The 120,432-nt window shown below is 44.1% G+C and overlaps 3 protein-coding genes across 6 annotated transcripts; 2 read left to right on the forward strand and 1 right to left on the reverse strand.

The window, feature by feature from the left end:
• Nucleotides 1–5,588: 5,588 nt before the first annotated feature.
• Nucleotides 5,589–17,471, forward strand: LOC135378299 (derlin-1-like). Its single transcript, XM_064611291.1, has 7 exons — nucleotides 5,589–6,032; nucleotides 6,235–6,334; nucleotides 6,393–6,457; nucleotides 9,251–9,277; nucleotides 9,648–9,743; nucleotides 11,789–11,952; nucleotides 16,487–17,471. The coding sequence occupies exons 1-7, from the start codon at nucleotides 5,880–5,882 to the stop codon at nucleotides 16,635–16,637; spliced, it is 756 nt and encodes a 251-aa protein (XP_064467361.1). The 5' UTR covers nucleotides 5,589–5,879; the 3' UTR covers nucleotides 16,638–17,471.
• Nucleotides 17,472–21,287: 3,816 nt separating this feature from the next.
• LOC135378300 (protein virilizer homolog) lies at nucleotides 21,288–92,055 on the reverse strand. 3 transcript variants are annotated; one of them, XM_064611292.1, is made up of 42 exons: nucleotides 91,904–92,055; nucleotides 91,572–91,684; nucleotides 91,412–91,498; nucleotides 88,671–88,716; nucleotides 87,546–87,684; nucleotides 79,908–79,988; nucleotides 77,625–78,751; nucleotides 77,471–77,557; nucleotides 76,330–76,460; nucleotides 75,956–76,038; nucleotides 71,604–71,764; nucleotides 70,624–70,822; nucleotides 66,803–66,968; nucleotides 66,550–66,724; nucleotides 64,656–64,753; nucleotides 63,170–63,344; nucleotides 61,478–61,592; nucleotides 61,159–61,314; nucleotides 58,686–58,829; nucleotides 58,339–58,545; nucleotides 52,693–52,778; nucleotides 52,458–52,604; nucleotides 51,117–51,212; nucleotides 49,506–49,578; nucleotides 48,118–48,254; nucleotides 46,774–46,882; nucleotides 42,945–43,269; nucleotides 42,773–42,863; nucleotides 38,598–38,675; nucleotides 38,422–38,490; nucleotides 36,510–36,670; nucleotides 30,973–31,237; nucleotides 30,719–30,739; nucleotides 28,823–28,928; nucleotides 28,538–28,692; nucleotides 28,335–28,453; nucleotides 28,134–28,204; nucleotides 27,792–27,979; nucleotides 27,531–27,690; nucleotides 27,071–27,287; nucleotides 26,825–26,971; nucleotides 21,288–21,506 (listed from the first exon to the last, which is right to left on the reverse strand). In XM_064611292.1, exons 1-42 carry the CDS (start codon nucleotides 91,958–91,960, stop codon nucleotides 21,416–21,418), a joined length of 6,459 nt encoding a protein of 2,152 aa, XP_064467362.1. In that variant the 5' UTR covers nucleotides 91,961–92,055; the 3' UTR covers nucleotides 21,288–21,415. The 3 variants fall into 3 exon arrangements, with proteins under 3 accessions (XP_064467362.1, XP_064467364.1, XP_064467363.1); XM_064611294.1 differs by lacking the exon at nucleotides 79,908–79,988; XM_064611293.1 differs by lacking the exon at nucleotides 30,719–30,739.
• A 525-nt stretch (nucleotides 92,056–92,580) lies between these two features.
• LOC135399494 (uncharacterized) lies at nucleotides 92,581–106,287 on the forward strand. 2 transcript variants are annotated; one of them, XM_064631254.1, is made up of 4 exons: nucleotides 92,581–92,728; nucleotides 102,060–102,233; nucleotides 102,760–102,928; nucleotides 105,344–106,287. In XM_064631254.1, exons 2-4 carry the CDS (start codon nucleotides 102,060–102,062, stop codon nucleotides 105,883–105,885), a joined length of 885 nt encoding a protein of 294 aa, XP_064487324.1. In that variant the 5' UTR covers nucleotides 92,581–92,728; the 3' UTR covers nucleotides 105,886–106,287. The 2 variants fall into 2 exon arrangements, with proteins under 2 accessions (XP_064487324.1, XP_064487329.1); XM_064631259.1 differs by lacking the exon at nucleotides 92,581–92,728 and adding an exon at nucleotides 96,110–96,471.
• Nucleotides 106,288–120,432: the final 14,145 nt, after the last annotated feature.

A 120,432-nucleotide genomic window follows, 5' to 3' on the forward strand; every position in this document is an offset into this window, starting at 1 on the left:
GGGAAAATGTCGAGCGGTGGTTATGATAGCTTGAGAAATGATACCGTCAGGTTATGAGAAGATCGGGACGTGATTGAACAGAAATGATACCGTCAGGTTATAAGAAGATCGGGAAGCGATTGAACAGAAATGATACCCGTCGTATGTTATAAGAAGATAGGTAGGCGATTGAACAGAAATGATATCCGTCAGGTTACATGAAGATGGGAAGGCGATTGAACCGAAATGATACCCGTCACGTTTTAAGCGTCGACGGAACTTACAAGCGAAAATGTCGGGCTGTTATGATAACTTGAGAAATGATACCGTCAGGTTATAAGAAGATAGGTAGGCGATTGAACAGAAATGATATCCGTCAGGTTACATGAAGATGGGAAGGCGATTGAACAGAAATGATACCCGTCATGTTATAAGATAGGTGGCGATTGAACAGAAATGATAGCCGTCAGGTTATAAGATGGGAAGGCGATTGAACAGAAATGATTCCCGTCATGTTATAAGATAGGTGGCGATTGAACAGAAATGATAGCCGTCAGGTTATAAGATGGGAAGGCGATTGAACAGAAATGATACCCGTCATGTTATAAGATAGGTGGCGATTGAACAGAAATGATAGCCGTCAGGTTATAAGATGGGAAGGCGATTGAACAGAAATGATACCCGTCATGTTATAAGATAGGTGGCGATTGAACAGAAATGATAGCCGTCAGGTTATAAGATGGGAAGGCGATTGAACAGAAATGATACCCGTCAGGTTATAAGATGGGAAGGCGATTGAATAGAAATACGATACCCGTCACGTTTTAAGCGACGACGGAATTTACAAAGGAAAATGTCCGGCTGTGGACAGATCGAGTCGATCGATAACTCGAAAAGGAGATACCGTCAGAAGAAAAAAAATACGAACCTGAGTTGCATTTTGTTGCCCCCTCTCTGTTTGTAGTTCCAGTAACTGATCGGGCTTGAGTTATGTTTTATTGCTAACGTCATCCTGGGTCTTTCTACACTCGCAGAACGCGAGCCATTGTGGCAGATATTTGGTGGCCCTGAAAAGGACCGTATTTTCTTTTTTTCTTCTGTTGCATTCTTCCTCTTAGTGTGCTCGGAAGGCGCCGCAAATTCCCTTTCCATGGCCACAAGTAAGCTTCCTTGCGCCGGTTTTGCCGCAAGTTGCACAACGTGTGCACCTGAGGATCCTGAGCATCAGGTGCGTTGGCGCAGGTGTCAATGGGGTACCCCTATCGCACCTATCGTAAGTCGCAGGGTACCTACCAGTCGGATACCTATCGTAAGTCGCAGATGAAGATATGCAGCTCATAATTCTCTTCACTGGAAGATTAAAGAAAGCATACCCCATGGCCACAAGGCAGATGAACAGCATGTTGAGAGTGCTCCTGACGGAATTCCGGATGATGTAGTTGATGCTGACGTTTCTCGCCTTAAGTTTTATTTCACCGATGAGGGATGGCAGTGTGTCATGCAAGTGTTGGACGCCAAGCGGAAACACTGGGCTTGCAACTCTTGATCCTCAATGATCCAATGTGACTCATGTGAGAAATACCATTAGAAGTACCATACCAAGGTACCATTACTGATGCGCTCTTATCAAACGGGCTCCTTGGTCTAACTGGCATTGCGATGCTTGCCTGGGTAAAAACCCACATAACTTAACATAATTTAACTGCTGTTGGCTTTGTATATTTGTGATTGTATTCCTTTTATACTGACCGTTCACATGAGTTACATTGTGAACATATGTTGTCCCACCTCAGGCGTATGCACTGTTACAAGTGTTTCTTGAAACAATTTAGCACCACTTTGTACAGAGTAGTTCCAAGTGACAATTGCTTCATGAACCACTTGTAAATGTCATATGAGACTTGCTTGCAACGTTAGCTGTACTTTGTAGGTTATGTAAGTATGGCTCATCGACCACGGTCAACATCAAATGGGACTTAGTGCTGGTGCTGGCAGGGCTTCGGGCTCTTGCAATAGAGCACCTCACCCTCTCTTTTGGCCTTTGCCCATGTGTCGCTCATTGTATTTAGTACTGTGCAAATAAATGTGCTAATGCCTCTCTTATGCATCCTTGTACTGTTCCCTTGTCGACATTATACCCAAGAGGAGTTAGTGCTGGCGGGTCTTCGGGCTCTTGCAATAGAGCACCTCACCCTCTCTTTTGGCCTTTGCCCATGTGTCGCTCATTGTATTTAGTACTGTGCAAATAAATGTGCTAATGCCTCTCTTATGCATCCTTGTACTGTTCCCTTGTCGACATTATACCCAAGAGGAGTTAGTGCTGGCGGGTCTTCGGGCTCTTGCAATAGAGTACCTCACCCTCTCTTTTGGCCTTTGCCCATGTGTCGCTCATTGTATTTAGTACTGTGCAAATAAATGTGCTAATGCCTCTCTTATGCATCCTTGTACTGTTCCCTTGTCGACATTATACCCAAGAGGAGTTAGTGCTGGCGGGTCTTCGGGCTCTTGCAATAGAGTACCTCACCCTCTCTTTTGGCCTTTGCCCAAGTGCCGCTCCCTGTATTTAGTACTGTGCAAATAGATATGCTAATGTCTCACTCTTGTCCTGTATCAGTCGTGTAAATAAATATGTACGCTAATGTTCTCTTTTTTATATTTATTGCATGTATGTAAATATATTTGTAATGATTGCATGAAAATGGGTGTGAGAGCTGTAGGGGAAACCTACAAATTGCAATTGTGTGACTGTTGAAGCGATGTGTATGCACAAATTCTTTTCCCATCGTTTCAGAAATCAATGACCGGTTCGTGCCTTTGTTGGAAGCCTCCACGGATCTTGACGGGCACAAATGTGCAACGTCAGTGTCTTACAAAGTAAAGCTCCCTGATGGAGGCAGTACATTCCACTCATGACCGAAGGCAGTCAGGGCTTAGAGTCATGCTGCATAGTCTCACCCATTTCATAATGATGAAAGGCCTATGATGAAAGGCATTACGTACACTACATGCGGCGAGAATGTTTGTCTGAGGCAAAAAAAAACAAAAAAACTTGCAGCATGAAAGCAGCAATTCCAGCTTTGAGTGTAAATGCCATTTTCACTTTTGAAAGCTACTAAATATGGCATATGGATTTTGTTCGATAAAAGATGTGCAACATGCAAGGCTTATTGCCCTCGAGGTTTTACTGCTTCATCCATAAAAAGTGCAATTATTGCAGAGTTATAGTACTTGCTGCTGCAGTCAACTAAAGGAAAATAGCACCACAGGATTCAACTGTTATAGATTAATGTGATACTTTATTGTTCAGAACGATATGCATGTAGAAAGAGAAAACAAACCCAAAAATGTCCAATTATGTCATCTTCAGTGCCATTACCTTTCTGCACAGTGCCATAAGTATAACAACTCCTTTTCCAAGTTCCGTTGTGAATGCCTTTTACAGTCATGTGTTGTACTCCCACCAGTAGTTGCACCTAGAAATGAGATTTGTCTGTTTAATTGTAATACAGTCAAGGCACATATGGCACGAATGGGATACAAAGTTCTTTTTTAACAAAACAGAGACACAAACTGCATATAATCACACATGCAAAAAAGGAAGATGGCTGGGTAATACAGCACTAAAATTCTTGGCACAAGCAATGGTAGACACTGATGAGGGAAGACAATTCCCACTTAATGTAGCATGAATAACAAATGAGTTTTTAGACATTTAAACAGACGATTCACTGAATAGTCACGTGTCAACCACGCTGCTCGACATTTTCCCTTGTAAATTCCGTCGACGCTTAAAACCTGACGGGTATCATTTCTCAAGTTATCTAACCACCGCTCGACATTTTCCCTTGTATTCCGTCGACGCTTAAAACCTGACGGGTATCATTTCTCAAGTTATCTAACCACCGCTCGACATTTTCCCTTGTAAATTCCGTCGACGCTTAAAACCTGACGGGTATCATTTCTCAAGTTATCTAACCACCGCTCGACATTTTCCCTTGTAAATTCCGTCGACGCTTAAAACCTGACGGGTATCATTTCTCAAGTTATCTAACCACCGCTCGACATTTTCCCTTGTAAATTCCGTCGACGCTTAAAACCTGACGGGTATCATTTCTCAAGTTATCTAACCACCGCTCGACATTTTCCCTTGTAAATTCCGTCGACGCTTAAAACCTGACGGGTATCATTTCTCAAGTTATCTAACCACCGCTCGACATTTTCCATTGTAAATTCCGTCGACGCTTAAAACCTGACGGGTATCATTTCTGTTCAATCACGTCCCGATCTTCTTATAACCTGACGGTATCATTTCTCAAGTTATCGTAACCACCGCTCGACATTTTCCCTTGTACATTCCGTCGACGCTTAAAACCTGACGGGTATCATTTCTGTTCAATCACGTCCCGATCTTCTTAGAACCTGACGGTATCATTTCTCAAGTTATCGTAACCACCGCTCGACATTTTCCCTTGTAAATTCCGTCGACGCTTAAAACCTGACAGGTATCATTTCTCAAGTTATCGTAACCACCGCTCGACATTTTCCATTGTAAATTCTGTCGACGCTTAAAACCTGACGGGTATCATTTCTGTTCAATCACGTCCCGATCTTCTTATAACCTGACGGTATCATTTCTCAAGTTATCGTAACCACCGCTCGACATTTTCCCTTGTAAATTCTGTCGACGCTTAAAACCTGACGGGTATCATTTCTGTTCAATCACGTCCCGATCTTCTTATAACCTGACGGTATCATTTCTCAAGTTATCGTAACCACCGCTCGATATTTTCCCTTGTAAATTCTGTCTACGCTTAAAACCTGACGGGTATCATTTCTGTTCAATCACGTCCCGATCTTCTTATAACCTGACGGTATCATTTCTCAAGTTATCGTAACCACCGCTCGACATTTTCCCTTGTACATTCCGTCGACGCTTAAAACCTGACGGGTATCATTTCTGTTCAATCACGTCCCGATCTTCTTATAACCTGACGGTATCATTTCTCAAGTTATCGTAACCACCACTCGACATTTTACTTTGTAAATTCCGTCGACGCTTAAAACTTGACGGGTATAATTTCTGTTCAATCGCTTCCCGAACTTCCGCTTAACTTGAACACGAAAAGTCAAAAGATTGCCTACCTGCACGCGACAAGATCCGAGAAATAAAGACCACACCACACAACACGCCGGAACACCGACGCACCGACGCCATGGACCAGTCGAGTGAGAATTGTAAACTTGCGCCAACCAGGGAACTACATCCGCACCTAACGCGTAGGAGCACGTATGTGCACCCAAATGATACCCGTCAGGTTTTAGCGCCTTCCTGATTCTTCTGCAGTCTGCAGGCGGCGAAAACCAACACAATGATGATGATGTTGATAACCATGATGACGATGATGCCCATGAGGTGCCAGCACTTTCTTAAAAGGTTAAAAGTCATGGGGCTGTAACAGCAACTTTATTAATGCACCTCACTTTACATTTATATAGTACTGACAAAACTTGTTCGCGCTTTGTGCTATAATTATAACCCTCGTTTCCTTGTTTTGTTCTTTTTTTCGCAAATTGTAATGCACTTTTCATGTTGTACTGTAGCACAGTAACGTCAATAGCATGGTGTTTACGGTGCTAACACAAGACGTGCTATTTATCACGTATGAGTGAAACGTGTAGCCCAGCGATGATGCAAGAAATGCACGTTGTGCAGAGTAGCGCGATACGTTACGTCATCGCCATCGTCAGTTTCGTTGTTGTGTGGGGGCTCGCTCGACCTCTTGTTGGAGCACACGTATAGGTCCATCTCATCACGTCTAAAGCTACAAAACAACTACTTCTGTTCATTGTACTTCTCTCCATCGGCATCGTATACCAAACTGACTGCTTGAACAGCGACCATGAGTGAAATCACAGACTGGTTTCGTGGTTTACCAGTGTTCACCCGGTATTGGTTCGGACTCTCAATTTTATTTCCTATATTGGGACGATTTCGATTGTTAAACCCACAGTTCCTCGTTCTCACTTACGACTTGTTCGTAAAAAAGTTCCAGGTAAGACTATCTCGATGGTTGCGGTGGACTTACCCATAGTCAGTGACAGACGCTTCTGAATGTGCGCATGTATGCCGAACTGGCTAGCACGATAACGATTTCAGTAGCACTGTTGTGACGAAATAATATCCATATTTATACGTGGAAGTCGCAAGTAATAAACTCACGAAGTAACGTGCGTCTTTCACTGGTCTTCTTGCAGATATGGAGGCCTGTAACAGCGGTTTTCTTCTACCCAATGGGTTTCCACTACCTTGTAAATCTGTACTTTCTCTATACGTATTCTATGCGGTTAGAAACAGGTAAGAGGAGCCCGCTTTATTGGCCCTGGCATCACAGTAATCTCCGTTGCTATTTCAGGTCTATTCGACGGTCGTCCAGCTGATTACTTTTTTATGCTGCTGTTCAACTGGATTTGCATAGTTGTATCCTTCTTCTCTGTCGAGTTCATGCGGGAAAGTACGCATTTATAAAACTCGCAGGAAATCGTATCTCTATTCCAAGGCTCAAGGTCCTATTTCCTAACATTGAGGCTTTTCCTGCTGTGAGGCATTTGGTGACGAAGTGGGAAAACAATTTGGTAACCCCTTCCAAATCGTTAAGCATATAATGCATGGTATCACATTCCTGAGGCAAATTTTTTTCCGGGTTACGATGCAGTCATTTAATGTTCCATTGCTACTTCAGACAGATTTTGCTTATAGCCAAAGTGAGGAAATTATACTTACTAGTGCGGTGCATTTGTAGGGGTTACTATCTTTGGGTATGCTACATGTGTTGTGATGAAGCCATGAAAGCGTATTACAAGGTTTTTTGCCTGCAGAGTGCTGTATATACGTGCATCATTATGGTAGGTTTTCTTCACCCAAAACTGTAGCATCATAGAGAGGGCTCGTTAATTGATCAATGGTGGCAAAAAAATGCTGACCCAACACGTAGAACAGCTGCTATTTCTTTTTGTGGATCATCTGTATCACTCTTTCAAGGATGAACAGGTCGTCCCTTGAAGTAAAGGACTTAATATTTTGTGCTATTAAGAGCTGAAAAGAAATTCTACCTTTGTGTAAAGCCTTTCATGATAATTTTCTGAAAAGCTATGTGCAACCCCTTGTCATCCCTCTTTTGTGCATTGGTCGAATGTTTTCTTTGGAGGACTCATTCACGGAAATGTAAAACAGCCGCAAGGCTGATATACCACACTGCTGCAGTCAGGAAGCTTTTCTTTGAACAGTTGCAAGTAGATTGCCACGAAAGCTCTCCATCACAAGAAGTGTATAGGGTGCTTGCTGGGCATTGTTTGCACACTGCTTCAATCCAGTTTGTGCAACATACATCTTCTCTTTGTGACATTATTTCTTTGAAATGAAGCATGAAACAACACAAGTACACAACTGTGTACTTATCAGTCTGTGCAGTTCACATATTTTCCCATTGATTGAGGTGGGAAAATATGGGAGGATACTGAGAACAGAGGCATTGTGCACACTGATGCAACCATAACTATACATTTCCATCCATCCTCCTCCTCTCTTATATTCAATATTTATACCTCGTTGATTGGATTTTGGTGCCCTGCTCCTTCTCAAGAAGACATGCCCATGCTCACTCATGCCAATCATTGTGATGTGCAAGTATATGCAACACATCGCAATGCTTGGATTGGCGTTACATTTGTGGGTTCATTTCAGGGACTGAAACCGAAACGAATATCTGTTCAGTTATGGTGCAGTGTCAAAAGTCTGAAAGCAGTTACAATTATGGGATTCGCCGTTTCAATATTTGCGGTTACCGGTAACCAAACAGCTGAACCTTTTCTTCTTTCTTTTCTTTTTTCTTTTCGGTTTTCTCTAGGATGTATTTTTAGGCTGCGTGGATGTCGCAAAATGAGCTACACAGTGCAAATGGGTAAATATGAACACGTTGCAGTCCGAAAGGGTGGTGCAGTGCCATCTGCCACGTCGGAGATAGAGTGAACTCTTTCTTGGACACCTTTTGCCATTTGCAACATTCCTCATAAAATAATTTGTTGCTGTCTCTATTATCTCGTGCACATTCATTTTGCTCGTGCTGTAACAAGCTACAAGGCAAGAAAAACTGTGTGTGTTCAGCGGTTAAGCAAAAAGACATGGAAACAATGTGCAATGCTTGGTATCTGAAATGATCACAATAATACAGTTCATAACTCATAAGGGACGTACGCAATACATGTCATATGATGCGTATGTCATCCGATTATGGGTCCAAGCGCATAAGATGGTATGTTGTCTACGGTCTCCACAACCTCTGAATGAAAAACACATGTCGAATAGATCTACTTTAACAGAAGTACATACTACATCACTAATCAGAGTTGTAAATCTATACAAATATAGCATTCAAAGTTGTATGCATTCACGCTTGAACCTATTCGTATGAACCAGTAACTGAAATCACATTTTTCTGTTCAGGTTACGTTTTTTTTGTTAATTGCCGATGGCGAATTGTGGTTACGTTACCTTACAGTTCTTGAAAAAAATTTGGGTTCCAAGCGGTTTTCGGTTATGTTCCGGTTTCAGTCCCTGGTTCATCTAGCACTATAATGTGAACCACATCGTCTGAACACCACCCACACACAACAATGGTCTCATATGCTGAGATTTTTGTCAACAGCTTACATCAACTAACACATCCAATATTGTTAGAAAGCCGCCAATTAAGACAGTTTTAGCTAATTTACTGTTAATGTAGCAAATTTCACAGAGGGTGATTTATGTAACATTCCGAGCAGTAGCATTTTGTTCCCTTGTAAAATTGTTAAAGACTGTTATGACTGTCAGTACTTAGGATAATAAAACACCAAACCTGAAGCAGAGTAGAAAGGGTCTGGGCATATTCTGAGGAGGTAGTGTGGAGAATTTGGCACCACTTAGGCCTGTAATCCCCAGAGGTAATTTGGCAGGATGTCCCAGCCGTGAACAGTGATAAAAAATGGGTGAAGCAGGCTTAGAGGTTTCAAGGCGTCAGGCTTGCTCGCGAGAACTGCACTGTTTTGTGGTAATGTTATATGTGATATGGTGATCTGTTGAATTTCATACAACTGTGCTAATGTCCAGGTATTTGACTACATGAATGGTCTATGCTATATGCAGTATACAAACCACTGAGTTGAGACCTGCAGATAAATAATTTTCAAATCTAACTTATGGACTACCACATATTATCTTAACTCATTCCCACAGATAGTGGCACTTTTGTCTGATCTGATGGTAAGTAACAGACACTCTGCCTAGCCATACCCTTGGCACGAGATCTTAAAATGGGCTTCTTTGTTTCGACACTCTGGTGGCAGAAGCTTGTGTTGCCACTAATACTGAGCACTGAACACTGGCATGACATACTACTATCTACCTTCGTATTTTGGACATAGCCAATGCAAGAAAACCTGAAAGACTATTTAAGGCATATCTAACGTTTTTACTGTTCGATGGATATTACAGTGGCATTCTGAATGGGTTGTCGCATGTAATATGCAGTGACAATGTTCTCAGGCATAGCATTTCATTCAAGTAGTATGTCCACATTTGGGTGTGCACTGCAGCACACTTACTAAATAATCATTTTGTTTGCTTTTTTTAGCTTTTGATGGACCCTCTGGTTCTAAGCGTGCTTTATGTCTGGTGCCAGTTTAACAAAGATGTCGTGGTATCTTTCTGGTTTGGAACCCAGTTCAAAGTAAGTACTGTTGCACGACAGTTACAGTGAAGCCAGATTACATTGTTCACATCTGTCAGGTTGTTGTAAAGAGGTTTTGATGGGATGGGACAGACAAAAATGGTTAAAAGGTAATATTCCTCCAATATTACACTCGGCTCATGCACTGGGATGTTGAAAATTTGCATTCAATGTCGGAAGGCTAGCGAATGCCAGTGGCAGGACCCAAACCACCAACCCTCTGACTGGCAGTCAGGGAGGCTTCATTTCTGCATCCTTAGCACGTCAGACTGGGAATCGGAAGAGCTTGGGCTGAAGCGCTGTCGTGAGCAACGAACGGCCTTTTCATGAACCTGTTCTTTGGACGCTACTCAAAAATTTAAACTTGAAGATGTCGTTGTGGTGCTTCTCACACACAAAAGAATATGTGAGCATCCGATGAGCTAAAAAAAAATACAGCTTTTCATCTAATCATTCACTGGATTTTGAAAATTGAGCACTGAGGGCTTGGCACCCATCGCAAGGTGGCGACATCAATCTTGCTTACTTTTCAATAATAACGTAGGACGCTCAGAAATAAAGTTTGGTTCTATGCGTTAGATGGACGTCGTGAAGGATCCAATGAATTGCATAAAAGGAAGACCCTCAATTTTACAATATTTACTCCAATACAACTAAGGTGGTGGAGCAACTTTGCACACAGTGGCAAGTCATTTTATGCCTGAAGCTTTTTTATAGCTTGAAACACAATGAACATATTGGAAAATTTTGGATACATTCAGTTGCTTTCAAGTATACTACACGAATATGTGTGTGTTAACGCAAAAGGCAGGGATAGTCATGAAGTAATTAAAAGAAATTGAGTGAAAATGAAAAATCAGTAGTAGGGAAGGCAGTAAACTGCTTAAGCAAGTATTAATACAGATGTCGACATTCCAGTGGAGTCTCCCTCTACATCCAAGAATTCATTCTAAATTTGACATATTTTTCTTATCGATGAACTGCACTTGGGCACGCTCGAAGTATTGTATAAGTAGTAATTTTCGCGAGGACCTATTTTTCGCGAAATTCACGAACGCCCTTTTTTTCGCAAATTTAAAGACCCGCGAAATATTCGAAGCAATGACAGAAAAATACGAGAAAGAAATAAGGTCCTGGACGCTGATACATCTTATGTACACAGTTTATTACGTCCTTATACTGCACTTTCAGTTCTGCACCTGATTTCAGGACTGTAGTTGTTGTAGTTGCCATGTTTACGCTTCTGGTTGTGCCGATCAGCGACTTCGCGAGAGACATGTTCATTGGCAGCAGAAAAAGTTTCGCCTACCATATGGAGGACGGTACTGTCAGGCAGTCCATGCACGTGGTGGCTGGTTGAAAGGAGGAGGACGTGGCGACGTTGGCTTCAAACGCCGGAGCAAGAACATGGCGGTAATGAGTTGAAAAATACGAAGCTGTCACGATGTGTCCATGCGGATACAAGAATGACGGGAGACACGGAAATTCGGCAATGACCCCTCATTGTAGCACTCTGAGTCAGAGGGGCTTAAAAGGGATGAAATGGGTTATTGTCCAGGGTTGTTGTCCTTTTGTTAGTTCAAGGTGGAAAGTCCCAAAGACGCCTCGTGCGGGGGCGACGCACTGCGGTACCACGAATTTAAGGTTCCGCGAATAATTGCCTGATCCTGGCTCCTCGCAAATTTGCGAATTTAACCACTTATACAGTATGTTAGAATGTGTCCCTTGGCCAGGCGACAAAACAAAGGAACGAGACAGCGACAACGCATCCAACCGGCCCCATACACATTGTGTCTGTTAGAATGCGTGTTGTGCAAATATTAATATCATGTGGAGCTGCTCATGTGAGAACTGTTTGCATGTACCAGCCACTTTTCCAAAGATATTTTGGAACGTTCCATACTTTTCACATGAAACAGTTTTCCATGTCCCCTAGTGGCTGAATTCAATTTTGATGTAGTGCCCCCCCCCCCCCAGCTATTTTCAATTGCTATCAAGCAAGAGCCCAGCTTGTTCAAGGCAATAACATGAAGAACTTTATACAGGCTATCTATCTGCCCTGGGTGCTGTTTGCGTTCAACATGATCATAAGCGGCGGAGGCCTGTACGAGCTGATTGGCATCCTGGTTGGTCATCTGTACTTCTTCCTCATGTTCAAGTACCCACAAGAGTTTGGAGGCCGAAACTTGCTCCAAGTCCCACGCATCCTGTGAGTAACTGACTCACTATCTGCAGTGTGCTGTGATGCTAGACCAGCAGCTAGTACATGAAAGATGTTTCATGCACTAGTGTTTAATGATGTTGTTTACTGGTACAACCTACTGTGTTGTAGCCACGTGCATACATTTGGAGAATATTTGTCATGTTTTACTGCAGTGTAACTTTTATTTGTGGATGTGCCTGCTTGTAGTTTGACCAGTATATAATTTGTTGAATAATGGTGAGTGTTGAGATGTTTTTAAGACTTGTGCAGTCCGTGATACAAGCACTTGAAAATAACCCGGGTTTTGCTCACAGAATTGTGAATAATTTTGATGAAGTTTTGCATACATGGCTTGAAACTAGTGTCAGTTCAGTAGTTTACATTACCTATATAATTTTCTGCGAATATAAAAAAAAACTGTTACCAAGAAAAAACAGACACCCTTCGTGCTACATAATAAAGTTTAGCACACTTAGGATGCTTGGTGTTACTTGCATGTTTTTGGGTGCGCGCAAGCAAATGAACCTAATCTAAGCTCAGCTGCTTGAAAAGTAACACAATAATTTTAATGTTAAGATAGAGACCACCCATTTTAAGTGGGGTAATTTTATATTAAACCGAACAACGTGTGAAAGTCGTATTTTTTAATTAGCCCAGAAAAAATAATGTTAAAGGGCAGCTCAAACGACACAAATCGCGCCACGTGCGACGCTCGTGCGTGGAGTAGTTTCCGCGTGGGAGAGGAGGAAAGTTTGAGGCTGCTTGAGCGCGCTTTCTTTTGGACCGACTTTGACGGGGTCTAGCACCGCTGATGTTTTGCCTAGGAACTGGAGGTTTTTTGTGATTATGGGCTGCACCATAGACACTGTCGACAGCCACCCACAGAACTCTCAGGGCCACAGATTTTCTGTAAAAAAATGTCAAATGTCAGTGCCATTCGATAAGACGTTGAAAGAACGTTCGTGCTGTATAGAGTTCATTTTTTTCAGCCCAGTGGTTTCTGTGTTATTAGCTTGAGTATTGCACATGGTAGGCGAAAATTGCCAATGTTGCATCTCAATTTTCTCAAAAATGCCATCTGCGATTTCCTTGATTATTCCTTGATTTTTGAAAAGGTGGGGTCATGTCTCTACTTTACAAGTGAGACAATCTTTTATTTTTACCTGATAGACGCGCAGCGATTTTTTATTTTTTTTTGTCAGGCAGGGTCCACGAGACTGCAGCCTTGCGCGCCCCATCCACGAGCACGCGACCCTCAACCTCTTCTTTGCTACAGGTCTCCCGCTGACAGAGAAATCAATGACCACACTGCGTGAGCTTCTTGTAGTGTCCCCAGAGCATCACTTTACGTTTACCCAATTATCTCCCAGTTTCGTCAGGCTCATTCAAACCGTGGGAGAGTACATGAGTTGCCTGTGCGCCCTTGACGAGAAGCCCCACTCCCACGAACATACCGACAAAGCAGTGAGAAGAAACGAAGAGCTTCGTAAAGATCTTTATCCACTGGTTAAATTGTAGCTTTTGTTTCAGGTTGCAGCCAGCCCCCAGGCAGTGTGAAAGTCCCATCCTTGTCATTGGTAAAAGAGCGTTGTGGAAGTTTCGAATAACGTAAAATGTGCACATTGCGAGACCCCTGCAGATGATGGCTGCCACCATTGGATTAGCATCATCCGATAGCTTTACATGACCTTTCACAGGATATAAAGTGACTGGGTTCAAGCACATTTTTTATCCACCTAGTATCGCAAAACCACGAGTGGTACACGAAAATTTTGCATGTTCGATCTTAATTATTTCTAAGATGCCACAATATTTTTCACGATTTATTCCACAGGGGCAGAATTATGCCTGTAGTTTGCGCTGCTGGTAAGGTACCTTTTCTGTTTTTGATTGAGACACAGGGCTACCTTTCCGTGGAGCGATTTTTCCACACAAAGGCGCTCCTCGTATGTTTACGAGCACGTTTTGCTTCGTAGTCTTTGCTTTGTAATTTATTGCCCAGATGTTGCATTGTGTACTTATTTTGCACTTATGGTACGTATGTCTATTTTTTCCTTTGGAGACGCAGGGCAATACTTGCGTGGCCGCCTTGAACTTGCTATTACGCACTTTCATAGGAGTCGCACGCACGACGTGTGCGTACACACGTGCGCATATTCACTATTCTCCCGTACATGTGCTTGCGGCAATGCACATACGCACGCTATGAGGCTGTCGTGCGAGTTAATATTAGGTAGGCAGAACTATGGCCACAGGGGACAGAAAGTTACAACACCTGAGACTACAAATTTGTGGTCACGTGGTTGCAGCCGTCTCTTAGCTTGGGCGCAATAAGTGATAGTCCCGAAGCTGTGCATGCTATCTTTAATTAGTTTTATGCCCTGTAGCGTTATTTCAGAACCACGACGAGTACTACAAAGCCCATAAGACCGCTGTGGTGACAGTATGTTGCTACTCTCAAGTATAACACGTTCGCCCTCCACGAGCTGTGCCAGTGCCACCGTGGGAATCAAAATTTCCGACAGAACAACCCACAACTAAAATCCATCGTTTCCGGTAGCCGTAGGTACCTTAAACCCTCGGCGTGGTCTTCAGTAGTCCTTTTGGCATCCATGCGCTTGAACCCAGTCAGTTTATATTATGTGAAAGGTCATGTGTAAAGCTATCAGATGATGCTAATCCAGTGGTGGCATCCATCACCTGCAGGGGTGTCGCAATGGGCACATTTTACGTTTTTCGAAACTTCCACAACGTTCTTTTACCAATGTAAAGGATGTGACTTTCACACTGCCTGGGGGATTGGCGGCAACGTGAAACAAAAGCGACGATGTTACCAGTGGATAAAGATCTTTACGAAGCGCTTCGTTTCTTCTCACTGCTTTGTCGGCATGTTCGTCGGACTGGGGCTTCTCGTCAAGGGCACAGGCAACTCATGTACTCTCCCACGGTTTGAACGAGCCTGACGGAACTGGGAGACCATTGGGTAAACGTAAAGTGATGCTCTGGGGACACTGTGGGTTCGAGTCCTACAGCTGACTAACCTTTTCAGTGACTTTCATCTTTCATCGTTAACTACAATAAGCTCACGCAGTGTGGTCATTGATTTCTCCGTCAGCGGGAGACCTGTAGCAAAGAAGAGGTTGAAGGTTGCGTGCTCGTGGATGGGGCGCGCAAGGCCGCAGCCTCGTGGACCCTGCCTGACAAAAAAAATCGCTGCGCGTCTCTCAGGTAAAAATAAAAGATTGTCTTACTTGGCGTCTAAAGTAGGGACATGACGCCACCTTTTCAAAAATAATCAAGGAAATCGAAGATGGCATTTTTGAGAAAATTGAGATGCAACATTGGCAGTTTTCGCCTACCATGTGCGATTCTCAAGCTAATAACACCGAAACCACTGGGCTGAGAAAAATGAACTCTATACAGCACGAAAGTTCTTTCAACGTCCTATCGAATGGCACTAAGCTCGATGTCCTCAGAAGTTCTATCATGAAGCAAATTGGTAACAAAGTTTGGCCTTTTTGAACGTTTACGCCAAGTTTGTAATTTTTTAACAGAAAATCTGCGGCCCTCAGAGTTCTGTGGGTGGCTGTCGACAGTGTCTATGGTACAGCCTATAATCACAAAAAACCTCTAGTTCCTAGGCATAAAATCAGCGGTGCTAGATCCCGTCAAAGTCGGTCCAGAAGAAAGCACGCTCAAGCAGCCTCAGACTTTCCTCCTCTCCCACGCGGAAACTACTCCACGCACGAGCGTGGCGCGATTTGCGTCGTTTGAGCTGTCCTGTAACATATATTTTTTCTGGGCGAATTAAAAAATACGACTTTCACCCGTTGTTCGATTTAAAATGAAACTACCCAGTGGTCACGCATTACCATCACAATAAGAAAACATCACATGACACATAGGGTCAGACTTTTTCAGGCTAAATGTCTTCCCCGGATTCGGGGGGGTAGGATCTCCTGAAGCGAAACTTCGTCACTGTACACTGACAGAGGCACCGCCGTCATCAAGTCCGCAAGTCGGCTTCACCTAATGCATGCGTGCTATAGGTGAAGGTCGCTTTACAGCGCGACTCGCGGACGGACAGCACGTGCTGGGCCTTTTGAATCAAGCCGTTGGCGAAAAAACAAAGACGCAAAAGCGTTACGACAGACCTCTTCTATTCAGAGGAATGGAAAATGAACAATCATTGCCTTTATTTTTGCCTCAATATTTCAGTTGGTGGATTTCTTTTGACACAAATTTCGGATGATACCAATATTTTGCGTCACCCCAAGAGAGAAATTCGCTTTTTTTTTTTGGACTTTCTTATACATCAACTCTATGGGACCCGCAGCCGTTCCGCGAACGAGTCCGAATATTCGAGTATGTCCGAAAAATTGGTCGGCGACTGTAGTTGAACACTGACTGTATTTACTATGCACCTACCGACCATGTTTTCAGACTGTGTGATGGAGAATTAACACGTGATACGTATATCAAGCAAGCAAGCAAGCAAGCATAGCATAGCATAACATGTCTCCACACCTGCTGCCTACAGGTACACCTATTTCCCCAACCGATCTGGTGGAGTGAGTGGATTCGGGCAGGCCCCGACACCACGTCGGGCCAACGCAGCAGCACCAGGAGCTGACAACGCCCCAGGAGGAAACTGGCACAATTGGGGAGCAGGACGGGTTTTGGGTCAGTGAAAAGAGCATGGCACAGCACAGAAAAGCAGGTTGGGGTATAGTGCAAGAAGCGCGGATAATTGTGTTTTCACAAAGTGTGCAGTCATCGTCAGCCACCCTGAGAGGGATTTTACTAATCTGTGCGCGTTTCTGGGGCTTTGTACACAGCAGAATCAAGTGTGTTGAACCGGCACAGCTGCCTGAGGTTGTAAACTGACGGTAGCGTTCTTTTTTTCATCTGTTTTAGACTCTTGCAGGTATGGTTGATTGAGCAGTTTTCATTTTATATCACTGCACAGTGTTTGAGCTAAATTAAATGCTGACATTACTTCATTTCGGTCCTACTTCAATGTAATGACGACCCCTGCTGCTTGAGTTTACGTGCTTTGTGAAATTATATTTTAAGAGCAATCACCAACCCCATATTCAACTGTGTCAAACCATTTGTGTCCTGCATGTGTGCATCTGACTTTGGAATGCTTAAAATAGGAGGTATGTAATTCCGCTTAAACTTTGTTTACTACTGTCACATGTGAGTTCTTGATTTGTGTTTGTTAAGCAATGGAATTATACTTGCACACTCAGCTTCAAATGTCTTTTTTTTTTTCTCTCTCTTCTATGCATACTTGAAGCGGTGGTACTTGCTTCTTTTTGATGGAGTAGCTGACACAGTGAAAGATATTGTGCATTGTATCCCACCAAAGAAATGGGTGTTCAAATAAATGGGACAGCATACTGTTGTGAGTATTGCTGTTGGTCCAACATGTGAACATTGGCTACTCAGAATACTGTGGCATTGTTTTTGTTGTAACAGAACTCCTGTAACACAGAAATAAACACTGATGCCTCTTGGCAGTACTTTATCATATTAACAAACTGGCGTAGTTAGTGACTAAGTCACAGGTTCTTAAGTGTTGTTGGGGGGGGGGGGGGGGTAGTATTTACTGACCTGGATGCATCCATCACTTGCTCCATTGCCACACAAAATGTTTGTTGGCTTTCAAGAGGAAATGCAACTGGCCCGGTCTGAGAAGGGAGCTCAAAGTATTGTTTGAAGTTGGGATATTTTCCCACACTTAACACTTTTGAGCTGCTGAATAAACTGAATCTTTAGACAAAAGTAAGTAATTAATTGATTCGTAGGGGTCTTCGTGTGCAAACTGGAAAAGGAAAAGTTTCCAAAGTTGCACCACGCTCTAAGGAAAAAAAAAAAGATGAAAAGAAGGGGTAGAAGTGCTGCCATTTTACTCAACTCTGCCCCCTTACGAGGCGAGCATTTTATCACGTGTAGGGTTGAAGTGCAAAACGTCGTAAGCACAGAAACATCTAAAATTAACATGTTCTGATTATTCGCGTTGCCAGAGGTCTTTTTTTTTTTCTTACTACAGGCCTCAAACACGTAGTCACCTCTTGAACACAACTGAATGGAAGCAGGAATGGAATTAATATTCAATAATTTGCAGCTGGGCCAGATAATACACAATGAAGTGTTGGCTGGTTCCATTCCTTTAATATTACACTTTTGCCACCAGTACTACTTCCTATCGTTATCATAATAGCAGAATCACTTGAACGCTGTGACATCGTACTGGATCTGTTACTTGTCTGTTCTGTACCACAATTGCATGTCAATGGGTCAGTATCACTACCTCGTTGGTAGATAAGCAGTAGCCGGAGCACTGTACAGAAACAATACAACACGGGACGTTGTCAAATCCAAACCCAGCAACGCGATATCAGCCATGTGAAAGACACAGGACGACTGGCTTCGGAATGTTCTTCTCTAAAGGGGCCATGGCCCAACACGTGCATAGCTAGACCAACCACTGTTTCAGCATCAGAAACAGAAGAGAGTCCCAAGGAATACTGAATACTGATTTTTCTTTTCTTAATACACCTTGTGTAAGAAAGCACAGAAAAATTCACTTCTTTTGGCATCCATGTGCGAAGCGATAGATGTATCGTCCACACGCAACAGTCTGTGGTGTTGCGCGCGGGCGGGTGCCACGTCAATGCCACCTAGATAACAAGGCCTCGGCACTTTTGCGATAATGTGACCAAACATTTTCAATGTGTGAGCTTTTCTGTTCTTAGCTTTTTCGGTGACGTCACATCTATCTATCTAACCCCAACAGCCACAGTAGGGCCACGTGCGTGAACTCAATTTAAAGAGTGCTCAGACCGTCCGTTATCTAGGTGGCATTGGCAACGTCGTCCCCAAACCACATCCCATAGCAAACGTTACAAACATGCCCAAACTCGTTATTCAGAAACTTCTTCGCAAACTCTGCATCGTACAATGAACTCCGATGGACGCGCATTCGTTTCAAATACACACGGTAATACGTTAAGTCGGCCTGTTGGTACAGTGCTGGACAAAAGTTCACGGAACACGCTCCGGCGCATTCCTTCTGTAGAGTGACACGCTAGCAGCAAATGGCACCGTACGGACTTATAGACATGTGGCTAGGTAACCCAGTCACCAGTTTGCAAGTTCGTACGGTACCATTCGGTGCTAGCGTGTCACTCCGAGGAAGGCATGCGCCGGAGCGTGTTCCGTAAACTTTTGTCCAGCACTGTACAAATCCATTCCTTAAAGCGCCAGGGGAACGAAGACGAAGAAACAGATGAGAACGCGAGCTGGTGGGCATTCGATGAAGCCAACATTTCCTTGAGTTTGAGGAACGAAGAAAAATACAGAAAAACGTTTGTGTAGTGTCTGTTTTTCAGTATTTTTCTTTGTTCCTCAAACTCAAGGAAATGCTGCCTTCATCGAAGACGAAGGCCACAACAACACAGGCGATACTTTCAACAGTTTAATGAAGGAAGCTGCGGTTTTAAACACTCCCTCAAAAAAGGTGACTCACTGTCACCCAAAGCTACTGATGGTAGGCTGACACATCTGTCCTTCTGCTCACTGATAAAGAATGCTTCAGGTGTCAACCTTTCAGACTCGTTCCTGTACTTTCCCATTGTGATCGGATCACTAAAACCGGCAACACACCCGCAAATGTTGCAGTGTTCCGATAAGGTGCCTGTGTCAGTTTTGAACTCATTCGCATGCTCACGTAATCTGGTGTTTATGCACCCGCCAGTCTGAACGGTGTAGTCTTTTCCGCAGGCCGAAGGAATCTTGTATACAACCTGGGTGTTGCAACAGGGAACAAAATTGAAAGGGATTAAAGAAATTGGCTTCTAAGTGCAGGTGAGTTTGCAGGGCAGTTTTAAGCTGAAGATCGATTTCCCTGGCCAACAGAGGTAAGGAACATCCCGTTTGTGACGTCAAACACAAAAACAATTTTATTCCCTGCAACACCCAGGTTGTATACAAGATTCCTTTTGCCTGCGGAAAACACGTTGCTGAAAGTTGTGCCTGTGTTGTTGTGCCCTTTGTCTGGGACCGTTTACATCTCATGGCCATGGCTTCATGCTCGCGTACTTGTTCATTCTCCCGCCTTCGTCTCTTGGCCTCGGCTTCGCACTTCTCGGATCTTCGAACTTTCGGATCTTCTCGGCTTCGTCTCATTGCAACCGCTTTTCATTCCCTCACTGTTGGGTCTGTCTTCGTGCAGCCAATGCCCGTTGGGCTGCCTGTCCCCCGATGTGCTACACCATTCATGTGCCGCAGTGGCGCGCTGAGCCCTGAACTCCCTTCTGCGGATGGTGTACGCTCTCTATGAGGCCGCCCCATAGCGTCTAGCATACCGACTGCCGCCTTTCTCTTTTTTTATCTGCTCTCCGATTTGCTGCTGTGCCAACCAAAGGCGCGCCGAATAAAATGCCAGAAGCCATGCCATGACCTTGACATAAGTTCCCTCATACAGCTATCACTGTAATATCACTGTAAAAAAATTGTCTTCAACGAGCAGGAGTCGTAAGGCTTTATCTGCAAAGACCACAACCAGCTCACAATTCAAAAACTGTTGCAATCAGCCTTAATGGTCAAAACGTTAATCTTCATGCCTTAAATTAAAGTTCCACCTCTCTAGTATTTTTTGTTGAACATGGCATTCAATAGGCAAATCTTAGATGCTATCGAAAATTGGATCAGTCAGCTGGAAGGCGTACAAATGATACCAAAGTAACAAAAACAGACATTTGTTATGAAGCATGCATTTTTAAAATCTAAAAATTGATTTATGGCAAATTCAACTTAGTCACATTCCATTTTTATATGTTCTGAAGAAAACGTAAAAGTGCAAGTATTAGTAGCACAACATGAGGTGTACTGCGAGGGAGACAGTAGCATCATGTTGATAATGAATTTCATGAAAATTCCACCACCTATGATTTATGAAAATTAAAAAATAATAAATATTTAAATCTATAAATAATGAAAGCCTGTCACCGAAATTCAAGTATACCTCATCTGGAATGAGACTGCTTCATGCACAAGTGCAGGAAAAAGATGACAGCACCGACAATACCCATGAACAAGCTCCACGGAACAAATCCTGAATGCCGGCAAGTGACCGTGTGGCCAGAGCTTCTCTCTTTTTTCAACCAAGCAGTGATGCTGATGGTACAATGGGTTCACTAGGACACGAAGCGTGGTGGAAGTCTTCAAAACTCACAGTACCTTTTGTCATCAGCATTACAGAACAGAACAAAAAGGAGCATTTGTACTTACTCTTATCTTCAGGTACCACAGATGATAGAACGCTTTGTGTCTTATCATATTTATTGTCGCACATGTGGCTTGTCACTGTGACAAGGCGTATAAGCACAGCTGCGAAGTTCAGTTTCGGTTGGTGAGTCCATTTCTCACGCAAACAGCATTTTTTACACTTGTGTGATATTCACCTAGTGAAGGTTCGCAAATGACGCCCCACCATTCCTCCACCATCCCTGCGTCCCCTCAATGAACTGCCGTTAGTGGTCGGAATGAACCTGAAAGTAATCAGGAATCGTCATTGTACATCTGCAAAGTATCATGCACAGACCAACGAGATAGAGAGAGAAATAGAGAGATAAACCGGCAGCCATATTTGAAGCCACCCTGGATGGCGCCACGTTCACCTCAACTTGCCTTGTTCGCAAATGGCGGACATTAGGGACGCATGCGGTGAGCATCTTTGCGGACGTACGCTTCGAAATTCCGTGGCATTTATAGGTTCCGTAATGCCGCCAACAATTTAAGCAACCGGCTTTATAGCGAATTCAGCTGGTTGTTTTCGTGCAGGAAAAGTTGCACTAGCTCGAGTGTACATGTTCGACGGCCGCTTCAATCCAATGTGCGTCGCGCACTCGCATAGCATTGGTCCTTCGGTTTGCTCTTCATTCGCTTTTGCCTTGAATGAAGGAGTGCGAGAGGTCTTCTTGAAGCTTCGAAGTTCAAGGGGAAACGTCGGACGGTTGCGCGCTCTATGTATCTCTATCTCGTTGGCACAGACAGGAAATGCGGAAGTCACCGATTGATACATTAGATTTTATGAGCACTGTAACTGTTTCGTAGCATATTGCTCTGATTCAAACAAATACACAACACAACAGACAAAGGCACAAGTACAAAGCAAGATGTCATAGAAGTGAATGGTTCTCATGGATGTTTAACAGGGACTGAAAATCACAACACATATTCTCTTGTATACTTTGTTCTGTATGGATGTTATGGGTCGTGAGTCCGTAAAATTTCAAGCTCAATAGTCACCAAGGAGTTGTATGAAAGCAGCTGCATAAGTAAGTTTAGGTGCACGCAACTGAGCGGCGTAACTTAGCTGCACTGTGTGAAAGCCGAGCTTAGTGCTGTACAACTCAGTTGCAATGAGTATATCCTTCAGCATGTCCTGTTCTAAAGTAATCATTATTAGAGATGTGTGAATATTGAAATTTTCTAATACAAACCAAATAAGAATACCATCTACAAAATTATCGAATCGAACACTGTATGCATAAGTAGGGCCTTGTGTTTTAGGATTAAATCCGGTAAAACACTTTTTAAACCGCCCAATCTGCATTATTGTTATGAACGAAAACGAACTCTGCAAAGTGCCAATTCAGCCACTAATACAGGCACTGGAGAACTCTCAGCACTGCACATCTGGCATGGGTGTTCCACATCTTGTAATGAGGCGCTTTCTTTTATTTTCCACATGAAAGTCCTCTTTACCACCCGATATTGCCCGCTTTTACACAATTTTATGGCTCCTGAAACAAAACCCGATTCTTTCCTCACTATTTTCAAAATAACATAAAGCCCCAAAATACGAGGCCCCATGTATAAGTAGAGCCTGAAGTTTTCAGGAAATGTTTTTTTCTAAATTCGGGGGATCAAAATCGGGTAAATAAACATGTGCACTAAATTTATGCGAATTCGAGTGAAAAAACTTCCAGTATGCGGGGAGTCCTTCGGGGAGAAATCGGGCTCAGTTACTCAAACTAACCGTACTGGTTAGGTACAAACAGTGATGCAACTGCATTTGCTGCCAAACAAGTTAGTGCACATCCCTCCAGATATCTCAGTGTGGGCAGTTTGCCGGGTAAAAATCGGGTTTCACCCTTAAGAGGCAACCTTCAATTTGGGGTGCAAATTCGGGGAAGAATCGGGTTAAACCCTAAAACTTCAGGCTTCATGTACATATAAGCAGCAATTAACGTAGAGACCTAATTTTTGCAAATTTCACTAATGATATTTTTCTGCAAAATTAATGTCCCTGTAAGTAAGTGACACCCCCTAACAGCTCCGTGGTGCAGGATCATACCGCAAAATTGAGGTCCCGCAAAATATGCCCCAAATGTACCTGCATCAGAATTCGCAAATTAATTTAGGGGTGTGCGAATATTCGAGTTCTCGAATTCGAATCGAATATCAAACACTCGAACTATTCGATTCGCGAATCGAATATCCATTATTCGAATTTTCGAATATTCGACTATTCCACGAATATAAACGACACAACCCGAAAGTGGGCTTCACCTGATCCTTCCGTGCATGAGGTGAAGCCTGCTTTACGAAATTGCTCTTGTTGCAGGACCAACACAGTCGGGACGGTGTTTTGTTTGAGATAACTTTATCCAAAGTTAGTTTTGTAGACATCGTCTGTGGAAGGGGTGGCGCCCCTCCCATATGCAGTTTAGCGGAGACGACGAGGGACTTTGATTTAATGTCTGTGAGGTTGCCTTTAAAAAGTTAGAACTCTTGAATAATGACTACAGCCCACGAACAAGAAGGGTGTCTTAAAGATGTCCTTTAAGTCTAAAATTTCAGTAGTGCAACTTCCTAGGGCGAGTGCAAAGAAACTAAAGGGTGTTCATGGCAAAGCTGAGGCTGGATGCCAATTCGTTTGTTTCACAAATGGCCTGTGGTTGTCTGAAGCAATTACAGCCTCATCCGTGTAACATGCTACTGCCTGACATAAAATTTTGAAATGAAGGTAACCACTCCAGTACTCCACTAAGTGTAGGCTCACCTAGAAAGCAGGAAGCACTCTCATATAAAATTAAAGAGTAGGGACTTTAAACAGAAGAATTGCATGTCTCTCTTGTGACAGTTAATTCCAGAAATATTGCACTAAAGCCATGGGCTACAAAATCGAAACTTTTAGTGCGTAAGTCACATATTGTAAATTTTGCACGAATATTCAATATTCGATTCGGTATTCGGAATTTTTCCCCCATTCGATTCAATATTCGATTCGACTTAAAATATTCGGATTCGCATACCCCTACAAATTATTAAGACAGCGAAATTAACCACTTATACGGTATCACATCATAGGATAACGGCTTGTAATAGTATTAACTTGCAACAATTAAGCTCAGGAAACTAGCGAGGTAACAGTTGTGTGCCGGTGATCCTTAAAAAAATGCCGCAGGACAAGCACTTGAAAAAGGCTAACGAATATGTAGTAATGTATTGGCTTAACACAAAGCGTACATGCTTATCTGCATATCTACAGTCAAACCATTTTGATAATGAAACAATTAATGTTTTGCTCTCACAAAGCAAACTGAAAACTGCAAAAACAACTTGCACTTCTGAAATGCTTCAGGCATTTTACATTTTGGACACTCAGCACCCGTGGTAGTACTATTGCAGGCACTCGTGAGACAGACAGACAGAATGGAAATAAAGAGGTATGACAGGTTCAGAATGTGGGATGGTTTACTGATGAGCACATCTCAGCTCACAGGTTTCCTCGTTACCACGAGGAAAAGTGAAAAGCGCAATGCCCCCATATTTGCTGTACTGGAATGGAACTGTTATTTGTGACGGCGTCATTCCTGACAGTAATGCATAGTTTGGATCAGCCTTTAAAAATTCAGAATATGTACATATTCGAAACATTCATGTATCATTGTTGAATACGAATCCAATATCGGAAATATTCAATTTGCATTCGAATTTTTGAATATTTGTACACCTCTAAATATTAGGCCTAAATCTGAACTCGTACTCAATCTGGAATTCAAACTGTAAATGCCACTGCGGTATTCAAAAAGATAAAATTTGCATTCATGTATGCAATAAGCAGAGTTCTCATAAGCAAGCCAAACAAAGTTCACGCCTGTCTTGAGAAAGGTCGTTTTGCGATATGTGCACCAGCAATATCTGTTTCAATACACTCCCTGATGGCCTGGGCATCGTGGAATACTGAGTGAAGAACACAAAGTACCCTAATCTGAGGTCAGCAGCTCTGAGTTTACTGTGTATCCCCAATGGGAGTTGTGACGTTGAGCGCACCTTCAGCCAGCTGCGTTACCTTCAGAGGCCCGACCGTTCGTCAATGGGTGCAGGGACATTGAGGATGGCAATGATGCTGTATGTTGACAAAGGATGATAACTACAGATGACATCATATTAACAATTGTACCTTCATTCCTTTGAAATTTTTAAAACATTTTGAGAGAGTACATGTGTTACCATTAGGGGTGTGCGAATATTCGAATTCTCGAATTCGAATCGAATATCAAACGCTCGAATTATTCGATTCGCGAATCGAATACCAATATTCGATTTTTCGAATATTCGACTATTCCACGAATATAAACAACACAACCCGAAAGTGGGCTTCACCTGATGCTTCCGTGCATGCGGTGAAGCCTGCTTTACAAAATTGCCCTTGCTGCAGGACCAACACAGGCGGGACGGTGTTTAGTTTAAGATAACGTTATCCAAAGTTACTTTTGTAGACATCGTCTGTGGAAGGGGCGGCGCCCCTCCCACATGCAGTTTAGCGGTGCCGACGAGGGACTTTGATTTGATGCCTGTGAGGTTGCCTTTAAAAAGTTAGGACTCTCGAATAATGACTACATCTCACGAACCAGAAGGGTGTCTTAAAGATGTCCTTTACGTCTAAAATTTCAGTAGTGCCACTTCCTAGGGCGAGTGCAAAGAAACTAAAAGGTGTTCATGGCAAAGCTGAGGCAGGATGCCAATTTGTTTGTTTCACAAATGGCCTGTGGTTATCTGAAACAATTACAGCTTCATCCGTATAATATGCTACTGCCTGGCATAAAATTTTGAAATGAAGGTAACCACTCCAGTAAGTGTATGCTCACCCGAAAAGCAGGAAGCACCCTCATGTAAAATTAAAGAGTAGGGGCTTTAAACAGAAGAACTGCATGTCTCTCTTGTGACAGATAATGCCAGAAAAATTACACTAAAGCCATGGGCTACAAAATGGAAACTTTTAGTGCGAAAGTCACATATTGTAAATTTTGCACGAATATTCGGTATTCGATTCGGTATTCGGAATTTTTTTTCCCCATTCGATTCGATGTTCGATTCGACTTAAAATATTCGGATTCGCACACCCCTAGTTACCATGTCATAGCTGTGTTGTAAGGTTTTGCTGTTGTATTAGAAGCATTGAAGTGATGCATTTAAGAAAGAATTCCTTTTCTGGTTGCGCACTACATATTAATAGTATAGGAATCCTGCCACTGTACCGATATAAAACAAAGCTTTTGGACTGGAAAATGCATCCTGCTGTCAGTCACCTGAATTTGCATGAATTTGGCCATCCAATATATAGCACCCGATTTTTACACCCCGAATTGAGAAAAAAGTATTTCCCAAAACGTTTTCGTCCTAATATAAGACCCGATTTCTCCCTGCACCACAATGCACTAGCACAGTGCAAAGAATTTCACACGATATTTGCAGGAATTTAGGGTATAAACATATTTCCCCGATTTTTACTCCCCGTATCTGAAAAAGAGTAAAACCCAAAAACTTCTGGCCCTATGTATAAGGACATACAAACCTGGAATCCGGAACCTTTGCCCTAGGATCTATCCAGTGTGTAGTTGCATGGCCGGGTACCAAATCTTGGCCTCGGATACCCCTGGAGAAACGTCCGTCTGAAGTCATACTGGCTCCCGGAACTCCCGGGTTCCCGTACACATCACGGCTGCAAGGGAAAACAGAATCTAGCGTGCTGCACAACACACTGAAGGGATCTCTTAGCAGTGAATCTCATCCCCGTATGACCTAGACAGGTAAAGCTCACCTCCCCCTTGAGAACGGTGACATATCCCCTGGCATGCCTCCTCCAGCTCCTGACACTCCACTCATGATCTGCCTGGGCACTCCGCTACTGCCCGTTCCAGGAACTCCACTAATGATGGGCCTGGACAGTATTGGTGCAGAACGGCCATCACCCCAGGCAGTGATCACTCGTGGCACTATAGAACTGTGTCGGGCTCCTCCAGCTCCAAACACACCACCTATGATTTGAAGAAATGAACGTGGTTACAGCCAGGAAGAGGAACGATGACTGTAACTGACAGACTTCTACGGTCAGTGGAAACATTCTTAGTGAAGCCAGGTTCCGTATTATACCATCAGAGGGCTGTTTTGTCAAAATTTTGACGTAAGCTCTTCAACTTAACATACTAGAGCGCAAGTTTTCCTCAACTTTGTTACTTAGAAGTCCAAACCCAGGCTGTAACCCTAAGACAGTATTCTACCTGAGCTGAAGTCCCTGTCCATACGACTGGGCTCCCTGCGAGGGTATGCTGCACCAGGAGGACTGAAGAAACGACTGCTGGCTCGTGAAGGTATGGCACGTCCTACTTCAAAGCTTCCAACTCCACTTCCATTCCCCCTGCCGTGTCCATGAATGCTTTCCTGTTTAAAAAGGAGATATAATGAAAAGCTCATCTACCTCATCAAGAGCAGACAGGAAGCACGAGCTGCAGACACAAAAGCTCCTTCAAAACAAGACTTGCCTTCGATGGTCGTTTGGCCAATCCAGGTGGCATGGGATGGTGGTTAGACTCCAGGGCCAAGAAATCATCCACGTGCATTGACGGAGGACGACTCGTGTTCGGGGGCCTGGAGCGGAACGGGTCATTTGCTCTCGTCGAGTGTCCCAGGTTGGCACGGCTCGGAAAGCCCCGACCACGCATCGGAGCAACTGCGGATTTATGAATAATAATGTGGACTTATGAACATTGTTGTTGGTGCTCTCTCTCATTCGCTCGCTCAAAAGCAGTACTATGATACAGTTCATTCAGCAACTTTGCACGGCACTGCAAACCCAAATGCAAGTCAAGCCTTAATGTACTCACTGAATGGTTTTTTGCTTGCTGGTTCATCTGTTTCCGTTCCCATCATGAGCTGAGATTTGTGTTTGCCCGCTCTGAAACAGAGATGAAAGGTCGGTACCCATACATGGCAAACAACCTCGACTAAACAACGAGGAGTGTTCATGTCCCTCATTACAATCTGGTTCATGAAAGATTCACTGTGCAGGGTAAATGTGCACTTACATCGCGCTCTTCTTTCCATCCTGATCATCATCCCCTGATAAAGCCAGCTTTTCCAGTTCATTTTTCAGATTGAAGTCTGGCACAATTTGCTCCATTGTGCTTGCGAGATCCGCCTCAACCTGGATGTGAAAACAGTGCCCAATCTGTTAGAAAATGCTTACAAATCATGGGTATCTATCTGTCAGCTTTCAAAGCCTCAGCACCTGTTCAGGTTCATGTTCCGAATCCCCCACCACTGATGACAACCAGAAAGCTGGGTTTAAGCGCTCCTCGTCCACTTCACCGAGGACGTAGACAACTCGTGCTGCAAATTGGACGGCAAGGCTTTCTTGTGTCGGCACGACTGGCTCGATCATGTCTGGGTTAAAAAAAACACAAAACATGGTGCCTTAGTACTGCTACAACTGGTGTGCATGTGAGTAGTCTTTTATTGTAGAGGTTCTGAGCGACGCAAGCATTTATGAGGCGTTAACATCGAAGTTCCTTACCTTTCTCTACTTTGTCTGGAGTTGTGATGGCTTTGTTTAGAATTTCTATCTGATTTGTTATAGTGCCTAACAAACTTTCGAGACCTTCCTCTTCATTGGAGCAGTCCTTACAGACAAAGCAGAAGAAACATATGATCATGCGTACACATCTAGCACGAGGGCTGTACCGAAAGTAATGCAAAAGTGGTCATAACTTCTTTATTAACTGATGCAGATCGTTCAAATTGTACATGTAGTTGGAATAACTCTTCCTCTATACAGGTGTTACGGAATGTTTTGCTTCCTTGCAGGTGAATAATGGATTCCAAGCAGAAGCAACGTGCCGTCACTGAGCTCTTGACGAAGGAGGGGTGCAGGCCGTCTGACATCCACAGAAGGCTACAGAATGGGTACGGAGATGACACCATTGACAAGAGCAACGTGCACAGGCGGATGAAGAGGTTTAGAGAAGGGGAAATCAGTACTGAAGACAAACCGCGCTGTGGGAGACCATCAACTACGACCACTGACACAAATCATCGGCAAGTGGACGAGTTGATTCGCGCGGACCGTATGACAATCCGTGAGCTGGCTAAACAACTAGACTGTGGGCACAATGCCATATAGAAGATGGTTCCCCTTCTCTAAACTTTTTCGTCCACCTGTGCACATTGCTCTTGTCAATGGTGTCACCTTCGTACCCGTTCTGTAGCCTTCTCTGGACGTCGGACGGCCTGCACCCCTCCTTCGTCAAGAACTCAGTGACTGCACGTTGCTTCTGCTTGGAATCTATTATTCACCTGCAAGGAAGCAAAAGAGTCTGTAACACCTGTACAGAGGAAGAGCCATTCCGACTACATGTACAAGTCGAATGGCCCACATCAGTTAATAAAGTAGTTATGACCACTTTTGCATTACTTTCGGCACCCCCCTAATTAAACTTTCACAAACAGCCAACAAAGAGACCCAGTGGATTACCCAGAATTTCGTCCTTGGGGGTGTTGGGTTCTGCAAGGGGGTGTATTTATATACTTTTGACTCAATATTGTGCAATCTCACAAGATTTTAGGGGGGTGTCCTCTAGATTTTGGGGGGGTCTAGATAAATCACTGAAGAGATCTAACAGTGATATCGTACCATATCATACGATAGCACTCAAGGTGTTCAAATCAAAGTATTTTTGGGGTGCTTAAAGCTGCTTAGCAGGAGGCAGTCGACTTATCACCACCTAAGCTCCCGCTTGCGAGATCTCGTGCAGTGCAGTGACGCAGGAGACGTACAACATCTGCAACTATGCCAGTTGTGTTGCTTCTGTGTACTGCACTGTGTACATGTTGGACACATATCCTGTGGCCGTGAACAATACGTGTGTATGATGACATAATAGCAAGCATGCTAGTATCAAGTTTTGGAGAAAAATATTATTCTTTTTGACTTCACACTAAACTTAAAATTCACTTATTTGCAGAAGCCTATTGAATGGCAGATCCTTACTGGAAAGAGTTGTCTGGAGCTTTGATATTGTGCAAAGTCCCAGCAGAGTTTTGAAGAATGTTTTTTTTTTAAATATACATCAGATATACAAATACATACTGAGAGAAATGTATGTATGAATTTCTAACTCAGTATTGTATACTAAACATTTGTACCTTAGCAATCAACACCATAATGCAGACAATAGCTTGTTGCAAGACTGCAGTAAATGCCAGGAAACCAGGAATGCAGGAAGGTAATTCAGAAGGAAAACCTGAGCTCGCGCGCTTTGCTGCAATGACTACGGTGGCGAGGGTGCTGCCACAAGGGCAATAATTCAAAAGCTATTGTCATGAAAGGCTATACATTTTAACAGATATGTGAAAAATTACACAAGTTTATCATCCAAATGATATCATAATACTGTGATCAATAAATCCTTACTAGGCATATCCTGAAATATTCCTGTAGGAAAACAGAGAAATTTCTAAGCATGCAACAATTTAAATGCACTGTAGAAACATGTTTCTATTATACAATTTTTAAAAATTAATATTGCTGCAGGAACAGCATTATTTTGAGATAAAATTTGAAAGCATCAAATGTTTTCAATCAAATGGTACAGGAAACAGAGCCATTGGGTTTCCATGCACTTCAATAACCACATAATCTTAACTGCTTGTGACAAGGGAACTTACTGTGAGGATTTTCTCTAGTTGCAAAATTGGGTGCTGAGGTTCAGACCCACAGCCTTTCCATTCCAGCAACGTTGCCAACTGTGTTGTTCCCAAACGTGAGCTTCTGAGGTATGCTACTGTGTTCTCTTCTTCAACCAACGTGAGTGCACGAAGTAGCTCAAGTGTTGCTGACAGAGTTGAAAGGTAGTCAGGGTTGTCTTTTATAAAGCCAGAACTCAGATGAGAGAGCAGGGATTTCAGAGCAACAGGGTCTTTATCCAGAGCACTGCAAAGATTGTTTCGGAGTACTATCTTTTGCGGAATACAAGACTGTGCTCAAATACAGCTAACGAAAATAGAGGGAGTCTTGAAGAAAAACAACCATTAAAAAGGCCTGTAACTCATTCTAGGAAACATTAACATGTTGTTTGTGATACATTACAGCAGGTTTCTGGCAAGTTAGCTTTCTGCTTAGATTGACTGTGTTTAAAGATTGCAGAAAGCAGCATTACTTTGAGACATTTGCAGTTTCAGATGTGGAAGCAATCTGTATTGGATAATTCGAACCTTCTCAACATGAATGCACGTATATACCACGCACAGTACCAGTACAAAAGTTAGGCAGGGGCTCTTATCGAAAAAGAAAACGAGCTGAAACCCAATCTGAGAAGCATCAAAACAGCCATTCGCATGTTGCATTTGCACTTCTGCACAAGCAGTTACATTAAGATGAACAGTTACCTCACCATTTCTTAATTTCATCTCCGGATAACTAAACGTAACTTTGCGGTCCCGTCATGGTTAAATTTACAGAGTTCTACTGTACTGAGGCACGTGACATGACTTTGTGAATGGCATTAAATATCTAGACAGTTATCTAGCTTTAACCTTTGAATTAACAAAATTCTGCAATCACGAGGACGTAACCTCTTAAATAATGCTGTGTACGTTAACTTTGGCATCCCTAGGCCCCTACTGGAACAACGAACAGACTTGTGTGGACTACGCTGGGACATCACGAAGTTTGTCAACTAGTTCCTGAGGCATGTTCTTAGCACCTGCACTTTTTCTGACAAGCTTCAAGCATATTGAACAAGACTTCCACTGTAAGCCAGACAGGTGGACAGAGGTGATGTTTGCTACCAAAGTTTGCTGCAATGCTGCCAGTATCAAAGCCTGAGCTCCCATGCCTCTCCCATGGAGCTTCAGTGATCATGCGTTGTTGTAAGCCCTGCTTGATTCACCATAGCTATTTTTTTTCTCGACAAGTAGCATGAAAGAGCATAAAGATACGAGACACTTTGTGGACTAATGGACCCCGCTGCCTTCCTCTCTACCACAGTTAATTATCTCAGGCTGCGAAACACCACACAGCTTTCCAGTGTCCCCATAGGCTCTTTCGTGCCCAAACAGACACAGGCACTGTGCATAATTTACTGGACTATATTTAGGTAATTTACGTAGGCACCATTGGTAACCCTCTCCCAGTTTGTTCTCTAACCGTAAGGGAATGCGGATTATAATTAGTGATGTCACAAACTTTTTTGCGAATGTTCGTTGGTTCGCGTGGTTCGACAAACTTTCACATTTCTGAACGGATTCACCAAGGTTCAGGAAAAGATTACAAACTTGAGCTTTCTAATCAAAAGTTAGAAATGTTGCCACTGATATAGCTTTTACGGATTCACAAATGTGAGTTCGTAATCCAATCGTAAGAATGTACAGCACGCACAGAAAATTTTAGAAGTTGTTTATGTATGTGACGTGTTTGTTCCGCCGCACTGGGAGAGATCGCTAGGTGGAGTCCACAACAGGCATACTCCAAGTTTTTCATCTGGCTAACACAAGCTCAAATAAATAGACTGACTTATTGAACAATAATGATTGAGCATCACATTACAGACGCCGCCACAATACGTGCAAGCTTCTCGAATCCAAGAATATATACTTCCGGGTTCAGGAAAGGGACAGGCTCACCTGCACAATGCAGTGCTGACAAACTTTTTCAAATTTCCCGAATAAAAGTTTCAGTTTCATGAACTTTTTTTTGCAAATTCAAACCTTGACAGGTTCGTGACATCACGAGTTATAATTAGAGCTAGACAGTTTCAGGTTTTATTTTTGTAAAAATTCAGGGAGATGCGGTGTTATCTTGGGAACAAGAGAACATGGTGGAATCGGGCAAAATATTACATCATATTACAACTTATAAAATAATATAATGTGGCAGGTATGGTGACATCTGTTCCATTGCACAGAAAAATACTGTATATACCTGGTTGTGCCAATAGAGTGCTACAACAGTCATTATTTTATGCTAGGTTCACTGAAATCAGTTGCAAGGGCACTACGTGACCATTTATCATTTTTGCTTTGCTACATTTCTAGGAATTTTCTGGTCTTCCAAATGCAAGGGAAAGAGGGCAGAAAAGTGGCAGCCACCCCACTGCCTCCCAAAGCGGCGTTCACGCCAATAGACAATGTTGAAAATGTGAACCTAGAGGCTGTAGCACATGAGAAAGGATAAGAGAAGAGTGAAACAAACAAGAGGGTGGTATGTTGAAAACATACAGTCAGCCCTCGTTTTTGTGAACCCTCGATTTAAGAATTCCCTCGGTTTATGGACGGCTCCACAAGGAACCTAACTTTTTCCATGTATTTCCCCCTAGTTTATGAACCCTCGATATCCGAACTGTGAACGGATTTTCAGGGAATGAACCGCAAAAACGTATGTGTTCTGACCTCGATTTATGAACGGGGACGGCAGAGCGGTCCACAGGTTGACTCACGGGAAAGTTCTGGGACAGCGTCAATAAAGATTAACAAAGAATGAAGGTCAAGCACCCGTGCACTGTCCGACAACCACAAGAATTACAGAGTGAAAACAGAGGAGGGCATTTCCTGTGGTTTTGCCAGGACCGACTTAAATAGAGTAAGTAATACTCTATAGATAAATACTCTATCTACTTAGAGTAATCAAGTAGGTCCTGGGTTTTGCACGGTTTTACACATATGTGAGCTGCTTGATGATGGTACTTTAGTGTAGTTGTCAAATGATGGTGCTGAGAGTGATTATAGCGATAGTGAAGATAACTAGCAGAACTGTTCCGAAGCTGTAACAGCTCGCTCAACATGGAATCACATGTACAGTGTGATATGGTACTTGGAGGACCAGGCGGACGAGTCAAGTGTCAGTCTTCTATCGCCTCTTCTGAAGAGGATACATACAGCCGAATGTACGGTGCAGAGAACAATGAAGAAGTATTTTCAAAAATAAACGTAATCTAGTGCATTTCCTGTCGTGTTTCAGCCCATTTCTCTTCCGCGCACCTTGCCCCTCGATTTATGAATCCCTCGATTTATGAACGATTTTTCGAGAAACGAAGGGTGTTCATAAATCGAGGGTTGACTGTATACAGTCGGCGACCAATTTTTCTGACTTCTAGGAGCCACAGAATCAGTTCCAATTATCGAGAAGTCCGAATTTTTAGTCAATGGCAAAAATCTGCTTTGCTTCTAAAGTTGTTATTCAGAATCTCAAAGCGGTTTGAGAAAACTGTCTACGCAGAACTAGAAAACGCAGCACAACACACTGTAGCGAATCTGCCAGTGTTGAGGTCTCACTGTACACATTCACGAGCATGTTGACGGCTGCAAGGATTGCTGCAGCTGACAGGGAAGCATATCAACATCCTCGTCGCCGCTGTCGTCGCCCAAGCCTTCTGTCCATGCGGACTTCAGCACATGTACATAAGCACTGCCTTCATGCACACATATATACCCCGTGAGCCTTGAAGTAGTCCGAAATATCAGGCTCTGAAGCGCACTGTTCTACAGTGCTTCTGGCTTTCGGGAGATGGCAGGTCCCAAAAACTAAGCAAGCTCAGGGCAAAATGTGCATGAAAAATCGAGCTGTTCATTTACAAAATGAAATATTGGAAGTGGAAATGCATTGGTTCTATGGGGCATTTGATGACGCTGCTAGTTTTGTCTGAAAAATTCTGATGTTCGAAATATTGGTTGGCGACTGTAATTCATGCCTGCTCGGGTAGCAAATTTGTCTTCCCTTCTTTTGTTGGTAAACGGAACCACTCACAACTGATGACCAAGAATTTGTGGCTTGCAACTAGACATGTGCAAATAATTATTTTAAAACTGAGGCAAACAGATACATAACCAAAGCAAATATGAAGCAAATGGTTGTATAACAGGACCGGGTGAAGTGAAGCATATGTACAGACATAAACATACTATGTACGTATGTCATGTATACATATGCGATATACAGGGTGTCCCAGCGAAATGTGACCATATTTTTTAAAAATATATCTATCACATTTTCCGAGATGAAGTCAATTGCAATATAGCATATGCTGAAGGGCACTCCCTCGGAGGGTATTAGCAGACTCCTAAGGCAATGTCTTAATCAACTTTCAATAATTAACTTTTTAATTATAAAAGCTACGAAGTTGTTCCAAGGAGAACACTTGATCTCCTCGGTCACCTGATATCAAAGCTGTTTTCCGAACAAAAATCCATTCAATAGATCATTCGCAAAAAATTCATGAAGGAACACCATTTTATTTTCTTTATTTTGTTCATTGTGCATCTTCGAAGACGCGTCTTCCCTTCAGCCCCAGTGTGAAAGAATGAAAGAGCACAGTGCCGCCTCATGCGTCGAAGGTGAGCTTTAACTTGCGGAAACAAAACAAAAACAAATTAATCGGGTGACTCTATCGCAACTGCCCTTATCTTGGGTTGCATTTTCTGTTTTCTTTTAATCTTTTTCCAGGACGCAAGAGGCGATAGTGTGCTCTTTCATCCTCTCGTATTGGGGGTGAAGGAAAGAGAGATGCACAATGAACAAAATAAAGAAAAAAACTGTGTTCCTTCACGAATTTTTTGCGAACTATCTATCGAACGGATTTTTGTTCTGAAAATGGTTCTTGGTATCAGGCGATTGGAACAGGTGATCAAGAGATCACATGTTCTCATTCGAACAACTTCGTAGCTTTCATAATTAACAAGTTAATTATTGAAAGTTAATTAAGACATTGCCTCGGGAGTCTGCTAATGCCCTCCTAGGGAGTGCCCTTCAGCATATGCTATATTGCAATTGATTTCGTCTCGGAAAATGTGACAGATATATTTTTAAAAAATATGGTCACATTTCGCTGGGACACCCTGTATACATGCGGATCAGAATATGAAGTAACACTCAGTTAGTTTTATGCCCTCTCTTCTGCAGTTTAAAGTCGTACGTGTGCAGCTTAGGAACTATTCAAATATAGTATTAGGTTTGGAAGATACAACAATTCGATTTGACATTTGGATATAAAACTCCGTATTTGATACCGAAATCAAATCAAATGCTGTATAGATTTAAGATTCACTTTGATATTGGAAAAAGAAAATCACATATTCACACATGCCTACTTTCGACTGCTAGCAATAGTAGGCAAGTAGCTATTTTTAGTAGATGTTACATAGCACACGTATGTAGATTCAATTTAATATAGATTAGTTGATGTTTCCTTGAGAAATCACATGCTACTTACACCTTGACGTAATAGAATCCAACGTCATGTTCAGTAAGCATAGCTAAAATTCTTGTGGCAGCCAATAAAGTTGTGAACCCATGGAGTGGATTTCCAATGTGCTGTACAAGTGCTATGCTGACTGCTTGCAACTGCTCTTTTGAGAGCAACGAGTTCATGAGCTGGAACAAAAGAAATAAGTCAGAGACAGTTATCAACTGCAATCATGATAGTAGAGCTGAGAGTTGCCATATGCTGCTGCATATAAGCCAAATTGGCATGAGAGCGATACTCAAATATCTGCCAAATATGTGTGTATACCGTATTTACTCGCATAATTTGCACACTTTTTCTCCCAAACAAAGTCGGAAAAGTTCGGGGTGCGCAAATTGCACGGGAACGTTCATTACGATATTCAGACGACGCAAAATTTCAAAATTTTAGTATGTAGTAATGCCGGTCATGTAGGCTCTCGGTAGTGCCGATAATGACGCTATCACTGCATTGCACAAGCGCAAAAGAAGCACCCAAATACTGCGGTCGGGACGAAAAAATGCCGGCCCACTACCCCTCATATACCAGTGAAATACGTTGAGACGCTGCTGGAAGACACCACTAGTCGCACTTGACAACCGAAAGCACGCTATGTTCGCCAACTTTATCATGTTGTGCTGGAAGGTTTGCCAGCGTGTTTGTCCAGCGTTTCGTTCCGCGTTTTGTAGTTCGAGTGACAGTATCGTCCATCGCGTAAGTGGACTGTCACCTGAAAGTGTTCACAAATCAAACAAAAGTACAGCAGTAACTTCGGTAACACTCACGGCGTTGCGAAAAGCAATCGCCACGGTCGCTGAGACGTGCGTGCCAGATATCCGTGCGCAAAAACGCGGGTGCGCAAATTACGCGATTTTTTTCATTTTCTTGTCATTTCTAGTGCTAATCTAGGGGTTGCGCAAATTAAGCGATGGCGCAAAATACGCGAGTAAATACGGTATATATATCTCACACATAGCAGACACAATGCAACTCCCAAATATCTACCCAATATGTGTTCTCATACATATATATATATTTACAGAAAACAAAGGGAGGCACTTCGAAGAGCCATAGCTTTTAAGAGCATCAAAGTGAGAGCACGGTCCATTTAACCGCGCATAACTGACAGGGATTAGGCAGATGCATTGTAGAGCGCGCAACTTTGAAGGTGCTCGCAAGAAGTAACAAAGGCTGCTCCCTCTCCACATCGCTGTCAAGTTTTTTGCAGAGTCTCCACGTGCTATGATGGTGCCTTCGGCTCCAGGAAGCGTGCTGATGAGGGAAGAAGCGCAGTTTGAAATCGTACGTGCTTTAACGGGCTTGATACCGATGCAAAACCTCATTGCGAAGTATGGTTTCCACCAAAATGTGAGTTGGCAGACAGCGGCAACTTACCCGCAGATAAGGCACGTTCTAATGGACAGCACAGTTCTAATAGTGCGAAGGATGATGACTACAACACTGTGTGACGAGCAATTGACGACATAATCGATCTCAAGAGGTACAGACTTTCATGTGGCATCAACAGTTATGTTGCCATTCGGAAATGCTTCCATGGGATGCAATACAAAGCTGCATCAACCTAGAGCTAATCAAATCAAATGTTTTCATGCTTCCAACAAACATGCATGTTCAGTGGCGTTTGCTGATGTGGCCCGACTGGCGATTCCACGAAAGTTCATGTATAGTGCTACCGTGATATAACGATTAAACTTTGCATTCCCCCCCCAATATCATTATAAACGGGCTCAACTGTATAGCACAGTGACAAGACACCGTTCAGCAAAACTATTTTGCTTCGTGGCTCTTGATAGACTGCTGGATGAATGAAGCACAGTTCCTAGCAACGCCAGGTGTCATTTCATTGCTCCTTTTAGTGGAAGCATTAGAGTGTCTTTACCCGTTTCATCATGTTGTTTTCTCTTACATCCGACTTCTCTTCTGATGCTCCTTCATTAACAACGCGGCTCTGAAATTAACACAGAAGAGTTCATTTCAAAACAAGAACACTGTTTTTACTCATCGAATTCAATTTCAAATGATTCTTTTTTGCCATTAATGTGAAGCATGACTTACAGCAATGTTCACACTGGAGGAGGAATCCATGATGGGCACGAGTGCTATGTCAGGATCACACAGAGGCTGCAAAATCGACTGCAAGGCAAATTTGATATGTATTAAACTGTACATTTCAATGTACCAAAAAGTCCAAAATTGGTATTTAACGCAGAGCTGCACAAGAAACAGTGGAGCTTTGTCAATACGTTACACACATGTGAGCCTTACAATGCGCCAAACAAATAATTAATAAAGAGGTTTTGGAAAGGCCGACCGATAATCACAAATTTCAAACTCTTAAGGTTACGCTGTGAACCATTTTGTAGTGTTCACTAGTAGAGAAGATTGCACTTTACAAGGTATCATGTTTGGAACACAGATGTGCAGGTGTGTAATAACATAATGTATCGACAGGTAACACGATGCAACATGCTGGTCTCCTTCATAGTCCTAATAAGGATAGCAACTGAATAATAATCTGTTATCAATGTTGTTGCATAACAATTTATTGAAAAGACAAAGCACTGCTAATCGTCTGAAACAAATTACTGCAAAAACACTCTGAAAGCCGGGAGACGACATAACTGGACAAAAATGTAGAGAACTCCGACTTAACATAACAAAATAAGTTTTTTTTTTTCTCAGACATGTTTTACTCAAACATGTGTCTACTGAAAGCCTCGTGATACCGGCAGTTTCCTTGGTTTTGACTCACACCACCCCATGGAGCACAAACGGAGTGTGGTACGAACGTTATTTCACCGATCTGAACAGTTATCATCCTGCACTGAGTTACAAGCGACTGCACTGAGTTACGATTATCGGGACAAACGTGGCTACCCACGCAGGTTTATCGAGGACACTCGCAAGCGCATGCAAACATCTGGACCGCGCGACGGGAACCACACCCGCCAGACATGCGTTGTCATCCCTTATGTCAAAGGCGTTTCTGAATCTATCCGCCGGATTTTGCTTCCTTGGATATCAGGACTACGTTTAAACCGCATGTTAAACTTCTAAGTGTCATATTGAAACCGAAGGACCCCGTCCTCCCGGAAGACCGGTATGGAGTATTCTACAAAATACAATGTCAAGACTGTGACATGTGCTACATTGGCGAGACAGGCAGAAAACGGAACACTTTCAAGAGCATAAACGGGACATAAAAAGCGCGACCCACGCCACACAGTTTAAGACGGAGCTTGCAGAGCATTGTTGGGACACGGGACATTGTTTTGACTTCGACAACGCGGTGACCTTGGCTCGCGAACAAAGATTGGGACCCAGGAAGCTTCTAGAGTCGTGGCACATAGGTGGTGACCCCTCGGTCTGTAACAAAAACCATGGCCCCCTTCCCGAACAAAAATCCCATCTCCCTAAATAGCGACCAGTTGTATGATCTCTCATCCAGTTTGGCACTGATGATGTCCATTGCATGACGGACGAAACGTCTGAGTAAAACTTGTTATTTTGTTATGTTAAGTCGGAGTTACAAATTACTAGTTCAAATTACTAGGAAGACTTCGACACTTCGGCCAGCCTATTTTCTACATACACAGGTCCACAGAACACAACATTCTCAATGACACAACATCATGTTGGTTGTCTATCGGGCCTCCAAAGTAGTAAAGCCCCTTTGGCAACTTATGTCTTATGTCCATCTAAAATGCAGGAAGCATTTTTTTTTTATCTTGTACACAAAAGCCTGCTTATCCACCAACTCAACAGTTCGGAAGCAGGAAAACGGAAGGCTTCTAGTCATTAAATACAGTAAAACCCTTTAATTACGCGATCACAATTTTTTATGAATCAGGCACAGGACACATATTCACGACCACTAAATTTTGCGAAATCGAGATGTGAAAGTTCATAGCTTGATTGCCACTCTTTGTGATACACCCTTACTAATGTAGTAAAATGTATTATTTGTGGTTGCCCTTACTAATATATTAAATTAATCGGCATTGCACATGCTTGTGCTGTGAAGCAGTTCAAGTACTTACTATAGCAACAATGTGTGAAAATAAAGTTTGCGATTGTATCATTGCTTTCAAAGTGTCAATTTTTGCACCCCTATTTTTTGTGTGCCCTTAAAATTTGCAAAAATTAGGGGTTCACAAACAGTAGAGGTTTTAGAGCATGTCCACAAAAACTACAACCCACATCATTACTATCTTTGTCTTTGGCACAGGGTCAGGTATGAACTTTTTAGCTGCCTTGACACTTAAAAGCTCAACCAATGTTCACAAATTCATCAATTAATAAGGACAAATAAAAACAGAAGTGCTATAAGAGGTGCCTTATTAGTAGAGTTCCACGTTTTCGACAGTTGCCGAAAAATGCCGAAAAACACCAGCCGAGTATTTTTCTGGAAATTCGGCATATTCTGAAAAACTCCAAAATATACTCTTGCATATGATGCAACATGCCGAAAATGCCAGTATCCGATTGCATTCTTTCCTTGGGTGCATCACATTTTTGTTTTTCCTTCACCTCATTTCCAGGTGGAATGCGGGGAATACCGCCCTGCGGAGCCACTAGCCTCTAGCCCAGGAAAGATCTTCCCCTGTAACATCTTTATCAGTGGGTCAAAGGGGGTTCAAGTAGACGTGGAACCCTCCAATAAAGGAAAGGAAAGTCTTCGCATTTTCAATGTCCTGCTACTGAGCTGCCCTCCTTGTATGAGTCATTATAGCTGCCGATATTTCGACATCTGTTTTGGCGCAAACATTTTAAAATGTCGAAAATATCAGAATTTGACAAAACATATACCGTATTTGCTAGCGTATAGAACGCACAATATTTACACAAAAGAACGGGGTGAACCAAGGGGTGCGTCCAATATGAGGGGAAAAAAATTGAACTCGTCAATCATAGTACACAAAACTTGCGTTTTATTGCCAGAGGTCCGTGTCCGTATCGCCCGTCGCCCTCAGAGTCGCAAGGGGCATTCTCTTTGTCTTCATCCCTATCGTCATCGCTATCGTCATCACGACCCTCCCAGAGACGATCGTCCTCCGCACCGTCAAGGGCGGACGATATCCCAGTCACTTTGAAACTTTTCGAGACGATGTTGCGAGCGATGTGATCCCACGCTTGCATGATCTGTTCGCAAACTGTTTGGACCCCGAAACGCCATGCATGTCATCTTCGTCGCCACGAGGCTGTTCTTCTGCTTCCTCCAATATCGTACTCGGGTCTCGTTGACCGAAAATCTTCGAGCAGCATCACGATTTCCATGCTCCTCTGTGTGCACGATTACCATGAGCTTGTACTCTGATGTGTAGCTTGCATGTTTCTCCATCGCATGGAAGCCAAAAGTCCCGGAACGTATCACACTGCCATGAGGGCCACAAGCACCACCAACAGATACCAACACAAGTAAGAAAGACCAGAGAGGGGCTCTCCTCCTTATGTCTAAGGTCCTTACGGTCCTCACCTCATTGACTCGCTGTCACTCTGGCTGCCCCCTCACTCTTTCCATCCACGTGCCGCTCTCCTCCTCGCAGCCAGCGTGGCGAGAGAAGAGAGAGAGAACCGAAGAGACATGGCTCATGCTTTGCTGGACGAGTCACCCACGATACAAAACTCTGGGTGCGTCTTTTGCGCGTGAAAAAAAAAAAAAAAAACAGACCACAAATGGGTGCTCAAGTTGGAGGTACGTTCCACATGCGAGCGCACCTAATATGCGAGCAAATATGGTAAATGCCAAGAAATGCCTGCCAGATCCCCCCAGGAATAAATGCCGAAAATGCGGAACCCTACTTATTACTAGAGCCTGAAGTTTCCGGGAAATATTTTTTTCTAAATTCGGGGGGGTAAAAATCGGGTAAATAAACGTGTGCTCTAAATTCATGCAAATTCGGGTGAAAAAACTTGCAATGTGCTAAATTCGGGGGGAAATCGGGCTCAGTTACTCAAACTAACTGTACTGGTTTGGTACAAACGGTGATGTAACTGCATCTGCTGCCAAACAAATTAGTATGCATTCCTACAGATGTCTCAGCGAGGAGAATTTACCAGGCAAAAATCGAGTTTCACCCTAAAGAGGCAACCTTCAATTCGGGGCGCAAATTCGGGGAAGAATCGGGTTAAACCCTAAACCTTCAGGCTCTATTTATTACACAAGGACATGTCATACATAATTTCTACTGTACATCACATCATGCCTGATTATGAAACAGTGTACATACCAGGATGCTCTCTTGTGCATGTATATGAGACAGTTCTTCGCTTGGCAGATTTACAAGCCCCAGGAGGTGGGCGAAGAGTTCACTGTACTTGCTGCAAAACAGCAATTTGAAATTTTGCACTTACAACCAACTGGATCCGTGCTGCCACTAAGAGAGGAACATTCACACTTACGTTGCCTTCAGCGCGTGCAGTAGTGCTGCCTTGAAAGGCGGGTGAGTGGTAAGGTACGCAATATGGTCAAAGAGTCCCAGGGTACCCCCTGTAGCGGAGCAGGGCTTAACTGGCGGGAGAACCTGAGTAGGCTTCAGTTCCTCTTGAGCAAACGGTACGGGAGACCCAACCGTCAAAGTGCTCACGGGTGTCGTCATTTCGGCAAAATAATCATACATGACGTCCAAGAGGGCTCTGGCAGTGACTGCTGCAGATGGAGATGCCAAGTCAGAAAGCTGGATGCAAATTCGGCGAAATAGCTGCTGGACTATTGGACAAGTCGAATCTGAAAAAGCAGAGGATACGATAGGTACACTAAGGAGAGTATTATGTACTGCAAAACACAAAGTGCTAAAAACAAAAAGAGTGCCTATTTTCTCTTGCCTCGCCATTTTCGAGGGTTATGATATACAATAACAGCAGCCAGAAGACAATAACAAAGTGCGATGTTTCGCAACTTGGACTGTGATGAAACCTCAGCCATTGCATCCTAATGTCAAACTACAACTACTGTTTGACCTGGCAAACATCACACTTCAGTTGACCTAGTTATGGCACATCGCCAATGTTCTACCCATCGGGTTGCACTACAATTTGGAGGTGCCCTGGCCCAACCACCAGCAGACTTACCCTTTAACCCTGACTAAGTGAAGATACGTACTGCTTCAGTACTACCATTTCTAAGCGAGAAGGAGACATTACAATGCCCTGTGTTCTGCACCCTGCATTGCAACTCCAGCCCACGACAGCTTGACTTTACCACAAATGTATCAGCACGCAAGCCAAGCCATGCACCATTAGGCCTTGTAAGTGGCAGGAAAATGTCAACAAAGACAAGAGAGGTGTCACTGTCTCACAGCCACCCATTACCTACTCCTCACCAATAAGACTACAAAAGATGCTGCGGACATCACATGTCATTGCATCATCATCCCCACCAACCCCTGGTGGTATGTGCTATTAACCATCCTTTGGCAGTACAAGTAGTGTTGGAAATTCCGGGTCATTTTATCAATCCCGGGATTGAGATAAAACTGAGACACATTTGTGCAGTAAATCTGACGTTTCCTGTACGTGTTTTACAGCGGCAGCTGTTCTGTGCAGACCTACTGGTGGTTCCGTGGTCTGCGTAGCTCCACACAAAACGGCTCTGAAACAGGAGAGGGCGAAACAGGAAAGCGGGGAGATTGTGCAGCATGTGGACAATTGCACAGAGTTTCGGCAACGCAGGAGGTGTTGCAAGGTCGTTCAAGTAGCTGTTCATGTAGCTGATAGAATGCATCTTGTGGCGGGCACAGCCGATGATTGTGGAGTTGTCGCACAGAATGTCCCAACCGAGAATTACATCATAAGAACAAGTAGGAAGAACTAGAAACTCAGCCGGGTAACAGACGTCTTCAATTGTAAGTTGAGCTGTGCATACTGCGACAGGTAAAATAGGTTCGCTTGCGGTACTACTCATTAGGGCACCGGTGAAAGGAGTAGTCACTTTATGTAACTGCTTGCACAAATCAAGGGACAAAACAGAGAGAGGAGCACGAGTGTCGACCAAAGCAAGAATGGGACGTCTGTCGACATCAATAGGCATCGCGTTACAGGAGTCGTAAGCGTCCTTGAATTTTTTTTTTTTCTGTCTCCTTAGCGCTCTATTTCTATATGTAAATAAAAACATTCATATAACTTGATGCTTTCCGTTGTGTTTTAGTGTGCGGCACTTTTTGTAAAAAGACTGATGAGGCCTTTTTTTTACATTCTCCTCAACTAAGAGACTGAGTATAGTTTTATGCGTAGTCGCCATGTGTAGCATTGCTTAGTTTATTTGAACTGGACGACGATGTTTAATGGCGCATAGGCAACTATGAACTGGACGAAACAGACTCACCGACCACGCTTCGACCTCACCGACGCTTCGAAATCATCAAAGCATCAAAACCTGACAAGCAACAGGAAATGAATGCCCCAGGCTCCTTAATGTTGAAGAGAAAGCTGGCTGTGGAAATCCCAGATGGTATATTTGCCAAGTAAGTGCTTCATGCGTAATGTAAAATGTAATGCATAATAATGCATAATATAATGAGTGCTTCATGTTGCGTTGAAGGAGACGTGTGTGTAGGTCTTTCGTAGACCACCTAAAAGGCCCTAAACGTAGGCCGAAAACGTCCAGTCAATCTTCGGCACACTATAAACAAAACCACACGCTGGATGAACCGCCTGACTCCTGCAGGAAGTCGCTATTCTTCGTTTAGGCGCTCATCGCATCGCATCACCAGCATTTCTTGTTTCATTTTTCTGTTGTTCACGAGCGCGGCACCCCACATACCGTTCAACGCCAACGATACCCCTGGAAAGTGCAAAGCAATGCACGGAGATCCAGCTGCGACTGTCACAGCCGTCAATAATAGAAGCCCTATCACCACACCGCATTTTGGTGCTTCACACGCTATTAGGACAAAGAACTGTAGATCATTCAACCCTGTGCGCGAAATGAAACAACTCGTTGAAATAAAACAACAGTTCTCTGTCGTGAGTGCGCCAGCAGTACAGGCGTCGCCACCCTTAACCGTAGCGCGGGAGCGCGTGGCCTGCTTGCATGCCAGCGCCGCCTTGCGTCGATGCTGGGGTGGAGGCTCTAAGACCATGGTACACGAGCGCCCCCTCTCGATCGGTTGAGCTCAGGGTAATCGGCATGGTACGAATGGATCACCTGCTGTATAGTATCACCTTACGCCCTCGCAAAACAGGCACAATAACCTCGCGTGTGCATTATCTATCACGCTTTATCTAAATGCCGGTTTGCGGAAGGGCGAGCTTGAGGGGCACAATATTCTGGAATAAGTTTGAGACATATGCAAACACTGTAGGCTCACCCTTGTTTGCTCTGAGCGTTCTGTTCACTATGATATGTGTTATCACATATTTTTTTATTTTGTTTCATGGTGCTGAGGAAAGATTTGGTAACGTGTGTGTGTGGATGCAAATATGCCAAAGAAACACTGATATTTTTGCTCGTACACTGATTTTCTTATCGCTGAAGTGTCTGCAGATAGCTAATCGAGTAGGTGATCCGTGCGTGCTTGCCGTGCACCTGTCGAGAGGGGGCGCTTGTGCACCAGGGCCCCAGAGTCTCCACCCCAGCAAACCCCATCATCGACACAGGGCGGCGCTGGCATGCAAGCAGGCCACGAGCTCCCGCGCTACGGTTAAGGGTGGCGACGCCTGTACCGTTGCAGTATTTCACTCAGGTCCTGAAATCTCTGATTTTTTTTTGAGAAAATTCCAGGATTGCCCTTATATTGCAAATGCCGAATGCGAAAAAATCCCAAATTCCCAGGATTTGGGGATGTCAAAAACAGCGGGGATCTCGGGATTTCGGGATTCGGGATATCCCAGATCCCAACACTATGTACAAGTAAGCTGGAGGAGCTAGTTTCACACTTGTGGAGCCACAATCTCCATATTATTTAAACTCCAATCCTGTCCAATCCTGTGGCCAAGCTCAGCATCGTAACAGAGCCTTATATCACTTCAAACTCAATGCTCCAACAGCTCTATTTGTGGACACTCTCCTATCACGCAGCAGGCACAGTTTTGCAACAGTGTGTTAACAACAGGTAGCAGCCAATTGGACTATTCTTGAAGAATCTTTCAGATGCAGAATGCAAACACCATGTTTTTGGAAAAGATAATCTTGCTACGTGCATGACAAAATGAATAAGACAGCTCTCTGTTATGTTTGTAGTGGACCATGCTTGCAAAACTGGACAAGAATGAAGATAAAAATTTAACTTACAGCTTAGTGTACCAACAATTTCTTGAAAATCTGCACTCAGAGAATGAAGATGAGCACTCCAGAGTTTGCGGCTGTTAATCACTTTCTCCAAGTCTTCCTTGCTGAGGGGCTAGAAGTAAACCATAGCTTTGTTTCAGGTAGAAATGTAATTGTCGCACTGTATGTGAAAGCACTGTGCAACAATGCCACATAGCAAAAAGAACAGCAAGTCACACTAAGACATTTCTACAAACACAAACAAAGCAGTTTAGTTACACATAGCATCAGTTACAATATACCCTATGCACAGGACCTGACTCCTGACCATGACCTACTAGATTATAGCGACCATGTCATAAGAACCCCTTCCCATTTGGAGGCTAGCGGTGGTGCTACTCATCGGCCCGGTTACTGCTTCCTCAATTTCTACAGTACTCTGTACCAGTGATGGCCACTAACTACTTCTACGGTAGTTTAACTATAACTACTAACTACTTCACAATGGAGTAGTTTAACTAGTAGTTCAACTACTTTTCAGGGAAGGTAGTTAAAACTACTACTTTAACTACTGCAATGTATTTTAACTACATCTATAACTACCTAACGTTGTCCATCAACACCAATCCCATTCTATAGCGTTCTTGGACAGCTAAATATTAATTACAAGCAGTGATAAAAGTGAAGTATGCACGCACGGCACAATTGCTCTGCACCTCCGTTCTCATCAAACAAGTAGCTCAAGGTAAAAGTGTGAAGCACAATCGTGCCGTAAAGCTTGCGGCAAAATCGGAAGTAGTTGGTGCCTGCAGTAACCTAACTACTGTAGTTAACTCCTCAAAATAGTAGTTTAACTAGTTGTTGCCACTACATTTCTGCAAGTAGTTGATAACTACTTTTTAACTACAATCAGGTAGTTTAACTAGTAGTTTAACTACATGTAGTTAACTACTGGCCATCACTGCTCTGTACTTTAGCTTACCTTAGTGTTTTTGTACTACAAGCGGTGGATGTCCCACAAGAGATGCTTCCTTCTAAAGTTGATTATCATCATCATTCTACACGTTTTCATAGGAACTGTTGCTGTCGTCTGCTACGGCAATCGTGCGTCCGCTTCTGTGCGTTCAAAATTCAAATTTCATTCGCCCAATCCTGATGCAGATCTTGCGGGCCGATGAGTAGCGCCCGTAGCGGATCGTGCGGACGGGCTCCTCATTGGGTTTGCTGATTATGACATGGTTGCTATAATCTAGTAGGTCGTGCTGCTGACACATAATATTGTCTCATACTAACACTTCACTCCTGCCGTTAGAAACTGAGCTAGCCCCAAATTGAGAAACTGTGAAGTCAAAAGTCCACGAAAATTACCTCTCTTATTTGCAGGGGCAACGGCAGAGGCAGCAGCTCGGACAATATCCGCAAGCCCGTAATAAAGGTGTATGGCGCACGCAGAGTGTACTTGAGCACTTCGTGTATCATCTGGGTCCACAAGCTCTTGTTCAATGCTGGACGAGCCAAAAATTGTTCCTTAGAACACTTTTAGAGCAATATTTTCTCTGGTAAAATCTAATATCGCCCTAATGTTACCCTTGAATGACACAACATGCACATACTGTATCAGTGGATAATTTCGCGGTCTTAATAATTTGCAAATTCACATGGTGGGAGATTTGGAGAATATTCTGCGACACACGTTCTCTGCAGTTGTACAGCTCCGGGCAACCTTTATAATAACACTGAAAAAAAAATGTGGTCCCGTTCCCGGGCGCGATTACAGCAACCCTTGGGGCCATGAGGAACTCTTAATTGAACAAAATTATTCTGTTAGCTTAACACAAGGATTTTGTTCACTTAACATTCCCCCAGTGCTCCAGGGTGGCTGTTATCGCGCAGGGAAATGAGACCGAAGTTTTTCCAGTTTTTCAAACAGCAGTTCAGAAACACTGAAATTGCTTATGTGAGGTACTTTGACCTTTAATATTTTTCAAGGTTACTCAGGGCTGACTTTTACAGCTTGTTTATGATTACGCTGTCTGTGAGGCACAGCAGCACAAGTGGAAGACCAAGCAATGCAAGTGAGCATGGAACGAGCATTTTCTGAACTGGAATACATGCTGTCACCTAAAAGAGACGCTGCCACTCTAGATTATTCTATCCTGCTGCGTTCATTTGTAAAGTAGTCATGCATGAATGAAAAGAGGTCCTGTCTGATTGCTTGATCGATACGTTTTATTTTGTGTATTATTTAGTCACGTATTATTCCCAAAACCATGGAGGCTCTGTTCATATCAAGGTCTACGTTCATTTTGTTACATGCGTTCCATCATGTTTACCACCGAAAACGTATGTAAACAGTGCAAAGAAAAATAAACCTTTGTTGTCGTTATTGCACGTGTTGCTACGTCAGAAGTTTTTTCAGATTCTACCTACAGTTTCAGAACACCTACTGTGGTATTTTATGCAATGAACCAGTTTTGAAGCGGTTAGCCTTTTCGCGAACTGGTTCGAACCGACAGATAGGTCGCCCTGGAGCTGAGTCAGAACCCAACCTTTATGATTGGACCCGAACCAAACCGATAAAATTTTCAGTTTGACAATCTGGTTTAAACAAAAGGTGCCACAACCTGATTCAGCCCCATTTTACATCGGACAACACACAGACCCCAAAATCTTCACATAAACAAGAAAAAGTCGTACCGAGTTCACCTTACACCTTTTGTAATGAATTTGAGATGAGCTAAACAGAGGTTTCTTACCTTCCTCCGTTTCAGCAGCACCCAAATATGGCTGGGTGTAGGTGAGTAGGGTTTCCACAATTTCCACTTGTACCTGTGCAAGAATGCAAAGTGCTCAAAGTGTAGAAATTTATAGAGGTGTGCGCAGGTAAGTAAATTCGTACCCATACAACACCCGCAACCACAACCACAATCTGAGGTGTCTGACGCAGACGAAGTGCAGGTACACCCGCAACCTGCAGCGGCACTGAATTTCTACTCACAAATAAGAAAACAGCAAAACAAATCGGAAAAGAGAACGCATTTCCACAAACGTGTGCTGTTTCATTTAATGTTCACTGTCCAATTTGTCAGCTATTTAAGTGGAAGCCACAAGAGCTCAGGCGAATGGTCAAATCACCATGCATTACGTGAAATTTTTTTTATTTATTCGGTTTTTTTTCTCGATTAAACCTGGGGAAAATGCCAAAATTAGCAAGTGAGGGTCGCAAAAGGTTAGTTTAGGGGACCCGCACTACTCCCGGACGCATTGAGGGTTGACCCGCATTTTAACCACAACCCATAGTGACAATGAATTTCTACCCACAAATTGCAAAACTGTGCGGGTATCCGTGGGTAATAGCGAGTATACCTGCCCCTGCGCACACCTCCAGAAATTTACTTTTGCAGTGTATGACATGGTATGAACACAGTTGAGCCCATTTATTACGATCTTTGATATAACGATAACACCAATATTACGATCAAATTGCTGGTTCCCGTCAGCTCACCCATTGAAGTAGGTACATGTAAACAAGACATCGATACAACGATCACAGAGAAAGTGTTTCCTCGCGTATAGCAATCAGAATTCTCACGGCGGCCGATAAAACGCATGAAAAATGAACAGCAAGATTCCATTTTCCGCTGAAAACAAATTAAGGTAGCATTTTCAAGAGCCTTACCCTCCATGAGAGCTAAAGCGAGAACGTAGTGCGTTTATCCGCGCACAGCTGACAGGGATTAGATGCGTGCGGGACTTCGAAGGGGCTCGTAAGTAGAGGAGGTTGCTCCCTCGCCACATCGTTCTCTCGCCCTCAATATTTCTTTTAGTTCCTTGCATGCTACGAAGGCGTCCGCGATGGGTTCTGTACTGGTGCAAATCCTCGTTGGCAGACAATTGCGTGTCATCACCCAAACATGCGTTGACAAATTACCCGTGGACGTTCTCATGGACAATGCGGTACTGAGAATGATGACGACTACGGCACTGGATGACGAGCAATGGACGAAGTCGTCGATCTCAAAAGGTGCGAAGCCTCACGTGGTATCTGCGGTTATGCTTTCCTTGGAAAACCTTTTGACACAAACCAGTGTCAATTTAGAGCTAAATAAAATGCTTTTGCGCTCTCAATAAACGTGCATGTTCAGCAGCGTTCTACGTGTAACGTTCTACCTCATTGACACAATTCCGATAACTCAAACGATCGGATTTCGCGTTCCTATCAATACCATTATAAACGTGCTCGACAAGACCATACATAACACATAGACCATAGACAATTCTAAGTTTTTGGCTACTGAGAGAAATCAACCGCATGCAATATCCTGGTCCAATACACAAGGAAGATGTTAACTGGATCAACAAGTTACCTGTTGTGCCTGGTTGTAACACGATGAAGATAATGGGATCATGCTCATCAAGGTATGAGTTTGAAGCAGTACAGGAACTGCAGTCAGATCTTTGAACTGAAAATTTGGGGAAAAGGAATCTCAATACCTGTGCAAAAAAAAGTAGGCTTCTGGAAACTGTAGAGCTTCACCTATGTCTTACAATAAAAATGGAATCAAGAAATTCTTAATTAGAATATACACGTGCCACGACCATGGCTAACACTGTTTTGTTTTGTTGCTAATACATATCAGACTGCAAAGCGAGTAAAATTTAATTTAGAAAACAAACTGATGAGAAGCACCGCGATGTGCTAGTACATAGAGGAGGATATTATTGTTTCTTGGTGACCTCCGGGGATCGGTTGTGCTCATGTGCACCTTCGGTACTCAAATATCATGTGAAGTGTCATGTGTATTGTATCATGTGTACTCAAATATCCCAATGCCAGAGGTGTAATGGCCAAGAAACAAACTTTCTCCTTTCTTTAGTTCTCGGCTAAGAAATCTACATTTACTCGCTCGCCGCAGCATCTCAACTTTGTTTGTAATACTGAAAAAAGTTAAACTGCTGTTCATACTATCCTGTTGCACACTGTTACTAGAAAAAAAAAAAAAAATCTGTTAGTACCTCTGAAAATGATCTTCAGGTAGAGCCATTGAAATAGGTAATCATGGGCATCATAGAACTTTGACGCGGGCAGAACCATGTTTAACGATTGAAAAGATGTGATAGGATGCGTGATACTAATACACGGCCTACGCGATTTTATAATTAAGCACACTTCCTTTAGTGAGAGCGAGACCGCTGTTCTCGGTGTCGGAACGGTCGAAGGTGTTACTTTCAGATCTGCTGTGTTTGTGTCATGAAAGTATTTTCTATTGAATTTGAAGTGAAGCATATGCATCGAAGCATCATGCTAGAGTAGATCATTAGTACAGCTCGCATCAGAGTTAACTTGAACGGTATTCCGACCTGCGGACCCTGCTGATGCTTAGAAGAAATAACGGCGGAGGGTGTTTGGGTCATCTCACTCCAGTTAGAGGGGTGATCATCGTTATGAAGGCGATGCCTTCTGCTAGCCGCTGCCAGGCTGTCTCTCTTTCCACTTCACTGGCTGGAGCGGTGTTCAAGTTAATTTTGACGCGAACTGTACAAGTTTTGTTCATAAATTTTGAAAGCACAAATGTGACTAAACAAGGAATAAAACGCAAATGAAAAGGCTCAGAGAGGAGGAATGACACCATAATAAAGTATTTTCATTATTAGTCACTGCCCTCCAAGTTAACCACATAATAAAGTGAACAGACAAGACTACGTACATCTGTTCCTCGGCACGAAATGAGGTAGCCCAGCATGAACTGCAGCATTCCAATGATGGGTGTTACCAATGAAACAACCAGGGCACCTTGGAGCCCAACTAAAGCAGCAGACTGACGGAAAGGTTTCAGAAACTCTTCCGACACACTCTGTAAGAGTTACGCAAACATGATTTGAGATTTAAAAGCGTCACGGAACAAGCTCAGGAGCCAGTAGAAGACAATGCAGGTGACCTACCTGTAAGATGCCCAGGAACACAGAGAGACCGTCATGGGCAAAGATCTGCATGATGACGTACTTGTACTTGAGTTCTTCTTCATCATCTGCAAATATACAGGAACGGTCGCCTTTTCAGCCGTGACTCTATAAACATCGTCTGCGATGTTAAGCCCAACCCAGTCACGAACCCCGCAAACGCGAAATATCGTCAACCCAATTCAAGAAAATATCAAATAGCTGCCTTTTTCTTGGCTGTGTAGTCAAGAGGAAGTCTTGATCCCCTCAAAACCGTGAGGCTTGCCTGCTTTGCCGCCGGCGAGAAAACGGCATCCTTCAATACCGGTCGCTTTTGCGCACACTATTACTGTGATTCGTTCCTTACTTCTCTTTCCTCTGGCAGAAGTATCGTTTTTATGAGAAACTGACGTATACATAATACGTAAACTTAACATTTACTAAGTCATGGTGTCTTTGACATGCCAGCAGCGGGCCACCGGCGTGCAGCCGGCGCTTCTGAGCCGATGCGCAGTCGGACGCAGCCCTGCAAATTGTCCGAATAAACTGGTGTGCACATTCATATGTTGGAATTACCGGCAGTTTTCTCCCATTGAAATACACGTCTTTGCCGGGACCCGGGCATCAGTTGGAATTGTCCGGAAGTTGGAATTAAGAGATTTCGAATTCACGGGATTGCACTGTACCAAAATCCCAAACTGCAATATCTGCGAGGCATAAGAAGGCAGTCTTTCAAAATAGGATATCACCACGGTCGTTTGCTACTCTCTCTGGTCACGAAACTTTCCAGAGAACAATAGGAACAACAGGAACAACGGGCCGGAGAAAAACGGGTCAGGTTTGCCTAGGGCAAACCACCGCCGCACGGAGGCGCGCGCGTCGCTACTTGGGGAGAAAACACCAGCTGATACGGGTAAACGCCTCTTCTTCTGCCTGCGTTTTGACTAGTGTAGACGCTTCTTCCTGAAATCCACGTGCATCCTTGGACTGTGAACAGATTTCGGCTAATCTCTGCATGCTGCAGACGTGTTGTGTCGTGGCGTGTCGCTCGGGATATGATAATTCCGGTGAAAAGGTATCATTTTTCGCGTTGCTGATCGATGTCATCGAGCGAGAGATGTGGAAGCATTCGATACCTCGGAAAGAAGGCTCGCGTTTCAGCTTTGAGTCAAAATGGACACGTGTGTGCGAAAAGCACTTTGACACATCCGACATCGTCAGAGCGGACAAATTCCTCGTGACACGGGAAGCTCTGAATGGAACAGCAAGTAAAGAGAAGGTCGCAATGCCTCGCGACAGGCCAAAGCTGTGTCCTGGGGCCGTGCCACGAATTTTTGATGGGTGTCCGCAATACTTGAGCACACCAAAGCCTAAAAGTCGTGCAACGAGGAGGCTGCCAGCAGCGAAACCGTCCTCGAAAAGAAGACGGATGAGTAGTGGTAGTACAAGCTCGGTGCCTCCCATCGACGTTGGAACAGGAGAACTCGGCGTTCCAAGACCGACAAGCTAGGCACATCAGGTGAAAAAGAAGGCGCGTTGCTATTCATAGAAACCTGTTGAAACTTGTCTGTTGCAACACATGACTTCAATGCAGCCAACAAGAGACCATAATAAGACGCATTCATTAATTTATCTTTTCTAGCCTGCAGTGAAGCCTGCAACAAGTCATGTCAGACTGATTCACGTCTGCACAAAAGCAGAACTTGACCGAATAAAGCGGAAGCTGTGGGACACACAAAAGAAGCTGTACGCCCTGCAGAGAAAGTTGGCACAGGTCCGTGCAACCTGCAAGGTGTCACATGTACCTCACATGTATGTCACATGTCCGGGTGATAGTGTTGGATGCAGTGCGCACTACATCCAGAAAACAGCTGAAGTGCTTAATTTTTTTGTGAGATGTCGGTTGCACTTCTTTTCCCGCAAAAAGAACAAGAAGCTTAACCTGGCTACACCCAGGTCACGCCCTGCTGCAGGTGGCAGGAAAGATTCACCACTGACGATGAACAGTGCAAATAAGTCTGGCCATCCAAGGCCTTAAGACATTTAGTCATTCCATGAGTTGCCCTGGAACACTGTTTTTGCCGATTATCATAATTGATGATGTAAAGCCCAGTCATTCATGGCCATTGATGTTCTGTGATATAAAGTCCTCATTGCCAGTGCCACTGATTGTGATCACTGTTGTTTTGCGAATCATAAAATGTATAATAAACTCATAAAATGTAGTTAATTAAAACCTCCACGGTGTGGGAACCACCCTGCAATAGCAGCATTGTGTAGTTTTGCTATACCTAAAATAGTAAATCGGCAATAAATGATGATTGGGTGCATTGCTGTAGCGCAGGTGGAGTCTTCATTTTTTCAGACATCAAACGCGATCAAAACATGTACAGCAAAATGTGCCAAGAAAATAACTGCCTAAATGCAGCGTTTTTAAGTAACAAGGACACGTACCGCATCGTTAACGCCTTAAGCGCCGTTGCAAATTTGTGGTCAGTCCCATTTGGACGTCGTTATGTGAAAGCCATTACTCGCTGAAAGTTCTCCTGCATCTGCAGCCGATTATACTCCTCAGAGAGCTGTATATCGCTGCACGTGTATATCGCTGCACCCGTGCACGTGCAAAATAAAACAAAATTCAAATACGCTCAATTCACGCACGCTGCTGTTGCATAGTTCTATGATGTGGAAGGTGCAAGTTTTATTCACGTGCCTGCGCGTTCAATGTAAATTTCTCACGTAAAATTTCAGCCATCTATTGTGTGCGTTTCCCTAGCTGAGGCTCGTTACCAAGAGCAGGTCCGGACAACGCGCGTCCTACTGAACTAGCGAGAAGCCGTCGAGAACTCGTCAACTCGTTTGCAGACGCGCTTGACAATCTTGCGTGAGAACACAGAACGCACTGCTCAGTGGGTTCAAAATGCTGCATGGGTTTAGCGCATAAGGCTCATGCACTCGTGAAATCTCGAATATCTGAAAGCCACGAATATAGAATCGTCAAATCAAATCGGATACAAATACTGAAAATGTTCGATTCATATTCCAAATATCGAATATTCGCTAGAAGCTCTGGAACAGGGTGAAAAGCGAAAAAACAGCTTTTTTTGAGTGAAGAAAAAAAAAAGTTCCCCCTGCACCTCAGATGAACATGAGATGGTGAGCTGCAATGATGAGTGCAAGCTGTTTGGCATCCTCCGGGACCCCTATGGGTGGCTGAATTTGCACTTTCACGAGTTCTGGTTCGGTTTTTTCTTGTTCTGGGTTTTACTCCAAATAACGGTGATGCAAATCGCGTGGGGGGAGGGGGGGGTTAAAAACAGGTTTTACCGGGTTTAACCCTGAAACACGAGACTCTATGTATAGTTAGGGCCTGACTTTTTAGGGTTATCCCCGATTATGCCCGATATTTAGTACCTCCAGATTCAAATCAGGAAAAACGGTTTAACCTGGTATTTCCCCGAAAACTGCTGGACCAGGGAAATCCGAAGTCATCACAACTAACACACAACTTTGGAAACTGTGTTGTAATTGCATAAATATGCTAATACAAACTGTCAAAACAGAGACCCCGCTGCCTCTTAGATGCATAGACTAAATACTAGGGCTGTGCGAGCAGCAAAATTTTCGAGTTCGAGTCGAGTTCGAGTAATACCAAATCGCTGTTTCGAGTATCGAGTCGAGTTCGAGTAGTTGCTGTAGCACCACTTTTTGGCCGACTTCCCCTTAAAAATGTTATTTTGTGCTACAGTTAATAAAAAATGAAACGAATGAAGATTATAAGAGCTTTATGAAAACAATGTGCCACCTAAGCACAGCATTGCTAAATGAATATTGCAACCATAAAAGATTTAAAAGTTATGGGTAGGAAAACTGGTCTTTCTGCAACGTGCGGTTTAACACATTTTTCGGTGGTTTGACATTTTTTTTTTTTTTTGTGGCTGGCAGTATCACTTCAAAATATGTTGCTATATAGGAAAATGTAGCCAAGTAAATGCCCTATCGAATGATGTAAGTTTTATAAACAAAGCTATCCATGTATTCCTAAAATTGATTTTGAGAGACCAAAAAACTGTAACAGCAGAAACCTCATGAAGATATGTCTGTATTTTGAACAAAAATATCAATCTACAAGTTCTAAAATATACAAAACGCGGCAATCTTTGTCAGAAATAATACCTGAAGATATGAACCCTTTGGATTAAGAAGTTAATGAGTTGTGGAAAATAACGTTAAAACTGCATGTTGTTCATGTAACTGAGTGACAGAGTTCATTGAAGGAATAAAACGGAAATTAACATAGTAATTTCCGCTGAAAACATTAGTTTCAGGCTCGTTTTTCCTGTTGTACCACTTATTGCTATTTCACCACTCTTCCATTCGTTACGGTTGGTTTTGAGACAGGAAGAACAGCAATAGTGCAAGTTATATACATGCCCACAAATGCAGGACAAAAATCTGATTGTCTAACACCTTCAGAGTTGTTATCTGCGTTGTAACAAACGAAATCTAATTCAAATATGCTTCAAATGCGAGTATTGCGCATTTGCGAAAGATGTCTGCCGCGGGAACGCGACGCCGCAACTAAGATAGAATCTCCACACTGCCTCCTTGGCACAGGGCCAACTTCATAAATCACTACCACAAGGAGAGAGATAAAAGTGAAAATGGAAATCATTCTGTAGTGTTTATAGTATCTAACAAATGAGACCACTTGTCCAAATCTACTTTAGGGACCGAGTAGCGCCGCTCATAAAGCGTCGATCACCGGTGATCAACTCGCTATGGGCGCGATAAGGAAGCGTTCGCACCGGAAATTTTCGTAGTCCTACACAAGGCTTCCAGCCCTTTTCGGTTGTGTGCAGATGCACTTTCTTCACTCTTGTCAGGCATCTCTGAGTTTTATGAACTAGTAGAACCGAAACAAACTCTCCGGCCGAAGAAACGAAACTACGAAGTGCGCTGCTCCCATGTCGGATACCCTTCCGCACGCGAGACGCCTCCATGGCCACCAGTAGCCAGTTGAAGCCGGTTTGCCATTCATAGCCACTACTCAGTCTGTAGCCAAGTCGAGGTTAGCCGAAGCTAACAGTGAAAAGAAGACTGCGGAATTGTGACAGCGATCGCGGTTGCGCCAAATGAGTGGTTCCAAATGGTGGAATGAATCGTTGTGACAGGTTATATCCTATATGTGATGGATTTTAATGTGGATCTAAATCGAGCTCGAAACGATATCGAGTACTCGAAAGTTGACGAGTCATCATTTGTCGAGTCGAGTATGAGATCGACTTGACTCGAACTCGAAATTTCGAGTACTCGCACAGCCCTACTAAATACTGATGCACTGCGTCTACTGGTGTGTCATGTGTATTATGCTGAGTAAACCAAAGATTTACGTCTGATCCAACTCGATTCAACCAGAATTAGGTTGAATCAGGTTCAGTTCAACTCGTTTACACCCGAATTATTGAAGCAAAATATAACCCGATATTTACCCCGGGATTTTGCTGGAAAATATAACCAAAAAAAATCAGGCCCTATGTATAGTGTTTGAGCACCCATAGAAATCATGCACGAATAGTCATGCAGCTCCTTTCTCTTTCTTCCCTGCTGTAAGTTATTTCAGCAGTAGAGTACGTAAACAACCCTTACCGGCTTCTCTTGTGCGGAAGTTTGATGGCAGCCCGAGGTGCCGCAAGATGCGGAGTGCGGTCACAAGCTCGGGAGGAAGTGAAGCAGCGTGCTCAGCACTCTTCTTCACGCAACCCATTAGATGCGTGACCCCCTCGTGGTTGTACGAACTTAGTTTACACGTGGGTTCCATCCACAACCCAAGCTCCAGAAGGCGTGGAGTAGATTCTAGAAAGGATATTCAACATTCACTTTCTCGCAATGTGCGCAAACATTGACAGCACCAATATTTTTCAAGCATCACTTCGTATACTTTGTGATTATTCCTTTCAGCCTGAATCAACGTATTTACACGACTATTAACTTACCTTGTTGGCTGAGTTCATACAGAACATCGGAATAGTTCTGGAGAAACATGACACTGTCCGAGTAGTGGACAGTGAGTAGCACAAGTTCAGTGGCGTAACCGGAACACACAGATTTGCACAGCTTTGGATCGAAGTCTGGATCACCTGCAAAATGTAGGGATTACTGATGTACTGGATTTTGTAAGAACTTTGCCTCTTTGAAAATCGGTATAGCATTTTACGAGAAAAACTGAAGGACGTCAACATTTATAGGGGCACCTTTACAACGCACTATGTGTACCAATGCTGGCAGAACATGTCATCCCTCCTACTTCCAGTGCCGAGAGGTCCACCCCTTTGCGTACTTCTATTATTGTACTTGTCAGTTGGTTACTTACTACATACTGCAGCATATAAATGACCACAAGAATCACTGTGTTTCTTGAGCAAGTGGGAAGGAATATATAAGGGACTCTAAAACACGCTAAAAAAAGCCTGTAAACCACCACAGCACTTTCAGCTGTGCACCCATTAGAAAGCGTGAAAGAATTTTACATCTCATTGCTTCACAATGATTGCATAGTCATGAGTTGCTTTAAATAGACATTGTGCCATACGACAAGGCGTCACAAACATCATGCTTGCAAGAGCATACATGTGAGAGTCTTCCTCAAGTTCAAGAACATTTCATTGCGGCTGTGTACCATACAAATGCCGATTAGATGTCAAATATAGGTCAATGCCACAAACAGATTAGTAGTTCAGGGTTTTGCAGTGAGACGTCTGAAAAACGAAAATTAAATAGCTTGTGGGAAGTTACTGAGGACTATCCTTAAGATGAACACAGTGAAGTCAAACAAACAAGACACACCTCAGTGCTAGCTGCATTAGCGTACAGCAATTACAGTCGCCGACCGATTTTTCGGACTCCAAAAATTCTGACTTTCCAATATTTAGGACAAAAGTTGTGTTTTTATCAGATGCTCCATTGAGCCAATGTATTTTGACGTCCGAAAATTCGGACCGTTTTTCGCAGGTACGGTTCGATTTTTCGTACATAATCGCCTTTGTTTTTTGTTTTTTTTCCCCTTCTTCTTCTTTCCCTTCGCCTTTGCTGACGGTGCGCAGGAAGCACGCGTGGAGGCGGAGTTTACGCGCGCGCACCACTGATGAGATCATGCACACGTGCCACAAGCACCTACAAACAAGCTATTGTTGGAGACAACAAGTGAAACCATGAAATGATGTCCGTGCCTTAAAGTGATTCTGAGGGTGTCTCGATCGACTTCGTGGATACTGACGAATGTGATGAAGACGCGAGCTTGTCGGCGGCACAGACACCAGCTAAGACCGCGACTGATTCTTCAACGGCGACGGCAGTACCGTCAACATCGTCTTCGGCGTCGATGATGCCGATACGTTTAGAATTCTTTCTTCCGAATACAACAAGTGTCCTGCAGCCCATGGACCAAGGAATCATAAAAAATCTCGAGGTTCTCTACCGGTCCCGCCTGCTCTCGTGTGTTGTGCTGTGCTACGGAAACGAAACTAACTATAACGTTACGCTTGTCGCCGCGCTTCATATTCTTGCCGACTCGTGGGAAGCAGTGGAGGGGAGGATATAGTGAACAGTTTTCGTCACGCCGGATTTTGCTAGGACAAGTACGGAGTACGAGCACCGTTGGTATTGCCATCGGCAATGGCGGCGACAACGGACAGCCGGGCATTGGTAGAGGACCTCCGAAGCTCAGGTATGACAATACCTGCAAGTGTAACGTTTGAAACGTACGCCGAAGTGGATGATCGTGCAGAATTTTGTGCCGAAATGATTGATGGGCAAATCGTTTCACAAGTCCTCGACGTGCCAGCGGAAGGCTCCGATGATAACGACGACGATGACGCGAGTGCTATGGCTACTTCTTCAACGGCAGCAATACTTGCGACCGTGGGTACGCTCGGAAATGTCTACCGTGACAACGTGACATTAGCCGAAATACATTGCGACGCCATTTCTCGCATACACGAAGTGAAGCATACGCGCATTGATAGTTTTTTTGTGCCTCTGAGTTTTCTTTAATAAAAATCATTTTGGGAGAGATTTGTGTCATTGACTGAAAATTCGGACTGCTCGATAGTTCGGACCGATTTTGTGGCTTTTAGAAGTCGTCCGAAAAATCGGTCGGCGACTGTAGTTAAAACTGCTTAACCAGGATACTAAAAGTAGAAATACCCTCCTTTGCTGCCACATGTATTCCTAGTTAATTTTGGCATTTTTCATGGTGTATATTTATTTAGTTGTCTCGAATGTGTGCTTACTTTTTTTCCCCCCATAACCTTGCTCCTCCCAGGCACATTTTGGGGTCAATAAATTGTTTGACTGACGTGATTTGACAACTTTCGCTGGCTATATCACACTATTGACTAATGTCATGAATATTTGTGAAAGAAGTGAGCACAACAACAATGTACGATCTACACTGTCCTATGAACATACCTGTGACTCTGAGAAAAGGAACAAGAGCGTCCAAATTGTGGCCCATGCTCAAAACATTGACCACAGCTGACTTTCCAATATCGGTAAATATCATGGTGTACAAGTGGTGTAGGCTGGACACAACTTCTGTGTCGTCTAACTCCTCCTTCAGATCCTCTGAAAGACAGATTACAAACCCTGAAATAATGTTTTCACGTGCCTAATGATCAAATAAATTAATGCGGTGTCTCACGCTAAGATTGCCATACTGCAGGACTCTCATTCCTGGAGGAATGTCTGAATATAAACATTCCCACCGAAAGGATAATTTCTGCGTTACCTTTATCATGATGTGCTAGAAGGTGGTCAACAAACCGCAACGCCTGTAGATGGTACACAAAGTGCATGCCAACTTGGTGGCTGACACCAGAGTTATCGCTGTCTTGGACATCATCCTACAAGTATTCGGAGAATATGTGCTTATGTCCTTCTTACAATCTGTACAACCAAGTGCAAACTGCAGTAGAATTAAACACACGTTGCAACCTGAAAGCATCTGGAGCTGTGAAGAACGCTGTCTCAACAACTACGTTTCTTATACGAGTGGAATACAGACGAGATCGCATCTAGCTTATGCTTATGCAGAGAAACCTGCACTGCGGTGTAAAAGCTAGCATATGGAATTTTATGCTGACGGATACAAATGCTTAGAAGTTGCCATTATAACTAGGGCCTGACTTTTTAGGGTTAAACCCGTATTCGCCCGATATTTACCCCCCGAACGAAATCTGCAAAATTCGGGTTTAACCCGAATCTACCCGAAAACATCCGGGTCGCGTGGCACACTCATAAGCGTGCATTAAAATAAAGTTTGATAACATTGCTAAACATTAGTTCCATGTTAAGACAAATTTTTATTAAACAAAAAAAATCACCCGAATACACCCGAATTCCAGACGACAGAATATGCCGTAACGGGATTTAACCCGAATACACCCGAATTTTCGAATGAAAAATATCACCCGATATTTACCCCCCGAATTTGGCCAAAAATAAAACCCGAAAAAGTCAGGCCCTAATTATAACCTGCGCATTTGCAAGCAACGGTGACACCAGGTTATGAGTAGGGCCTGACTTTTTCGGGTTTTATTTTTGGCCAAATTCGGGGGGTAAATGTCGGGTGATATTTTTCATTTGAAAATTCGGGTGTATTCGGGTTAAATTCCGTTACGGCATATTCTGTCGTCAGGAATTCGGGTGTATTCGGGTGATTTTTTTTTTGTTTAATAAAAATTTGTCTTAACATGGAACTAATGTTTATAAATGTTATCAAACTTTATTTTAATGCACGCTTATGAGTGTGCCACGCGACCCGGATGTTTTCGGGTAGATTCGGGTTATACCCGAATTTTACAGATTTCGTTCGGGGGGTAAATATCGGGCGGATACGGGTTTAACCCTAAAAAGTCAGGCCGACAGCTAGAAAAACATCCACACACCCATGTCTCTCAACCACACATATATTCCCTCCTCACTGTGCATCACTGGGTACAAATCAAGGCAAGCGGAGCACAATGCATTGAAAGGAGCTACCAACACGTGATGTGTCGCAAGTGGTGCCCTAATCTGCGTATTTTGCATGACAGTGTCCTTATGACAATGAAGGAAGTCACTGAACATCAGAAGACATCAGAAACATCAGAACATCAGTTTCCAGTGTCCTTAGTGTGATGAAAATCACTCATGGTGTAGATGTTGGGGGAAAAGCCTCCCTGGTGGCATTTTTTGATAAAACTGTCTGGTTCATTTTATGTTCACTTTTTTTCCTTTCTTTTCCCGTAATCCAGTGCCATAATCAAGAACCCTAAAATGGACCTTAAGAGTTGTTCCTGGGTGAGAGATGAGGGTTGACACGCTTTAAGAATAAAATATAGCATCTTGCCTTTGAATGCAACCAAAATTCAAGTACTTGGTTACTCCAGACGTCCTACTTTTCACATCAAATGATGGAATGCACATATTTTATGCTAACCTGAAGCAGCGCCCTGTGTAAACAGTTCGCCAAGTTAACATCGGACAGCAGGAACAACATTCCAGAGCAAGTGTTTGAGAGTTCTGCAAGAATGTCTTGGACCGCTTTCATTATGCCAGTATGAGGTGCACTGAGTGGGGATGAAACCAGAATGCACAGCATCTCCAGCAGGTGACTGCAAAGTAGACAAATCAATCGTGTTATAAATAAAGTTAAGTTTACTGAGTGCATCTAGTTGTTCTTCAGTCTGAGTAATGTAGTTGGGTTTGTGTGACAAACGTACAAAGTGGCAACACTGCATGGGGGTGCAACATAGCAGACACTAGTGTGCCAAGAAACAGATCCTTCCACGTCAGCTGTATTCTGATTCTCTGCTGCACTTCTGAGCCATGTAACGCACAGCCCTCACATCACAGGATGACGCGCAACACTAACATGCTTGCAATCAAGATTCGCGTAAAAACTGGCAAACACGCATAAGAGGCACAAACGTTACTGTTTCATCAAGCATTTCGAGAGTATACTTCAGGCATGAACAGAGGCATTAAACATAAATATGCAAGCAGCACAGACATTCTAAACATGACCAAGAAAATGTGAATACAGTCGAACATCGCTACAGCGAACATCGTTAGTGTGAATTAACGGTTATTGCGAGTTTTCTGTCTGATTTGGTTGGTCACGCTTTATTTCTATGGGGATCCTGCGTTTACAACGAAGTAGGCTTCCCCATTTTCCTAGCCTATTATCGGTTACCACGAAGTGATTCGTCGTGACTTTCCAACACACAAGCGCATTTTTTCCGGCCTAGGAACAAAGGCTGTGTTCATGGGAAAGCACCAGAAACCTGTTTCACAAGCACAGGCAATCAGTGCTACATTGGAATGCTGAAGTGTCTGTGGGACCGTGTCATGTTCTAATCCAGAGAGTAATGGACCGCTGGGAGCTAGATAACCCATCGTGACGAAGCTGCATATACATCCATTAAAGTGAAGAAATTTTGCAGCAAAACAATACGGTTGCTATCACATGGTTAATCATCTCTAGAATGAAGACTAAAATCAAAGAAAGGTCATAGTTCAGGAGATTCAGGAAGACAGGGGGACGGCACTGAGCAGCACAAGGTTATGAGGGCTTTCAGAAGGCGTTCCATAGACAGAACAGCTGGGCCTGTTGCATCACTTTTCAAGATGATTATTTTGAAGGGGACATCACATTTCTCAAAACTTGTTGTAGAGACAGTGTGGAAGTTTTTTACACCACTTTGAACTTGCAATGGCATTGTGGAGCCTGCACAATTTAACATCAGTCAAAATGACAGGTAGTTCAAAAACTAGTGTGGGATTTTGACTTTTCAGATGAGTAGCGATTCAAAGCAGAATGGCAAGCGACCCTCAAAAACAAAGTCCGAACAGAGCGCAGCATCACAGTTTGCATTTGTAATGGAATACAAGGTTCCGGTGGTGTTAAACAATATATTACTCACTTCTCTTTGAACATTCTGAAGAGGCCTGGGTATGGATCATACAGTGTTTTAGGTAATTCGAAACGGCTTTGTGCTGGAAGGTATCTTAGTGGTTGAGCCTGGAAGCACAAGCATAAAGAACGTTATCGCAGACGAACCTGGAAGCATGCAAGTATCAAGAGATTCAGTTCACCACTATTATCACAATACAGAAAAAACATCTGAGAATGGTACTCTCAAGAAACACCAACCAGTCATTAAGTACCTGCATAATGTTCTCTTTTGCAGCCTGAAACACTCCATACAGCAGTAGCATTCAATGTACACTATGTACTACTTAATGGGCTTTGGGGACTCGTTCCAATGTGTTAAGATAGAAAAATTTTCAACACAGGAATGATTTTTGAACACTCTTCATAGTTTCAAAAACCAAATTGAATATTCAACCGAAAATACATTTGACTGGAAACTAAACATCCACAGCAAATCAAGTGAGCTCGCACGCAGCCTTTTTCCCCCCAGTTGTATGCATGGCTACACAGCAGTCCGTTCATAGCAATGTGGTAAGGTATCTGATTCAACCGAAGGACACTGGTTCAAAACTTGCTTGCTGTAGCAAGAAGATTTTCCACAAAAATGAAGCAAGGTCATGCGAGGGTTTGTGCTTAAGTCTTGTTGGTTCGGTCCAGTTAGTCCCCAGTAAAAATACACGTCGCTGTCGACTAGCTGTCTAGTGGTCTAGAAATATCAACAAAATGCTGCTAATCAAGGAACCACAAAAGAAAAAAGAAAAGAGTTTAATCCCTTTTCTAATATGTGAATACTTTTTGGTTGCCTTTACCAAAAAACAACAAAAAAAATGCTACATACTACCAATATAATATAATATAATATACATAATATAATAAATAGACAATCAGAGTTGTGCCTAACTCGTTACTTGGTAACGGTTACTTTTTTTTTGGTAACGAAGTAACGATTCAGTTACAAAAATTGGTAACTCGTTACTCACGTTACTCGTTCCTTTTTTTCAGCGCAGGGGAGCACATTTCGGCACTCCATGTGGCGCAATGCGTGGACCTACGTGACCCACGACCACGTGCGACTCAAAGTATTATTGCAGTCCCTCGCTGGGTGTGCTGTTGAGGTGCTGAATCGTCTTAAACGAAAGCCCTTGTCGTTTTTCTTGTTTCCTTGATCCCCGACCATCACTCCTTCCCAAGAATGGGCACCAATTGTGCCATGGCTACAAAAAACGCGTTTCGACTTCTAGCCTTTTCTTGTCTTTGCTAAGCTTCTGAGCACCCTAAATTATGACGCAGCCCCTCGTCTGTTTTTGGGAACCGTTGGTGATCGGTGGCACGAAAACCAGTGTCTTTTCTTGTGTTTTCATAACCTCCTATCACCCTCACTTCTGCAGCAGATGTCTTCACACGAAAGAGAACGAAGATCACTGATGTAAATTTCGAGTATCAGCTTCTTGTGAAGTGCAATTTCTCATTGATAATGAGTTGAAGGCAAGTGACGGCATGTTTGTTGGCTCCTTTAACTATGCAGCGGTAACGTAAAAGTAACTCGTTACCTGTGAGTACCGAGAACTCGTTACTTTTGTATGTTGGTAACGAGTAACGTATTTAGTTACTTTTTTCTGAAGTAACGGGTAACGGTATTTAGTTCCTATTTTTTGGTAACGGGCACAAGTCTGTAGACAATGTACTTGAATGATTTTTTAACACTCTTTGCAGTACATTCAATTCTAAAGCAGTTTTCTATATTCAAATTATAGACATATGAGCAGAGCCACAATAAAAGTCCCTTTAACAAACAACCTCCACATTTGAAGCTCATGGGCTGCATCAGTTCTGACAACTACACAAAACGACAAGTAGAGGAAGAATCATGATTATCAACATACCAGTTCTCTACAAGCGTGCTTGTATGTGCGGCAGAGTAGGTTGAGTGACACAGCAACTCGATTCAATTCCTCTTCCCCTATTTCACCTCTTGCCACATCAAATTCAATTTGAGTCTGTTCATTGCCTTCTGCATCTTTCTCCTTTGTCTCACGAACTTTGGTACTTTTGGCAATCCTGCAGAAAGTTCTTTCATGAATACATCTCGTCATCGGGTTTAAAAGGTTTCTAGGCTCTTTACTGCGCAACACTCACTTGGTGATCGTGCCACACAGCTTTCTGAGCAGGTCACAAAGATGAAGCTTCTTCAAGAGGGCTGTCAGAGCAACGGTGGCTCTGGTGGACTGTTTCAGGAAGAGAAGTTTCATCAATATTTGGTATCCAGACATCAGTTCAGATTTCTTCGTTTCATAGAGGTCACCTGCAAAGAAACCACTTCTTTTTATTTTTCTTGTTTGCAAGTGTTGCACTGCCCTAATTAGTAGATATCACTTAACTTCGAGTAGAGGGGATTCATCCAGATCTTAATTGTGCAATGTCACAATTTTACACAAAACGAAAAAAAAAAAAGAGAGCGAGAGAGAACGAAAAAGTCTAGCATGACAAAAGGAATTCCAAAGTGGGCAACAAGCCCCGGGACACAAGCAAGAGAGACGAGGACAAGCTAGCCAGGAACTCTGGGATTGACAGCAAGAGCAATAAGCTTTAACGACAGTTTCTGCACCATCTGCACCAATCACCACATGCTTTGGAAGTGTTTCTCTTCATTGCTTTGGAAGTGTTTTCGCTGGCCATCATATGATGTTGCCATGACCTTTTCCCTAAAAACATGTAACAAAACAAAACCCCCATGCACACCTGTAACAGTAACGCACTTCCATTTGTGACCTGACAATTCAGAGTGCAGCTTCTACCATCTTTCATTGTAACAATGCACGAACCAGAGGACAGAAACTGGTGTTGCCATCATGCACCTCTAATGACTGCATTCCCAAGGTAAGCTATGACTGCAACATTCCAGGCTGTATTGCCCATAGATGCATGTGTGGGTCAGAATGCAAACTCACTCTGTTCACCTTATGACAGCAATACTGTAAAAGTAGAAATTTTTGCGTGGACTTAAGTTTCGCGAATTTCGTGATCGAACTTTTTTTCGCGAAATTAAGGTTCCGCGAAATATAGGTAGCGGGGATGAAAAAGTATATGCACTAGAATTCACGACGATATGAGCTCCACAAAGACAAGTCGACTTACTTGATGACCTTCATTCTCAAAAATTTGTTCTACAATCGCAACGCCACTTCAACATCAGTAGTTTATTCGCATACAGTATCACTTGGCATTGCAGAGCTTTCATAACAGCTTTCACAACACCAGCACGTATGCCATTGTTTCGGGATCCGAGTTCGCGGTAAGCCTCTATAAGTCATCCGGCATGTAGAAGCTGGCTGATTCTCGTTGTTTGCTGTCGGCAGTGTCGTGATCCCCCAATCTCCCTGATTCTGCGATTTCCGCTTCCACACAAATTCATGAAATTAAGGTCCCGCGAAATATACCCCAAACGTGCTCCCACACAAATTCGCGAATTATTAAGACCACAAAATTACCCACTTTTACAGTATGTTATTTCTGCATTTAGCAGTTTATGAGACACACACACACAAAAACAAAAAATATAAGAGGTCTAAGCAAAACACTGTGAACACTGTGTGTTCTCTTCGCTGATCTGAGGTATAAAGTAAGCAACATTTCCAGGGAACTACACTCGTGTTCAACCTAAGGACGGCATCTCAGGGGTTGGACGACATCTTTATAATACATTCTTATTACATTTAACTATGAAAACAACTTCCACCAAATGTAAGTAGTATGAGCTAAAAATATTACGCATAAAGTGTCTCGAACACTACACTGTCTATATGTAGAAAAAAAGATAACCCAAATGCCATTCTAATGCCACGTTCTACATGATTTCGTAGAACGCGGCTGAGCTCACACCTTATCAGATGATTGTGATCACGAGTTCCACGGCCCAAAATGCCGAGCTATGCTCGCGGCAACGTTGCTGCGGCATGGCCAGTCAACCACTGATCGGCACTCGCGATTCGCTCCGCATCGTCACAGCACTTGTCTGTGATTCCCCCCCCCCCCCCCCCCCCCCCGACTTCAGCTGGTTTTTGCAAACTCCGACAATCCTGATTTTTCCAGCCGTATCAAAATTCCCTGACAACTGCCGGTTTTCCAGGTTGGTAGACGCCCTGTTTTTGCCTCCTGCTTTTTTTGACACACATTGTTTCGGGTTCAAATGCTTCAGAGTACCGTATTTACTCGCAGAATTTGCGCACTGTCTCCCAAAAGGAGTTGGAAAAGTTGGGGGTGCGCAAATTGCGCGAGAACGTTCGTTACGATATTTAAAAGACGCGAAATTTTAGTATGCCGGTCATATAGGCTCCTGATAGAGCCATATATATTGACGTTATCACTGCATTGCGCAAGCGCGAAAGAAGTACCCAAATCTGACCCAAATACAATGCAACTGCCGGCGGTCGGGAGGCAAAATGCCAGCCCACCACCGCTCGTATACCGGTAAAATACGTCGAGACGCTGCAGGAAGACGCTGCTAGTCGCACTTGACAACTGAAAGCACACTACGTTTGCCAACTTTGTTATGTTGTGCAGTAAGGTTTGTCATAGCGTGTATGTCCAGCGTTTCTTTCCGCGTCTTGTAGTTCGAGTGACAGTATCGTCCATCGCGTCAGTGGACTATCACCCGAAAGTGTGCGCAAATCAAACATAAGCACTTCAAGAACATTGGTAGCACTGACGGCGTTGCAAAAGCAATCGCCACGGTCGCTGAGACGTGCGTGTTAGATATCTGCACGCGAAAACGCGGGTGCAAATTACGCGATGTTTTGTTTTTTGTCGTCATTTTTAGTGCTAAACTAGGGGTGCGCAAATTATGTGAGTAGATATGGTATAATGTAAGCCGAGTATACTACTACCTTGAGTATCTAGATATAGTTTTATTCCTCACATAATTAACGCACTCCCTCTATGGCACAAGATTCTGAGGATTAAAAATATGTTAATTTGTATGTAAATATGGCATATAAAGAACCCACTAAATCTAGTGTTTGTAAACGCAGGGCTTCTATACCAATGTTCAACCCATGAACTGCATGAAATGTACTCTGTAAATCCAAACAGAGTTATTCCACTGGAGAGAGCTGCACACTGCAGAGCTACCAGGTGTCAGCTGCAGGGCTCCTATAGTCTCGGTGTTGGCGCACTACTTGTCGCGATGGAATGATGCGACCAGCTACAGCAGTCAATAGGAACAAGCGTAGGTTGGGACTTAAAGCGTAGGACAAGCGTAGGTTGGGGACGAGGTGACCCCCCAAAATTTGTTGTTTGTTTTTGGATGCAGCATTTTTTGCAATGAATAAAATGAGCTCCTGCAACGGAATGATCAGCGCAGGCAACCTGGGGAAGGTGAAGGGTACATCGTGACATAGCCTATTCCTCTGGGGTGTGACTTGTGACGTAGACCGGTGCAGCTCAGCGGGTAGAACCACAGAAGTAGAACAGAGAAGAAAGACACGAGGACTTTTCAACGTCACGCAAGCATTGTGTCAGCCATCCGCAGCTGCTTTCTCCAACTATTTTTGTAAATTTCATTGTGTAGTGACAATACACCGTACAGTGTAAATATTTTGCACAGTGACTCCTGATGAACAGCACCAGAAAGAGAACCAGGGTTTCAAGCCATCTTAAACGTCACCTCATTGCTCCTTTAAACGTGCTCCTTCTTAGGTTAAACACCGTCGTACCAGTTGTGCATTTAAGTTATCTTTTATAAAGATGCAAGTCTTACAACACTGGGCCTTATTTGTAACTCCAAAGGCACATTGCTACTGTGTTATAAAATCTATATTACACACGAGTCTTCTGAGAAACCAAGCTGAAACTCGAAATCAATACAGCATGTATCCGGATATAAGGAATAGACGGAGCTGGTTAAAGAAACTGCTGTACATTGGCTAGTTGCTTTCAGGAGTACAAAATCACATACGTACTTAGTGAGTCAGTGAGGGACGACTGGTCCAGCTGTACTTGGGCATCAGGTGGAGCAGCAACCTTGCAAGTGAATAGGTGCGCGATGCCAGCCCGGGTGTATGTAGCCGCATCTAGAGCTCTTAAAATCTGCAGCTTCAATGGCAATGACATGTAAGGAGCCATGAACAGCTGAAGCAGCTTGCCAGGGATACCACGCTCCTGAAAGGATAAAGCATTCTTGCACAAAAGAAAACTGTTTGCAAATCTGCCGCTTGCAAAATTTGCTCTATGCACACAATGAGGTCCTGGCTAACACAATTTTATTTCTGCGAACATGCACAATGTGACAAATGTATGAAGTGACAATACTGTGTTGCACACACATAATAAAGCTGTCAATTTGTCATTTCATCAATGTGCTTGATTGTCCAGGATGTTGAATGAAAATATGGAGGACAAAGTTCAGCAAAATGTCGCGGAATACGGCATGGGTGCGATGTCTGACTGGATGCCAACACTATCATCACCATCCATGTGTTAAAATTTCTGCAAACTTTTGCTGCAATCCGCACATAAGGTTTGGCAGAACTAAATGTTCACGTATTCTTGATTCCTGCCGCAGAATGAAGTGGAGAATATGTCATGCAAACTCGTTATTCCTTAGAAGTTCCATCCTTAATCTAGGCATAACTCATATCAGAGTACATGCGTTGAGAAAAACGTTTTAATCTTCCTTCGTGTTCGGCACTTCATACAAAAATCAGAACACGGAAAGATCCTGCAAGCACTTTGTAAGTACAAGTCAAATGACAATGTCAGAAAACCACAAAACATTTGAAGGAACATGCAGTTCCTAAGTTTCGGTTCTTGCTCAGATCGACAGAACTTTGCAACAATCACCGAATAACCTGCCAAATCAAACAGTAACTAACGAATATATGCGATTTGTATTTGAAAATTCGAGTAACTGCGAGCCATTAACAATAATTTGAGATCTCACCAGAAGCTTGGCAATAACATCGTCTCCAGTGAGGAAGAGCGTCGTCACCAAGCGTACGCCAGCTTTCATGTGACGCACTTTGTAGGCAGGTTGTGTTTGTGCCAAAGCCACCTTGAAATCCAATGCTTCCCCAACCCATTCCAGAAGAGTATTGCAGGCAGCTGCACAACAAGTAGCCCATCCAAGGTTATTAGACAGGGAGAGTCACGTCTAATGACAATAGTTTGGAGAGTGTCAATAGTTATCCCCATCCACAATAAACAACTATCAACAGTATCACTGCAGGCATGATATATTAGCAGAGCAGAGAGACATAAATGTCAACACAATCTGCAGAGAAGGGCATTTTACTACTCAAAATAGCTGAATGGTTTAATTTGCATTTTGGCAAGCGCACTCTTCAGAGTTTTCCGGGTTTTATAATACAAATTTGGGGGTAAAAACGGTTGTTACCAGGTTTAACCCTAAAACACATGGTTCTAAATATATCCTACTGTGTTCTAACGGTGAATAATGCACATATTATGTTAATAGGGCCTGACTTTTTAGGGTTAAACCCGTATCCGCCCGATATTTACCCCCCGAACAAAATCTGTAAAATTCTGGTTTAACCCGAATCTACCCGAAAACATCCGGGTCGCGTGGCACACTCATAAGCGTGCATTAAAATAAAGTTTGATAACATTGCTAAACATTAGTTCCATGTTAAGACAAATTTTTATTAAACAAAAAAAAATCACCCGAATTCCTGACGACAGAATATGCCGTAACGGGATTTAACCCGAATACACCCGAATTTTCAAATGAAAAATATCACCCGATATTTACCCCCCGAATTTGGCCAAAAATAAAACCCGAAAAAGTCAGGCCCTAATTATGTATTGTACAAATTGTCCCGAAGAGGCAGTGTACATTATCTACTAGTCTGCATTATGAATTGATGTTTTTGCCGAGAAGAGTCATTCCAAAGATGATGTGCTACCTCTAGTCTCACACTTTGGTCTCACCCATATGTACTCAAACTGCGGTGCTGGGAACTGCTTTCCCAGGTTCTGCGAGCAGCCCATCGCCTGCTTGGAACTTTTTGAAAGCTGTTGAAGGGAAAAATTTCACCCCGGGGTGAAAAAGTTTGGGAACCTATGGTCTTGCCTATTCACACAGGCGAGAATCTGTCTTTTAAGTGCCCCGTTTGGGGACAGTGGGAAAACTGGGTGATAGCACAAGTACACGGAGAGTGGTCAGAGGAGACAGGCATCATGCTGAGAGGTAGCGAAGTGGGTTCAGGAGGCATAGTCCAGGAAGCTCAGGAAGCTGAGTTCAGAGACGCTGTCGAGCTGTCAGCGATCTAAGAATTTATTTGAGAAGGCTGGCACTGTTGAGAAGGGATGTGAGACAGAGTGCAGAGGGAAGATCAAAGTCTACTACGACACCAGTTCTATTGGACAGGAGTGTAATTTCTTTGAGTAAACATTGTTTCCGCAATAGATGTGATAAAAATAACTTGTAGTCGTCGGAGAAGCTTTAGTTATTATGGGAACCAATAGAAATGTAGAGTTTTGACAAAATATTAGTGTCAGTTCATATTCACCTCCATATGTTATGCATTGGGGTGATTCCATCTCAACTCAGGGAAGGTGGTCCGGACACCATGAGTGATTTTTATTGAAAAAATATATGTTGTAGCCTGAATCAGACTGAGAATGGGACAGCAAGTATTTTTTCTCTAGTCTCCGTAGTTCCCGAGAAAAAAAAATCCGGAAGAATATGGCAGGTCCGGCGCGCTTTCAGGCATAGCGATTTTGGCGTTCAATATCTGTCCAACGAACGCGTTCACGGCTTTGAATTTTTTTCCACGCACTGTCAGCTATGTTGGCTTCTAGTGCTTGGGTTCGGTTCTGGTGGGGATTTTTGCAGCTAAAAATACGCAAAGTTGGGGGCGACGACGAAAATCGCTCATATTCTTGCGGCTATTGCGGGACTAGTGTACATGCCAGTGAAACGAGAAAGGCATCTCCATGTAGCGGAGACTGAGCTTTATAATTTCATATCAAATTTAGAAGTCTAGGCCAGGTTGGTGTCACGCATGGAGGCGTCTACAACACGTGACATTTGAAAAAATGCGTTTTTTGAGCAGTCATATCTACCCACCAAAACCCCACCTCGAAAATTCTTCAAACTTCGTAGGCACATGCTTCCGTACATGACGTTTGAGTGCACAGAAAGTTAAAAGTTTTTTCCTTGCACAATAAAAGTTAGAGCGTGCCAAAGTGTCAGTGTCCGACTGTGGTGCGTGTAATGACCATGGAAGCGCTGCGAGAAGTTAACTGGTCGATAGTCACGTTTTCTTGTGACAGCCGCCAGTGCTGTTCGTGCTGCTATTTGAGAACCCAAGGAGTCGAATATTCTCCCAGGACGACGAAAGCAGTACGACGGTTTCACAAGGACACTATAGAGAAATGTAGATTGAGTGTATGTGTCACTGCTTGCCCGGTACGTGCATGAAAATTCGATGTTTACATCCAGCACTCTAGACCATGCCGGTAAAGATGAGTCACTATTTATTTACATTTGATTGATTACATTAGCAGTTGTAGCAAAGATAACCAGACTCGTGCACGTTACAATACTGTTCAGGCGTCAGAACGTTTGTCATCAACGCATCATCCAGCGAAGATACACGGGCAAAGTTCCTTTGAAAATTTATCTTCTGTCTGTGCCTCTTCATGTAGTCCGCGCAGTAGACACTGTCTTTACTTAATTTTATGTTGATGGCGAAGATACAGATGGCAAAGCGATGGCGAGTCAAAACAGTGTTAAAACACATCTGTTATAAATGAAATCATTGCTGGCAACAGCTAGAGGAACCACTCACTCTCGCAGTGACTACAAATTAACTTGGGTTTTGTACCTGAAGCCGAATGCGCCTCCAGTGCGGGTGGCGCTAATCCTGTTACTCTCCTCGCTATTCATTAGCAGCGGCGGCGGCTCCTGTCACAGCAAAGTACTCGCTGACGAACACAGAAATCGTTGTCTATGCTTCTATGCTAACTGAAGGACGTCTCCTTGGGTAGACTACATGTACCACGGTCCGCTGTCTCAAGAAAAACTCGAATATCGACCAGTGAACTTGTCGCAGCGCTTCCATGGTCATTACAGGCACTACTGTCAGACACTGAAACTTTGGTGCGCTTTAACTTTTATCGTGCAGGGAAAAAGCCTTAGAGTTTCTGTGCACTCAAATATCATATATAGAAGCATGTGCCTACAAAGTTTGAAGAATTTTTGAGGTGGGGTTTTTTAAATATGATCGCTCAAAAACCGCATTTTTTCAAATGTCACGTGTGACAGCAACCTGGCCTAGACCACTAAATCTGATACCAAATTATAAAGCTCAGTCTCCGCTACACGGCGATACCTTTCTCGTTTCACTAGCATGTACACAGGTGCCGCAAATTGCCGCAAGAATATGAGCAATTCTCGTCGTCGCCACCAACTTTGTGTATTTTTAGCTACAAAATAACAAAATCCCCGCCGGAACTGAACCCAAGCACTAGAAGCCAACATAGCTAACAGTGCGTGGAAAAAAATTCAAAGCCGTGAACGCGTTCGTTGGACAGATATTGAACGCCAAAATCGCTGTGCTTGAAAGTGCCCCGGACCTGCCATATTCTTCCGGATTTTTTTTCTTGGGAACTACGGAAACTAGAGAAAAAACACTTGCTGTTCCCTTCTCAATCTGAGCCAGGCTACAACATATATTTTTTCAATAAAACTTACTAATGGTGCCCGGACCACCTTGCCTGAGTTGAGATGGAATCACCCATTGACACATATTATACCCCGAACATTTTTCAAATTCCGGTAATTTTCTGGGATGCATGAAGTGCAATGGTAAATACAGTATACAGAAATATATACAACAAAACATTTGCAGCACTCCTTTTTAAATAGAAGAGGGCAAAAGCTAGAAGTTATTGTGTAATCCTGAAAACATGATATAATTGGGAAAAAAAATTTGCAAGAATCTGCTCTAAGTGAACGGCAAATGAAGAGCTGAAAAGACCTCCGTTATCCAGCTGTTTCCTCAAAAATGCGGACAACATTAGAAGAACTTCCCAAAAGTTGGAAATGTTCCATAATACAGTGTACAGCTCATAACAGAACTCATTTGTTGATTAATGTACAGCTCACCCATTCATATCGACAAAAGTAACACATGTATAAATTTACCGAGTTCCAGGATACACAAACAGAAGCACTTTCACAGGTGCCAATAAGCTCTTACAATGTGGTTTTACCATATGCACACTGCACCACACAAGACAAGATACCTCAGAGTGACGAAAACGTACTTTCATGTTCTTTCTTCCCGAAGATCACTGCCAGGGCTTCGGCACTGAAGTGCACAGCCGCATTTTCAAGAGCCTCTACCCATCTGAAAGAAAGCGTTCATTCAAGCAGAATTGGGAAAAGAAAACACTGTGCTCGAAACAACCCCTTTTCATAGAATTATTTAATGCACAACCTTAGGATCAACGATTTAATGCACAATTATTTAGGATCGCCTTCAATGCCTATATGCATTTCTGTGCATATCTGTACATAACGAAACACATCACAACAGAAAAACGAACTTAATTGAGCTTTTACTGTAGGCATAAATATATACATCACCCTTTAGGGTTACATTGATCATGTTACTCTCGAACATACTTGTTGCACTCACTTTTCATCATGGTCTTTGTCTAAAAAGTATGAGAGGCTTTCCAGAACTTTTTCTGCATCTTCTGAAAGTTCTTCAGGTGATCCTGCTTGCTTTTTCATTTCATATGCCGTCAAGCTCGGGTCTTTGAAGTACTGAGAAGAAGAATAACAATCATCTTATAAAGACTATGAAGACGTTTCCAAAAAAACTCTACAGTGATTTCGTAGGTTCACCCATTTGGATCTAAGTGAGGACCTGTCGCCATTGTAACAGTTTTTTTTTTTAGATATTTGGTAGGTTCCTATTTCAAATAAGGAATGGAACTCCGACCTCGAGGAGCACGTAAATGGCTGCAACACCTCGTAAGAGCTGTTCATCGTTCCCTTAACCTAATGCCACAATGACCACTTCTAGAACATTGCTACAGTTGTCACTGATAGAGGAAAATCACGATACTATATCAAACAAGATATTACACATGGTTACATGTTTACATCAGCAATGAACATAAATCATAGAATTGCGTTAAGTTTCACATAAAACTGCATCGTGATGCTCTCTACATGATTGCAGTAAAGTAGAAGAAACATTGCATAATTTTACAGCTGTGAAACTTATGTTAACCATATAGCAACAGCACATGCAAACATTTAAAACTGCAATGTTCTTGAAAATTATATTAAAGTTTGTTAACATATTGCACCATGCTACGCAACGCGAATACAGTGGGCACGCAGCCTGAAGAAAACCTGAAACTTATTCCCAATCTGCTAAGATCGTACTCTTTAGCATTTCAATGCAGAGAAAACGTTCGTGGGTTACTAGGCTTACATTAGAAAATGAAAGTGCATCCTTGGAGTTAATTATGTGAGATTTTCGACATTCTATCTGTTTAGTATCAGTATCCAATTCAATCTCAAAACCTGTTCTATCCCCCACGCTATGACATGCACACTGAACTATGTACTGGAATTCGATTGACATAATGGTAACATCATAGGTATACACAAGTATATTTATATACGTATTTTTTTCATATAATTTCAACAATATAAAGATACGTATAATTTCGACTCTGTCTTGCATCAGGTACCCCACAGACCACAATCGTACTATTTTCACATCTCACTTAAACTTTCAAAGCTAGTCACATGATGGTTACCTGGAGAGGAGATAATTCACACTGGAAAGGATCAAAACTAGACATATAGTTCCACGAATCATCTGTCACGTCATAATCCACATCCACCTGCAAAATGCCAAAGTTGAAGAGCATTGCAAATAAACTGAACGCCACTTCTCAAAACCTCTCCTACCATTCCAATTCCACCTTCTCCATCGGAGAGGTAAGCATCTTCCTCACTCGAAATTTCCTCAAATCCAATGTCATCCCCAACAGAAGCCATTCCTTCGCCTCCAGGAACTTCTTCGTCTTCCAGGTCCTGAAACGCATCTGGGGAAGCCTCTGGACTAATCGCTTCGAAAAGGTCGTCATCTTCCAGCCTAGTGTCCATAACGGGCTCCGTAGGAATCACAGTGGTCACCGTCGGAATCGGAGCAGCCATCTTTTCAATGTCCTTGCTTGGTGGCACCTCCTGCTCTACTTCATCTTCTTCCTTTGGTGTTCTTGGACCACGCAGCCCGACATCTTCTGGAGGTGTGCGAGGCGGAGTACGTGGAGGGGTTCGAGGCGACATTCTCGGCGGAGGCGTTCTCGAAGGAGGGCTCCGTGGTCTCGAAGGTGCCGGTCTCCGCGGGTCCACAACGCGGATTGCCTCACCCCGAATAGGTTCTGCACGGATGACTTCCCCTCGAACAGGTTCACTGCGTGCAGGTTCTCCGCCCCTTGCCCCTCTACGGTCTGTCAAGTCCTCCGCTTCACGTTCCTTCTGTGGTAGCGGCTCCCTCCTCTGTGGCTTAACGTCTTCCCTCTGGATAGGCGGTGGAGTATAACGCTCTTGAGAATCTGGCCGGAGGTGCTGCGCTGTAGTGTGCTGGACTGAAGAAGACTGTTTCAACGTCACATGTTGCATCTGCTGCACAGGGATTTGTTGAGGAACATGAGCAGCCGCTCGCGGTGGGGGATAGTTCATGGGCATTCCGCCCTGTGGGGCCACCTGCGCTGGTGGACCCCGTTCATATTCTCGACGCAGGGCTTCACTTTCTGGAGTCCACATTTTGGGAGGAAAGGTTGGTGGGGAAGTGTACTGAGCAGAGAATGCAGGCCGTGGGTCATTATAGGTACAGATTGCCACGGGCCTGCGCTGATCAACATGCTCAGGTTGGTGCCGCTGTGGAGGGTGTGTGTGAGACTCGATCGTGACCGGGGTCGCTTCAGGAGCAGACGTCGACGGATGAGACTGCCAATCATGAGGCGCACTAGGCACTGGTTCGGTGGAAGGGGGTGGACGCTCAAACTCCTGCGGCCTAGACGGTTCTGGGCCTGTTGAAGACAGAAAGAAGTAACGTAACTGCTTTTAGACTTTAAACTTTTAGCTACTCTGACAACTCTACCCTGATACTCTAGCAAAACTAAGGGGCGGTTCAATCAAAATTTTGTCCGACTTCAATGCTCCGTCAAAGAGTGCAAGAGCCATGATGAATATACCATGAAAGTGCTGAGCATTTCACACAAAATTATTGAACTGCCCATTCGTTTGCAGTCATACCAGAAGGACATCGACCACTGAGACCACAGTAACAGAAACAGGTAGGTGTATACACAGCAACACTGAAACGTGTTTTTACTGATACAACAAGGCACATGTCAATATTCTGCCAACAGACAAATGGACACCAGAAAGACGAGAACAGAACTACGTTCAGGTGCATGTGACAAGCAGATCTTAGAGAAGGAGCACCCAAACGGTTGGTTGTTTATTCAAAATGTATGTGTCACTAGAGAAAGGCGTACAAGTGTGATTTCTAAGATAATAAAAAAAAAGGTGAATGTGTATCCTCCGTGTCCAGTCATCTCAATGTCAATGATATGTCAACTGGTTTTGTATCACCCTTCAAAGGCAAAACATACACATATCAACACATGGGGCAAGGTGCAGCTGTATGAGCTTTCCAGTGAACAAATAGATGCTGATGAATGCTCACTTTCAACACTTACAGATACCTTTATGAGAACAGCATAGGTATGCTGCTGTTCAACGAGCTGGCAGCCACTTCACACATTTCACTTCGCAGTTCACGTTCATCATTAGAACACTCTTCCAAACACAGAGGCACATTGAAAACATAACCAGTTTAATATTCACTGTAAATGTCATGTGTAAGTGCTGCACAAGTGGAGCTTCCTTGACTACCATGGAAACACAGAAATGCTACCGTCACCAGAGGAAACCTTGTGTTTGTGAACTGTAAAATCGCACCTCATATGAGCTGGCGCAAAACAGCTCTTCCTCGAAGCACAGGCAGTGGAAAAGGAAAGGATGGAATCTGATGCTAGGCTAGACAAGGCTTCACCAAAATGCCACAGCGTTAGTCGGGAGCGTGTGTAAGGAGCAGTTTGGATGAGGCCACGCCCGGGAATGACTATGACACATCAGAGATGAAATGATGCATCTAAAATATCACTAAAAGTCCCTTACCATCGCTGCTATTTACAACGTCCAACCAGGATGCTACCATAGAGCAGAGTTTCCACTTGGATTTGGGAATACCATCCTTCACTGCACAAGAAAAGAAAAAGAGAAGAGGGCAACCTTCAGTTGTCGCCACGTGTACTATTGAGATAGGTATCACCTCTCAGCTCTCGTATTGCAAAACTGCTCTTAGCCCGACTACACATTACGGACAAAGAGGTTAGGTCTTTGACACTCCTAGCTTGGTAACAAACAGATGACTGGACTATGATTCTGTAGCCTCTATTTTTTTTATTATTATAATAATGTTATTGTGCGTAGCACCGCAGGTACACCAATGGCGTAGTGACGTGAGGACGCCACCAACTTGGCGGAAGGGAACAAGTGACTTAGACACACAGTCTTCCACGACGAACATTGAATATGGTGTGCCGTGTACCAAGATTGCGGTGCATGTTAAAGAATCCTCACCAGATTAATCCGCTTCTGTGGCGTCGCTCACGATCATAGTTGTCTCGTGACGTAAAGCCACAAATTAGCGAATTAGCTGATAACTATAAATTACGCAGGCCTCAAAAAGAATGAGTTTCTATGGCTACTCTCAATAAACAGTATATGATTATTTCATTGTTGGTAAGCAGCAGAAAACAGACAGCAGGACTGCACAAGTGGGATAAAAAAATTTCTCTACAACTCTCCAAAGCATTCTTAAAATTGGGGCAATGTTACATTATTAAGTATTCCTCAGTCCTCCGATTTGAACAGATTTCTCTTGCAGTTCTAGAATACTGGTGGCATGGGAATGGCACATAAACTAAATGAAAAATGAAACAAAAAATATACACAGATCTCCAAACTAGGTATGTGAGAAGTACTAGACAATGGGATAAAAACGAAATTACCACATTGACTCAAAGTACTCATATGCCTTAGTCTAAAAAGATGTGGAGAAAGAGAAAAAGCTTAAAGCTCGTGTAAGCTCCTATGAAGCTTTTTGGTTGCTTCATTTCTAGACGTACCTTCTCCAATGCACACTGACTGCGTTTAATCTCAAGAACTTCAGTGTGTCCTTTCAGGCTTATGCAACCCAAAAGCATTCTTGCACTTACGTTCAGTGATAGTACAACACCAAACATGCTTTAGCAAATAAGCTTGTTGAGAACCTCTGCTTTTCCCTTTACTGTGGGCTAACAATGGGGAAGTAGCTAAATCGCTCAGATTTGACAAAGTAGCAGTGCTGTTAGCAAATTTATTTTTATTCGTGTAGTTAATGACAGGAAATATCGATGCAACTGAGGAAGCATGACGAAATGTTCCAGAACTAATTTAGGGGCAGCCCAGTCATAGAGACAAGCTTGAAGACTGCCAATATGTGGTATTTTATGATCTTACAATTTTCTACAATGCAAATATTTCAAACTTTGCATGTCATTATCTGGATGTAAATTTATAACCCTACTTCGCACTTCTTCCACTCTGCACACGGTTCTCATGAAGTAACAAAAAGACAGGGCTCGACGAAAGCATTCACAACCCACGAAGAAAACCTGGAAACAACTCCCACTCTTTCATATACAGCAAAACCGCAATGATAATAGGAATGGTGTATGCATGAATGTTTCCGTCACTGTAAAACCAGATCTGAACATGGGCAATAAGGGCAGAAAGCGTGTTTCTCTTTAGCTTGTGTATTTCTTGCAACATTCACTCAGGACATGAGGTCACATCAAATGTAACCTCGTATCAGTTAAGTTGGTTGGGTCAGATTTCCCCTATGAACCAGCCACACAGCATACCAGGTTGGCAAACGGTTTAATCTTGCTCCCTCGAGCATCCAGACAAGAATAATCTTCCCCGTGCCGCCAGCACGCTTCACAGTTCACCACGCTCCTCACGTCACTCATTCCTTGGCGTGGCTCTCTTTCTCGTCGTCCAGCACTCAATGACGTGGATGACGTAACCAGAGCGTCAAACCTAAACATTTTTCGGTTTGTTTCGGGTTCGGGTTCGGTCATAAAGGTTCGGTTCCGGTTCAGCTCCAGAGTTCACATATATCGGTTGGATTAACCGGTTCAGAGGCTGTAAACCGGTTCGGAACCGGTTCCAGGTTCTAATATGCTACAAAATTATAGGTAGCCACTAAAAATGATACAAGATCTCTTAGTTACGTTTTTTATGCATTTATTTCTGTTTTTCGACCAACAGGACAGGACCCCCTTTCATCCCTTCCCCGAGCAACGTGCCGCCAATCTAAGCAGGCAGACTGCTCGAATCCCTACATCACCCCCCCCACACACACACCAACCCGAACTGAACCGGTATCCCGAACCGGTAACTGAAGTTTTTATATCGGTTCGGTTCAGGTTCAGCTCCGAGATGGCGCTAGTAATTACAGTTCAGTTCCGGTTCAGTTCCAGCTAAAAATTACGGGTAATTCCGGTTTTTGGTTTTCGGTTCGGTTCGGCACTCTGGACGTAACAGTATCTACAATGAGTTAGCATTACACAATATTTTAACAGTTCGTCAAGGTGATTCCATCACTGGTCGGCTTATATGTCCCGGGATAGTGGTACTGAAAATTGCTTAGAGTGCTCCACTTACTAGAAAACACTCCATTACTCCGCCACTGCTACTTGTAAGCCACAAGGAACGGTACGTATAGTAGCTGTACACTAGCATACTACAGCAAACTATAATAGCCACGTGGTAGACTTCTCGTGATTCTCGAGACGTCCTTTCACAGTATTCTTTTTCACGAGACTTTGAGAAAAGTGCGGCCTGCACAGCAAATGCTTTCACTCAGTTCATGTGGCTTACTTTGTTGTAGTGGATGCTGTTTAAAACGGGACATTTTGAAGTAAGTTTGGAAGATTATTACTGCATTTCTTCATTTTTGCTTTTAGAAAATTGTTATGTCCTTATCTTCTGCCCTTTTGTGCCGACCTCATCAGTAACATCTGAACCGTGCTGACTGCTGAATATTTTTCACTTCACCAAAACGAAATAGTGATGACAGTGAGCCAAAAGCAATGTCCTGCTGGCTGCAGAAGTGCTGAAAGAATGCAAATTTCCCAATGAGGTTCTGCAAGTGGTTTGCGCCATTCATACAACTTGCGTTCCAAACCACAAAGTCGAAAATTGCAACTAACAATCGTTTGCCACAATTTGTAACATCACCCTCAGTACATAGGGCATTTCACCTAACGTGATAAAAAATCGTATTAAAAAAAATTACTTATCTGAACACCATGGGGTCAACGTTATTTATATCGGGGGACATTTTGCCATTACTTGTGTGCACTTTTATTAAGTTTAATTTGTGAGAAATTGATGTTTCATACAATAATTTTCAGAAAAGTAGATTTTGCAATACAATTTTTTAACACGCGAGGTGAAATGCCCTGCATATATTTTTGCAGTGTCACAACCTCATACGACCGAATGTCTGCCTTTAAAATATTTTTAGCATAATCCAAAAAATCCAAAATCCAAAAATCCAAAATTTGAGAGCAGCACAACTGAATCTACTGGCACGTAACGGTGCCAGATAGTCATGACTAGAGACCGGATTTTCATGCAAATGCATATTTTTTCCTGAACATGGTTTACATTGGGGGTGACATGAAAGCACATTTGAGCCTTGCCCCAAACGATTTGCGTATGTTTTAAGTGCATGTAAATGCATATTTCATACGTTGCTGCATATTTTGCGTTTTTGCTGCATATTTCCTCGCTCATCAGATATGACTTATCGATCTGAACGATATTTTGCATTGCAATGCGCCGATTAGACACTCGGCACCGTGCAGTCTGCTGCGATTCCTTCCCTGCGGGAACAGACTCCACTCTGGCTGTGCTGAACGCAGCTTGTGCCTTCTCTGGGTGACACAGAGAGTATAATGCGCTCTCTTCTCTGGTGCATCCCGTGCGTCTGCCGCTTTTACGTCGTGTCCTTACGATGCCGAGACCTAAGCCATCAATTTCATGCCTCTACAAGAGATGGACGACAGAGAATCCAGATTTGTGCACAGGCGGAAAAATATTATTCTGCAAGATTTGCGAGAAGGAGGTAAGAAAGGAGCGTACATGGAACGTTCAACTATAGACAAGCAACACTTAAGTTTCATCCCTTGACGTTTACAAGGCTTCGGCTTTCATGCATTGGAGAGGATTACGAACGAGAATCTCTCAAGCAACTATGCGTAAATGGGGCTCGCATTGCGACGCAATGTCCGCGAGACGCTTATTAATGACGCAAAATCAAGGTCGTTCCTTAGTATTTACTTCACAGATATTCATTGCCACTGCTGTTTATGTCTCCTGACTCATTCTTTCTTTTTTTCTGTCTCTTATAGGTCAATGCAGAGAGGAAGCTGCAAGTGGACCAGCATGTGAGATTGCAGTGCCACATTTCTGAAAAGGCAAAGAGGAGCAGGACTTCACAACCGCTACTTGCCAACGCTGTGAGCTCACGCCCTGAGTTTGACGAATTTTGTGCGGACCCCTCTGAAGCCTTTGTCACGGCTAATATTCCGTGGTGCAAACTCGAAAACCCGACGCTAACAAAATGCCTTGAGAAGTATACTCACAGGAAGATACCAGCAGAGTCAACTCTCTGCAAGAATTACCTGCCTCTTTTGTACGAGAAAGCCGTGAACGAAATAAGGTCTTCTGTTGGAAACGGCCCAGTGTGGGCTGTTGCAAATGAGATGACGGACGGTTGCGGTCACTACGTAGCACATCTTGTTGTTGGAAAACTTGATGAAAATCAAATGTCCAGGCCTTATCTGCTTGCGAGGCGAACACTTGAGAAAACAAACCATGGCACTGTAGCTAGATTCGTAAACGATGCTCTCAAGCTACTCTGGCCAGATGGGGGCGGAGAGAACTTTAGGATATTTTACACAGATGCAGCTGCGTACATGATAAAGGTTGCTGACACCCTGAAGGTTTTCTATCCAAACCTCGTGCACGTAACGTGTTTGGCGCACGGCCTCAACTGCATGGCAGAGGAAGTTAGGGGGCTCTACCCACTCATCAATAAGATGGTGTCAGTCGTTAAGAAAATTTTTGTGAATGCCCCAAGTCGAAGAGAAACATACCCAGCAATGATGCCAGACGTTCCCCTGCCCCCTAAACCTGTTGTCACAAGATGGGGCACCTGGTTGGAGGCAGTCGATTTCTATGTTACTCCCTTCGACCACTTGAAGGACGGGGTGAACACGTTCAGTTCCGAGGACAGCAGCGCTGTCAGAGAAGCACAAGTGCTCTTTGAAAACCCAGTGCTAGCTGTGGAGGTACAGTTAATGAAAACTCATTACGTCTTCCTTGCGCGAGTCATCCGGAAGCTTGAAACGGGAGGCCTTGGAATCCTTAGATGTGGTGAAAGGTGTACGCGAGGAGCTCGCAAAAATTACCAGTCCAGTCGGCGCAAAGGTTGTTAGAAAATTTGACGCCGTGCTACAAAAGAATCCTGAATTTTCCGTTCTCCGAGTGGTCGGCGATCTGTTTGCTCCGGTTCCTAACGCCACCCTACCGGAGGTTGTGCCCGCACACCTACTTTCAGCCTTCAAGCATGCTCCACTCACAATGTACGACGTAGAGAGGTAATTTTCCAACTATAACAACGTTTTGACTGACAGGTGCAAGAACTTCACTCCAGGCAATATTGAACGGTATCTGGTGGCAAACATTTTCTTCAACAGTTCCGATCATTGAAACACGGCCTTGTATTATATTTTCTGAATATCCCACTTTGGTTATCTTTCACTGTAACCCCAACATATACAGTTAAATAAAAAGGACATTTACATTTAGAAACCACTCATCTCGGCGGCGGTGTCCAAGATCGGTTCATATACGGCTCAAGTTTTTACAGCATATACGACACATTTTTACTGCATGTTGTGACCAGGTTTAGTGCATAGTTGCATGCATATTTCATTACTTTTTAGCGCATATAAATCTGGTCTCTAGTCATGACAAAATATAACACTGCTCACATTGCTGTGGTTCCCTTTTTTTTTTTTTTATGTATGTCTTTTGGACACAGTACAGACAAATCAACCAATAGTCCCATAGTTCCGCCAACATTATTTTCAGTGACACAAAAGGAGGTCTGCCCAAAGTTATCGGCCGTGCAGTCACACCACACTTTATCCATAATAAGGCAATTCACAGAGCGGCTGACTGGCCTCGCCTTGTGAGGCTGACAACACCGCACCCATGTACTTGCTCAAGTGGGCGTCCACAGCCTAACTTGCTGTCATTTTGATATTTTTGCATTGAAATTTGCATACTTTTGCGCTATATCTAACAACTTTGTTGCTCAAGTGCCAGCTCCACACTTCGAAAAGGCAAAGTTTATTTTTCCAATAAAGGAACAGGCAATTTTTTTCTTTTGAATCTGTTGAAAATGCAGAGGTATGTTTTGTATAAAATAAAACCAATTTTCAGCAGACATTACAATATAATCCAACAGCAATATAGTTTTTGTTCTCTTTTAAAGTTAAATTTTGAAGACCTCCAGGTAGGCAGGCCCTGCAGAATGACATTATCACTATGTTCTACGCTCAATTTTCTCCATTCATAATACCCAACTTACACCCAGCATATTTCAACCCCCCCCCCCAAAAAAAGTGTAGAATAGCAGAATACTGGATATATAGACATAACAAGCCAAAGCAGAACACAGTTACTGTAAAAAAATGCTGATGTGAAACAGATGACACACGAGGCTGGTTCACAAATACTGCAATGGTTTGGCACACCACTCAGTCAAATAGGCAAATGTTTCCCACTGCTCCGAAGTCAAAGGGAAGTAGACCAGCAAATCGAGACACATGCTGCAGAAAACCTGAACTTCACAGTTTAACACCGGAATCTCTCAATTACTTGCAGCACAAATGGAAACTATGTCATCAAGGGCAAGCATATCTTGATAGGCCTGGTGTCCTCTGCCTAGACTTCCCTTCCTTTGCACGTTCATATTTCATAAATTTCTGCTTTTTAGCAAGTTTGATATGTTTTCTGTGCAATAAACAGAAAGAAAAGACACACACACACACACACACAATGCTCCCCATGAGGAGTTCACAAAAGAAGTACAGAAGAAATTCCCTCTGTGCACAAAACTTATACAGTCAGTTTTGACATAGAACTTAGATCTTTGCGACTCTTTATGCAGCTGACACTTAGGAAATTATATGTTACGGGTTGGTGTAGGGTTAAATTAACCAAATTAATGCAATCAATTCAATTAATTGGATAAACTTAATTCGATTATGTTAATGAGTTAATTAAGCTTTAGTTAATTTAACTAATATAAAAAAATTAATCATCTCAATTAAAAGTTGCCAAAGTAAATTCTACGCCCAAAACCTCGAGGGCCTCTCCAATAAGGAGAGCCCCCCTGTACTTTTTTTACACTTTTTCTTCCACATTATGCAACTTTACTTTTCTATGGATTACCCTACATATTACATAGCAGCGAAGCCATGTGTGGGTCAGGAAGAACAAAAAGGACATTTTCTAAATATTTGAGGGAGGGAGTGATTTTGGGTCGCACATCTGAGACATGATGCAAGTTTGAAAGAACACAAAAAATGACACGCGAGATTATGCGAGATGGCGGCAGAGACTTACACTTGTTTGGCAGTGCTGTGTGAGGTGGTGGCGGAGGAGGCGGGGATGAGGGCTCCCGCACCACTTTGTTGATGACACCGTACACGGCCAACGTGATAGCACTATACCAGCCACGAAGCACGAGGCCGTCTGTTGGTATCTGTCATGGCAAGAGATCACACATTAGGGGAGTGCCGTATGCCATTTGCCAATGTATAGCATGCACCCTGGGCGTGAGAATACCGGCACTCTTAGTGCACGGGAAATGTAAGCTCAAAATCACCAGTGTCCACACTAATCAAAGTACATGTGTCTAGTGCAAGTACCGTTTATTACATCCATCACAAACACAATGTTTACTTGAAGCCGTGAAAGTGTGATCTAACAGAATCAATGTCAATGTCTATTATTACTCATTTTATACGGCATATCCTTAGGAACGCCTCTTCTGGGAAAAACTCGACGCATAACGTACACTGCCTCCTCGGGACACTTTTACAACGCGTAACGTGCGCATTACACACTGAAAAATATGGAAGCTTCTAGTGAGCAGATTCATTTGAATACTTTTTTTTTTTAATCTACACCCATTGTTAGTTTTCTGCAGCACATTAAAAACAGAGGTGAAGCAGCAGACAAGAAATACTACAGTAGAGCATGTGATAAGTGTTAGGACTAGTATTTAAAAAATATGCAGTGAACACTACTACTTGTAACTGGCCATGTGGTCCATAAATTGTTTTAATTACAATATGATTTTCCAATGTTATAATAATATATAATTATACCAGTATGTTTATATTTCACCAAGACAAGTGTGGTGAGCCCTTAAAACATAATAATATTATAACATAATTATAATAATATATAATTATACCAGTATGTTTATATATTACCAAGACAAGTGTGGTGAGCCCTTAAAATGTACCAACCTGCCCAGTTCTTTAATTTGTTTAGCCCACACTTGTCTAGATCACACGCAAGGAAATGAAGGTCACTGAAGTGTTAATGGTTCCCTGACTGAATCAAATAGCTCCTGAACTTATCCCTTATTTAACTATCACTAGGCGCTCTGACTTGTTATTACGTGACATATTAGTCACTCACTCACTGTGTGCAAGTAAGAGCTGAGCAAGACAAACTTACCCTTTTGGTGATGAACTGAATTTCAGCATTCTGTCTGTATTCGAAACTACCAGAGAAAAAAAGAATAGTATGTATTGAGACACTTTTTCTCAATGCTCTTAACAGGTTTTTCTGTAAAACATCTTCAATAGGCAGCTGCAAGCAGTGCAGAATACAGAATGTTAATAGGAGCAAGAAAAATAAATGCACTCACACATGTCAATACTGCAAGATCCTTAATGTTTCCAAGCAACTAATTTGGGGGAATTTCATGAACCGGAAAATTCACAAATTTTAAGGACACGCAAATTTTTTAAGCAAAAGTTTTGACACTTCGAAAGCTATGCTGCAATTGCAGACTTTATTTTCACAGTTGACTATACAGGTTACTATATTTGTATTCAACCCAAGAACGGCACAAAATGTAGTCTGTCAACCCTGACAGAGTTACTTTTTATAAATTCTGTGTTAGCACCGCAAAGCAATTGTGGCTATAAACTGCTAGAGGCGGCATAAAGACGTGGCCCGGATTGGAGCGCGGTCACTCCCGTAAGCGTAATGACATCACCGGTGAAATTCTTCCTCCTCCTCCTTGTTCAGTGAGTTGAGTGGGAACGCGTGCTAATGTTCAGACTTCTTTACTTTATTTATTTATTTATTTATTTTCTAAGAAAAATATTGCATACAGAACATTTTTTTGTGCTAGTTGTCAAGTCAAGTCGCATCCTTTCATAACGAGTCAGAAACAGAAAATCTTTGAGGTAGTGTTCTGGGCTCCTCTAAAAGCCAACAAATAAGAATCATGCCATGCAATCCTGCAGCTGTGCAGAACTACTGTAAAACCCTTTAATTTCGCGACGTCGATGTTTCACGAATCAGGCACGGCGCACATATTCACAGCAACTAAATCTTGTGTACTGTGGATGCAAAAATTTGTGGCTTAACTGGCTTACATCGTGATAAGCCCGGGACTGCCCCTAGCACGTATGATAAAACTGACATTCCACATGCTTGGGCTGCAAAGCAGTTCAAATGCTTACCAGTAACTTTTACAACTAACCGTGAAGCATAGTTTTCGAAGTATCAAAACTCACTCGACATTTTCACAAAACTCCCGAAAATTAAGGGCCCGCGAACAATAAGCGTTTCACAGTATTTCACGCAGCATGGAGACCCCAATCACGTGTGAGGTTGTTGAACCGGAAGTAATCATTTGCGATTATTTCTTCACTCCAAAGACGATCGTAAGAAATTCAAAATGACAGATGCGACCCATGGGCCATTCCATCTCAAATGTGTAGTGCCTACTTCAGTTCAGTGTTTGGAAATGTCCCTGCCACTGCATGGAGCTGTGCAGAACTGAAGAGGATTAAGCAACCTTTATGGGCTTAGCTTCACTGAAATTTTTTTGGGTACAAGAAAAGGTGCTTGTTCCAGAATTTACTGTGGTACAGCAAACTTCTATGACCAGTTTTGTAGTTTGGCAGGCACCACTCAGTCGCTGTACTAAATGAATTGTGGTAAGACTAACTCAAATGGCACATTCACGTAACATGATGTGAATTGTTATGTTGGATGGAATGACTTCCTGAAGAAAAGTTTGAACACTGTAGACAACAGTGCAGAACGTATTCCTTTTTCTTTTCTTTTCTGTGAGTGTACGATCACTACAACAATCAATCTGAGTGCAGTTTTGATAATAAAGAGTGTCCTGGACTACCTTGAAGCTCCATAATGCTACAGCATAAATGTGCACCTTGCATTGGGTGCGTTCCAAAACAAACTCTCAGGTAACTGCTGGTCACATGGCAGAGTTGTACCATGTCACCAAGAGAGTAGAGGATCTTCAGGTAGGTTGTGGAACGGGCACGAGTACGCCTCATGGTGAAAGTGGCACAAGCAGACAGCAGTGACATTTTCGAAGACATCTTCTTCTTCAATGACAGCAATGATGACACGTTGAGCTTGCGATAGGGTAATGATGATGTGAAATTTCTGTGGCAAATTGCAGCGGGTCAGCAGTTGCAGAATGGAAAATTTGTGGCCACAGTAGGGAGACAGTTCCTTATATGACGAGAGCCGTGCTTATTGAAGCGTATGCTTCCTTTGGGACCCAAACGTGTAATCCCAGTGTAATTTGCCAAGCTCATGCGTGTAATGTATGTGGTCCAGCACTTGCTGCTCCAAAGAAAAGCAGCATGTCGCATAGACCAGTCGAGATGAGCCACAGAAGACGACAGCTCTGACGTCACTACTCTACCTATCCCAGCCTCATTAAGAGCAGCGTGAGTCACTCTGGAATTACTACCCTCGTTTAGGAGAGTTGTTTCAGAAACGCGGGTCATCACATCAACAACTTGGTTTTGGGACGCAGCAATTATTATAATTTGTCAAATCCTACTCACATTGCCCTACACGTTTGTTTATCCTAAGTCCCCTTTGCTGGACCTCACAAACATCACAGTGGCAAGTTCCACTTGTGTTCACTATGATTATACCATCCCAATAATAGCAGTAATCTTACGAAACGTAACGTTGCCATAGAAATGACTGTGTGCGATTACAATCTTTAACAAAACATGCTCTTATATACAATCCCAATACAATATTCTAGTGCAGTACTTTTTATACAATGCATAAAAAGCACTCCACATAAACATGCTGCCAGAGTAACTTTGAGGGAACCTTATAGAAGAGAGACTTTTTTTTTTCATTCTCTTGCCAAAGGTACCTATAATTCGATACAATCTAGACCTGCATACCTTCCTAGACGCTCAAAGGTGCTTGCGTTTCTCTTGCTCAGGTCATTCACGAAGAAATCCACTTGAAATTGTGAAGGATTTGTAGCTCTGAAGAAATAATACTCGTTAATGACATAGAACCTCTCAGAAATTTGCCAACTTCTGCCTTGTATCTACTCACCCAAGTCTATGGCCACCAGGAAAGTCTGCCTGAACACGAGCACCCAAAGGGATAATTCGTATCTCGTGAATGTACACCGGCTTTGGGAACTGCACCAGGTCTAAGTTGGTGTCCTGTTAAAACATCATTTTCACGTGGTTAGTGTCATTCGCCACATTATAAAGCCTGCACGAACGAGTTCATACAATCCAATAACCGCAGTAGGACGAATGTGTTGCTTTCTATGCAAATCAAGAAGAGAGCATACGCTTTGAATCGGTAACATGAACTCGGTAGCTACAACTTGCACTTTGAATAATATCAGTTTCCTTCAATCTTGGCAATGTCCGTACCTCGTTGCTTTCGTGGGAGAAAGTGTCAAAAAACAGCAGTTCACAGGCATCAGACATGATTGTTAAATCGTAAAATCGTCTAAAATATCAACACTTGACAACCACAAGAAGAAATAAGAGGCGCCATTTTTTTCATCGTGTGATGTAAATTCCCCCGTTATTTACGGTGTAGTATTACGCGAAGTGAACAAAGAAAATAGTTTGTAGGCGTTTTGGTGTTTAAGCTTACATTATACATTATAGTAAACAAACCTTCGTTGTATAAGATTTTCAACATCTAGTTCAATAATATGATCTTTGTGTGCGTGTATATGCGTTTATTTCGGTAAATTAACTTTGGACCACTGGGATTCCCACAGGAGATAAGCCGGCACTTTAGCACACCCGGCGGCTGCATTCGTCGCCGTCTAGCGAGCATAGCCTCAATGGCAGTGATCGCGACAGGGGAATTCCCTCGAAGGCCAACCGCGAAAAGTAACCAGCCGGTTCCAAATTCACTTTCTTACTGAACACTCCAAAAATAACCTGAAAATATTATCTAACGAAAGTAAATAGAATATTGTTTCAAAGCCAGTCAATAAATATTTGTCAGTTATATTTTGTTTGAAAGGAGAAAGCACGTTTGGATAAATCGCAACAAACACGAACTTCACGCGTACAGGCCTCTCGGCGTTTCTGCACACAAACGCTCAGACCAATTGCGGTGGCTGTTTCGGGTTCACCTATACAACTGAAACCTGTGTCCCCGTGTTCTGCCATTTTCATCTTCTGTGATTAATGTGATACACAGTCACCCCAATAGAGAACACTTCTATCGACATAAAAGTAAGTAAAATGTTGACTTTGGACTTTTTAAGCTTGCGATGATTGTTAATACCAGTGAGACGCGTCTGTCAACAGTATGTCAAAATTTGGTCTGTGTAATTAGCAGTGATGGGAAGTACTTAAAGTCCGAAGTACTCAAGTACTGCTTCAAGTACATCTCTGAGTATTTGTACATTTCAAATTGTGTACTTTGTACTGTACTTAAAGTACTTTCTTCTAGTACTTTCCTGTCAAGTACCCAACGGGGACTGCAGACGAAAATCGGGAAAATGCAAAAAAAAAAAATGGTGTGCCTTGAAAGGGCAATTTTGGAGAGACTCCACTGATGACAGCACGGGCGGACCCAGACACACACTATTGGGGGGGGGGGGGGGGACAATAACCTCATGCTTTGGGTAGCGAACCTCCCCCTTCCCCGCGCGCGGATCCGCCGCTGATTGACAGGCTGGAAGTGTTGCTAATTACAGTGATTTATCCAGACCCCCCTACACTCCCTAACTTTTCCACCTGTGTACCCCCTACAGGGGGTGCCCTTGCGATTTCAGCTTTAGACACATGTCGGCAATGATATGATAAGCTGTAATGACGTAACTGTAATAATGACCCCCCCCCCCCATTTTTTCCAACATCCCTCCGTGCTTAGGATTCTGGATAAACCACTGGCTAATTATTAATCGATATCATGTTGCTCCATGGCTCGAAGTTGGGAACAGAGGCAGATACACGTTATGTTACTGTGATAGGCAGCAAGATAACTTAGGTTTGTCTCTCCGGTTCTTTCAGTACATGCACATGATTCTAGTGCATTTTTACATTGTTTCCTCTGTTGGCAGCTGGTAACCATTTGACAGTGTGTGATTGGCTTTTGAGCAGGGAACGGTAACGGTAATGGTAACGGAAACAGAAACGGTATGTTACCGAAATTGAAGATGGTAACGATAACGGAAACGGAAACGCATACCACGGTCCTCCATTACCGGAAACAGAAACGGAAACGAATTTATCGTCCGGTTTTGAATTCGGGCAATGGCTATTCCTGTTGTGCGATGACATTTGAGTGACTTTTCATATTTTGTTTTTGTATTTTGATGACTTCATTCCCTGTAATGCTATAAATACTACACGAGAGCATGGAAAGAAAGCGCAAAATGGGTCTCGAGGGTGCATCCCTCACTTACCTCGCCCCAGTCCTCATGACTCCATGACATCGACACGTGACTATACTTCACCATAGCACGAGGATGCCAGTCTATGATTTTTAGTTACTTATTTTGTACTTTTTTTCTTTTCACTTTGGCCATGGCAGTATTATTTACCATTGAGAGCGTCCGTTTATGAATGCGACATTGGATGGAGGTTACGCCCATCATGAGTTGCTGGACTCACAGTGACTGAAGACTGGAAACATGTTCCTACATATATATATTTTATCTTGCAAGATGTGCACATCCTAACAACGTAAAATTACTTGTGTAGTGTGTAGCGTGACACCGAAGCAGCACTTGGGCAAAACAGGGTGCTGATAAAGCCGGACGGGCTGTCCTCCCGCAGCTCCGTAACAACCGTTTCATTACCGGAAACAGCAACGGAAACGAAATGGAAACGAAATTGAAATGCTGGTATCAGAAACGGATAACGGAAACGAAAATATAGCAGTAACGAAAATGGAAACGGTAACCAAAATGCGTCCGTTATCCTTCCCTGCTTTTGAGTGTTACATGATTCATTAAAGAAAGGGATTGAAGGGCACACACGGTTTTGATTGATGCATTCTACCATTTTGAAATGGTCATATAGGTGACATTTCTACAGATAACGCCGCCTCATAAAAAATTGAAAAATTGCATCGCGCTTTTCATAAATTTGTACGCAAACTAATTTGGCAATGTACCTGATGAGTACTTTGTACTGTACTTCAAGTACTACTTATGTACTTGGTACTTTAAGTACAGTATTGAGGTACCTTGTCCATCACCAAGGGTGGGTACCCTCACGAGGGCGTGCGACGGCGAGGGTTTCCCCACCCTCACCTCACCTCATATTTGAGGTGAGGTGAGGGCCATTTTTTCTGGTGATATTTGAGGTGAGGTGAGGAAAATTTTCAAAAAAAATTGGGGTGAGGTGAGCAAAATCTTCAAAAAAATTTTTGAGGTGAGGAATATCTTTAAAAAAATTGAGGTGAGGTGAGGAAATTTTCAATTTTTTTAGGTGGGGTGAGGAAAAATTTCAAAAACATTTTGAGGTGAGGAAAACTATGAAAAATTTTTTTATGTGGGGCGAGGAAAAATTAATGAACGCGCACTTTATGAAAACTTTTCCCGCGCGTACACGGGATATCTTTCCTTCTTTCTGCAGCTTCTGTCTCTCATCTGGGCGGGGACTGCCCTCCTCTCTCGCCGCTGATCTGACGCCCGACTTTGCGCATCATTCGCATACCCGCAACTGAACCTCAATTTCCGCGCAACTTTTACGGGTATAACAATCGTTCCACGAAGCGTTTTCTGTGATTGACTAGGCCAAATCCTCCAGCAAGAAGAAAAAAAAAGAATAACGTTACATTGACTAAGCAATTTCATGAGTTCGATTTCGAAAATGTATTTCAATGGCAAATTTATGAAACTATTTGTATTTGGTGACAAACTAAATGTCCAGAAGAAAGTTGTTTATCCCATATTTTTCCGTTAAGCCGTTTTCTTATAATGGTCAAATGACACGTTTCGTGCCGCACCCTGTATGCACTCACGCTTGAGGTATATGCATTTACATTGGTAGTCACTCAAAGCCAACGAGCATCGAATACACAAATAGCTTTAAAAAATTTAGGTTAGGTGATCTGAGGAAAATTTCGAAAAAAATTGAGGTGAGGAAAATTTAAAAAAATTGAGGTGAGGTGAGGAAAATTTTTCAATAAAAAATTGAGGTGAGGTGAGGAAAATTTTCAAAAAAAATTAGAGGTGAGGTGAGGAAAATTTTTCTTCCGGAAAATTGATGTGAGGGCGAGGCTAGTGAGGACATACGCCCACCTCTGTCCATCACTGGTAATTTGACAGTCGAATTATCGGACAAGAAAGTTGCAGTGGTACTCCATCTGCAGGATTAAATTGACTGCACGATTTATCCGTCTAACGTTACGCAACGTGACATAGGCGGAGAGTTTTCAATCTGCCGGAATGAGCAGGGGCACAACGCCCCCCCCCCCCCCCCTTCATACCCAGATATCGGGCAGGGCTTCGGGGATCCCGAGTTATATGACGTTGTGGAGCAAATTTTTTCAGAATTTTCATGTTCACTTGCATGAAACACGCGATTCTTAGGATAGCCATCGAAACGTGCATCCTCTCGGAGGAACCTGCCCCCCCGTTCACACATGGACACGTTCGTCCGACTGCAGTCACGCCAGTGAACATCGCAGGCGTTGAGCAAGCCAACCTCGGGAACCGGCGAGTAACAGATCGGGGCATTGCACCCCAGCGTAATACTACTAGTGTCGGCAGTGTGGAGACAATCATTCACGAGCGCTTACGTTCCGCAAAGTTTGTGCAAGATGGGTTCCCCAACACCTCACTTGTAACCAGAAATGAGCGCGCATGGCAGTCTCTGAACAACTGCTGAACCGGTCTCAATCCTTAAGGGACACAATCGATCATCACATGTGACGAAACCTGGATGCATCATTTCACCCCAGAGACAAAAAGAAGCCAGAATGGAATGGCGACGTAAGGCTTCTCTGCTGCCAAAGAAAAGTAAGATGAATCTTTCTGCTGGGAAGTCCATGGGAACTGTCTTCTGGGACATGCGGGGACATCCATGTGGACTTTTTGGAGCAAGGGGTCTCGATTAATGCACAGTGCTAATACACGTTGATAAACGGTGCCGTGCGAAACGCAGTTCGCAAGAAAAAGCCTGGGTTGTTGTCCGGAAGGGTCATTCCTCTTCATGACAATGCCCGGCCTAACACGGCGAATTTGATGGCGGCAACCCTGGCCGAAATTCGCTGGGAGGTTTTGCCCCATTTCCTTTACAGCCCAGATTTAGCCCCGGGCTTTTACCATTTGTTTGGGCCCCTTAGAGAGCACCTTGGAGGAAAGACATTCCACACAGATTAAGCCCTCCAAAAAGATGTCCTGCAGTGGCTACAACAGCAGCCCACTTTTTTCTACGCCAAAGGCATCAAAGAGTTGCCACAGCGACGGTAGCGTTGTCTAAATGCGCACGGCGAAGACTTTGAAAAACTGACGTAGTTTGGTGCTTCCCAAATCTCCCATTGTATTTAAAGTAATACAAGTCTCGGTCAACCTTGAACGACCCTTGTACAACAAACCTGGGGTCATACACGCCGCAGCGGGCCAGCAGGAGCCCCGAAATTCAGACTTGTACAAAATACTGCACAAAAGTATTTAAAATAAGATACTTTTAAATACTCTACGGAAAAAGTATTTAAAATAGAGTACAAAATACTCAGAACTGAAAGTAATTTGAGTAGAGTACTAAATACTCTAAGAAGTATTTAAGATACTATTTAAAGTACTTTAGTATTAGCAGTAAGTGAAACGCGTATTCTGAACGTGGCCTTACAAATGAAAGGAATAAACTTCATCAGCCATGCATATCTTTCATTTGCAACGTCTTGGTGTCAAGTAATGTTTGGTGAACTTTGGTGAACCCAAGTAAAGTTTGTTGATATGTTCTGACCCAAAACTTCATAATCCCTCCTGTATGTCGGTTCGGGTCTTTCAACCTCTGGCATGTGTTTATTGCTTTGATGACCAAGTAAATAAATGCCGGGATTATCTTGTACCTAATCCCCTGGTGATTCACATGGCAATATGAATAGGAACGGTTTTCTGACGAAGCTGGCTATTGAGAAGCAAGGCCAGGCTTGGGACCAGCCTATTGTACAAGAGGATAAATGACAGATTCGCGTAGTCCCGAAAAAAGAAAAACAAAGAAAAATGGGGTTAAATTCCAGTGAGCTGAAAATCTCGGCACGGCGGGAACCGTGCTAGATATGGCTTGACGAGGAAGGAAAGTATTTTGAGTACTGAGTAGCAAATACCGAAAAACCTATTTTAAATACATTAAAAATACTTGTCGCAAGAAGTATTGAGTAGAGTACCAAAATACCGGAAAAAGTATTTAAAATACTGTATTTTGAGTACGTACTCAAGATACGTACAAGTCTGGCCCCGATGTTACCGTATAACAGCAGTAGCCCTCGAATGGAGAGGACGATGGACTAGCCGTCCCAGACATATGGGTTTCCAGAAGAGCTACTGCTGGGGATAACCTGGGAATGATTCGGCTTAAGTTTTGGCAGTGTCGTGTTGTAAAGAGAGAGAGAAAAGAGTAGTGGCGTTACCGTTGTTTCTAAGAGGAGCGACACGGGGTAGTTGGTACGAGATCATTTGGAATCTAGCTGCAGCAAAGAAGACGGGACCAGAGGGTTAAAAGCGGACAAGACATAACGACTGCAGACTCTCAACTATAGTGGAATTTATTTGCATACACACATTATATAGACACACAAAGGTGATAGTAGAATGCCACCAGAATAACAAGTTCTTCCTCCAGAGGAACACCTACCTTCTAGAAAGCTTAGCTGGGGCACATGTGCCAGCACATGGATGAGTCACCCCCGCAGATAGTCCAAATAAAGCTAATATTTTTCTTGTTCAGTACGTGAGACTGAAGGGGAGCTGATACTACATTGTATACCCTGCATATATCTATGTGGAGTGCTTCAACGATTTCCCGTGTAGTCTTATCTGCGTATTTGGAATTAAGCCAAGAGGTCGTCCGCAGAATCACGATACGCGGCACATCACATGCCAGGTCGTCAAGTTCTGGCATGTTGTAAGTGTTCGTGGAACTCTGGCGACTACAGTGATCCCGCATCCGCCCGCGGAAGCACCATACTGCATGTAGAAACGGGAAGTACTTACGATACTCTCTACCGTTTCCAGCTGCTCTCTTCTGCATCAATCGGCGACCAGAAGCCTACACAGCTTCTCCGCCGAATGCGGGAGCTCACTGGTAAAGCAACCGTCGGCACCACACCAATGCAGGATCGCTTCCTCCAGTGGGTGCCAGCAGACGAACTAACATTAGTGGATGAAATGGCGATCACTAGACGACATGGCAAAGTTGGCCGAACGCAGTGTTGGCCAGAGGTACGAGCCGACTGGAATTTCCACAATCCAACTACGGGCTGCCAAGCAAGTGGATTACCATCCACCCCAATAGACCACATCACAGTCTTTCTGCGCGCGAATGCTACAGGGACATGTCCTTCTCCCCGTTTTGATTTCGCCGACTATTCGAACTTCAGGGCCCGCTTGCACAAACGTTGACGAGATTCCTCAGTATAGCTTCGGTAGTTCTTCTTGCACGCGCTACTGTCCTCAACGCTGCTTGTGCGTAGAGCACTGGCAAAGCCACTGCGGATGGCACTGAGGAATTTCCTCGACTTTCGTGCAAGCGGGCCCGTCCTCACCTACCTCTTTGCGTCATAACAATATGAGGGTTAGTGCACTCGTGATGAAATTCCAGATCCACCAACAAGCGGCGGCCTCAGTCCAGCCTGGGGACAACAAGTGTCTGTGTTATTAGATTATAGACTTGTATGTCTGTGTTTTATTATGGCCATCCTCTCGATTTTCAACATCAACGGCATCACTCAAATCGGAAAATCTTCTGTGAACGAATGAGCCCTAGAGTTCCTCAATTGCTTCGGGTTCCAAGATACGTTGGAAAAGCATTGTAACGACATCGAAGGTCGTAACGAAGGTCGTAACCACCAAGAAGTGCTCACACAAGCTCCCTAAAAAAAAGAACATACTGTTCTTTCGCAGATCTCCAAATATGAAGCACGATCACAGCTGCATCCCATGAGAACGAAGTTTCAAGCATCATTATCATATAACTCTGGAGATAGCGGTCATCAGTCTAGAGTAAAATATTTCGCTTTAGAGCAGAAAGTCTATGAATGTTCACTTTAATGAAAGAATATCATGGGGCATATAGAGAACATCCCTCACCACGCCGATGAGTTGAGAGCACTTATGAGAGGAATCGTGAAGGTAGGTTTGGTACATTCATGCTAAAATATTAAGGACAGTGGCCGTGTCTGTTTCATCACAAGGGCTGCAACGAAACTGTTGTAGATATACGCGGTTTATGGAAATACTGAATAATCCGGAAGCTCCCAGACGAGGACACCGTGCGTGTCTTTCTGCTGGCTAAACTAGGATTCGTTAGTAAGCATAGTACAGGCCCATTGCTCAAAGCTGTCGAAGCAGGATGTTTTGCACGAGTCTGAACGGGCTCTTCGATGGGATGTGGTCCCTGGCGAGGTCTCCCGCTATAGGCTCAGCCTGTGCCGTCTGGTAGCTAGTAAAATAAAATAATAATAATAAAAAAGCGTGGCTTCAGCGTTGCAATTCACGGCCATGTTGGAATCGCCGCTACAATGTGAGAATGACACTTCGAAAGACGTGCTGCTCCGGGGACACTGTATAGTCTCAATAATGAACTTCCCCACATAGCACGCTCCTAGCCAACCATAGTCCCGAAGGACATCGTCCTCTCCCCTGATTTGTTGAAAACAGAAGGCGTACGCCTTTTTGTGACAGTTATGGAGAAATGTTAATTGTCACAAAAAAGGCGTACGCCCTGCGCTTTCCACAAATCAAGAGTGATATAGAGGTATCACTCGGTACAATGGTTGGCCTTCAGCGTGCTATGTGGTGAAGCTTTGTTTTAAGGGTGTGCCATCTGTGATTGGCCAGCCTCGAGTCGGCGATGATTCTGTCCCGCAAAACACCATCCATATGGTTTCGCTGAGTCACGTTCATTTGCTATGCTGCTCTGGGGACCGTGTGTGCTGGGCTGATTTCGCAGGAGTGAATTTTCCCTCGATATACGGCAAATATTATAATAGACCCAAAGTCACATGGGAAGAGGTTGTTCAAGTCGCCCATCCGAGACAGGGTTAAAATCCGGGCGGGTTGATGAAACATTCTAAACTCTCTAAAACCATCAGTGCAGGGGAAGACGATAAAAGGACAGAAAACGAGACAAACACACGCACGGACCATCCGAGCCTTAGCTATGAAGTATATTAGGTTTATTCTGTGGGGGAAACTCTTTCGAGAGCCCAGTCCAGGGCGCTCGTTCAGTTTCGATTTCCTTTCCGTACGACCTCGGGTCAAGGTCTATATAGGCTCAAAGCCTTTCTCACGCTCTTGAGAATGCCGCGGCACCTAAAGGCAATCCGACCCCGGCACCACTTACGGAATGGGTGGTTCGTGGTTTACAGACTGGGGGTGTCAGTATACTCTTAAAGATGAACTTCACCGCATAGCACGCTCCTAGCCAACCATAATCTCCAATGATATCGTTATCTGCCTGATTTGTTGAAAACGGGACGCGTAAGTCTTTTTGTGACACTTATGCTGTTCATAATTGTCACAAAAAAAGGCATACGCCTCCTGTTTTCGACAAATCAGGGCAAACAAGATTATGGTTAGCTACGAACGTGCTATGCGGTGAAGTTCATTCCTATGAATGTTCACGACAAGGGAACAGCGTATAGAGATATGCAAGGCATGCGGCAAACACGGCACATCTCATAATGTACTGCTGGGCTCGCATACACACAGAAGAGAACAAAAAAAAAAAGATCTTTTAGGAACTTCCACCGATCGTTGCAGTGCGGAGAAGCTTACACTGGTCCCTTCAATGCAACGTGCGTCGCGTTTTATTGGTCGTTCTGTTCGTTTCTTCACTGAACCCACATCGGCACACTACACTATACGCTACACGAAAACGACCAGCGGTTTTAGCGGTTTGATGTTGCCTCGCGACAGTATAGCGTTGCTGGAAAAATGTTTCCGGAAGCGCTTCTTCGTAAACCTTACGTGTGGTGGAGAGGATTTCGCACTCGTTTGTCTTCTCCCAAATGTGCTGACAAAGGTACGATTTTGGGGGTGGGAATGGGGTTTGAACACCCGAATCCCCCCCCCCCCCCCCACACACACACACACCTCTCTGGCTACGCCCGCCACTGTTTAGCCATGAGAATCCACATGCGAAACTGCAGAAACAATAATGCCGACGCATGAATTGGCAGAAAGCCAAGAAAATCCCATCGAAGTTTCGGACCATTCTTTCTGTACTTTCTCGTGCATTCTCGGGCTAAAGTGAACAGGGGATATTCAGAGAGGGCCGCCACACAGGCACACTCCCCCGTTTCTTTGTTGTGGTAAACGAAGGGCTTATCGGTTGCAAGACCAACAAAATGAGTTTCACCCATTGCCTCGATCTCTTTCAGATGCCAAAAAGAGGCACGGGCCACCTGTGTCGTTTCCTAGTCACGCACCTGGATAGACAAACATTCGGCGAAAAGTTGGTTTGGCTCGACAAAGCTCAGGGGGTATTCAGTATCTACTGGGCTCATGGCAACAACCACAGTTCGGACCCAGAAAAGGATCACGAAGTTTTTACCGTAAGTGCACGCGCTCGTATTTTTAACTGTTTACCTTCGCTTTATTGAGAGAGGCGTGGACCCTTATGCACACTCTTAAAAACGAACTTCACCGCATAGCACGCTCTTACCCAACCATCATCTCGAATGATATCGGTATCTGCCCTGATTTGCTGAAAACGGGAGGCGTACGCCTTTTCTGTGGCACTTATGCTGTTCATAATTGTCACAAAAAAAGGCGTACGCCTCCCATTTTCAACAAATCAGGTCAAATAACGATATCACTTGAGATGATGGTTGGCTAGGAGCGTGCTATGAGGTGAAGTTCATTTTTAAGAGTGCAGGGTGGGCTATCACGCGCCGATGGTGACATAACGTAAGAGCAAAACACGGTTGTCCTTCATATCTCCATCGATGCGTGCATAGGTCTGCCGTCTGCGCTCCCTCCCAACTGTTTTGTCTCGCTTATCACGAGACACATGATCCCCCTCACTTAGAGAAGGCGATTCCCAGCCTAGCATTCATTTGAACCTCCTTCGATGCGCAGGCGTGGGATAAACTCAAGAAGAGGAAACCTGTGAAAGGAGCATGTAATTTGGTTAAGCAACGATTTCGTATTGCAATCAACAAGATGAATATCCGAAAACTTCGTGAGTGGAATGGTGAGGAGCCTCAGCGCGACTACCAGATCCGACAGATTCCACAAGAAGATATGAGTAAGTGATCTGTCGGGAGGGAGGGAGGGGGATTTTTGTTTTTTATTTACAGCTGCAAAGGCCTATAGAAAGCATTACACGGCAGGAAGTGGGTAAGGCTAATGACACGAACAAAGATGACAACAACAAAGTACTACATATTTTTCAGCCATTTGGGTGTGACAGAAAAGAAAAAAAAAAAAAGGATTTCGAGAATAAGTCCGAATTGCAATAAGGTGTGACGAAAAATGAAAGTTCCCGTTACCTTCAGAGCAATGCAAAAGGAACGAGATTCATCGGTTGCGTCCTTCGTGATTGACGCGTGAACGAAAACCGCAATTTTCGGTTTTCCTCTTCCTCTCCTTCTCAAGACACGCGACAATGCGTAGCGGCCTGTCATTGGTTTCCTCGAAAGATTTGCCCAATCATGGCGGGAGATCGTTAGAGGAGACCAATGGGAGGCCACAACGCATTGCCGCTTTACTTGGGAAGGAACTTGAGCTGCTGGAGAAAACCTGCTGTATCTGAGCTTATTTTGTTTTTGTATTTTTTCGTCATGACGATTAGTGATGCGATTCGCGGGCGTGCTTTGCTGGTATCTGTGGGACGCTTCCAGTTGGCGTTGGCAACCAGTTGGCAACCACCCGTTATGACATCGGTGCACCGGCTGTATCATGACTGGGGTTTCGGGTTTTCGGAGTTTATGTGGTGGCATATTTGGATAGTGCGTTTCGTTCCCCCGCATTAAACGGTGGATTTGGGTCAAGAGGTGCAGGGGCCAATCTCGACACAAAAGAAGAAACCCCGTCACCCAGTCATCAGGTCATGACTCTTTCTTGATAGAGATCTCGGTAAATCCGGATGACTTTAAATGACTTTTATGATCCGGATTACTTTTACGGGCGTACGTTTTTCGGATTTTTTTGGGATAAATCCGAAAACCCGGAACCCATGGATGCTCCCATGATTTTCTTCCTGGGGGAGGGGGGAATATGTGCAGCTCCCTCATCTATTTTGCGAGAGACGGACGCTGCGGGTGTTCACAGGTTCATATTTATTATAGCACCTGAGAAAAATCATGACGACCGATGAAAAAAGAGTGCATAATTTTCACAAGTGACCTTGAAGCTCCAGCCCCCCCCCCCCCCTTCGGTACGCCCATACCGGAACTCTAATCATGACGCAGAGTCCCGGATCAAGCTTTAAATGGCCAGTTTTAGTACACCGGGAGGTGTTCACAATAACGGTTCCGAAAACATTATAAGCCAATCGCCCTGTTTCTGGATGGATTTGATAACTTTCTTTGTCGTATCGTTTCCGTAGAATTCTTGGGATGTATTAAAACTGGCTAAGGAAGCTGTGACCCGCCTATTTGTTTCCGTCTCACTGTCTCGCTCTGCCCTTATCAGTAGAAGCACTGAAAGAAAATGAATCATAAGGGGGAGGTCCGTGTCCTCCTTGCCCTCTTCGTCTCGCTTCTTGACGGGGAACTGAGGGCGTCTGGAAACGACCGTTTCCGCAAATATTTTGTTTTGTTTTATTTATTTATTTATTTTTTCATTGTAGTATATGTACTTTGTATAGTAGTGTGAGTCAAATCCAACATGCGCTTTCTGTTTCTGGTAAAGGTTTCGAAAAAGAAACGATGCGTTGACTACGCAGATTTCGGATTTCAATTCAGGAAATTGAATTTCTTTCAAATAAAATTTGATACAAGTGGTTGCTGTACGTAGCAGAAAAAGACCCTGCAGATAAATGTCGTGGATCGCATATTCCGTGGCGTGCTTTTCCTATTAGATTTTTTGTTTTTTTGCATTGGTTTCCGAAACACCCACATGTACCCTCTTAGAAAAGAGGTGGTGGCGGTAGTGCTGAAAGGGCTCGCCGTTGTCGGCCTCACAGAGGTGGGCAACGTCACGACTGACGCCCTGGGGGAATGTGCGTCCTGGGCCGACTTCTAAGGGAACTGTTCTTAGAAAAGAACTTCGCCGCGTACCACGCTCCTGGCCAACCATCATCTCAAATGATATCGTTATCTGCGTTGATTTGTTGAAAACGGGAGGCGTACGCCTTTTTTGTGACACTTATGCTGTTCATAATTGTCACAAAAAAGACGCACACCTCCCGTTTTCAACAAATCAACGCAGATAACGATATCATTTGAGATTATGGCTAGTAGCGCGCTATGCGGAGAGTTTTTAAGAGTTCCCTGGGTTTTCCTCAGACGCTTTCAGACATATGTCGGCACAGTTCCCCTAGAAGTCGGCCCAGGACGCGTATTTCCCCAGGGCGTCAGTCGTGACGTTGCCCACATATGTGAGGCCGACAACGGCAAGCCCTTTCGCCATCACCACCACCACCACCACCTCATTTTTAAGAGTGTAGATGTTCAACGCTCAGTTTCACTCTGAATATTGTACGAAATTTTTCTTCCAGATCTAGTGAAGAAATTATCCCGCAGAGTTCAGCGAAGGGAGCCTCCAGTGGAGGACATGGGATTTTACGAAGAAAATGAGGAACACGAGTCATCGGGTGATGGTGATGATTTATCGGGGACAGAAGACTGTGACTCGTTCGGCGAGGTTCTCTGGAAGAGCTTATTGGGTAAGGAAGCGTGCTACGAAGCAGGATCGCAGAGTGAGCGTCAGTGTGAATCCGCAACGGTTGAAGAAGGCAGCGAAGAGTTTGAGCAGGAGGTCGACGAGAGGCACAGGTTCGGTAGCAACAAGGGTGACGTCGCCATGAAGTCTGTTGACATGTCGCATGTCGACTTTGGTGGCATGGATGATGGACACGTGAGATTTATCTTTGATGAAGTACCCGATGGCGATAGCGGAACAACGATGCATTTAGGAGATTTGAATATGCTGCTGGTTGAAACTTGCTTCGACTTGCAAGACGATTTTCTGGCCCCCAAATCGTCGGAAAATTCTGTATGGGATGCCGCAGCTCTGGAAAACTATGTGAGCAGGTTATAGGATTGAGAGTGCTCAAACGACAGGAGGAATGGGACTGGTGAACGTTTCGGTGGAATGTACAGTGGCTGATGATCCTTTTGTGCTATTTAGGAATGATGGTTCGATGGTGAATAGTGTTTTTGAATTTTGAGTGCACGATGTCATACGAGATCTCAAGAGAAACGTATTTTTATACGGGAGTATCACATGCATGGTAATGTGAACAATCATTTTGAATGGTACCTGTACACAGGCATTTGTATTGATGCGACAGGTTAGTCACGTGGTAGCTTAACCATATCGAGACATGGATTCTATTTCTCAGTCATTATAGTGTTGCACGTTTTAATGCACCACATTTCGTGCTGCGATTAATATAATTTTTATGTACCGGTGCTGAATTTTAATAAAGAGTCGACGCGAGTGGCCTCTGATCTGTGGCTTGTACGAGAAAACCGGTTCGAGGTTATATTTTGCTGTGGTGGGCAAGAAGCGGGAAAAACACGTCGGCTTATAGGTTGATAAAGCTGATAAGGTTCATAGGTGCTCACCAGCGTGCTTTGCGCGGCGGCAAAATGTAATCGATGACGTTGGGGCGCAGGTCCTCTTTAGGCAGGCGAGAACTGAACGCGATATAACGAAAAATCGACATTCCCCGTACGCTGCCAAAAAGGGCGTAATGCATTTGAACTCCTGCTAGAACGAAAGAGTTTTTAGCCGACATCTCGGTACAACGAAAGAAAAGTTCCCAAAAGAGCATTACTCCATCCCTAACACGTGCCGAAAGGTCAAAGAAACAAGCAAATGACGCAAGCGCGAGCCGCCGAGGAGCAACGGCAAGCGCGTGCACCTTTTCTGCCTCCTCCGCCATTGTCGACAATGCAAAAGAGTATAGTCGCCTTCGGTAATCGCGCAACTGATCGGGCTTGCGTTGCGGGGGGGAGTGCGGTCAGCCTGCTGTAAAGTGGCGGTGCACCCAGGAGATGGAGAAGAGGGGAGGGTGAAAGAGGGAGGGGAGAGATGATGGTGGCACAGGAGAGGGAGGGGCGTGCTAACCCTCTTGCTCTGGGATTTGGGTAGTCCAAGAGGACTACCCAGGAGGAGGAGGAGGAGGAGTGTCGTTGGGAGGAACCCGAGAGGTCTGCCTGCCTGATTAGGCGGCATGTTTCTCGGGAAGGGAAAGATGGTGGAGAGGAGGAAAGGGTGAAGTGGGAGACCGAGCGGAATCCGCTCGGGGGGAGGATAGCTGCGTCCATGGGCCGACTTCAGGGGAACTGTGCCGGCATACGCCTATTACACATCTGAGGGAAACCCAGGAAAAACCCCAGACGGCACATTCGCGACGGCCAGACCGCGGATTCGAACCGCGGACCTCCCAGTCTCCAAGCGCACGCGTTACCGCTGCGCCACCGGAGCTGGTGGGGTACCCACCACAGAAAACATGCGAGCATCCCTCAGTAGTCTTCATTGGGAAGCTCTCTGCACCACGGTAACCGCCAGGATTATTGGCGAAGTTACCCCATGGGGCTTGCGTTGCCCTCGTCGCGTGCCGCCGGCTATCCGGCGAAGGAGTGTATCCGCGGAGAGGAAGGCGGCCGACGAGACGCAGCCGATTCGTGGAGTGTACACTCTTAAAAATGAACTTCACCGCATAGCACGCTCCTAGCCAACCATCATCTCGAATGATATCGTTATCTGCCCTGATTTGTTGAAAACGGGAGGCGTACGCCTTTTCTGTGACAATTATGAACAGCATAAGTGTCACAGAAAAGGCGTACGCCTCCCGTTTTCAACAAATCAGGGCAGATAACGATATCATTTGAAATTATGGTTGGCTACGAACGTGCTATGCGGTGAAGCTCATTTTTAAGAGCGTAGTTTCCGCAGCCGGGTGTTTCAGTTACAATATACCGGGTGTTTCAGTTAAATCCCCAGGCTAAATAATTCGCGAACGGGTGCACCCATCGAAGAACTTTCTTTTTTGATTGATGGCTTGATTGGGTTTTTTTGGCACAAAAGCGACAAAGGCCATAGAGCGCCAAACTCTTTTTTTTTTTACAAGTATCAGTCCGATACCAACTACAAGCTGCGCACCGCGTGAATGAGTGGGAGTCGCTCATTATGGTAAATAAAAATTCAAATGAGTTTCGTGAAAAATGTAACTTCTAAAGAAGGGCGCCGTCGGCATTAAAATGGTATTGCCCCTTTTGGGACCCTCAGTGGACACCTTTTAGAGAAAAATCTGCCAACGAAGCGGGTCATTTGTTGCAGTAATTAATTGGTTTCGGCACAGTTTACATATTTTTGTCGCGGCTTGCCGCGGCGAAGCGCAAAAGGACGTAATTCATTGGTGGATAAGGGAGTGGAAGAGTGGCCTTTTGCGCGGTTGTTTCATGAGAGCTGAGGCCCTACACTGTTAAAACAGAACTTCACCACATAGCACGCTCCTAGCCAACCATCATTCCGAATGATATTATTCTGTGCAATGATTTGATGAAAATGAGAGGAGTCGCCTATCTGGGACAGATTATCTTGTCACAGATAGGCGCCTCCCCCCTGTTTTGAACAAATCATGACACAGAATGATATCATTTGGTATTATGGTTGGCTGGGAGCGTGCTATGTAGTGAAGTTCCTCAGTTCCTGTGGTTCTCCTCAGACGCTTTCAGACATATGTCGGCACAGTTCCCCTAGAAGTCGGCCCAGGACGCACATTTCCCCAGGGCATGAGTCGTGACGTTGCCCACAAACGTGAGGCCGACAACGGCAAGCCCTTTCACCACCACCACCACCATCTGTTTTAACAGTGTATTCTCGTCAAAGTAATCGACCGCGATTACTTTGGGTCTCGCCTGTCATTGGTCGTTACGTGAAGAAGGCGTGAAGAACAGAGGTGAATGTCACGCGCCCTCAACCAATAGTCGACCACTTGATCCTGCATTCTTCATGCGTTATCTATACTTTATCACGAAGATTGCAGGATCAAGAGCTCGACTATCGGTTGAGGGCGCGTGACATTCACCTCTGTTCTTGACGCCCTCTTCACGTAACGACCAATGACATGCGTAACAGAAAGTAATCGAGGCCGACTGACGAGAATAGGGCCCCTGTATATTTTAAATATTGATGAATTGTTGTATACTTCTTGGCGCTAACACGGAATCAAAAAAGAAACACTCATTAGGTAGTTTTAGCACATCGAAAGAGCTCTACGAAAACAATAGACCTCTACCTGTTTGTAAACAAATGACGTCATAATGTTCGACAGCGCCACGAGTTTGGTAGAGTTGAACTACGTTCAAAGCTAGTGGCGAACAAGGTCGCGCCCGAAAGCCACGGTCTTCGGTAGCAGATCATATCCTCCAAACGCCCATTTCCACCGACGTCCCAATTCAACCAAAAGCTCATTTCCTCCAAAAAAATATTCGGAGGTTCTGGGCTTTCGGTTGATCTGGGCATGCGGGTGGCGGTGACCCATATCCCCCAAGTGATCTTTTCATCCAAGCGCCCAGAACCACCGAAAGCGGGACACTTCAAAGGACACGCGCCCACCGTTTAACAGGGAGAGGAGGAAGGGTGAGCTGTTCCCAAGTATGCGGGAATCCGATGTACATCTCGAGGCAGAGTTAACTGGAACGCCACTTCGACTGGCGGAGCTAAACTAGGGGAGAGAGCAACCCTAGCGGCTCTTACGAGAAATGAAGGCAAATAGTGTTCGACTGTCCCACTATGGTTGTGTTGCTGTGGAGGTGTAAGCCTTGCCATGAGCTATTGACTCGGCATTGCCCTTAGCTGCGGTTATCGTCGCGATGTTTGTTTGTGTTTGCGGCGATTATGTGAAGGTGTATGCCGGCTGATATCGCACGGATACGATGCCTTTATCTCATTGATACACGCGAAAGTGGTCGCGTTCGCTCAGTGGGGCATTTTCAGATTTGTGATAAAACAAATGAGGATGCACGGGGAATAGTGGAAAATTTTTTGGAGTTCCTGTCCACCTTTGCGCGTATCAATGAGATAACAGCATCGTATCCGCGTGATATCGGCCAGCATACACCTTTACATAATCGTCTCAAACCCAAACAAACATCGCGATGATAACCACCGGTGAGAGTAATGCCGAGTCAACAACTCATGCCAAGGCGGACACCCTCGCAGCATCATGGCGAGTGGTGATCATTTGGTGGCAACTTTTCTTTTCTTTTTCTTCGTGTTTTTTGTTTTTGTTTTTTTGACAGATCCCAAGCAGTCAAGCAATCTTGCATGTTCGCGTGGCACTTTCCGTGCGCCCGGAATTTCCCAGCTATTACTATTTTCGTCCGGTCTCGAAACGATCGAGCAGCGGGTTGCCCAACTATATCCGGTGTCGTCAAATCCGCACTGCAGCGGTGGCGAGCGCTCTCATTGGACCGCACGTCGAAGTTCACGTGATTTAGCAGACGACGGAACCCGAAGACAGGCGACCGCGATGGCCCTAGCGTGATCCAAGTGTACGAACTCTGCCCTGATTCAAAAGGGATGAGACGATCCTGATCCTAAAACCGCCAGATCCCTGGCACTCATGTTCGGGTGGCAACTGTCAAATGATCCAGCTCCGGAGCCGACCTAGCAATTTCCGAGCGCCAGGCAGTGTTGTAATTAAATGACCACCACAATTCGCCATAAGTAGGACAGTGGAAACATTATTTCCCTTTATTTCTCCTAAGCGCCGCTAGGGTGATTCTCTTCCCGATTCAGCGGTCGAAGTGGCGTTCCAGTTAACTCTGCTTCGAGCTGTACTTCCTTCAACTCGCCAGAGAGGGTCACGTGGGTTCCTGACTGCTGCTCATCCGGTGCTCGAAATGTTCTGTAGCATGAGGTATGCGGTCCGTTGATTTGCACAGCCCTCTTTGTTCCCCTGCTTACTAATAATTCTCCTTAGAGATGTAACATATATGACTAATATAAATATGAGAGCTGATACACGAGATCTATATTAAAGAAGCTTGATCGTAGTTGGATAGAAATGAGACGACACTCGGTGTGTACAAATGAGATCGCGTTCAAGAAGTGATCTGAACGGAGAGAATCCCGAAAATGAATTTTATTGGTATGCACGTTGCTGACGGGAGAAGCACTATCTTCAGAAGGTCATGGAAGTTCGCGTCATGATTCACGGAAAAAGAGCATGGTGGGAGTGGTATGTTCTGTGGCTGGAACATTTAGCGGGACGGCGGAAAACAAACAAACCTCAAGCGCCTTCAGAGGAGATCGACAGTTCAGACGCTATGTTGGTTTCATGCATTCATACTGTTTGCAAGCTTTTTCTAGGGGTTGTTTCAGCCGGTTAATAGCGTGTTTTCTGAACGTCTGAACTGTATTAAAAGAACGCGTAAAAGAAAAGTAAAGGAGGAGGTCCTTTTTGTAACCTTCTTCGAGACCTGTGAAGTGGGCGCTTTGTTACTATATTTGCTTTCCACTCTGATGACCTACACAGTGCTTGGAGCTCTGTCACTCACATGGAAAATATCTCTCTGTTCGGATCGGATCATTTCTTGTACGCGATCGACATCAATAATACCTTTCCTTTGCAAACTTCACTTCTGACTCAGTTGCAGGATTGGATTCCCGCACACCCAAAAACCGCTCAGCCTTCCTCCTCTCCCTGACAAACAGAGGAATCGTGTCCTTTCAAGTATCCCGCTTTCGGTGGTTCTGGGCGCTCGGATGAAAAGAGCTTTTGGGGGATATGGGTCACTGCCACCAGCGTGCCCAGGTCAACCGAAAGCCCAGATCCTCCGAACATTTTTTCGGATGAAATGAGCTTTTGGTTTATTTGGGACGTCGGTGGAAATGGGCGTGTTTTGGTTTCGGTGTGTCTACCAATGTCATGATGACGTTTCTCGGGTAGAGGTTTATTCGATAAACAACGTGTCAAATCCAAGATCAGCTTCGTGATGTCAGCCACTTCAAGGGATTCAGGTGCTTGGCTTTTCATGTTTTCCGAACCTTTGTCCAAAAGACTTTCTAATCTGCTAATCTCTTCTAATCCTATTAATCCAACTAAACCTCCCTACTGAACCGGCGCCGCGACAAAGAAACTTCTCCAAGCAGCGTGACGCGATGCGGCTATACCGAGGGCCCAAAAGTGCGTTAAAGAACTGCTGTCGCATTTGAAACGGTGTACCTCCAGAGCCAGGAAGCTGAATACTCAATCTCACGGCAATGGTTTTAAGCGCGCGCGCATCGTCATCGCATTCGCAAACTTTGATATCCGAGAGCTCGGTAAACGTTGAGATCGCTGCTGACTTCGACAGTACAGTTTCACCTGTATCGTTTCGCGTTTGTTTTTGCTCGTATATGTATGTGCGATAACATATTCCCGAAATAACTTCTTGGAAACCATGCTGCGATGTACTCGAGTACAAAATAGCATGTGCCGAGAGTGACTGCCTGGTGGCGCCATAATTAACGTGCCGAAACCACAGAGGTCAGTGGCCGAAACGACACGTCGCGTTCGCGATACAACAAGCGGTGAAATGACTGCTGCTGAAATGCTAACAACAACAACTTTATTTTGAGACGATGAATGGGGAGTTTCATCGCCAGGGTCGATACGCTGCCCCAATGCTGGTGGTGATGTCCGGAATGAAATAATGGGCCCCTTCACAATAAGGATCCAAGTCCAATGGTATCCAGAAAGGTCAAAAGAGCTGTGAGGGCAGGGCGTTGGTGGGCTGGGTTTGGCTAGGGACCAAGCGATTTTGATAGAGAGAGGGGGCGGTTGGTAGTGCGGGCAATGAAGAAGAATGTGCCCTACACTCTTAAAAATGAACTTCACCGCACAGCACGCTCCTAGCCAACCATCACCTCGAAGGATATCGTTACCTGCACTGATTTGTTGAAAACGGGAGGCGTACGCCTTTTTTGTGACAATTATGAACAGCATAAGTGCAAATAAATGCGAACTGCCAGATGTTCTCAAACAGCATGTATAATTATGTTGTAATAACAGTTGAACTGTTTTGAGTACAACTCTTGTACTACCAATTCTACCAGTAGAAACGTTTGTACCCTTGCAGTTCTACTCATATGAGTACAATTCTGGTTGCAACGCAGTTCTACCCACTCGGGCAGAAAGTTTTCTTTCTTCTTCTTCTTCTTAGAGTGTACCCTTGGTGTCTCCACTTAACGGTTTTTGTGAGGCTCTACGGAAGCCGGGCGACCCGCACGCGCGCCACTGCCCGAGTTTCCTTCTGTTGTGGTGGTGGTGGTGATGGTGAAAGGGCTTGCCGTTGTCGGCCTCACGTATGTGGGCAACGTCACGACTGACGCCCTGGGGAAATGTGCGTCCTGGGCCGACTTCTACGGGAACTGTGCCGACATATGTCTGAAAGCGTCTGAGGAAAACTGAGGATCCTTCTGTTGTCTGCTTTCTGTGAAACAAGCCGCCCACAAATCCCGCCAAACGCAATCGCTATGGCCAAACAGCCGTATACCGGAAAATGCGTCACCGGTCGGACGTCGTACCGCTTTACCCTTGCATGAGACAAGGGGCGCGTATAGGATGCACCCGGGAACGCGCACCGGAAGTCGCTTTGCTGCTGTTAAGTGACCCCGGAAGTGAGGCTACGCTTCCCACCAAAATTACCTGCCCCTTTCCGTCTTACCATGCATTATCTGTGTTCAATTTCTTTCCGCAGGAACGTCACCAGAGATGAAAGACTCGAACCTTCGCCAAGAGGCCTATCTTCACTGTTATCTCGAGGTACAGATTCGGCAGTGGGCAGTTCATCTGCATTAGGACTCCTCTGACGATAATAATACTCCAGTTCGAGGTCAGGTGGAAGCTTTCGAAGTATAGCTCTGTCATCAGCACAATGCCTTAGGAAGTCTCCGATACTTGTATAGGCTCTTGAGGTTGCGCATCCGCACAGTCAAGACGTCGCAGAGTTGTCTCAGCCTTGTTACGTCGTCAGAGGATCGCACATTTGGTAGCTCGAACAGATGACTAGTGTGCTCAGAAATCAAGCGGTGTCGGCTACCGAACCGTTGCTTGAGAATCTTTATGGCTGTTGGATAATTTTCGTTGGTCAGGTCCAGCCCCTTGATGGAAAGTTCCGCTTTGCCCTTGACCAGCGACCAGACGTACTGGAACTTCGCAATGGTGGAAAGGGCACGGTTGTCGTGTATGCCGGAAAGGTACTGGTCCCAGTACGACTGCCATGATGACAACGTTCCGGTAAAAGGCTCGATGTGGAGCTTCGAATGCTTGGGTGCGCTTGCGTGATGACGTTGCGACGACGCGCTCTGTCCTAAACTCGCTCTGTCTGAGTCAGGAACCGATAGTTGGCTGAGAAGAAGCGATTAGCTCGCAGCGTGGCTTCTGTGATAATTTATTCGTCGCAGCCTTGTGCTTCTTGGTCTATCTCTTCATCCTCGACAGCTGCAGCGACCTCACGGTTCATGTCGGACAGCGCAGGTGCCTTTAGCTGCTCCTTCTCAAGAGGCGCGAAACGCAACAGGCACGTCACCCCTAACGCGTCCAATGATCGTATAGGAAATCGTTTGAGGAAAATAGTGGAACGACCCCCTTTCCGCATTTGTTTGTCCGATGAACACGCCGTGCGAGGCGAGATCCGACTTGGCAGCGACGCGCAGAGGTATACACCAGATACACCTCGCCGGGACAGTGGTGTGCGAAGCAGATCGCTGTCGACACGCTGGTTCACCCCCTCCCCCCAGAATGCGCTGATTAGTTCGATCTCCTTATCACCAGCTTTTTACCGCGTGGTCTCATAATGGGTGCCAGGGAACTAAATGAATTAAAAAAAAAAAAAACGATGCTTCGCAGGACGAACAATATCTGTCTTCTCTCGTACGACTTTCAACCTGACAGTGATTTATCCGGACCCCCCTACACCCCCCTAACAATTCCCCAAACGTTTGGCGACACACCCCTGCCTTTATTCTTTCCTGTGCACCCCCTGCAGGGGGCTTTGGTTTTTCAGCTTGATACACATTTCGGCAATGATGCGTAAACCTGTTACAACGTAACTGTATGATGACCCCCCCCCCCCAATTTTTTCAACACCCACCCCGTGCTTGCGGTGGTGCGGCCTCCAGAGGTGGGCAACGTCACGACTAACACTGTAGGAATGTGCGTCCCGGGCAGACTTCTAAGGGTGTCGTGGTGCCGACATGTGTCTGAAAGCGCCCGATGAAAACCCAGGAAATGCCCCAGACAGCACTGCCGTCACCGGGATTGGAACCCGTCCGCTTCCAAATGCCGCTTTCATCCGACGGTACTGCGAGTACAGCGGTTCCGATCAGATCGCACGTGCCTGCGCTAAAGAAGCTAAAGCAGTATTTGGACGGTTACAATGGTGCCGTTTCACGATTGTGAAGTGTATCTCTTGTATCGCATATTCTACGAAGCTGCTGCTGACAAGAATATGGTTTCACGCCGATCAATTCTTGGTACATATCCATACGTCGTCATCATTGGCTGGTGGGGCGTTTCGTCATTCTGAGGTATTCGTTCGTTATTTTGACATAAAAGTCCTCTTCACACACACGCTTCGGAGTCGCGCGGCGCGCTCCGCGAAAAGCGCATAACTGTAACGCAGTTTGAAAACTGCGTTACAGCACGTCCCTATCCCAACTAGTGGGCATTGAATACAGAATATAGATTCCTTCTTCCAGCAGCCTGTATAAGACCCACAGACATCACACGTTGAATAGCCCTTTAGTGTCCCTTTAAGAACTATTTCCTTAAGAGGATGTTGGCGGCGCTATTTTGGTTCGTCTCCATGCTCACTGCAGTCTGCGCATGCTTCGTAGATAATGAAGGGTTATCTGTTAGCAAGGGCTGTTGCAGTGAAGTTTGCACAGCGGCATTTCGGGCCCAAACGGCCACGGATCCCAACAGTAGGTAGTTTCATCAGCGGGTTTTGCATGGTGTTTGAAACGGTATGGTGCCAGGGAAAGCCACAAAACCTGTAGGAAATCCACAGAAAAAGCGGTGCATCTTGAAAGTGCGGGCAACACGAGACCGTGTATTTGAAAGTGCCGCGTCGTTTGCTAAACTACCGCGTGTAGCATAATTTGGGGCGCTGACGTTGCTGCTCACTCGCGCCACCTGGCCCAGAGAAAAGGCCGTTCCGGGAGTTTATGTGTTATTTCGGCACTGCAGTATTTTAATGCATGTTGCACCGGTGTTTGTTATTTTGAAACGAGGATTTCGGGAATGCGTTATTTCGGCACAGGTGTTTCGGGAGTTTATTTTGGTGCCTGCCCCATAAAACGCGCCCAATGGGACTTAGGGCTAATTCTGCTGGTCCTTTTCGTGCAGAGCAGTGGGGGGGGGGTCAGTGTAGGAATGAATGGAACGACCAATGAACCGCGACTACGTTGCACCGAAGCGACCTGTGTAACATGCACACTTGCACAACATACAACATTTCTGCGCCACAACGACCAGTTCAGGTCGCCATTAGTTCAAAACTGACTGAATCTCTTCATTATGACGCGGACGTATAGTAAAATTCACGTCTGGATTTCAGAAGTATGACGTCATGTCGCGTCCAATCTATACCCACACATCTGGCCACATTGCTCATTGAAAGTGGATTTTCGTGTCCTCACCACAGCTGCTTGCAGTCTTCCAACGTGAGCTGGAGAGCAGAGATGCGGGCTGTTGCTAGGAGACATACGCCAGAGCTCCCGGTGATGCCACCTGCCCTTGGAGAATTCGAAACTATGAAGTTTGGCGTGTTCTTTGGAAAATGCGTGGAAGCGCGTAATGTTCACAGACGTCATTTCTGTTTTGCGTACCGAGTCTTTGAGCGAGATTGATTTATGATATACGTAATAAAATAAGTGATTTATTTTAGTCGGTACTAGCACTTCACAGTGAGCTAATGCTCACACTTTTGAAAGAGAAGGTAATCTCTTTTTTGCTGAAAACGGTTCTTCCTGGCGAGAAACTCGCACGCCACAAATTTGGACCTCTCCTCCACATTCGTCCTTCCCGTCTGCGTTCCCCCTCTTGCTTCTTCATTGTTTCGCGCGGTCCCGCATGCCCCTGTTATCATGCGGCTCTGCAGAGCGCGCTCCGTCCACTCTGTTCCTCTCGCTCTGGAGCCTCTGCTAAACGTGCTTTTAAGCCGAGAGCGTGTGCAAAGCGCCTCTAGACCTTTGGGTGTCACTGAATGTTCTTTTTTGGTAGAGCCGTCGTACGGTCTGGCTGTCTGCAGCCTTAAAAAGATTCATTAAGGTGCAGGTGGGTCCAACCGGAGAGGAAGGTGGAGTGTGCGGGAAACACTCCGACTTGTGGGTAGGAGCGCAGGAGCGCCACGCTCCGGAAAAGGAGCGCCCTCGTTGCGCTCTGGAGCCGCTACTTAACGCGCCCATTGGTGTATCATGTGGCGAGCCGTGACGTCGTTGGTGACGTAATCGGGCATAGCGGTGACAGAGTTCAGCTTCTCCGGACGAAGCTCCTGCCGCCGCTCGGCAGGAACAGCGAGTCATCTGTTCTGTTCTGTTCTGTAATCGAGCTGTTCTTGAGTAAATTCAACCGTATTTGTGCACTAATGTCATCTGTCCTGCATCCAGTTATTGCCGACTTTGCTGTAGCAATTTTAATCAGGTGGGGTAGTCAGGTGCTACTACTAGGCAATTTAATGCAAAAAAAAAAAGGAAAACATCGCATTCACAAAATATAATACATATCTCTGTCTGAGGAGCATCATCTGTTACACCAAAGATGTGTTTTTGTGTGTGTTTAAGCGATAGCTAATGTATCGCATACAATTTTTCCGCCTTTTGCCACGGGGACCATTTTTTCCGGGACCGCTTTTTCCTACACCCAAAAAATGGTGTGAGGTCAGAGGTCTTCCGCCGTCCCACCCACGATGTCACAGGCTGCTGAGGAGACCGGCGTCGGCATGCTCGAGAGCGTCTCTTGCCGCTGAGTGAAGTTCGGCATCCTGTCGCTCGAGAAATGCCGCATGCTGTTTGGGCCTTGATAGCATATACTAACCTTATCGCGCAGCGCCTGGCTACCGGTGCCAAGGGCAACAATCGACGATGGGACAGAAATCTCTTTTAGCGCCGCCGATAGCACGCAGCTGCTATAATCAAACTGACCATACACTCTAAAACCGGTGGCGGATAAGGAGCAAATAAAAGGAGTATATTTTGCTGCTGCTGTTGATTGTTGGCCAGCCTTATCCGCCATGCCATCGAAACGTTAACAACACCAAAAAGAACGCAATAACATGACAAAGAATATAAGCGCCCCGTATGTGTTCACTGAAGCAAACGTGGACGTTTTTCTTTGTTTTGTGCCTCGCGAAACAGTGTGGCGGATAGAAGCGGGGCGCTTACCAATATTGCCAAATTCGCAACTGTGTCATTGCTGAAGGTTGCATCACGTTGCGTGTAACGATCGGAGTCTTGGTAGTGTGGTTAGTTAGGCGGACGCCGCTGGTTTGACTGGCTGGTCCATTGCTGTGACACATTGTGACAACGCTGGCGTTGTGAAAGACCGGTGTCTAGACTGATGGGCAGTATGAACGCACCGTTGACATCATACAACTCTCACCGAATTTGTATGTCGGGGCATCCATGCACAGTTGGCATCCGCCAATCCGTCATGAAAATGCCGGTAAACAACAGGCTGCGCATTGTATACCTTTCCGAGCACGTTTACGAAGGATTGACCATGCTTCTAGCACAACAAGCTCTCGTAGTTGCCTCGATGAAGAAAATGAAGAACGGGAGGGGGGGGGGGGGGTGGCGCATAACGACTGCTTTCGGGGAGCAAGAATACGGGGGGGGGGGGCACAAATGTCCCACTGGTCCCCCGGAGATGGAAAGTAGACGCCGGTACTGTGTTGCAGCATTACTGTGTTCTTCCAGTTCATCAGAAATTGGTGCTCCTGGTGCCAGGGGTGGATCCAGACCCTCGGTTTGGAGGGGGGGGGAGGGGATCCGCCACTGCCTGGTACAGTACTGTTACCTGCTCTAAAACCGCTTTGTTGTGTCAGCCATCGCGGCAATGCATTAAAAAAATGTAATAATGTTCTTCTGCATTGCACATATTTTCATCAAGATCACCTGCAAGAACCGCGTGCACATTGCTCTAATATAGTTCTGTTGTGAAAATCCAGTAGCTTAAGAAAACAACTTGTCTGGTCAGAAATACACCCGCAGTCCTCAGAGGTGCCAAAAGTATTGGTGTTGTACATGACCCTCGTGTGTTGCGTGTCAATAAAGATGGACTGAATTTGCTTTTCCACACAGGTGTGTGAAGTGTGGTGAATGGAGGCATAGCGTATAGTTGAAGTAGCGTATACTGGTTGAAGCGAATAAAGTGCACAACGCATAACAGTGGGGTCGTAAAGGAGCCGCGGCGCATAGAGCACGCTGCGTATAACGTGGAGGCGGATATATCCGGCCTCGAAGTAAGCACTATAAATTTGCAAAAACAAACAAACAAAAAAACAAGGCATTTATTTATCCGGCACCAGGTTTAGAGCAGGGATCGGAACCGTTTTTTTCTTCCGGTTCGGTTCGGGTTCAGCTCTGCAGCAGGGCAGGATATCGGTTCGCACCGATTTAAACCGGATCGAACCGGTTCAGGAAAGTTAATTTTGAGCAGATTGCCATGGGTTAAAAGCAAGCACATTCTTACGATTCTCAAATAACACAAATGTACTTTTGTTGTTGCAGGCACAACAGTGGTTCACCTCAACATAGTGTTACAGATCTGCATTTCAGGTGCAACGTTACGGTAGCGCATACCCTACTCTCTGTATGTTCACTCATCGTATACAACCTGTCACGACTTGCTCAGGGACTGGCCGTTATTTTCACAGCCCAAAATGAAATCTAGCTGGACGACAAAATTCGCGTACAAGGTTGTGGTGGTGGTGACGACGAAAGGAAGCCTACAAATACCAAAAGGCAGACCTAACACAACTGAATGAAAGCAATAGTTGCGAGGAGGAAATACCTCGTGCACTTGGGTAGCAGTTTTGTGTTCTTCGGTTTCGGTTTCGTATTTGTTTGGCAACGCGGCTCGATCCGCTGTGTAAATCGTACTTCCGATCTCTCACATTACCGAACGCACATTACGTCTGAACGCTTCGCGAATCGATAAACGCTTAAATTTATTTCGGTTCAGTTCCGGTCCAGTTCAGCGAAACATACGGGTTTTTAGTGGTTTTCGGTTCGGGTTCAGTTTCGGTTCCAATCCCTGGTTTAGAATGTACAGACAGTGTATCCGTGATGCAATCAACCGCATCTACACTCTTAAAAATGAACTTCACCGCATAGCACGCTCCTAGCCAACCATAATCTCGAATGATATCGTTATCTGCCCTGATTTGTTGAAAACGGGAGGCGTACGCCTTTTTTGTGACACTTATGCTGTTCATAATTGTCACAAAAAAGGCGTACGCCTACCGTTTTCAACAAATCAGGGCAGATAACGATATCATTCGAGATTATGGTTGGCTAGGAGCGTGATGCGGTGAAGTTTATTTTTAAGAGTGTATCTCACAACCCATTTAACGCAAGACG

The sequence above is a fragment of the Ornithodoros turicata genome, chromosome 1, assembly GCF_037126465.1.
Source record: "Ornithodoros turicata isolate Travis chromosome 1, ASM3712646v1, whole genome shotgun sequence".
Classification (NCBI taxonomy): Eukaryota; Metazoa; Arthropoda; class Arachnida; order Ixodida; family Argasidae; genus Ornithodoros; species Ornithodoros turicata.

Bases quoted from the DNA above. Each gene is read 5' to 3' on its own strand.
- LOC135399494 (XM_064631254.1), top strand. From the start codon at position 102,060: ATGCCAAAAAGAGGCACGGGCCACCTGTGTCGTTTCCTAGTCACGCAC. The intron at 102,234-102,759 runs GTAAGTGCACGC...TTCGATGCGCAG, and splicing joins AGGATCACGAAGTTTTTACC to GCGTGGGATAAACTCAAGAA. The intron at 102,929-105,343 runs GTAAGTGATCTG...TTTTTCTTCCAG, and splicing joins GATTCCACAAGAAGATATGA to ATCTAGTGAAGAAATTATCC.
- LOC135378299 (XM_064611291.1), top strand. From the start codon at position 5,880: ATGAGTGAAATCACAGACTGGTTTCGTGGTTTACCAGTGTTCACCCGG. The intron at 6,033-6,234 runs GTAAGACTATCT...GTCTTCTTGCAG, and splicing joins TGTTCGTAAAAAAGTTCCAG to ATATGGAGGCCTGTAACAGC. The intron at 6,335-6,392 runs GTAAGAGGAGCC...TTGCTATTTCAG, and splicing joins TTCTATGCGGTTAGAAACAG to GTCTATTCGACGGTCGTCCA.
- LOC135378300 (XM_064611292.1), bottom strand. From the start codon at position 91,960: ATGTCTGATGCCTGTGAACTGCTGTTTTTTGACACTTTCTCCCACGAA. The intron at 66,969-70,623 runs GTACGTATGTGA...GTTTCTTTGCAG, and splicing joins GTCCCTCACTGACTCACTAA to GTGACCTCTATGAAACGAAG. The intron at 28,205-28,334 runs GTAAGTGCACAT...TCTCTGTTTCAG, and splicing joins GATGGAAAGAAGAGCGCGAT to AGCGGGCAAACACAAATCTC.